This window comes from Corvus moneduloides, chromosome 7 (genome assembly GCF_009650955.1).
Source record: "Corvus moneduloides isolate bCorMon1 chromosome 7, bCorMon1.pri, whole genome shotgun sequence".
Classification (NCBI taxonomy): domain Eukaryota; kingdom Metazoa; phylum Chordata; class Aves; order Passeriformes; family Corvidae; genus Corvus; species Corvus moneduloides.
Window position 1 is genome coordinate 1 of NC_045482.1, and position 133,601 is coordinate 133,601.

Below are 133,601 nucleotides of genomic sequence, written 5' to 3' on the forward strand. Positions count from 1 at the left end.
CTCTTTGCTCACAGAGCCACAACTGTGGTGGGATTTCTACCCCGGGTACCAACCTAGTGACCACACCGTGGGACAGTCATTTCTTGGTTTTCTCCTGGGAATAGCTACAGCACTTCTGTGTTGCAAGGCAAACTTGAGCCTCCTTTAATGAAACTGGACCTGTGAAATGAGGTACACAAAGCCAAAGGCCAGCTGAACCTGTGATCTCTGAATGGGTCTTCACATTCTTCCCAGGAAGATGAACGGGAATCACTCTTTTGCCAGGGAAGCTGCATCAGCTGGGAATTTGCTTTAGAAAATGTGCTTTCTGCTCCTCTCAGAGCCAAAATTCCTACACATTTCTTCTAAGTCCTTCTTAGATAAGGACCATGTTTAACTAAGTGACAGTGAAGCAAAATGACAATCCAGGAATAAATTTTCCTGTACACATTATCCTTCATCCACGTGGGTGGTTTCTCTCTGGCACACAGGGGTGAGGAAGGAACCCAAATGCATCACTGTACATAAAGTCACACGTGCTGAGGGGTGAACAAATCTCAGAGATACTGGAAACCTCCTCTGAAGACCCAATTCAGGGAAAGCCTGAGCTGCTTTGTGTTTCTGGGGGTGAAGAAGTTCAGGATCTTCCACAGATGCTCCGAGGCAGTAGGATTGTGCCTGAATCTCGCTCTGGAAATGCCAGTGGCTCAGCTGAGAGCTGTGGCGATGATTTACATTGCATTGAGAAGGGCCACAGTCCTGCAAGGGTCTTTCATCAGGAGCAAAGAGCGGCCTGGAGTGTGGGGAATGCTGGATCTGTACCACGGAGTGCTCATCCTTCACCTCAATGTGGAGCTACCCCCAAAGCTGCCATGTATCCCTTTTTCTATTGCCCCTGGTGTGGATCTTTTGGAGCAGCTGTTCCATGTGGCTTTTTATGGTGGTCCTGTGGGAAGCAGCCGTTCGCCTGCTGTGATATCCTCACAACTACTATGAACTCCTCATTCCTTTTGGTTTGATTTGGGGTTTTTTATCTGTTTGTTTGATTGGTTTGTGTGGGTTTGTTTGTTTGGGTTTTTGTCTTTTTTGGTTGGAGTTTTTTGTTTGCTTTTTTATAAATGTCTGGTGAAGCTGGCACAGCCAAACTCAAGAAAATGTAAACCAGGTTCGACTTTCCAGAAATTCCTTTGGACTGGGTTTAGCTGCATCCCCCAGGCTCAGGATTATCAAGATATTTGCAGGTTTTGCTCTGCGCCATCAGCCTGCTCAGATTCTGCTCGGTGTTTCACAAATGGAGAAGACAATGGATGCTGTGCCAAGCTTCCTTTCAAACAGCCAAACCTGGGTCAGCATGACAGAAAAGAAGAAGAAGAAAAAAAGAAAATATTCATCAGTTAGAACAGAGCCAGTGTCCCACCATCTGCCCCTGCACTCTTACTAATTTTGTCTATTTCGAGACAAGCCTGGGTCTAAAGCTTCCCTCTCTCAGTTCCTGGTGCTATTTGCTACCTTGCAGCTTTGATTTCTGCTGATCTAAGTCACTGCTGTCCATGTGGGCTTGAGAATGTTCAGCCTGGAGAACAGAAGGCCCTGGAGAGGCTTTGCTGTGGCCATGCAGGACTTGAAGGGTCCCATAGGAAAGATGGGGACAGTGTTCAATAGGGCCAGTGGCAAGAGGAGAAGGGGGATGGCTTTTAACTGCAGGAGGTTGATTTAGGTTGGCTCTAAGGAAGCTGCTTTTTCACACAGAGTGCTGAGGCACTGGCCCAGGCTGTGCACAGAGGATGTGGATGCCCCATCCCTGCGAACATCCAAGGCCACGTGGGAACAGGACTCTGAGCAACGTGCTCTGGTAGAAGATTGCTCAAGTTGGAACAAGATGATCTTTAGCGTCCCTTCCAAGCCAGACCACTCAGGGAGTCCATCATTCTATGATCCCCGTTGTCCACTCCACGGTGACCCTGGACTCCTGTCAATTGTGATGTCACGGTCTGCATTCACACCGGAGCTCCCAGCATCCAGCAAAGAGGACAACACAACCATTCGCCCTTGTGCCTACGCACCCGTCACCCTGCTTGGCCCCTGCTCCGCTACTCCCAAGAGTTCCCAAAGGTCTCTTGTGCCTGGATTTTGCCGTTCATCCCTGCCAGATGCTCACATTCATCCCGAGGAAGGTAAGGTGCCATTCCATGGAAATGGACACCACCTAAGTGCCTCTGTGGGGATGCTGTGGGACACGGATCCCACTCCGAGGTTTTGCTACATCTGCAGGTTTCCAGAGACGAAGAGAAAGAGATGCAGGTGGATATAAAGACTGATACAGAGGAGGAGATGGAAGTGGATGGAGGAGAGACTGGAGAGGAAGAGATGGAGGTGGACGTGAAGGAAGAGATGGAGGAAGAGATGGAGGTGGATGCGAAGGAGGAGATGGAGGAAGAGATGGAGGTTGATGTGAAGGAAGAGATGGAGGAAGAGATGGAGGTGGAAATGGAAGACTACAGTGAGGACATGGATATGGATGGAAAAGACGAGGAGGAGGAGGACATGGTCCTGGGATGAAGAGGGACTCCAGCGGTAGGACAGGTAGGTGCTCCCCACAGGCAGAGTGGGTGCCCTGCTGCCAGGCTGGGGCTGGGCTGGGTGCCCCGCTGAGGGACACGGTGCCCCGTGGGCTGGATTCTGGCAGCACAAGCACCATCCCCAGCCTGTCCTGCACTTGCTTTGGCTCACACAAGCCCCATGCCAGTGCCTGGGGCCTGACCCCCAGCCCCAGCCAGGCTCAGCGCTGGCAGCAGAGTCCCGCTCTGCCAGTGTGTCCCAGCCTGGGGCACATGGAACAGCCCTCTGTGCCTGACTGCAATGACTGTGTCACTTGCTTTTCTTCCAGGACTGACGGAGATCCAGGGCAGAGATGGCACCCTTCTGTAGATACGTTTTAGCGTTTCTTTTTGTCTTCTGTAAATACGTTTAAGATAGTTTTGATAGATATGTTCTTGTAAATACGTTCTATAGATCGTTGTTGTTACAAAGGTTCTTACAATGTAAATATGTTCTGCAGCTCGTTTTTGTTGCTGCTCTTATATAAATAAAGGACCTTTGTTTTTCATACCTCAGTTCTCTTGGCATTTTCTTTGGGCACAGGCCTCCATGGACCAAGACTTCCTTTGGAAACCCCCTCTGTCACCAGACTCTGGTACAAGCATAACACGAATTGATCCTCGTAGTTAAAGGCGTGACATTAATTGGCACAAATTTGTCCCTTGGACTTTCTAGCACAGTAAATGTCAGTGCTCATAATCCCCAATTCCTAATGAAAGCTTTCAGTCTCCTCACCTGCCACGGCACCGCAGGGATCCAGGGCAGGAGCGGGATAACTCCGGGATAAGGGGAATCTGCTCCCACTCCAGGGCTGTGCCAGTGAAGGAGGGGAATTTTTTAGTGCCTTCATTGCACACAAAAACCAAACCCAGCACCACCGAGCTGGACTTTTCGTGAGCTGCAACACAAAGCGGCCCCTGGCCTTTGGGGGAACACAACCTCCCCGAGTCACGGAGCCAGGGGATGACACTTGGGAATGATCCTTGCTGCCTGCAGGCAAATCAGATGAGGGAGCCACAGGAGCTCTGGCGTTTCCTGCTCTTCCTGCAACGCCATCGGTCCAGACCAGGAGACCTTTCCTGGAACACATCTTCCCTGTAAAGGGAGCTGCACCAAAGCTCAAGCCCTCATTTAGAGACCCTTGGAAAAGCAAAGGTGAGAGGGGATTACCTGGAGCCCCAGGGGACCGAGGCGAAGGCGATGAAGAAGCACACAGCAAAGTGCTTCCACTGCTTCTCACTCCAGCAAGGGGAACATCCCTGGAATTTCATGTCCAGCGTCTCTCCCAAGCCCCACCGGTGAACCCACACGTACTCCAGGACTGATCTCCTTCAAACTTCCAGCAGCACAGACTCACCGGGAGGAACTGCAATCCAAGGACACACATCAGCAACCGTCTTCCCGCTTGCCGCTCTCTCCACATTTTCCCTTTCCAGTGGGATGCAGGTGCCACCCCCCAGAGGCAGGAGAACTGCCTTGCAATCCGCTACAAAACCTGCCTGGAAAGCCCAGGATGCCCGCAGCCAGCAGCCGTTTCTCCTGGAGCGCCTGCTGACAGGCATTTGAAGCCTGCTGTGCCTCACAGCTGCTTTTCTGCCAAGGGCATTCCCATCTTTTCTTTTTTAGCCCAAATAAAGCTTTGCAAAGCTGACTTTTGTGAGAAGTGCTTCATATTTGGATTATTCTTAACTTGGAGTTTCCCTCGGCACCAAAATCAGGGGGTAAACCCAACATGGCCTCAAAGGGCCATAAGATCCCAGATATGCAATCCCCAGTTCCCTCAGGATTGGTTCATTAAAGCTTTTCAGGGGTAATTTGGCAAACTTCAGGGTTTGCTGATTTCACCATCAAAGCCACATGAAACCTGTGCAAAAGGAACTTAACTAAAGCTGGCTAAAAGTGGTCCCTGCTGATGACTCATTAAAACACCCCCTTAAAAAGGAGCCAGGATTGATTCCACACTCACAAACCCCCCTTGCCACGATCGGCGCTCTCTGCCCGCCAAGGACACGGCACCGGGCAGGGACATTTCTCCCACTCCCCGGCAGAGACCTCCTCCTGCCACATCCAGGGAACCGCAGCCGCTCAGGGAACACCAACTTTGTCTTGGGCTGGGAACAGGACAGGGACAAGGAACACTTTGAAGTCATTCCCACCTCGGTGCTGTCCAGACCTGGCAGAAAGCGCTTCCCACACCTCTCCTGGAATTCTCTTCCCCGGCCCTTCCAGCTTCGGAAGGCTTCCGGGGGAGCCTCAACTTTCGGTGCAGCTCAGAAGCTGCACGCGCCTAAAGCATCCCCACGGGAACACGAAGCTTCCCTCGGGCATTTCGTTTCTTTATCCCAAATATTCTCCCCACTCAGCCACAATCTAGAAAGAACAAAAGGGAAAAGAAAGAAGACCAATTAATTCTGACGTAAGGAGTCTTGACTATCCCGACACACTGCCACGTGAAAAAACATTCCTGCCCCTCTAACAAATCCCTCTGATACTGGCTCCATTCAGGATCAATTATTTAAACGCTGTATTAAGGAGCGTAAGGACACAACGCTTGGAATTCTCAAAAACGGCTCAACTCTCGGCTACTCCAAGCACTTTCCCACCCGGGAAGCTGAGCTGTCCCAGATTTAAACGCCACGGTTGATCCAAATCCGACAGAAATCTGATCTTGTTTGGCTACTGAGCTTTCCCAAAAGCTGTGCAGTCAAGCCTGGAAATCCTCACTGAAGCTTTGCCATGTCACATTGGGATTTACCCTTGGGAAAACCCCACTCTGAGCACTTGGGTTTCAAAAGGTTGCACCCGATGTTACAGACACAGAATTCCTGTGGGGTTTGGCATTTCCTGCACCTCCAAACACGTGAAAAGAATGAAGTGCAGAGTCCCAAGGCTCCATTATTGCCGTTCTCCTCACATCCCTCTCCTCAGCTGCACGTGGCTTTGTGCCTCCTCTGAAGGGCTGGAAAGGAATTTGGGAACCCCCCCTCAGCTCCTTCGGTTTTCAGCCTTTTCTCTGAGGCGGCCCAAAAGGCAAACAGGAAAAAAAACCCCCAGAAGTGCACAAAATCCCAGCCCCTCCCAAGATGCAGCTCCTCACACCAAACCTTGGGAGAATCCCTGGTGCTTCCAACACCGCTGCAATCCCACCTGGAGCTGAGCCTACAGGGTGCTCTGCCTAATCCACATGCAAGCCTGGATAGCCCAAAGCCTGCGAGAAAAGAGGAGGCAAAGTGAAGGGGAGAGGGGAAAAAACGGAGTTTTGGGTTTTCCCCGTGTTTGCAACAGGATTGAAGGGCAGGATGGAGAGGTTTTGTGGAAAAGAAGTACCAAAGGCTGCTTCATTGCCAGCAATTAATTAGCGCTGCTCAGGTTGAATCCAAGAGGACAAATGCACCAGGATCAAACAGGAGCGGCCGACAGGATGGGTTATGACACAGATCTGTGAAGCTGGAGCCTTCTTTCTTCTCCCGGGCTCTCCCAGAAATTCTCCATGGCCGGACGTGCTCCCGCTCTCCCCGCTGGGGAGGATGGACTTGGATAGCCCGGCTGACTGGTGAGCCTGAAACAAGAAAGTGATGCAGTGATCCAAGTGTTTTTCCAAGGAAATGACATATTCTCTGGACCTGGGATAACCCATATCCCATGGCCTTCTCCAGGAAGGGTCCCAGCTGGATATGGTCTCCCAGAAAGGATTCCATAGGGGCTCACCTTTTGCCTGGAGCTCGGCTGAAGTCCTCAGCAATGCCAGGGAATGTGGCCATTGGAGGCTTTGGGCAGGATTTGGCTCATTTGCCTTTTTAGGCTTTGTTTCCTTCTCTCAGCCTTCCCACTGGATTGTGGTCTCCGAGGAATACGTAAAATCCCATTGGATTCCTGCTCTTTTGGACATTTTTTGGTACCGTTCCTGTACAAAACGAGGCCCCCTGTTCGATGCTTTTCCCCACCGTTCCCCGGCAGTTTTATCTGCCACTGCATTCCCTGCGTTGCTTGGGCTCTTCCCAGGTCTCTGAGCTCCTTCACAAGGCAGGAGATCGATTTGGCCCAGGAACGAAACCCTCCCGAGGAATTGTCTGATGCCATCTCCACATTTGACAGCTGATCCTTGTGCTCAAAGGATCCCTCTTTCTTCCCTCCAGCCAATTCCAAGGCTCATGCCCCCAGCTGGGATCAGTCCCCAGTCTGATCCCTGCACTCTTCCCTGCCAGGATCCTGCTCAGGAATCCATGGGCTACGAATGTAAGAATTAATTCTTCCCACCCCTGCCCACTTCTAATTCCAAAGGATTTGGTGTCTGCCTTACCCGGCTGGAGCCTGCTTCCAACTCTGTTCTTGCTGCTTCTGCTGCTTTCCATTTCCCAGGAATTCCACCGACGGAGCGACAGCGTTTTCCACCTCCTCCAGGATTCCCTCTGTTGCGTTTGGGTGCTGGAAGGATATCAAAACTTTATTCCTAGTGCTGGGCTCTGCATATGGCCGAGAAAATCCCGGCCTCCACACAGACCCAGATTCCAAACTTTTTGATACATTTTAGAAAACCGAGAAATTCACCTTCCCTGCTCCTTCTTAAGGGCATCCTTCTCTTCCCTTACCCGGCGGGCTCTCTCCCACTGGGGGTGGGTTTTCCCCTTCCCGTGCTAATTAGTCCCTACTTCTAGGAGGTTTAGGTACCTTTCTTCCCTGCGAGGGATTTCTTAACACAGCTACCGAGGCTTTGGGAGTCTTCTTTTTCTCCTACTTTCTGCGAAAACACCCTGTGATCCACAAATGCCACAATCCAGACGCCCAACTTCAACAAGACATCCTTTTTACCTAAAAACACTCACTCTCAACTCTTAGATCTTTGGAAGTTTTACCCCCGCAAAATTCCTCTATCTTTCCACCACTGAATTCCTCAGTCCTGCTTCCAAGGATTTCTTGAATACCACGGGGCTTTTCTCAACATTTACCCCCACGACCTTCCCTACGTGCCCACTGCTCATCACCTCATTTTTCCCTCAATGTCTTCGTTCTCCACCCCAGAGAGTTTGTCAAGTGTTGCCCCCAAAATGTTCCCCATCTGTCCACTACTCAGTTCCCCATTTTGCCTCCAAAATATTCCTTCTGCCCCCTCCAGATTGCATCCACTTTTACCCCCAACATTTTACTTCCTCTACAATATTGATCAAACCTTTTCCATCCCAAAAATGTGCACTCTCTCCCTTAAACAGCACCTCAGCTTTTCCCTCAAAAACGCCCCAGAGAGAAACTCAGATTCAGCCCCCAAACTCCCATTTTCCTACACAAACAGTTCTTGTGGCCCCTCTCAATTCCCCCAGGCTTTCAGCTAAAGGAAGAACTGGAAGCCTATTCCCTCATCTCCGCCCCTGTTTTGCTTTCCTGCAAAACCTTGCGATCCCACGTTTTCTCCAAGAGATCTGCTGGGAGTACTGCAAGGTTTGCTCTGTCAGAGAGCCTGGGGGGTTTACAGCACTTGTTCCTCTGCATCTTTACCCTTTCATCAGCTTTCCCCTGGAACGGTGTTGTGGGAGAAGCTTGGAATTACCAGAAATAGATCAGGTTCTCATTTTTTCCCCACCAGTTTTTATCTGGTTTGAAATTCCTGGAATTACCCTCAAATGTGCCCTAGAACACTGCTGTGAAAGGATCAATGAGAAGAACAGCCTGAAAGCAGAAAACCACCTCCAGCAGCAGCCAGAATGATCCCATTTCTCTTCTTACCTGGTCCTGCCAGAGCTCCCAACAGCCATTCCCTTTCCGAAACAAGAGCTATGGAAGACATTCCTGCTGTCCGTGAGGGTGAGGTGGCAATTCTGGATGTTCTTTGCGGTGGAACCAGACAACAAACAGAGTGTAAATGATCTTGGTGTGGTCCCTTCCAAGCCAAACCACCCCGTGATTCCATGCGTGGATCAGCACCTGTCCCAGCTCCACTCCAGAAACCTCCTCCCACTAACCCAGAACTTTCCTTTTGCTGCTCAACATCAGGGATTTGCTGCCGAGTGCCCCGGGCAGGGGACGCCTCAGCCTTCCCTGGGACCGCAGCATTCCCTGGGACCGCAGCATTCCCTGCGCTGCCTCAGCACTCCCCCGGCGCTGCTGTTCCACGCCGATCCCGTGGTCCAGCGCCTGTGCGGGCTGCAGTGCCGGGCTCTCCCCACAAGGCGGCAGCACCGGGAGCGAGCAGCCCCGGCCGGTCCCGCTGGCTCGGGGCAGCTGCGCCTTGAACCCGCCCTGAGCCGGCGGGGCCGTGAACACAGCGGGCACAAACCCCACCGGTGCCTTTTATTTCACCCTCAGAGGCACAGGATCGCAGCATTTCCTGGGCTGGAAGGGACCCGCAGGGAGCATCGAGTCCAAATCCTGGCCCTGCACCCCAAGAATCCCACCCTGTGCCCGAGAGCCTTGTCCAGACCCAAACTCTTCCCCCAAGATCCTGAAAACACAGAGGGGCTGGGAGAAGGATGACCATGGAGGATTTTTTAGATAGATCTTCTTGTACGATCGTTACATAATATTATTAGATAGTCCAGGAACCCATCCCTGTGCCTGGACACCCATCCCTGGGCCGGGGCAGCCATCCCTGGGCCGGAATACCGATCCCCCGCGGCTCCCACCGTCCGCTCGGGGCTGTCCCCGTTCCCCGCTCACCTCCGAGCCCGGAGCACCCGCGCCGGTGCCCCCGGCCCGGCCGCGCTGCTCCCCGGGCTCTCCGCCATTGCCGCTCCCGGCGAAGAAGGGCGGAAGTCACCGGGACCGCACCAATGTGGCGATTGCGTCAGTGGCTATTCGACCTTCTCAAGATGGCGGCCGGAAGGACCCCCCTCCGTCTATTTGGCTGCCTGAATGCTCCCGCCTGCCCCAGGCGCCGCTGACCCCACAGTCGGTGTCCGCATAGCGGGAAACGCCTCAGAAAATTGCGTGCAAGCGCTGGGCTGGCGTCGGCGTCGGCGTCGCGTTCAGGCAGCCGAATAGACGCACCTTGGGTGGGGGGGGGGGGGGGGGGGGGGGGGGGGGGGCGCTTCCCTACCGCCATATTGAGAAGGTCAGAAAACGGTGCACACGACCGCCATGTTCAGTGTGGCTGCGACGAAACTTCCGCCCTTCGCCGCCATCTTGGGTGCTGGCAGAAGCCACTTCCGGTCAATCCGCCATCTTTAGTGTGGTACACTTAAGGGCCCCCGCCGCCCCTCACAAGGGCGTCTATTCGGCTGCCTGAATCCGGCCCCGACTCCGACGCCGGCCCCGCGCTTTCCGCGCGATTTTCCGCGGTGCTTCCCGGAGCGAGGACACGGCTGATGGGGTCAGCGGCACCGGAGGCGGGCGACTGCTCCGCGACCGGCGGCAGGCATCGGCAGCGACACCTCTCAAAGGGGCCTAGTGCGTCCGCCATCTTGAGTGTGGCGGAAGTGGCACCAGCCCTCGTCAAGGTCCTGGCAGGTGCTAAAAAAGCGTCACTTACCGCCGTCCCGAGAGCGCCCAACTGCGCCTTCCTTTCCGAGCTGCCCCTTTGAGAGCGGCACGCCGGGGGCTCGATTCCGACCGTGCCCGCCCGGTGCTCCCCGCCCGGGTCGCGCTGCGACCGCGCCTCTGCTGCCCGGCAAAACCGGCCCCGCCGGGCCGCCCCCCGCCCCGTCATTCCTCGCGGTCGCCGCCCCGCACGGCGCCCACTCCTCTTCACCGCTCTGGCCCCGCTCACGCACGGCCGTGTCCCTTGGCGCTCCGAACCGCCCTTCGCCCCTCCCCTCCGCTGACAGACCCAGCCCCGCTCGCTCCCGCTCCTTGCCCTTGCCACGCTCGGCAGCCACCGAGGCCGCCGCCCTCTCGCCTCAGCCGGCACCGGGCGGCAGCAGCGCCGCCCAGCTCAGCCCGGGGGCAGGGACAGCAGAGGGAAAAGCCGGCTCTGGGCGCTCTGCAGCTCCTGCAGCCCGAGCGTCTCGGCTCCTGGGGCCAGGCACTTGCTTCCTTCCTTCCTACAGAAAAACGCCGGCTCGTTATTCTCAAAACTTGCTGATCTCTATTCCCAGCTTCTTATATTCCTGTATGCGACAGAGTAGAGAGAGAGGGCTGGCGCATTTCAAAATGAATTTACATCTAAATCAGTAGCATTTGTCTATAGATGTAAAAACAAAGAACTTGACAGGTTTGGGGATTCCACACTGTCATACACACATCCCTCCCAGTGGATTTTCTGGCAGTTTTGGGCCCCTCTGGGGGAGGACAGCCAGCACTGGCCCCCCTCATTCCCCACTCACCTGCTCCTCCACTGCATCGTGGCTCTCCCAGCGACACTGGGGGGCCCAAATGACATTCAGAGCCCCCGCGTCTCCACTCCTTCCCCCAGCCTTTTTTCCTCACCCCCAAAGAATGCACAAAACGAGACAAACTGCCCGGGACAGCAGCACAGCACTTTAATAAAGCCATTTCCATGCATACATCCCCCAAAAAGGGGCTTGGCTGGAAACACGGGGAAAGTGCAGCAGAGGGATGGGGAAAGAGAGGGATGGGCAGCAGGACAGGGGGCTCCCAAGAGAAGGGTACCGTGAGGGAGAGGGACCGAGCAGCCGATGCAGACAGGGACAGGCAAAAGGACAGCGAGAGGGACAAAGAAATACAGTCACGCTGCAGCACAAAGGAAAAAGGAGAGCAAGAAAGAAGGAAAGAGAAAGATGCGGGCGGCGAGGGAGACAGAACAGGGAGAGGGATTGAGCAGAATTTATTAAATAAAGGTCAGTATGGATTTCTTAAAAGAACACCAGGACATCCCTATCACGGAACTCTGCTGCCTGCTTCAACTTCACAGCTGTCGGGGAACATTTCTCCCCCCTCTCCTCTCTGCGGTGTTTATTAAATCAAGATTGAGTATTTATTTCTTAAAAGAAAAACAAGAGAGAGTGAAGCAGTGAAAGGGAATGGCATGGGGAGCACACAGGACAAGAAAGCAACACAAAAGACACACTGGACAGAGAGAAGAAAAGAGGTGGGAAGTTGGATGGAAGGGTGAAAGAAAATCAGGAACAAACACCAGGACTTTAATTAGAGAGGGTGGCTGACGAACCTGCCAGTAAAGCAGCGGCTCGAACAGAAGCTGCTGCTGTCACGGCTCGGCCGGGCACTCACTAATTAACATCTGTCTCCGGGCAGGGCCATGAACCCCCTGCTGAAACAGGAGGGGAAAGCTCTGGAACCAGAGGATATTCCCAAGGACGCTGCATTTCAAGCACATTCTCAGCAAACACACCCAACTCAGCACAGAGGCACCACTGGAGCTCTTGCTTGGGGCTGGGACAACTGGGGACAGGAATGCCTACAAACCCTTGGCACAGCCAAACACCACAACTCCATCATCCCCAGGGAACTCGGGCAGTCTCCTCTTCACTTCTGCCCTTTTCCAGCAGCCACGGCTAGGACTGGGCTGTCAGAAATGGCATTCCCTAGGCAGTTCATCCCAGCAGAGAAGGAAAGAGCTCCTGGGAACATGAGCACGACTCACATCTTCCACCTTGCTCAGCCCAGAGTCCATCCAGCACTCACTGAGAGCTGCTGCGAGCTGAAATCCTCCCGGTCCCTCCTGCCGGGGAAAGCCTGCCTCCGCCTCCGGCTGCCCCCAGCTCTCACCTCCCGGCAAACAGCAGCTCCATCCTTGGTGGCTGCTCCCGGCTGCGGGCAGCCGCCGCCCTTCGGACAGGCCGATGGCTCGGGCAGCTCCGGTGCCTGCTCTTCCTCGATGCTTTTGCGTTTTCCTGCAGCTCCCCGGGCTGGGCAGGAGCACAGGGAGGCGATGGAGGGGGTGAGGAGCCCGGCCCGGTTGGCTTCTTGTGTGTGTGTCAGTGAGCCACGGCTGGGACAAGGACTCATGCTGGAGCTGTTGCCCTTTGGAGCCATTTTAAAAGTATGATCCTAGAACGTTTTGGAGGCTATTTCCCAAATTCCATTTGTAGCTGGATCTCACTGGAAAGCCCAGTCCAGCAACCCCATACCCCAGCTGAAGGGACTCTCTCAATAATGACGAGGGGGCGCTGCATGGGGACAAACCCAGAGCGAACACTGGGGGATGCTGGAGCAACTCCAACAAAGAGCTGAAATCCTGATGGACAGTGTCAGAGCGGCACCACCCCGGAGAACACCTTCCTGGCCTACCCAGCAGTAGCTAGCAACAGCACTGCAAGAAGGGTATTCTGCTTTCTTCCTATCACACCCTTGGTGCCTGCAGAACATCGGGCTCATGCTGTTGCTCCTCTGACTTTTATCCACGGCGCTTCCAAAAGCTGTGCCAACTGCTCCTGCCGTCCCTGATGGGTTAGGTAATGCCACAGCAGAAATGGCCATGCAGACAAGAATTGATGAACCACTATTAGCTAGACTGGAGGCAGTAGAAGCAGCACTAGTGCACTTAGGGGATCGACAAGAAGCTTTGAACGTGGCTGCAATTGGGAACAGCGCCAGGGGTTGTGCGTTACTCCCTGATGGGCTGAGGGCTCAGCAGCAGGGCTGACTTACAAGATGAATCCTGGGCACTGTGTTAGTGGCACCATCAGTATTATTTAGCTAAAAATAGATGACAAAGACGCAAATGTAACGAAATTAAAGTAAAAGGGAACGCGCTGGAGAAGGGAAGGAGGAAAGAAAAAACAGCACCTGCAGAGGTCAAAAGCAGGAACACTATCAGTGTGTTTTTTTCATTGCTAACATCTTCATTTTTTACATTTAGATTTTTTTCTTTGCATTTGGTTTCATTCCCAAGAGTTGTCTAAGAAATAATGTTATTAAATCTGCTTGTTTCTATTGGTACACTGTGAGAATTTGTTACTGCTCTGTACGTGTGGCTTTGGCCACGCTTGTGGAGATGTAAAATAAGCACTTGGATCGCTCTGGACACATAATGGGAAATGCGTCAGAAGAAGGCACCTGTGGGCAAAGTGCTGTTGTCTCGTAGATCTGCAGCAGTGCTGAGTTTGGCAGAGTGGTTGAAGGGTTTAGCCACCTTCACTGTGGGGAAGGCTGATGGGCTCCTGAGTACAGGGCTGTGGTGATGGTGCTGCCTTCCGCATGTCTTTCCTTTGTGAAAGAAACCAGTGGAAAAGCGAGGCCCTGGAGCAATCGGGACCCTCCTGAGAGGGCCACCAGCCCTGCTACACTTCCAGCAGTGTGCTGAGGACACCCAGCCACCCCTCCTCTCCCAGCCCTGGCCAGTGCTGCAAGATGCAGACGAGGGAACTGCCTCGGGAATATGGAATCTTGGCCCTGCTCCACCAGGCACCAACCTGTTTCTCTGCTGGGCAACGTGTCTTCACATGAAGAATGAGTGCCCAAGGGATGGGCATTGCAGGCTCCTCCCTAGGAGTGCGAGCAGCCCCCACCTGCTTTAATTCTGGTGGCAGCTTGGTTCCTCCGTGGGTAGACTGGTGCTCCCAGGGTGAGCACTCCCCATGACATGGCCAGGCCCCCCAGGCCTTCAGGTAAAAAATGACCACAGACCAGAAGAGGGAACCACGGCCAGGTAAGAAATGCTCCAGCAGGTGAGGCTGGTTTGAACAGCTGCATCCTGGACATTGCTTTGCCGCCTCCCATCACCCACCTCTGCAGCCAAGAGGCCCCTGTGGTCTGTAGCAACCCACTTGGTGCCTGTGGGACCACTCAGGGAAGGCAGCCAGAGCAGAACATACCAAGGACCTGGGTGGGGCAGCCAGGTAAAAATGCTGTGAGGTCCAGAGACAGTACAGCCACCCCACAACACACCCACGATGGAAGGGGAGCGGGAGCTGAGCGTGCAGGACTGGGTCATAGCTTGTTCCAAGGTAGGTAATTCCCCACGATTTTTCCTTATTATGGAGCTCTCACAGTATCGAAACCTTTGTAGTTCTCTGTGTTTAATACACAATTTTCCAGTGAGTTGGCTGCTCACAGTTTTTCTCTGTTTCACCACAAAATCGGTTGTAAGTTGTTTTTGGATCAAATCCCAAGATCTCCCTTTCCTCGTGGATTCGGAAGGAAAACGTTGAAACTGAGGTGCCTATAAAATACCTGTGAAAAAAAACCAAAAAGGGTTTGTGAGGGGGGGCAAGCTTTTAAAATGCAAGTAATTTGACTTCAGTCCAATGAACTTCACCGTTCAGTGAAATGATATGATAATGAAATTACCATATATATACTCACACAATATAACCATCATGCATCTACTATACACATCTCAATTGTATAATGTCTTACACAATTTGTGAACAACCATAGCTGGGCCAAAAATCATATTCAGTTTTGTGACAGCGACATTAAGATTTGGCTGAAATAAAAGTCAGGTTTGCTACCTTGCATGTGCGCAAATCCACTGGTCAATCACGGCCAAGCCCCCATCCTTATAGAGTTCCAGCTCCTCCCAAGAGGGTTCAAACCTCACCATCTCAGGCAGCAGTTTCTTGAGCAGTTCAATCTCTTAAAAAAGGAAGGATACAAATTTATCTCTACATTAGGAAGAGCAACTCGCTGCTGTCACAGGATGTGTTTGTTCAAGGGAACGCTGGGTGAACAGTTACAAAGCAAGTGACACCAAAATCTACCAACGAATTTTACAATGTGGTTGCCAAAATTCACAGCATTGCAGGCAGGGAGGGGAGCCAGCGGTAATTGCTGCGCTTATTGTCAAGAGTTACCAATCCTGAAGTGACTGTGATCTGCCTACCTTCCTCAACAGCATCAGTGGCTACAAAAACCTTTTCAAGTTTAAGAGTCTCCAAGAGGCTGCGGATTTTCTTTACTGCTGCTCGCAGGGAAGGCACATCTTCTCTGTGACCCCAAATGAAGTCTCTCCTTCTGAGATGAACCCCAAGGTATGGGCCACCTAGAGCTGTGCCCGTCTTAACCTATGAGAGAAAGATCAGTAAACGTTAAAACTTGAGAGCATCACTATTCACACTGAAGAGCAAGAATGCATCATCTCTGGATAAGGCATGGAATCACTCTGGCTGCACACAGCAATTTTTAAGTATGGACTGGAAGTAGTTTGGGACACTTGTTGCAACATTTAGATCTTGGGTGGCCTGCTTCATAGAAGAGAAACTGGAGTGCCAAATCTTTGTAAGCAAAAATTCCTCTCCTTGATCAAATAAATCCTCAACTGGCAGTTGGCAGCTGAACTTTACACCCACACATGGTACTGAGTACAAGAAGAAATTCAAGTTTCCTTTACCGAAATGAGGACAACAGAGATCTGGCCCTCAGAACCAGACAGGCACATCTCAACACTCTGTTAACTCGTGTCACACAGGGAGAAGGAGGTGCACCAGGAACATGAGTGTCCACCTCGACGCGAGCAGAAGAGTTACACTCACGTGTGCCTTCCAACACGAGCTGCAGCACACAGCCAGGAGTGCACAAATGAAATATTTGTTACTGATTTTACCTTCATCTGTGTCCAGTCCTCCTTGTACTGAGTCCTGTCTGCCTCATCCGTGGACTGAAGGTATTTCCTCCTGAACTCGTCTCCCACCACGCGGAGGTGTTTAGCAAACACCATGCTCCGACGGGTCTGTCGGAATAAGAGAGGACACTGAGTCAGAAAAAGGAGAGCTAAAAGCCAGTAGGTGGAGACAGTTTCACACACACACAGCACTTCCAGGATGCAGTTACTTCTGGGACATCTATGCAGTACTATAAGCAATGATTTCTAACCTTTTATCCAAGCTTGAACTGTTTAATTCTAATTACCACCACATTTATAGCCAGCATACTCACCTGCCCCTGCAATACACAGGTGTAGGGAGGACACTGCAGTTATTTACACAACAGAACACATAATACACCAAGTTAAAGACCCTAGCAATGTACCTCACTTTTGGAAACAAAAGCTAGGCAAACACTTTAGTGTGTGAAACACCTGTAAGAACAAAACCTGCTTTAAAAATATTAGGCATGCGGCCACAGATATGCCTATCAAATTCAGTGGAAAAGTGATGAAAAGGGAATTATTTCCTTAACTTGTGAATAATAATCTCCAGGGTTCTGGGATGCAGTTACCACTGCAACAGTCACAAGTGGCCTTTTTACTAACATGCAAAAGAACGAAGGAAATCCCAATTTCTCCCTTTTTGTCTGCAAAGAAACAGAGAAGGGGGAGATGCTTCTCAGAGGGGCATGGAAAAAAGAGAAGAGGCCCTGGGCCCAAGCTGCAGTGAGTAAACTCCTGTTTGGACATCAGGCAAAACCACTGGGGCAATGTTTAAAGTGCCACTGCTAAGAAATGTGTGTTATGGATCCATGTGGATTTTGTGTCTGCTTTTACAGGACAGGTCAGACTCAAAAAATGGTATCTGGGGTGCATTTCTTTCTTTGAGAGGTCACTCTCAATGAACAATTCATGGCTAGCAAACTACTGTTTGGTCCCTTTCTGAAAACATGCCCTATCCCAAGCAAATAGCCAGATGCTTACAAGACCGAGGTCTGTGTAATTTGTTTTGTAATATCACGAGAGTAAATTTGTCTTAGGAATTTTAATTATATCAAGCACTCCGTATCATGCTCCATTTTCCTGTGTCTGAACCCTAACACTTTCTTAAAATTTTTAAGACAGGAATTATTTTACCATAGACCTTTGCCTTGAAACCCACGGGAATTTTGCCTTTGAAGTCAAAGGGGGAGGGATTTGGGAGCACTTTTGGGAATTCTTTCGAAAAGACTAATCTTGAGGTTGACTAGATAAGAAACTGCTCCCATCTGACTGTAGATATGTTGTATAGGGGAGATCCTTTTTTAATCACCATGCCCCGCAGCACTGGGCCTTTAATTCCTAACAAATTCCTGTGTTACATTAACCCACAGTGGCCTGAAAACCATCTTTAGCACACATGGCTGAAACATAAGACACAAGTTACTTTCAAGACAAGAAACCCGAGGAAAAACTGAAGCACACATTGGTTACTGAATTTTTTAGCAGAGCCAAGTAAAAAGTCTAGAGAAGCTATCTGGAGAATACTCACATTCCAATAATCTTTCCCTCCGTAGTGGTCATGAAGAAGGTTTTCAGCTCTGTCTAACATCACTGACCTATTGAAAATTGTAAAACTGAGTGCAGTTCCCTTAGGAGTAGAATTCACATTATGAAGGTTCTTTACACATTTGCTAGGATAAAGCACAGACTATGATCTGTTTGCAAAGGGAGCATGGGGGACGAGGGACAGGCTCCTATGAGGCAAATTCTAGTTCTCTACAAGGCAAATTGTGACCCACAGCCTGCTGGGAGAGAAGGGAACCATGCCACTCCACAGCCCTGCTCTCCTCCTTAACAAATGGTACTGATACTGAAGTTAAACACTGACAAGCATTAACCACCCCCCACACAGTCCTTACAACAGTTGCTACAGGAGAAATAGGACTTCTGACAGGGAGAGTGATCCAAAGGGGAGAAGTGACCTGTGAGATAATGCTCAGCCTCAGAGCACACGAGAGCCTCTTGGAGGAAGCAGAAGATCATGAGAACAAAACCAGAGAAGGTGTTTTCCATGTAGAATAAGATGTCTCACAGTAAAACAACATGTCAAAGAACACAGAGACACTACAAAAATGTGTGGTAGTAGACAGCAGCTTGGGCTTCTTATAAAGACAGACAGTTCAGGATTGTGTACTGGAAACGTAACTGCACTATTCAAGTTCTAACAAGCAGAAGAGATTTTGAGAGTTTTGAGTATTCAAGAGCGTAAGAGATGCAGATTTAGTTTGTGAGCATACTGATGATAAGCAAACACACAGAAATGCTTCTGCTGAAAGGGATCAAAGTCATTATCTGGACCTCCTTACTAAAATGAGAGGAAGAAAATAACCAATCGATCGGCTTTGGATTATCACTGCTGATAATCAGCTGGACACTTGCACAGAAGGCTCCAAATCACCTGGAAAACAGACTAGACTGTGCTGGTGAAGAAGCAGCACTGGACCTAACAGGAAGCTTGGAGATGAATGAGGGTGCTAATCTAAATGCACAGACAATTCCTAGAAGGGACCACACCTGAAGAGTAAAAACCCAATCCTAGGAACACATAACTGGTTGTCCAGCCAGAAGGGCAATATGGGAGATCAGAGCTCTGAACTCTGGACAATCAGAGTAGTTTGAAGACACTGGTGATAAGTGCAGACACATGAAGATAAGGGAAATCTCACTGACATTGCCTAACAAGATTTCCTGACAGCCTTCATTAAAGGCTTTTAGGAAAACTTGGCACAGAAAAGAAGAATCTTGCATAGACTAAAAAAAAAAAAAAAGGTTTAGAGACAGGGATAAATGTATGGTTCTCATTGCAGAGGGAGGTAACAAGTGGAAGGAATCTTCATATTCCTAAACAACCTACAGAAGGGCATGAAATCAGGTGACACAGCTTAACAATCATTTAAAATTACTCAGGGCAGCTAAGACCAACTATGAAGAATTAGAGAAGTCTGATCACTGGCCAATGAAGTGGCAGATGGAATCTAATATAGAAGAGAGTGTAGTAAAAAAACCCAACAACTGGCTTCATCTAATAACTAAAGGTCTTGATGGTCAGGAATGAGGACAGTTTGATGCAAACAGCAAGGCAACACTCAGAGGTCAAAATAAGGAACCTGTGTCTCAGGAAGTAGCAGAAAAAGAAGAGAGCACTTAACAGAGCGTGTCATTTGTACTGCAACGTGACAGAAGTTTACCCACACTCAGTGTGCAGGATGCAGCTGAACTGCAAAGGTTCAGAGATTGGCACTGGTGACAACCAAAGGCAGGGAATGGCTTTCACATGGACTCTTGGAGCCAGGACTCTTCCCACTGCAAAGGGGACAACTGAAGGAGAACATGCTAGAGACATAAAATCATATGTGGTGTGGAGGAAAATATGTAACAGCTGATGGTTCAGCATCTCTTCCACTGCATGATCTAGATGATGTACCTTGGAAGCAGGAGTTAAAAAAGCTGCCTGAGAGGGAATATAAAGGAGCTCAAGGCTATTTGCTCTTAGGTTTTAGCACTGCAACCTTTAACCTAATTTACAGTTAAGTGTTTCTTGCAGGGTAAATCCCTTTGGTTATGATTTTAACAGAGTACACTAACTCAGTGATGAAGTATCTCAACAGTGGGATACAGCCTTCAAGTTCCCCCCACTCTTCCCACCTGGCAATGGGGTTGTACAACAATAATACAACAATAAATACTAATAGAAGGCAACTCACTGTGCTGAAGTGTTCTTCAGAAGGATGGGAGCCACAATAGAGGCAGATCCTTGGACAGACAAGCAAGAGGCATTTAGGCCTCGTGTTTCCTCGTAACCCCAGAACCAGCCCCTAAAAGGGAACAAAAAGGATTGGTTCACAGGCTCATATTTTAAGTTAATGTCATATATAGAACAAAACATCCTAAAAAACTACATACAATGTAAATAAGCCAGCCCTCTCCTTTATGCTGCTTTTCTATGGAGCAACAGCTTTCTAGAACTAGATCTTCTCATACCAATACAATATTCTATTATTGATGAGCTTTTTAAAAACAAAGTGAACCCCAAGCACCCAGCAATTCACAGACAATACTGCAACAACCACACAAGTCTGTTCTGTTAGAGCAGGCAAGTGTCTCTCTGAATACAACTGAAAAGACCAGAGGAACTGCTAGATGTTACCTGTAGTAGCCATGTTTGTCGTTGGAGTACATCAGCTGATCAATGCACGGCCTTTCATCTATTTTTTCTTCCCATGTTCCTTCTTTCCATCCTTCTGCATAGCCTTGTAGCACATAAATCTGTTCAATAAAAGGCCCACCTGACTCTGGGCAGAAGGCAAAGCAAAGGACTTGTGAGCATGAAAACACACACCATAAAGGGATGAACAAGCATCAGCTGCAGTTAAAAATCTGCTAAAAATGCTAATATTACACTACTCTCTCTCTTCCCAGTTTTGCCTATAAAAAAAGAAAGGAAGTTCTGTGTGAGCCAGAAGAGCTAAAAGGGTCAGGCAATGTGACCACCTGTTATCCCACCCAGCTCTGTGTGATTTAATATGCCAAACACAATGGAATCACCGTCAGCTGGGTAAAACACACCGTGAAGCACTGAGGTTTTCAATCCCACAGGCAGCTGTCACAGGAGGAGCTCCTCCAACAAAAATGCCAAGTACAAGCCCTTCTTCCCCTAAATTTCAGGATCTCTAAATGAATTTACCTGGAAGGCAGGCAACAGCTATCCCTTCAGAGCTCTTTACAGAGGTCTGACATTTGGTGGCCTTTATTTCCTTTGCTGAACAAGCCTGTGACACTGCTGCAGATTTGAACATTTGCTGATTAGCTCAACGTGGCATTAAATCCTAAAGGAAGCAACTCTACTTTCTTAAGGAAAGCCTTTCTCTTAGGCACAAAAAGCAAGGGGTAAGTATTTCAAGTAAATGCAGCATCGATGATGAAAAAGTTCAGGGAAGAACCTGCTGTACAACTTTTACTGTCCAACCACCACATCCAGAAAAAGGTAGCTTGTCTGTATTTCAACGAGCTGCCTCTCTCCTTATGGGCTTGTCCTTATGGTCAAAATCACGCAGAAATACCCGTGAATTTATACACAGGCATTAACTGTCTGTCTTTGGGGGTCCCAGGAAGTCGAGGGAACAGCAGTGCTACATCAAACAAGCTGCCAAGTAATTGAGTTATTCCATCCTAGTGGTTGTGTAGCTCAGCAAGACTCCTTCCCATCCCTCCTCTCACCACCGCTAAGATTTTTTTTTTCCACATAAAAGGATAAAAGCCCCTATAAGGACAAACCTGTTAAGAAGCCATATCAAATACTTAGTTAACTGTAGATTGTGAGATCCTGCACCCCACCTGCAAGGAACTGCTCATATTCGATGACAGGGATGTTCCTGTTGAGGCTTGGGATATCGAAGAACTCAGACCAAGGGATCCGGACCTGGAGGATGTCAGGGCTCTGCCAGTGATAAAGACGTCCCCAGGGAGGCAGAACCAACACCCAGTTTTCGCTTTTCCGCAGGGTCTTCAGAAGGGAAGCAATGCGAATGTAGACATCTCTGCGAAGGTTGAACCCTTCAGGGGGGTTTACATCGTACAAAAGGTATCTGGGGAGAACAGAGGAACGGATGATTATGTCTTCACATTATTTCTGGGAGGACATTGAGGCTTTTACATGTTTTTCTTTTTTACCCTATGATCCTGTGATGAAACTGTTGGGAAGGAAGCTGTTCCTCTTCTTGAGTTTATGGTACTCGGAAGGGGAAGAAGTATGGGAAGTCAGAGCAGTGTGTGCTGCAGGGGCTGGAGGGGCCACTGGGGTCTCCTGGTGAGGTAGAACACGCCAGGAGCCTTTCCTGCAGAGGGTCAAGGGTGAAGTGTGTCTCTCATCCTAAAGCTAACATGGGGTGTGTGGTGAAAATGGTGAAACTACTGGCATGTCACCCAGGCTAACTCTCGTAAGCTGGACACAACAGCAGGTAGACAAGCTCCAGAGGAGAGGGGGAAAAGGGTGCAGCTAGGAGCTGGATGATCCCTGTAGGGTCCCTTCCAACTCAGGATATTCTACAGACGAAAGCCCTCGGACAGCTGCGACGACAACTTCCAAAAACGACCCAAAAAAGCACCAGCAGGCGAAGGAGGCCCTTTACCAGCTGATGGCCGAGACACGGCGGGTCGCCTGTGCGAGGGGACACCGCACGGCGGGGGGATATCCCGGCGGGCAGGAGCAGCCCGGGGCCGGCCGCGGCGGGTCCCCCGCAGCTCACCTGGTGCGCGGGGCGGCGGCGGCGGCGGGCAGCGAGGAGGCGGCGTGGCCGGCGCGGAGGGCGGGCGGGCGGCGGCTCGGAGGCGGCGGCGGGCGGCGGCGGGAAGGCGGCGGCGGCCAGGCCGAGCAGCAGCAGCGGCAGCGCCGAGGGGCAGCGGCCGCCGGGCCCCTGCGCCGCCATCCCCACGCCACGTCCGGGGCGGCGCCGGCGGAGCCCCGGCCTCTCTCGGTCTGTCAGAAGAGGCCGGCGGTGAGGGGCCGCAGGCGGGAGCCCGTGAGACGGTTCAGCTCTTCCAGGATTTGCGCTTCCTTCTGGTACATCTGCGGGAGCAGCGGCGGTCAGCCCCGGGCAAGCCCCGGCTCCTGTTACCAGGGCCTCTAGTCCACCCCGTGCCGGACCCCGCACACCCTCCCCAGCCCCGGCGCACCCGCACCTGCTGCCACTCGGGTTTCGTGTCGTGCCGGTAGCCGAGCAGGTGGCACAATCCGTGGGCTGCCGTCACCTGCACGGGGGGCGAGAGCACAACACGCGTGTTACCGACCGAGCCCCGCGCCCGCCCCGCCGCCCGCCACGCCCGAGCGGGGCTCACCGTCAGGACATCGTCAAAGTCCTCCCCGGTTTCGCGGCACTGCTGGTGGATGTATTCCACCCCCAGGAAGATGTCCCCCAGGTTGTACTCGTCACGGCAGCGCGGCCGCGGCAGCTCCCCCGCCGCCACTTGGTGGAACGGGAAAGAGAGGACGTCGGTAGGCTCCGGGCACTGTCGGTAGGCGCCGTTGAGACGCTGCATCAACGCGTTGCCGGCGCAGACCAGCCCCACGTCGAAGCGGGAGGCGCCCAGGGCGGCGCGCAGGGCGCACACGGCGCGGCGCAGCGCGGCCCGGCGCACGGGCACGGCGGACTGCGCGTTCCGCAGCGCCACGCTCATCACGGCGCCGCCACCCGCCAGGACCCCGCCCACCCAACGAGGCCCCGCCCCCGGAGCCACCCCCCCAACACCGGCGCCCACCAATGGAGACCCCAGCCGCAGGAGAGACCCCGCCCATCACCTGGAAGCCACGCCCGCAGCGCAGGTCCCACCTCTCTCCCCGCCCCTACGGGCCTGCCGCCGCCGTAGCCCCGCCCACTTCCCCACTGGACTCCGCCCCATGGCTGGGACCTCTCCCTCCCGCGCATGCGGATCCCGCTCCTCCCGGCGGTCCGAGGCCGCTGCCGTGGCTGCAGCGATGTCGGCGCGGGGACCGTTCCGCGGCCCGCCCTCCTTCCCGCCGCCGCTGCGCTTCGGGCAGCCCGCCGTGTTCGGCCAGGGCGGCGGCCCCGCCGGCCTCCCCTTCGCGCCCGCCGCCACCTTCGCGCCGCCCTACGCGCTGGGCCAGGCGCCGGCCCCGGCGGGAAACGCGGGATTCAGCTTCAGGCCGCCCACCAGCCTGGGCGGCTTCCCGACCTCCGTCGAAGCGTTGGGTGGCGGCGGCGGCGGTGCCTTCGCAGCTCCCGAGTTCCGCTTCAAGGCGCCCGAGAGCGCCGCCGCCTTCAAACCGGTGTCCGGCGGCGAGACGGAGAAGGGCCCGGCTGCTCCCGCTGCCTTTGCTTTCTCGTCGCCCTTCGGCTTCGCATCTGAGACGGGCCCCGAGGCGGCGGTGGCGCGGGAGCCTTTCTCGTTCTCGCGTCCCGCCGCCGCTTTGGGGCGGCCGGAGGAGAGAGGCCCGCGGGCGCTGCCGGAGGATCCGGGGGAGGCGCCGTCCAAGGGGCTGAAGCGGAAGGAGGAGCGGGAGCGCTCGCCGCGGCGGGCGGCGGCGGGCGGGCGGGCGGCAGCGCCGCCGGAGAAGCGGGCGGTGGTGCTGAGCCGGCCCCGCGGCGGGATCCTGTTCGGCCGCACGCTGGAGGATCTGCTGCGCAGCCAGGCCCGCGAGCAGCGGGAGCGCGGGGACGGCCCCGAGGCTGAGCGGGGACCCGCCGAGGAGCCGCCGCCGGCCGAGGCCCGGGAGCCCGCCCGCGAAGGTGGGCGGGGGTCTGGTGAGGCAGCGCGGCCGCCCGGGTTTCTCCGTGGCTGCTGACTGCTGTCATGTTCTTTCTCGTCACAGATGCGGCCCCCGCCGCCCCTGCTCGCCGGAGCCGCGGCAGCGAGAGCACGGAGGGTCTGGGGGGCCTGCCTGCCGCCGAGCTGACGGCCATCCAGTGCAAGAACATCCCTGACTACCTCAACGACAGGACCATACTGGAAAAACACTTTGGCCAGTTCGTAAAAGTTCGTCGGATTATGAGCAGGCGTAATAAAAAAATGGCTGTTATCCACTTTTTTGATCACGTGAGTATCAGAAGTGGCATTACTCTTGGGTGTGTTCAGCCTGGAGAAGTCTCCAGGGATCCCTTAGAGCCCCTTCCAGTGTCTAAAGGGGGGGCTTACAGTAAAGAGAGAAAGCAGCTTTTTACAGGGACCGATTGGGAGAGGGCAAAGGGAAACAGTATAAACTAAAAGAGGAGTTAGGAAGAAATTCTTTGAAGGTGATGAGGCCCTCGCACAGGTTGCCCAGAGAAGCTGGGGCTCCCCCATCTCTGGAAGTGTTCAAGGCCAGGTTGGACGGGGCTTGGAGCAGCCTGGGATACTGGAAGGTGTCCCTGCCCATGGCAGGGGGATGTAGCTGGATGGTCTTTCTGGTCCCTTCCAGCCCAAACCAGTCTCTGATCCCATGAAGAAAGATTTAAATCTGAGTGCTTGGGGTGGGTCCAGCGCTGATGAAAACTACACTCCTGGTTGTAGAAAAGCAGCATTTTTTGTGGAGACCAGTTCAGCTGATTGCATGTAGGTCTTAAATGAGGTTAAAATACAGCAACCAGAATTTTTTGGGAATCGGTAAATGTTTCTCTGGCAAAAACTGCACTGTGGGTTTCAGTGTTGTGATGCCAATAGGTTTCCGTGCTCTGCTTTTGTTTTCTTTCAGGCCTCTGCAGTTCTTGCCAGAAAAAAAGCGAAAGAATTGCACAAAGACATAGTAACATTTTGGCAAAAGAAGAAAACAAGTAAGTCTGTGTTTCCAGACTACTGGGTGTGCCAGCTGCTCTTTTTTATCCCTGTTGTGCTGAGAATGATACCTAAATTATCTCCGTAGTAGAAGATATCACGGTTGAATCCTTAAAGCAGTCACACAACAGCAATATGGTGATGTTCAACTTTGTGCTTCTGTCCAGAAGTAGGATGTTCTTTGGGGATGTAGGAAAACCCAGTCTGAAATGCCTTGCTGCTGCCTCAGATCATGGACTGGGATGTGAGCTTCCAGCTTTCGGGAAAAGGTTCTGAGAACCAACCTAAGGAAAGTGTCCTGAGAACCTCTGCAGTGTCTGCTGACGTTGCTGTTCTGCGTATCAACAGTTAGACACTGTTTGAACCAAAAAAGAGAACAACCTACAGAGTTTAGATTCCACATTCCTGGATTCCAGACTGTGCTTGGGATTAGGGCAAGAGGAGATTGTTCACTCCCCAGGGCAATACTTATAATGTCAAGTGCTTCCCTTTTTTTAGCTCCATGAGTGCAGTGTGTCTGCCTGTGAGATCCTAGCCTGGGGGTGCACTTCAGCTGCCAGCAGATGAATATTTCACCTCAGCTTTGACCAACCACAGCCTTGCCTTCCAGAAAACAAACAGCTGCAGAGTTGTCTCCCCGAGAATTAACATCTTGAAGCAGCAGCTCTAGGGCTGCCTCTTTGCCTGTGTCATTTTATCGTGGTGTTATGTCTGTGGCAGCACGTGTGGCAGCATTCTGAAATAACTACGCTGGGAGGGTTTAAGAAATCCAGTTGATGGAAAAGTTGTTGTTGGGAGAAGAAATTCTCCCTTCCTGCAAGTGTTAACTCATGCTGACCTGAGTCTTAAGATTGGGTATGTGAAATAAATATTTTCAATAGGAGCACTGGGAATTTTGATTTATGCAGGTAAAGTGGATTCATATTCCATACGGAGTTATGACTTTTGGATTATATCCCATACCTGAGAGAACTTTGATTCAGTTGAGGATCAGACTTCATTTACTGATAATTACTGTTACTGCTAAGTGATATTTTCTTGAAAAAAAACTTACTCTTTATAGAGCAATGATCTTGATAGCAAGTGCTGGAAACTTGATACAGGTCCTAGTGCAAGCTGTTGTGGAAGTTTTACATGCATGTACAAGATTTGGAGTCTTAGTTTTCACCACCAGCCCCAAGAAAGAGGTCAAGAAAGAGCTGTTGCTTAAATTGCTTGGCAGGTACCTGGTTTCATGTTTACGTGTCATTTCAGGTCCAGCAAAAAGAGAATTTTCATCCAAGGAGAAGAAAGCAGGTGAAGATGATGGAAGGCAAAGCAGTGAAGAGCAAAGCTATCAGCATTCCCCTCTTAGAAAACCTTTAATAAGATCCTCTGCCAGCAGTGTCATGCCTGGGAGAAGGTATGTCCTCTCCTCTGGGAATCCACCTGGCAGGAAAAGCTTGGAGAAAAATGGTGATCATTGTGTGCCAAATAGTCATGCCCTCTTCAGGGAGGGTGCTTACCTTCTTTTCTGGTTTGTCTGAATTAGAAGCACACAGCTCTCACACCTTGTCAGAAGGATACTCTTAGTGGCTTATTAGGGTCTTCTACTTTGGATTTTGTTCGTGAAAGCATGTGTGAGGCATGAGGGAAGTGAACAAACACTGCAGAGCCCAGCTAGGACTGAGCAGTAATGACACTGTCTGTGGTCGTGATTCAATGAGCTTCTCAAGCAAGCAGTTTCCTTTGGAGGCAATTAGAGTTCTGTGGAATGAGAGTCTCCTTTTTGGAGTAGTTTGGATCATTGTCTCATTTCAAGTGAACAGTCTTCCTGGTTTGTGGCAGTCACAGAAGTGGCAAGGTTGATCTTTGTCATACCTCAATGGTGTGTCTAGTCTGACAAAAGTCATTTGATATGTATACATAATTATAAAATTAGTCATATGTTGAGAATGAGTCAATGTTCCTTGATTTAAAAATTATGTTTGTATCTGGGGTCTGTAAAATTTTTTTATAATCTCTGTTGCTATAGAAAGCATGTTGGTTTTATCTCTGCACCAGCAAGCCGGTTCCTAGCTTAAAAGTACAAACTGCTGTGCCATAGTGATGCAAAATGCTACAAGAGCCGTCCATTTCTGTCCCCTCTAAGACCCTTTCAGTAATACCTTTTCTGGTTTTAGTTCTCCAGCAAAGAAGCCTGGCCTTCGAAAGGCGCTGCAGTTTGAAGCCGAGCTGTTTGATTCCAGTTCTGAAGGGCAGAGCTCAGAGGGCTTGGGAGCTTCACTGTTGTCCCTCAGTAATCTGGTGGGATTGGTGGCTGAGACACCTGAAGAGAGATACAGGCTCTTGGACCAGAGGGACAAAATCATGCGACAAGGTAATTAACACAAGTTAATGAGTGTAACATCTGCTTCTCTGCTGGAAAGAAGTAAGTGTTTGGGTTTTGTGGCAAAGCTGTTAAAACACTTAAACACTCTTAAAGGAGTGTTTAATGTGGAACAGTCTGTAAAATACTCTCCTAGTATATTACTTTTTGTATTTTTTTCTTGTAAGACACACAAATCTGTTTTACTTACTGCACATGCAATTTCTTGTGTAGAGGGAAGGGCAGAATGTTCATCTTCTGTGAAGAGGGCATGTAGGGAGATCTGCACCTTTACAGATTCTTTAAAGAAAGTTACCCAAAGCCTTATGAATGAATGAACTGCATTTCATAGAACCACAGAATTGTTTGAGTTGGAAGGGACCTTAAAGCCCATCCACTCCCACCCCCTGCCATGGGCAGGGACACCTTCCAGTATCCCAGGTTGCTCCAAGCCCCGTCCAACCTGGCCTTGGACACTTGCAGGAGTGGGGCAGCCACAGCTTCTCTGAGCAACCTGTGCCAGTCCCTCTAGTATCTGTCCAAATTCAAACTATTGTACAGGTGAGAATTATTTCAAAAAATGTCCTTTTGTTTCACAGTGCTCGTTGTAATGCCTTCCAAGCTGTTCTTGCAGTTTCAAAACTGATCCTACTTCTAATTTAAGAACTTACTTTTAATATTGACAGACTTCTTGTCCACTTAATGCAGAATTTTGAAATTGCTGGGTATCTTTTAGAAGCTTCAGTCTTTTCAGCAAAACTCTCAAAATGTGCAATCCCTGGACAGGCCTCAGAGCGGGGAGAACCCCGTCCTCGTTCATTTCTGACTGTATCAAGGTTTGGGTACAGCCGTACATGCTCAGGGATGTTTTGGCACATCAGTGTAATAGCTTATCGTGAAGCAAAAAAACCAAAACCCAAGAGATGCTTTGTGTTTGTTCAACTCTTTCTTTCTTTCTTTCTTTCTTTTTTTTTGTAGCTCGAATAAAAAGGACTGATCTTGGCAAAGCAAAAACTGTTGTTGGCACTTGCCCAGACATGTGTCCTGAAAAGGAGCGTTACATGAGGGAGACAAGAAACCAGCTCAGCATCTTTGAATTGCTTCTAGGATCTGACAAGGTATGAGATTCCCAGGATATCAGTATGCCTGATGCTCATTGGAGCTGTCAGTATTGTTTAGCTGATTACAGGGTTAATTCTGGTGCAGAAATTCTGTAGGCTGTTTCATTATTACCTTTCAATTCCCCATTGGAAAACAAGAATTGCTTTTTCACTCTGTCATGTCTTTTATGTAGTTAATTAGAACTATAGTTCCAAAGCTATAATTACATTATTATATGTAATTATCTGTAACCATATATCGTCTTGAAGGTTATGAGTTGGAGACTAAGTCAACGCTTCAGTAGTCTGCTCCTTACTGAAGTTAAAGGCATAGGTGGGATGAAATCTACTGCTGCAAAGTCGTACATACTTCTCGGATTTTGATTCTTTTCCTCACCTCTTGCAGGTGGATCATGCAGCAGCAATCAAGGAATATAGCAGGTCTTCAGCAGATCAGGAGGAACCTTTGCCCCATGAACTGAGACCCTCTGAGGTGCTGAGCATGACCATGGACTATTTAGTGACAAACATTATGGATCAAGGAGAAGGAAACTACCGAGAATGGTATGACTTCGTCTGGAACAGAACGCGTGGAATAAGAAAGGTAAGCACTGTGGATGGAGATGTTTGGTGATAAAAAGCAAGAGATCCCATCGTGCTGTAAAAAAGGGAAGCAAAAAGCAATAGTTGTTGAAACGTTTTGAATTGCAGAGTAACTCAAAGCACAGTGAAATGGGTTTTCCAGAGGTACTGCCAGGTGACTGTGCTCTTCCACTAGTTTAAAAAGACATGTAATGAACTCTTTATCATTCTGTTAGGACATAACCCAGCAACACCTCTGCAACCCGCTGATGGTGTCTTTGATTGAGAAGTGCACTCGCTTTCACATCCACTGTGCTCACCACTTGTGTGAAGAGCCCATGTCCTCCTTTGATGCCAAAATCAACAATGAGAACATGACTAAATGCCTGCAGAGCTTGAAGGAGATGTATCAGGACTTGGCTAACAAGGGGATTTACTGCAAGAGTGAAGCAGAGTTCCGAGGTTATAATGTCTTGCTGAATCTCAACAAGGGTGATATTCTCAGGTGGGAACAAGACATCACTTGTTTTCTCTCTTTGCCTCTGGGAAGAATTGAGTTTAGAATTAAATCCAGACAAATTGTAATGCTCCTGATTTTAATTCTGTGCTGTTAAATTTTAATTTCTGTGCTGTTGAATTGTGATTGTTCAATATTGAAGCAAAAGGTTTGTCGCTGTCTTTTGTTCCACAGAGAAGTTCAGCAGTTTCATCCAGAGGTTAGAAACTCGCCTGAAGTTAGATTTGCAGTTCAAGCTTTTGCTGCATTAAACAGCAACAATTTTGTGAGGTTTTTCAAGCTTGTGCAAGCAGCTTCCTATCTGAATGCCTGCCTCTTACACTGTTATTTCAACCAGGTGAGGAAAAGACAGATGGATATTTTTTAAAGTGTTAATGAGTAAGACAGTCTGGGATTTGGGGGAAAATCAGCAGAAAACTTAGTAGATATTGAGCCTTAAAAATAATATTGTTACTGCTTCTTCAGAAGTGTTAAAAATTTATCAGGAGCTTTCTGCTGTGATATGAAAGGCAAATACGGAAATGCTTTTTTTTTTTCTTGTAATTGTGTACAAATACATGTTTCCCTGAAAAATAATTGGGAAGCAGAGAATACATGTTTCCCTGAAAAATAATTGGGAAGTCCTGAGAATCTTGCAAAGCAAATATGAGCCTGCCGTTTCAGAAGCCCTTGCAAGGTGTTTTTTCTGTGCAAGAATCACAAAGGGATATGCTCGGAACAAATATCATGAAAGAGGAACAGAAACTAGAAAGCAAGCGCATAGAATTTAGAAAGAAAGTTAAATCGAAATAATTGTTTGTGTGTATACTTGATGACAAAGTACTGGTGGATTTAAACACGATTTGCATGTTTATTGTACACTTTATAGTACATTCTGGGCTCTTTCCTAGTAGTTACGTGGCCTTTTCCCCCAGATTCGTAAGGATGGTCTCAAATCCCTCAATATTGCCTACACTGTGAGCACCCAGAGAAGTACAGTGTTCCCCTTGGAGCACCTGGTCCGCATGCTGCTGTTCAAAGACTGCGAGGAGGCAACTGATTTTATAAGTTACTATGGGCTGAGTGTATCAGATGGGTAAGTGTGAGGAAAATGATGCCTGGGAGGGTTAGCCTGATGCCATGCAAAGGGGTAATGTGGGGGAGCTGCTCCTGAAGGTTGGATCCAGAGAAAGAATAGGCCAAGAACAAGGGATGGGGTCTCTGTAGGAAAGAAGGATACAGTTCTGCTTCTTGGGAAACCGGCATTGTAGTGATGCCTGTAGGGTGGCATGAAGCTGAACGGTGCAAACCGGCTGTTAGAGGATGTTGGAGAACAGCAGTTCACAGATGTTTGCCATGGAAATCCATACATTGTAAGGAATGTGGATCCAAACTTGGAACGTCGAGGAACTGGAGAAGGAAAAATCCCCTCGAGGATGCCAGTTAGTGGTCTATTCCTGTCAGCATTCAGAAACAATACGTTTCAGAAGTGAAAGCCCGTAGGTTACTGGAGCTTTGAGGATGTACTCCTGGTTGTTACTTTCACTTTTCCGCAGGGGTTACGTGGAGCTGAATCGCTCGGCTTTCCTGGAGCCAGATGGATTACCCAAACCACGTAAATCCCCGTTTGTCAGCCAGAAGCTCACTGTCTCTGTTGGGGAGGTTGTGAATGGGGGGCCCTTGCCCCCAGTGCCCCACCATGTACCCGTGTCCAGCTTCAACGGGCAGAACAAGTACATTGGTGGAAGCACCTCTGTGGATCAGGCTGGCAGTAGCCAAAAACCCAGCGGGGAAGCACCAGGTGAGAGCAAACCTCATTTAGGTTTTTTAGGTACTGCTCAGAACACACTGCTGAGTCAGTTCTGTGAGCAGGTTTAATGTACGGAGCAGGAACTGTTCTTGGCTCAGACATTGAAATGGCATGGAAATTTAGATGTAATGAAAGGATTACAATTTAAGTCATAAGAGAGTCACAGAATGGTTTGAGTTGGAAGGGACCTTAAAGCTCATCTAGTTCCAGCACCCTTGACATGGCAGAGGCACCTTCCACTAGACCAGGTTGCTCAGGTGTATTTATGTATCTGTAAAAGCCAAGAACAACCTGATTATTAAAATGTATTTCCCAATTCAGGAAATACACTATTGATCCAAATTTTGCCAACATAAGTGAAATAACAAATGTTTGACTACTTCAGAAAGCCAACTTCCCTTTGCAGTTTGCATGTTTTTATTTGCAGCTGTTTGTTGCACTGTGTGTATAAACATGTCAGTTTTCAGGTTGGCTGAATGTGTGCTTTTCTGTCCTTGCTGGAAGTACAGATAGTGTGTGTAGGTGCCAGATGTGCCTGACTTAAAACAGTTGCTTTTTTGGAAATATATGTGCTTGCTACTGGGGATAATGTGCAATTAAGTTTTTAATTGTTTTGTATAAAACATTTATAAATATAAAATAGTTTCTATGATATATTTTTAACTTTAAGGCAACAAGCTGCTGTTACGGATTTATTTTATGACCTCCCGAGTTTTATCACACAAGCCAGCTTTTTGAAGAAAAGATCTGCTTCTGCTTGTGACTGATCTGGTTTCCTGAATTTTTCTCCTCTCCCCTCTCAAGAAGGAAGAGTGGAAAGCAGAGGTGTGGATTTAGAGGCCACAGCAGTAAGAGTCCAGCCCCCAGCTCATCTTCTGCCCTCACTGTTGCCTCGTCAGCTGGTGCCAGTCTTGCCTCCTGCACAGCCCATTTCCCAGCCTGCGGCACAGCCTGAGCCTCCCCCTTCAAAGCCTCAGCCTGGCTACTCGGACACGGTAGGGAAATATTTGGGAAAGATCTGTGAAATATAATAAAAGGTAACCAAATTCTAAGGGTATTTCATTTTTCTGGAATGTGCATGTATGTCAGATGAGACATGACAAAGTTTCTTCTTGTGGGTACGTGACCATGAATGCTGGGTCTTGAATGTGTACCCCATGTACCTGTGCTGTTTTTCTCCCTCCCACACAAGTTTTTGTGTGCTGATGCTGAACCAGTCTCGGTGTCTCATTGCTTTGTACAGTACAGTTGCCATATTCTACCTAGATAATGGTAAATGTCAGTGAAGGTTAGACCTGATCATTTGGAATTAAATCAGCTAGAATGGAAGTCTAAAGTAAAAAAATAAGAGTCTCTCTCCTTAGTTATGATTTCCTAAATTGACTTGCCCGTATTTAGTACAAAAATCTGCTTTTGTTTCTGGGCTGTTACTAACCTTTTAGATAGTCTAAATAGTCTGAAGTTTGCAGGCTGTTGTGTTTGGTCAAGTTGGCTCAGTTTGTAAGCAGAAATACAGATTATGCTGTGAATTACAGTCAATTAAGCAAGGCTGGAGAGCCTTATTCCCAGTTTACTCCCAGTTCCATCCTGAGAAGGACTGCACCTTGGTTCAGCTGCTTCCTCTGCTGTGTTGCAGGACATCGCCGAAGTGGTGGACGGGCTGGTGCATGACGTCCTCAAAGGAGAGTGCAGAGAAGTGGGCAGAGCAGGAGCAGCTTATGTGGCTGCTGCCATCTGGTAAAGAGCATTTATTGCTGGTTCTCCTGGAGTCTGTCACCACAGCTGCCCCTTGCCGTAGCAGCACCGTGTGTGAAGATGGTAAAACTAAGCACTGCCAGGTCTGTGGTGGAGACCGTGTTACTGATGCAGTGGAAGGGAAAGCAGACCTTTCTTCAGATGTCTGTCACATCCCAGCTCTAGCCTAAGGGGAGGCTGACCCAAACTTCTGGAAGCTTTGTCTGGCAAGAAACCTCTGTCATGGACGGGAAGGTGCCCAAAGGGGGACAAGAGGAGCAAGTCCAGATCTGGCTCCTTCTCTGATTCTCATAAACATTTCCTCTCCAGGGCAGTTGGTAGAGTCGTAGATGTAGGATGTGACCCAAACAATTGTTGGTCCATTCCCTGTGATGTCATGGTCAGCAATAAAACTGGGTTAGAGGAAGAAGTTGGGAGATCTGCGGCTTTCAGGGTGGACATTAGCTGAATACCCTCTGGGCACTGCTCTTCCTGTGCGAAGCGATGACTGGGCTACATTTATTTTGCTTGATGGGGGAGTGGGGGTGTTCCCTTTCTGCATTACAGTTTATTTATTTCCATCCATGAGTTTTCCTTTTTTCTTCCTACTTTCTTCCCTGTCCCAGTGTGGGGAGGGGAGTGAGCCAGTATCAGTGTGGGTGCTTGGCTAATGGCTGGAATCAGCCCACCACAAAGAGCAAGGTGTGGCTGAGAAAAGCATAGACTTGGGGCTTTGCATGAAAACCTGGCTTTGAGAAGAGATTTGCTGTTTCTGCACAGCGCCTCAGAGGCCACCGTGGAGGAACTCGTGACTGAAGTGATGGGGGAGATCCTCAGAGAAGTGGCTGGAAACGTGGTCAGTGTGGAAAGGCAGCGTGTCCAGGAGGAACAGCGCAGAGTGGAGGAGGAGAGGTGAGGCACGGCTTTTGCTGTGGGGCAGGGTGGGCTGGGTACACCCTGGACAACATAAGGCCAGCAGGTGCCAACCTGAGTCCTTGTGCCTCTGCTCAAGCCCGGTGTCTTTCTGCCACAGGAGCAGAACAGTCTCACCTCAAACTCCCCTGGGACTGTGGAGGCAGGGTTCCCCTCTGCATTCTCAGGTGATCTGCTAGTTAGCATTTTGGCAGCCTCAGAGCCATTGTGAAAATGGTGGGTGGGAATTTTAGGAACTGTTATTTATCCAGAGCTTCCAGAAAGGGACATGCATCCTGGCCCTGCTGCATGCAGGAACTTTTCCTTCTGAGCGAGCTACTTGTTTGTAGCTTATTGGGGTAAGAATAAATAGAATCCTAGAATGGTTTGGTTTGGAAAGGACCATAAAGATCATGTAGTTCCATCCTAGCCATGGGCAGGGATGCCACTTACTAGACCAGGTTGCTTAAGGAACCCTATGGTCATCCGTGGTTTTGAGGGAAACCTGGCTCCATGCAAAGTTGTTTATTTAGAAACCAGATACTGGGATATCAATTTTAGGTGAATTAGCTGTTTGACGCTGCGTGTGGTGCTTGTGTAGCTAAGCAGCAGGTTTGCCAGTGTAAATTTTTTCACTTGTGTAAATCTTTTCTCTGTCCTTCCAGGCAAAAGCAGGAAAGAGAAGAGTTAATAAAGCAGTTGAGCCAGTTGGTGGGTATGGAATTAATGGAAGAAGTAATAAAGGAATGTGTTAAAGAAGCTTCAGCCAATGAGTTAAGGTGTGTACAACGTGCTGCATGCTGGTGTTTGCTTTCTCAAAGGTTTCCTAAATGTGATGGACTTCCCTGTTTGCATCTCAGCCAATTGAATTGGCATTTGCTGGAGGTCTTCACCTCAGCAGAATCTTGGTTTGTTTTATTTGGAACCAGATGTGCCTCAGAAAGAGACCGGCAAGCCCGGATTGCCCGGTGTTCAGAAGAAGTGTGTGGCCACTTCATGGAGCTCTTTCTGGAGGATGAGATTTTCCAGATTGCCAAGGAAACCCTTCAGGAGCTCCAGTGTTTCTGCAAGTACTTAAAACGGTGAGTCACCACCCTGGGACTAGCTGCTTCTCTTGGGAGCACTGGCATGGAGCAGTTAACAGAGATGGAACTACAGCTGTCTGGTTGTGTTCTATTTGAGACCTTACCTCCATGATAAGGGTAGACCTTACAGTCTTAGTACCAGCCTCTGCTAAATTACTGTATGTGGGCAGGGAACCACACCTTGTTGTAGTCAGGTAATGAGCTTGGTAGAGATTCCAGCTTCATTCTGCCTAGAAACTTGTAATAGTTTATCCTTGTATTCTTTCTGTTGATCAGTGGTTTTCCTGGACACCTGCTCAGTGTGTTGTGGTTGTTGTGGTGTCCATGGTACAAATACCTGATGACAAAGGTCTGCAGAAGAGTTCGTGAATGTGACCTATTTATCTGTTCTCTTCCAAAGGTGGAGGGAAGCAGTGGCAGCTCGGACAAAGTTGAAACGTCAGATGAGGGCATTTCCAGCTGCTCCCTGTGGCTTGGATTCCAAACATCAGCTGAAAGCACTGTCCCCCAGTGCAGAGTGGCCTATAGCCATGGAGAACTTGTGCAAGAGATTTGTAAACCTGGGGAATGGAGGAAAGTTGGGAATCTCTTGCACGAGGTAAGTAAGGATACTTCCAGTGGCATCAGTTGGCAATCTGGTTGATTTTAGGAAGATAAGTTACCAAAAATTCTTCCATTGTGAATGTTGGTGGGTTTGCAGAACTGTTTGTTCTTAAATAGCCCCCAAAAGACTTTCTCCACAAATGCCATGACCAAGACTGAAAATCCAAATAAATTCTTCTATTAACAGCAACTTTCTGAAGCCTCTGTAATATTTCCTGGGCCTCAGTGTTTCTTATATTTGTTTAAAGTACCTGTTTTACACCAAAAAATACAGCCAAGAATATTTTGTTTCCAGATTGAACTGGCTGAGAAACAAGACAGTGCATGAAATTAAAGTTCAGCACTTCTACCAGCAGTTGGTAAGGTAGGCTGGGGTTTGGTTCTTGTTTTCTTAAGAAGCAAGCTGCAACAGACGTGCCAGAGATAGCAGAAATGGCCAAAAGGTATGGCTAACCATGCCTGAGTGTCCACTTGCAGCCTTGCTCCCGGGAGTATTTTGGAATAAAGGGAACAGGAAAGTCATAGAACCATAGGACAGTTTGGGTTGAAAAGGACCTTAAAGATCATTTTGTTCATCCCCCCACCATGGGCAAGGACACCTTCCACTAAATTAGTGGAAGTGTTGGGCCAGATGGTCCTCCCTGGTGTAATTTTAAGGATCTGATGGGTACTATGGGGTGTGATTCTGTACCTGGGTGGGATGGGGTCTCGGATGGGCTATGGGGGGAGAGGAGTAAGTGACCTATCAGTGACCTGGCTTGTGGCAGGAAAATACCGATTGAGATGTTTGAAGTGCAGCAGGAGGTCTGGCTTCCCATGGCTCCTCATGCTCTCCAGTGGCCTGGGTGTGTGTTGGATCAGTGTAGAAGTAAAGCAGTACACATGTGCTCCTGAAATTCCCAGAGTAAGGCTCATGTATCAGATTTAGCAGCTGCAGTTCCTGAAGGATGAGCAACAGATCTAAAGAATTAACTGAACAGTCGCTACTTGCAGTATTGTAACTTGTTCAGTGCAAGGCAGACATTCCTCAGGTGGGAAAGAGCCCTGGGGTGGATCTTTTCACCAGTTTTTTTTGTCTCTCTTTAAGTGATTTAGCTTGGACTCCCCTGGATCTCGTCTCATTAATCACAGAACATATTCCAGTTCAACAAGAACACGTTTTTTGGAAGGCACTCTTGGTTTTGCCCAGTGATGATGAATATTCCAAGGATGATCCCAATAGGTAGGCTGAAGGAGTTGACTGCTGGGTCCCTTTCTCAAACTTCTTTTATTTAGGTAGAAGAAGATCAGTAATACACAGTCCTTGATGTAATTTTGCCTGTACCATGTCAAATTTCCAGCTTGTTTTTTTTCCTCCAGAGCACTCTAAACAATATAGCTGTAATTTATTGCAGTGATCTGTATTTTCTAACGTTGTTTAATTCCTTTTGCTCATACTGAAAACAAAACCTTGATAGATGATAACTTCGTGAAAATTTATAGCTATTTATTAGGGCTATTTATCAGGGCTATTTATCATAACCTAAATATATAGAATTATGATAGACTGTGGTATCTTAAAGGTGCTGATACTAAAACCCTAAAATGCCAGTTTTGACAACAAAACCCCCCAAAGCCCTCCTTTTTGTTTGCTAGGATACTGATGGATTGGTTGAAAGCCAAGTTTATGGGAGACAAAATCTGTGAGAAAAATGCTTCACATACAGACGGCAAAATTCAAACACTGATGTTATTTAGTTCTCATGTCATGCAGGGCAGCAGAAGCATTCAAGTCAGTGTGTGCATAAAGGTAGGTGAGAACAATTTCATGATACCATAAGAGTAGGGTGGGCTCTTTTCCAGTGGATATTGTGTCCTGTCAGATGGAGGGAGATGATACTGGGAGGGATAGGGTTGTTGAAAAGGTCTGAAAAAAGATGGATTTTTTTTCTTTGGTTTCAATCAGCTGAGAAATACCTGCAGTAGCAGAACCTGAATCATCAGTTCCTGGTCCCAGAGCAGGTGCTGAAGGACACTCTCTGCTCAGCTCATCTATCAGACACATCCATGTTGCCCTGACAACAGCTTGTCATCTTAGGCTGTGTAGAGCTCCTGGAAAAGGATATGAAAGCTGAATGGCAGTGACAATAAACTGCAGATATTGGTGTGAAAATAGCTTTGTTTAGCTACTTCACTGTTGTCATCTTTGTTGCCTGTCTAGGTGGCACATGGTGCGCTCTCTGACTCAGAGCTTGATATGGCTGAGACACAAAAGGACTTGCTTGGGACTGGTGGCCTTGTTCTTCTCCTGCCCCCCCGAGTTAGGAGTGAAGATGTTGCAGAAGATGATGTTTACTGGCTTTCAGCTTTGCTGCAGCTGAAACAGCTGCTTCAGGCCAAACCTTTCCACCCCATAGTTCCCTTGGTGGTTCTAGTCCCCAGTCAGGAAGAGGAGGCCATGGAGAAAGAAGTAGAAGATGGTACGTAATTATTTTTGTGTCTTGAAAGTATGAATGTTTAGGGCTGCCCCAGGTAGAAGTGTTGTGGCTGGTGCAGCCTCTCGTTACATCATCCAGTAAAGGGAGAAGCTGTGAAGTACAGCACTTCCCAGAGCTTCCCTAAAAATCTTGAGGCCTTAAGAGCTCACCAGTTTTGGCTTCCAGTTTTCCTTCACACACAGTATTTGATCCTGAGAGCCTATGGGCATAGATGGAGGGGAGCAGCTATGCAGTGAATGCAATGCAGAGCATGTGGTCCAAGGACTTGCGTTCTTTCTCTGTGTACATGATGAGTTTTCTTACTTTTCAAGGTTTGATGCTCCAGGACTTGATTTCAGCCCAGCTTATTTCAGACTACACCATTGTAGAGCTCCCAGGCTCTGTCAATGACTTAGAAGGCACCAGAAAGGTAGGAACAGCAAGATTCAGGAATTACTTTCCATTATTTGTGACTTTTGTATTTTCACTGACCAGAGATCAGTGCCATTTGCTACAAAAAACCCCAATTTAATGTAATACTGAAAACTGCACTGAGACCAAAATTCATGGATTACCTAAACCCACTCTTGTCAGCCCTGCCTGTCTTACTGCTCAACAGAGTAGTGCTGACGGTGGGTAAACCTTTTTATCCTTAAGCTCTTAGACGTAAAATGCAGAGGACCCTTTGTAGCTCTTCTGGCTGCTGTGAGATTACCCAGAGTTACCCCATCTTGGTGGATGGGACTGAGATGCCTCTATCCTCTCGTGTTCTGTACACAAAGAAGATTGTACAGATCTCTCCCTGACAAGCCCAGAGTGATGCTCCCCCACAAACCTTCACAACTTAGGTCTGCACTTCAAGGACTGCCATGATCAGACATGGTATAGTCACCCTGCGCGGATTTCTGTGAATCTGTCCAATTTTTCTTGGATAAGTTTTCAACAACCCCAGCATCCTGCAGCAGGGAATTCCACTGCATACCTATACCTCATGTGAACAGCCTCTTTTTTGTCTGTTCCTGAGCCTGCTGTGTGGAAATTCAGTTTGTGGCCACCTAGCTGGAGAATTACTGTTGCAAATATTGGTATGATGATACCTGATTTATTGGCCTTTTGCTGCATATTCTCTTGGAGAGTGTTATTCAAACTTAGGGTTGCAGGATTGAATCCTTTGTGTCCCGATCATTGCAGAGCAGTTTCCAACCCTCCCTCTTTTGTGTGTCGTAGGTCTCTGCAGCTGTGGGCTGGCTGGTATCCCAGTGTCCTGCCTCCCTTGAGCTCTGCAGCCAGACCCTTCAAGAGTACATTGAGGATGGGATTGATAGAGAATTTGGCAAGCGTTTCTACCACGACTGGAAGGAGAGGCGTTTAGCTGGGCTGCCACCCCAGGAGCCTGGGGTCATCATAGAGCTCTACAACAGCGTGCTGCAGTTCCTGTCAGATGTGGCATCCTCAGAGCACCTTTGTGACTTGTCTTGGCCTGTCACAGAGTTTTCAGAAGCTGGGGGTAACAAGGTGTTGCCCCACCTGCAGTGGAACATGCCAGATCACCTGGCCTGGCTGAAGAAGGCTGTGCTGTCCTTCCAGATCCCATACCTAGATCTGCCTCCTTTACGTGGTAGGTACTTCACACTCCAGTATCTTCTTGGCAGCACGTTGTTCTCCAAGATGTGCCTGTGCAGTGTAGGTTCTGTCACAAATTCTTGCAGCTTAATTTGGGCTTTTTTGTTCCACAGCTCCCTGGCGTCCTGTTTGCCACATGATTTTTCAGTATGTCTCACAGATTGCAAGTTCTTCCCACACTCAACCACTGATCCAGTCTCAGGTGGAGAATCTGCTGAGGAAAACTTACCAAAATTGGAAAACCAGAACAACTGGCAACTCTGATGAAGATGGACCTTCTGTTGATGAGATTCCTTGGGATTGTATCTTGGCAGTCTGTATTGATCATAAACTGAGAGACTGGAAACCACCCAAACTACCTATTGCTCCAGGTATCGTGTCCTCCTGCAGCATGGATGATGCTTCTTTTGTGATGGTATTTAATATGTTGCCAGCGGTGCCTTTACATACAGCAGCACGTGATGTGTAGCAGGGAGGCAGCTGTGGTCTTGCTGTGTTCTGCACGTGTCTTCTCTCTGGAGTGTGTATTTAGTATTGGTTGTGGCTTGACTTGATCCTGTGACTGCAGACGTGGCTCTGGTCAAAGTCTTTCAGCCCTGCCCTCCCAGTGGGAGAGGGTTTGCATTAAGCAAAGGCCAAGAGTTACCCCTCAGAAGCCATGTGAGCATGGAGGGCAGGCTGCCACAGTTAATTATCACTTTCATTGATTAATGAAGTTTGTCCCAGACTGTGTTTGAAACGTGTTTGAAAGTGAACAATCGCTTTTCTCCCAAGTTGCCCTTTTAATACTGAGCTTCTCTTCTGAAGGAGAGAACCTGTGCAAATGATAAACGTTGGGCTTGGGTTTATTCACAGAAGCAGTAAGTAAAGATGGTCAGATTCGTGTGTACTTCTTCAAGGAGCATTTAAAGAACTACACTGTGCCTTTCTCGTGGGATCAAGCCAGGCTGAGGACACAGGAGGAGATCCGGCAAGGCCACGAGAGGTGAGGGAGCCTGCACGGTGCTGAAAACCAGCACTTGGCATCTTCCCAGAAAGTGCTTGCGTACATCTCCCCTAAAATGATGTACAAGCTGAAACAGGGTAGTAAGCAGATTTTATTTGTACAGGGTTACTCAGCTCTCAGAGAAAGGATTGCTTGGGGAGTGCTGAAAGTGTCTAAGTGGAGAAATTAACTTCTGCCAAAAAAACCTGCTGCTGAGGCTTTGGAGTTGTGCAAAGCATGGAGGGAAAATAGTGTGAGTCTGAGAAAATGCTAGATAGGTTGAGGGGGAAGGATGCCTTAGAGCTGTGTGGCAATAAAGTATTTGAGGTGTCAAATCTAGCTCACTTCCCTAGCCACTCTTTTCCCTCTTGGAAGTTTAGCTGCAGCTCTGCTGTGTAGTGAGTGATGTTTGGGGTGAATCCTGTGCTCTTGTCAGATTAGTTCCTCTCTAATCCCATGCACAGGTGGTGGTGTGTTGGACCCTGGCACACGGGCATTATTTCTCCAAATGATCGCTTCTCGCTCCCTGCTATTTCCAAGCTTCAAGCTAATAGGGAAAAACCAACACATACCAATTCATGTGGTTTTGCTTGTTGTTTTTTTTCCTGCGTGCTTCAGGTCAAACCTAAAATCTCCCAAGTCTTTTAAGAAACCCTACAGCATCTCCATGGTGCCGGGTCCATATGGCTCGGGCATGAGCCTGCTGCCAGGTCAGAAAGTGAGCATTCCCAGCACAGATGAATTCAGAGACACATCCTTGGCCCAGGAGTGTCCGTTGGCACAGCTGAAACGGGAAAAAATAGAAAACAAGAGGTAAGTTCCCAGAGCAGCATCTTTTCCTTGCAGCTCCAGCCCAGGGTTGTAAACAATTTGTAACTTGTATGGAATAGGAAGTTAAACTGTGCTAGAAAAGAGCCCAGACTGTCTCGAGTTCCATCTGATTTCATCTAGCACAAAAGTGCAGTTCCCTATTACCTCCTCTGTGCGTCATGGGAACAGTCCAGGATGGTAGAAGTTCTTGGAGCTGTCGGCAGTGTTTGGAAACTCTATGGTCAGTCACGCCACCAGAACTGAAGCAGTACAGTGTGTACAGTGGTCTGTGTGTCCCCCAGTGTCACAAATGTCTACAAAGTCCTCTCTGGGATGTCAGGTCGTAGCAATGCAGATCACAAAGGTGAAGTACTAAAGCTTTTGAGGTTAGTCCAAGAGGTTTTTGTCTCTTCTGCCTTCCCATAAGTTGAGTCTCTTCAGTCTGTGTGGCTCCTTTCTGTACCGCATTCTTCTGTGATGGATTTCGATAGTTGCAGTGGGGTACATCAGACTGTTTGAATATGGCTGTGGAGATCAGATGCTTCTGAACCCAAAAAACCCCTCTAAGTGTAACACATCGGTTACAGGGACAAATCCAGGCTGCCATCTGACTGGTGCTCTTGCCCTTCCCATCCAGGTTTGAAGAACAGCTGCAGCAATACCTAGCTGAGGACATGGAGCCCCTTGGGGATCTCTTGGGTCTTCCTCTCTACCTCCCCCAATCTCTGCTCTCCACCCCAGCTGCCACCTGCCCCTTGGTGAAGACTCCCATGTCAGCTGCTCAAGAGGTAAGAGAAGGTGGTTCTGAGCTAAACTAAAGCTCTGAGGAGTGCAGTAGCTGCAAAACCCGCAGTGGGAATTACCTTGGGAGAAAGTCTCAGTCTCATCTCTTTCTGCCCAGGCTGGGGGTCAGGAGGGACACAAGGTTCCGGAACTGGAGCGAAGCCCTGCGTTGTCGGACAGACTCAAACACTTGCAGCAGCTCCTCAGAGCCACGGAGGAGGCTGAGGCTGCCTCCGAGCTCCACCTCTCTGCTCTGGTGGACATGGTGGACATTTGAGCCGAGCTGAGACACGGAGATTCAGGAAAGAAATCCATGTCCAGGTGATTGAACAGGTGCACTCCTGGGGCACGTTCCAGAACAAGCAGGTGTTCTCCTGGGATGAGAACGTGGAGCAGCCGTGGGGCCTGGGCCCTTGGCCCTTCTCACATGGCTGCATTGCACAGGGCCAACGCAGCCCTGTGTCATGGATGGTCTGGGACTCCCTCCTTTTCTGCTCCACAGGCACGGAGACGAGTCAAATGCTTTTTCTTGGAAGGCCTTAAATGGCAGTGGTGTTTTTTGTTTCTCCCAGCTCTCCACAGCATTGTGGGCAAACACAGCTTTATCAGGTTCAGCTGTAGGGTAGCATGGGTCTGTGGGAGCACTGGACCAATTGCTCTCCACAGACAGTCCCTGAAATGTTGTCTCAGTCTGTGCTTCCTTCATGCAGGAACTGCCTTGCAGCAGCACTGTGGTTTAAAGTTCCTATTCTGTTCCCAGGAATGTCAAAACTATGATTCTCAAGTTGGAGCAGCATTTGGCCATGTTTTTGTTTATACTTCCTGTTGCTCAGTGCACATCCAGAAGAATTTTTGTTCTTCTGGGCCCAAGTTCTATTTTATTCAATGTTTTCAGCATTAAAAACGGGTGTGAGGTGTTTATTCCACAGATTCCATGTCATGCTGGAAAACAGTAGTCTTCAGTAAACAGCTATGGAGAAACAATTTTCCTTTTTTTTTGGAAGAGCAGATTGCCTGCATTCTCCAGCATTTAAAAGCCTTTGGAAGTTGAAGGCATTTGGTTCTAGTTTATTTCCCAGTAAATAATATGAAGATGTACTTCATGTCTGCAGTATTCCTATACAGCTAATCTTTTTATTTTTCTTACAAAATCAGCCAATTTTTCTCAAACAGAGCCTTCTGCCTGGTGGAATATAAATTACTGCACTAAACTGATTATCTAGTGTGCCCAACCCCGGCTGAAATCCTCAGTAGTCTGAAACTGTTGATTGCCTTCCAAAAAAGTAATTTTACAGTTTTCTAAAGTAACATTTCATTTGTATTATTTCTCTTAAACCCAAAATAGCAATAGTAGCTTAATGCTAAGTTGAAATAAATTTAAATTGGAAAGTGTGTGCTTTGAGGCTGTTCCTGCTCCACATGCTTTTGTTGGGCTGAGTTTTGTTGAGTTTAACTGGTTCCATGTGAAGGGAGGCCTGTGTCCTGCTTTTGATGTTCTCAGTTTACCTGGAATCCAGCTGTCAAAACCTAACAGAGCTTTGGGCGTGTGGCTCATATAATTTGCTGTAAATTGTGTTTTGTATTCAATAAAATTTTTAGTGGCTTGAAAGGTGCCTTGTTCCTCTGTAAAAGCTCATGATATGGGATGCTCTCGAGGAGGGGGGTGGCTGCTGTCTTTTACCCGGGGGCGTTTTGGGGTATCAGTGCAGGGGGGGGCTGGTCTCTCTCCCGGCCCGCCATATAGTTTACCTGTGGATGGGGGACCCAGGGCAGCAGCAAAATCTCGACGAGGGTGGGATTCGAACCCACGCGTGCAGAGCACAATGGATTAGCAGTCCATCGCCTTAACCACTCGGCCACCTCGTCCCGCCGCGCACGGCTCGCGCCTCCGCCCGCCCCGCGCCCGTAGGAACATCCGCCCGCCCCGCGCCTCCGCCCGCCCCGCGCCCGTGAGGGTCCCGCCCCGTGGGAACCGCCCGCCGCGGGGGCCGGACGAAGGCTCCCGTAGTGTCCGGGCCGGTCGCACCGCGGAGCCGCCTCGCGCGGCCGCAAAAAAAAAAAAAAAACCAAGAAACCCCAAAATACTGCCCTCTCTGAGGCTCGAACTCAGGACCTTCAGATTATGAGACTGACGCGCTGCCTACTGCGCTAAGAGGGCGTTGCGACGCCGCTTTCACGTTGGGCCTCCAGTGCGCGAACCGGCGACAGGACCGGGACGGGCCGCGGGGCAGGGCGGGAAGGGGCTGCGGCGGCCGCCTCAGGCCGGCAGGGGGCGACACGGCCCCGCGGCGGGACGAGGTGGCCGAGTGGTTAAGGCGATGGACTGCTAATCCATTGTGCTCTGCACGCGTGGGTTCGAATCCCACCCTCGTCGGGATTTTGCTGCCGCGCGGAGAGGACTGGGGACTTTTAGGCTGGGCTCGGATTCCTGCGGCACACGGGGACTCGGCGGGAGCGGGAGGGGAAATGGCACCAGCAAGTGCCTGGTCTACCCTGCAATCTGCATCCTCCCCAGGGTCAAAAGTCACCGGTGCCCTGCAGATTTTGGGAAAGGGATGGCAGGAAAAATTGACGTAGTTCCTAAAGGGCCAGCCAAGCTCCTTATGTGGAGGCGCTGGAAGTCTCTTATCCAAGACTCGTGGAAAAGAAAGCACTCAGAAATCCTTACAAGAGCGATTACTGCCAATAGTGGCTGTTGAGCAGCCAGGCGATAATCTTCCGAAAGGTGGGTGCAACAGGGAGCAAACTGGGACAAAGGAGGTCTAAAACCATGGATGGATACCCTGGATACTGTGGGGAGTGTGGGCACAGAAGGCATAGGTGGGTTTTTCCCATCAGAATTGTCGGTGATTATGCCTGTTCGTTGTAACTGGAAAAAAAAAAAAACCAACAAAGAAAGGGCAAAAAAGGCAAAGCGCAAATCTCATCCTGCATGTGGTGGGAGCCCAGAGGGGCAGAGGAGAGTGCCCTGGTCCCACACCACCCCAAGCCCCCACTGGCCCCGGGATGCTGGGTGGCTCTGGGTGACCTACCTGGAAAGGGATCCAAACAGCTCCCTTCTCCCCACCCAGCGGGCATTTGCCCTCTCCTGTGGCTCATCCTGACCATTGGACAGGTCTGGGCACTCCTGGGAAGGTACCTGAGACGCTGCCAGGTCCCTCCAGCCAGCCCTGCCAGGTGTAGGAGCCTGGAGGGTGGGCTGTGGGCAGGGCAGCCATGCCGAGGGGAACAGATCCTGCTGCTGCTTGTGAGGCTTGCAGGTGCCACAGGGCAGGGACAGGAGTGGCTCCTGGGTGGGAGAGATGCCCTGGTCACTGCTGTGTCCAGCGGGGGACCCTGGGGACACTGAAATAAGCTTTCAGTAAAAGTGTGCATCCAAATTGCTCTGAGTCAGCACCATCATTGTGAAGGGCAAAAAGGGGCAGTGGGAAACCCCCAGCAGTGCCCCCAACTTGGGGCAGGGAGGTAAAACAGCCTCCCAGACCCAGGCACCACTGGAAGTCGAATCCAGGATCTCCTGTTTAGTAGACAGGCACTTTGGCCAGCTGAACCATGGTGCTCACCGGCCCCACTGCCACGGGTGTCCCACGGCCAGAGACACGGGCCTTCCCAGCCCATCCCCATCCCGCTGCCACCTCAAAAATAGGATCACTCTGAGGACCAATGGGTTGGGACTCCAGGGACAGGACACAGCCCCGTGTGACGCTCTGTGTGCCACGCTAAGCTCAAAGCCCCGGCCCTGCAGGTGTCCCTGAGGGGTAAAAGTCGATGGCCGGGTCCCGTCGGGCTCCGCACCGGCCAGGCGGGAGCAGGGTGGGGATGCCCAAAAAAAGAAGGGCTCGTCCGGGATTTGAACCCGGGACCTCTCGCACCCTAAGCGAGAATCATACCCCTAGACCAACGAGCCGGGGTGCGCTACCCCTCCCGCGCCCCGCCCTCGCCCGGCCCGGCCCGGCCCGGCCGCTGCGCGGACGCCGCTGCCCGGGAACCCCGGCCCGGGGCCGCTCCCTGCGCACCGCCCGCGCCCGCAGCCCCGCCGGGACACAGCGGGGGCAGAGCGCTGCGCGCATGCCCCGCACACCCCGCACACTGCCCCGCACACTGCCCCGCACACTGCCCCGCACACTGCCCCGCACACCCCGCACACTGCCCCGCACCCCGCACCGCTGCCCGCCACAGCGCGGCGCCGCCCGCACCGGGGCACGGCTGTCCCCCGATGGCGGGGCCGGGGCTGTGATGGCCGAGGGGTGAAGGCGTTGGACTCGAAATCCAATAGGGGTTCCCTGCGCAGGTTCGAATCCTGCTCACAGCGATGGGTTTTGCCCAACGCCCAGATTCACACGCTGGGGCTCCCAGGAGGATGTCTTAATGGGAGCGTCATGAACAGCCAGAGCACCCACAGCACAGCCTCACCCTCGGGAGCAGGGACTTCGATAACCCTGGGATTCTTCAGGTTTTGCAGACCTGGAAGAGGTGAGGAAAAAGATACTGAGGGCAGTGGGGTGGGGACGTGGAACATTTCCCCAGGATGCTGAGTGGATTCCCCCTCATCGCCCTGTCCCACATCCCTGGGGTAGCAGTGCATCCCGGCTCATTAGTCTGAGTGTGTGATTCTTGTTTAGAGTGCAAGAGGTCCTGGATTCAACTCCTGGATGAATCTGCCTATTTGGCACCCACTAACCTCCTCCTTCTGAGCTGCTCCCCCCAGCATCGATGTTCACATCAAGAGACACCCTGAGCCTTGTGGAGAAGGAAGAAAAAGGCCTCCTATGCGCTGCAGCATCCAGACAGGGTAGAGAAAAAGCCATGAGATTTTTACACAGCCTTGGGATGCCAGGACGCAGTCCCAGGCCTTTCCTGGGGAACTCTGGCAGCCCTGTATCCAGCAGGGAGGGGACTGAGAAGGAAAAAGGACGTAAGAATGCTGGGGGTTGATCTGAGCTACACCTTCCTCCTCCAGCAGCACCTTGCTGCCAGTCCATCCTTCCCACAGGGATTTACCCAGCCAGGAAGGGTCACCCTCAGCGCTGGAGATGGTGGGTGGCCAAAAGCAAGTGCTCATCTGGGAGTTGAACCCAGGACCTCTTGCACTCTCAGCAAGAATCATACCCCTAGACCAACGAGCCGGGGTGCAGCCCCTCTGCCCCCCACTCTGCACCTCCCAGACCCTGTTGGGGGCTCAGGGGCAGCCAGGGCTCTATGTGGCCTTGCACACTCTGAGAGCAGGGAGGTGTCTCTTGCTGTGGCCACGAGGTGCCAGATCCAGCATGTCCCACTTCCAGCGCCTCTTTCCTCCACAAAAAGCCCCTCGGCGGCCTTTGCAGCAGGTGGAATGGCCGGTGCTTTTTCTGCCGCCTTTCGGTGTGGGGCATCCCGCGAAGCCGATCTCCTGCGGGATCGCCTGTGAGCTGTGTTTGTCCTCGGTGGGAGCGAATGGCCGTGTCTGTGTGTCAGGGGCTGTCGGTGCCCTTTGGTGTTGGTGCGCATGGGATGTGGGCGGGAGAGAGGGGAGCGCAGCGATCAGCGTGGGAAGTGTGAGTGGGTGCGGTGTGTGCGGTGTGGAAGGGCTGTAAAGCGTTGTGTGGGTGCGTGTGTGCGCGGTGTCCCTGCGCAGGCAGGGCCCGTGTGGCAGCGTGTGCCTGGAGCGCCGTTTTGCTGGGAAGCGCGGAAGTGTCCGGGGTGTCCCGGGCCAGAGGGGGGGTGCAGGGCAAGTTGTGCACGCCGGCTCGTTGGTCTAGGGGTATGATTCTCGCTTAGGGTGCGAGAGGTCCCGGGTTCAACTCCCGGACGAGCCCTTCTTTTTGGGCACCCAGAGCCCTCCTGCCCCCCGGCTGGTCCTCCCAGCACAGGTGGTCACCCCAAGAGACACCGTGGGGAAGGGACACTGGGTGCCACCACAGCGTGCAGCACGTGGGCAGGGAGGGAAATCTCTGCGGGCATTTCCTCACTGCCTGCCTTGGGATGCCAGGAGGCAATCCCAGGTTAGACGCAGCCGCAGGCAGCCCAGGGATTTTTTGGAGGGATCTGGGTGTCTCTGGAGGCCCCGCATCCATCAGGGAGGGGTCTTGGAGAGGCAAAAGGACGTGGAGATGCTGGGGGTTGATCCCAGGGCCTCTTGCATGCAAAGCAAGCGCTCTCTCACTGAACTACGCTCTCCCACTGAACTACATCGCCATGTGCAAGAGCAAGAGAGGCTTGGCCAAGTCCCCTCGCCCCCACCGCCAACCCCACTCTGCCCCCAGGGCTCCAAACCTGGCTGTCACAGGCTGGACTGCACCCTCCCAGGTGCTGGTTTAGGGATGTGCCCACCCAAATCACTGTGCCCATCCCTTCTCTGCAAGAGCCACAGCTGCCCTCTCACCACCCTGGCCCTGGTCCCACTACATCCCAAGGCACGTGGGTGCCCAAAACAAGGGCTCGTCCGGGAGTTGAACCCGGGACCTCTCGCACCCGAAGCGAGAATCATACCCCTAGACCAACGAGCCAGGTGGTATGTGAGGGCAGGAAACCCTTTTTTCACTTTCAGTACTCACAGAATTGGCTGGGTTGAGACAGGACCTGTGGCAGCTCCATTTTTCTTTGATGGATGGTCACAGTTGAGAGGTCGCCCTCGTTCTTCCCTGGCTGTGGGAGTGTCACCTGGGCATTTGTAGCAGGGTGCTCTGCCTGGAAAGGGGGAAACAACTCAGACAAAGCCCTATTTCCAGGCTAAATGAAGAAAAAGGGGTCACACTGCTTTTGGCTTTGAATAAAGCTGAAACCAGCATGACTCATCAATCCCAAATTTAAACATCTTGATAGTGAGATGTAGATATAGTAGATCTGGTAAAATACCTGGATAAAGGAACAAACAAGCAATATTACTGATAACTTTACGAAAGCTGTTGAGCTGGCACAGCTGGCCTGGACATATCTGACTCACAGGCCATCCTTTTATACTATAAAAACCCAGTCCCAAATTTTAATGGCAGGGTTTTCTGACAGATCCTTTCTTGAAGTGTATTTGTGGAGATTCTCCCCTGGAGTGGGGACACTCCTCAAGGTCACTCCTTAAGGCTGAGCCAAAGAGATTTTGTCCCCAGTCATTGGTCTGGGTGAGAAACATCAAGCTCTACTTAATAATTGGTTTTGGTAGCTTTCATACATTTGCTTTAATATAATTGCTTCAATATTGCTTCATAGTGCACTATATTGTAATAATTGTTATAGCGCCTATATTGTGTAGCAAGTAATTCTGATTAAGATCTTTTTTGCCTAATCATCATAATAAACCATATATATTTATATATCTGCTTTATTTTTAATCCTGCATGATAAAGCTGTATAAAGCTTCTACTACACCTATATAATATTTTAGAGATAAACCACTGACAAAGTCTGGGGCTAAGATTGGAGCCAGCCACACCCAGGCTCCTCTCTGAAAAGTTTAGAAAGCCAGGGGTTCCTCTCTGCACCTCATGATTCAGTGGGAGTTTCTAAACTTTATCTGAAGCTCCCACTCTACCCAGCACAGCATGGCTATGGGTGCACCTGCCTGGTTTTAAAATGGGGCCACGAGGAGCAGGGGGGTCAGCAAAACCCCCCTGTGTGGGGAGCACAGGCAGGGGATGTAGCTCAGCGGAAGAGCGCTTGCTTCGCATGTAAGAGGCCCTGGGTTCAACCCCCAGCATCTCCACATTTTTTTCCCTCCTCAAACCCACCTCCTCCACAGGCCAGTGATGATAAACTCGCATCTACCTCTGGAAGGGGTCCCCAAAGGAGGGGGATGCACCATGGCAAAGCTTCCCCCTGAGGCTGCAGTGGCAGCATGGCCCCCCACTCAGCTGTCCCCAGCTGCCCTGACAGCTCCTTCCCCACCCGGGAGGGGACCAGCCCTGGCCATGGCTGTGCCCACGGGCACTGGGAAACATCTTGCTCCTGGCAGTGATGGGACCATCCCAGCCCAGGGGCTGCCCAGCTGGGGAGGCTGCCTGTGCCCTCTTTGCCAGGCAGTGCCACCACATCCATGCCCTGACACGACAGAGGCCATGCCTGGCCACAGGTGCCCAAAAGGAGGGGTCATCCAGAAGCCGAGCCCAGAGTCCACAAACCCACCAGTGCCCAGCACAAAAGCACTGCCCTTTCCTGCTCCCCAGGATCAAAATCCCAAGGGAAGGGGCACCCCAACCCCATCCAGCTGCGGATAAAACCCATCGCTGTGAGCAGGATTCGAACCTGCGCAGGGAATCCCCTATTGGATTTCAAGTCCAACGCCTTCACCCCTCGGCCATCACAGCCTGGTGAGGGGGGTTGGGGACACCCCACTTTGGCTTGGGCTATGCCATCCCCCACCCTGGTGCGGGGCTCTGCTCAGCCCTAGTACCCACACCTGGAGGGCTGGGAAAAGGGAACATACAGGGATATTTACTGACAGCTGGAAAAAATTCAGGTGCCTTGGCCACGAGACAGGCAGCACGGGGAAGCATCCTCCAGCAATGCCCACGGATACAGCAGCTCTCAGAGGGAAAAAGACATGGAGATGCTGGGGGTTGATCCCAGGGCCTCTTGCATGCAAAGCAAGCGCTCTCCCGCTGAGCTACATCCCCTGTGCAAGGGAGGGAGAGGGGCTGGCTGAGTCCCCTCACCCCTGGGGCACACACTGCCAGCCTTGGGGGTTCATCCTGCCCGCCCAGTCAGGAACGGGCACCCAGCCCTCTCTGCCAAGCCCTGGTTATGCCACAGTCCCATGTGCCAGCCAGAGAAAGTGGGTGCCCAAAAGGTGGGCTCATCCAGGAGATGAATCCAGGACCTCTCATACCTTAAGTGAGAATCATGCCCCAGACCTGTGCCCCACAATTTTGGGAGTTGAGGAGGGTGGCTGATGTTGCCTTTTGCCCCTGGCACAGCCTGGAACAGGTAAATCCATCTTATGGTGCCTAGGATATGGGGCTGGCATTTGGAGGTGTCCATAGTGCATAACTTCCCTAGATCCAGTGGCCAGAGGGGCAGGTGGACCATAGGGACAGCAGGGACTCCTGGGCACCATCCTGTCCTTGCACAGGGGATGTAGCTCAGCGGGAGAGCGCTTGCTTTGCATGCAAGAGGCCCTGGGATCAACCCCCAGCATCTCCATGTCCTTTTGCCTCTCCAGACCCCTCCCTGATGGATGCGGGGCACCAGAGCCCGGCAGTCCTCCTGAAAAGCGCTGGTGCTGCCTGCAGTCATGGCTGGCCCAGGAGTGGGGGACAGCAGTGGTGCACAGTGGGTGCCCACACCCCATGCCACTACCCTGAGCTGCCCCACTCATCCTGCCCAGCCCCAAGCTGCAGTAACTGGAGGGGAACAAGGGGAAGACCCCAAAGGGCTCTGTACCTCCAGAGAAAAACAAGACAGGCTCTGCCCAAAGGGACGATTCCTCTGGGAGTTGGATCCAGGTCTCCTCACACCTGCAGGTGGAAACGCCCTCCAAACCTGCATTGTTGGGCCCCTTCGCCCCACTGCCCTGGGCTTGGCGTGGGTCCCAGCTGGCCTATTGGTAAAAGGAAACAGCCCCACCACTGACACCTGGGGTGCCTATCCCCGTGCTCCCCATACTCTCGGCCGGGACGATTTCCCCTGGCCCCAGAGTCAGGAGTCCATGGCTCCCTGCACTACGATGCTGCATTTTCCCTGGGGAAGGTAAGATGGGCGTGAACACCACAAGGGGTCAACACCCATCCAGGCAGGCAAAACCCATCGCTGTGAGCAGGATTCGAACCTGCGCAGGGAACCCCTATTGGATTTCGAGTCCAACGCCTTCACCCCTCGGCCATCACAGCCCCGGCCCCGCCATCGGGGGACAGCCGTGCCCCGGTGCGGGCGGCGCCGCGCTGTGGCGGGCAGCGGTGCGGGGTGCGGGTGTGCGGGGCAGTGTGCGGGGCAGTGTGCGGGGCAGTGTGCGGGGCAGTGTGCGGGGTGTGCGGGGCATGCGCGCAGCGCTCTGCCCCCGCTGTGTCCCGGCGGGGCTGCGGGCGCGGGCGGTGCGCAGGGAGCGGCCCCGGGCCGGGGTTCCCGGGCAGCGGCGTCCGCGCAGCGGCCGGGCCGGGCCGGGCCGGGCGAGGGCGGGGCGCGGGAGGGGTAGCGCACCCCGGCTCGTTGGTCTAGGGGTATGATTCTCGCTTAGGGTGCGAGAGGTCCCGGGTTCAACTCCCGGACGAGCCCTTCTTTTTGGGCACACCCGCTGCTGACCGCGGCACACCTCAGCACACTGCAAACATGGCCGCACATTCCCACTCCCCGCCTCCGCCCCGGCCTGCAGAGCAGCCGGCCCACACAGCCATGGCACAGCTACGCTCGGCCCCTGACGCGGCCTCTGCCCCACAGTTATTCCCCCTGTTCCAACCCCCTCGCCAGCCCAGTGACACCTGAGGGACCCCCAGCGCCTGCAAAGACCTGAACCCCCTTTCCCCAGCTTGGGCGCCAGGGGAAGGCAGCAGAGACAGGCACTTCCTCGGAGTGAGGAGAACGCCAAGGCAGAGGCTGTGTCAGGGGGATGTAGCTCAGCGGGAGAGCGCTTGCTTTGCATGCAAGAGGCCCTGGGATCAACCCCCAGCATCTCCATATCCTTTTGCCTCTCCAAGACCCCTCCCTGATGGATGCGGGGCCGCCAGAGACACCCAGATCCCTCCAAAAAATCCCTGGGCTGCCTGTGGCTGCATCTGACCTGGGATTGCCTCCTGGCATCCCAAGGCAGGCAGTGAGGAAATGCCCGCAGAGATTTCCCTCCCTGCCCACGTGCTGCACGCTGTGGTGGCACCCAGTGTCCCTTCCCCCCGGGGCTCACAGTGTCTCTTGTGGTGACCATTGTCTTTGGGTGACCATTGGTGCTGGTGGGAAGTAGCCAGAGAGGGAGATGAGACTGAGGCTGTCACCTCAGGACACTGTAGGGTGGCAGCTGGCACAGCTCTGCCAGGGCAAGGGGAGGGGGCAGCATGTCCCTGTAGGGCCTGGGCACCCCCAAACCCAGCTGGTGTTGCTTGCAGGATGTGTTGGGCTCCCTGTGCCAGGGGCTCGAGTCAGCACTGGCACTGGTTCCCCAGCAGCAAGAAGAGATGGGCTTTGGAGCTGGGGAACCCCAAACCTGAGGCAGCAGTGTGGGACATGGGGGGAGAGTGGTGGGCAGAGGGTCAGGTGTTTTCAGGAGCACTCAGTGCCAGCAGGGCCAGTGGGCACCATGGCTCAGCTGGTCAAAGCGCCTGTCTAGTAAACAGGAGATCCTGGGTTCGACTCCCAGTGGTGCCTCAGCCTGGGGGGCTATTTTTCCTCCCTGCCCCAAGTTGGGGGCACTGCTGGGGGTCTTTGTCCTGCTCTGAGCACTGTCAGTCCCCAGTGCTCTGACCCCGGCGACTCTACTCTGGGGCTGAAATGTTTCCTTTTGCTTCTCCCTTCACTCCTCACAGCGGAGAGATGGCCCAAACTGTTCCCAGAAACCAGAGAATTTGGGAAATACCAGATACATTAGATGCTGTCTGGACCCCCACCACCTTCCTTCCCTATTGCTTTGCACAACTGGTGCCAAATCATGTAGGAAAACCCTCTGGACACAGGTTGGGTGTGGGTGAGTAATGGAGATGCCTGGTGCATGCATTTTCATGGCAACAATAAATGCCACATTGCCCTTTGCCGCCCCATGAACACAGAAGGGAACAGGGAGAGAGGCAAATGAGTCACAAATGCTTGCTTGTCTCCCTGCCCTGCTGTGACAGGGGCTGCCAGGGCTCTGCCTGCCCAGCCTTGCTCACCAAAGGACACCCTGAAGAACCAGCTCCAGTTTTGCTATCTGTGAGAAAAAAAAAAAATCAAAAAAAAATCTGCTAAAAAAAATTCTGCTAAAAAAGGGGGCTGCCACAGGGGACGAGGTGGCCGAGTGGTTAAGGCGATGGACTGCTAATCCATTGTGCTCTGCACGCGTGGGTTCGAATCCCACCCTCGTCGGGTCCCCAGGGACCCCTCTCCCAAAGTAAATCTTTTGGCGCAGCCTGCCCAGTATCCTCCTGCTCTCTGTGTTTTGCTCTGCTGTGTCAAACACACATCGCATCTGCCTCTGGACTGCTGCTCCCACGGGATGAACCTGCTCCTGGTGGCTCAGGGACTGGTGTGGCCCTTCTGTGCAATGCCCCACGGGAGCAGGGTGCTGTCACCGTCCCCTTCCCTGTCCCCCAAGCTCACCTGCCAGCCTCTCTCCTGCCATCCCATTGCCTCTTCTCCAGAAGCACTGAACTGTAGGCAAGAAGGTCAGCATTGGGCATCCCTGGGCATCCCCAGAAATGCCAATGGGAGCCAAAAAGCTGTCCTGGACATCTCTGCCGTGTCCCAGAGGTGCTTGTTCTGAGGATGGCAGAGCTGCTGTGCAATGGCAGCTCCCTCCCTCCCTCCTGTGCCTGCAGGAGTGCTCACAGTGGAGATTCCTGGAGATAGGAGAGCGTGACCTATGGCAAGATGAAGAGGAAAGATGTGAAAATGCCTCTGAAATCTCAGTGGTCTTGCAGAGAGGGAAGCCTTGCATTTGGCAGTGCTTCCAGGCACCTGGGGAAAGGCATAGTGCCAGCCTTGCCAGTGCCTTCCCTTCTCCCCTCTACTCCTCTCCACTAATGAGGATGTGGCCAAGCAATGCCACAGCTTCAAGGCAAGGTGAGGATGCTCAGGCTTGGCTGCCCACACCTTTTTGACCTTCCCTGTGGCTACATTTCCTTCCCATGCCTTGGGGAGATGTCCCTGGGGACCAGTGAGGAGCTGCTTCCCTCCATCAGCTTCTCCCGAGCCAGAAACCATGATCAGGCTGTGGGGAAACACTGGCCCCATCCCATTCCACTGCCATGAGATCCTGTGGTGCTGGGCCAGATCTGCCACCCCAGATAAGGGAGATGTCCCTGCCTGGACAGCCAGGCACCCTGCAAGGGATGTGTGGGAGATTTCCTGGGAAAAATGCGTGGCTTTAGGCCCAGCCCTGGAGAGAGATCAACCTGCAGCTGGAGATGGTGAAATGGGCCAGGGTGGTAGGTTCAGGGGTGTGGCAGTGCATGGTAGGGGGATTGCTGTCATGGGATGGGACCTGGGACTTGCAGGGCACAGGCAGCCAGGAGAGGAGCCCCACGGATTCCCTCGGGACACCATTCAACCCTGCCCTGGCACTCACATGTCCCTGTCCTGGTGAGCAGTGACGAGTCCTCCTGAAGGGAATGTGCCAGCATTGCTGGTCCTGTGGGGCATCAGCCCACCCAGGGACGCAGCAATTACAAGGATCCCATGGCACTGTGGAACTGGATCATCTGCAGCCCCAGGACAGCGCCTGGCAGCTGGAGCCTGGCTCTCCACAGTGGCACCGGCTGGGCTCCGCTCCCTGGGCTGGGCTGCACACGGTGGCCCTGGAGCACCCTGAGTCTGCCCCAACAAGGACACAGGCAGCCAGGATGCTCCGTGCCTGGGTCTGGCTGCATCAGGATTCTGCCTCCTGGCACTGGGGTGTCGCACTCATCCATCAGCCATCTGGGAGTGGTCCCTGACTGTCCTGCTGCCGGGAGGCAAGCCCTGGGTGAGTGCCCTGCATGCAGACTTTCCTTGGAGATAGGATGCTGTAGGTCTGTTGCTGCTCCAAGATGTGCCCTTGCCTTTGGCTTTCAGGAGAAATTTTAGGACAGGGACAAGCTCCTGCCTTCCAGCCAGTCCAGACACATCCAGCCCTTGGATTGTTGGAAATCAAAATGCAAAGTGGGGAAATTGGAGTTGCAAAGTGCTGCTGGGGCTGGTGATAGGAAGGGAGACACATGGGTTATTGATCCTGGGCCATGTTTTTGTGTCCTTACCTGCAGGAAGAGGCAGGGCTGAAGTGGCCACACATCCTGGATCCGTGCAGAAGTTAAGAAAGTGGGACCGACATGTTTGGTTTGGTGAAATTTTCTCAGGTTTGAGGTTCCTCCAGAAAAAGTTACATCTCAAGCAGAAAGTGCTCATTCCCTGAAATGAATAGGGATTGGAAAATTCAGTCTTTGTTTATCTCCCGAATTTCTGCCCTTTCCCCTTTGGTTTTCCTTTTTAAAAATACATTCATTACACAAACCTGATTATTTTAATATCCTGACGTGCCTTTTGTTTCCCCTGCTGTCTTTTCCAGGAAAAGGACTTGTTTCAGTCCACAGATCTGCTCACATTCCCCCCCTGAATGCCCCATTGCGTTTATCCCAAGCATCAATGCATCCATGGATGTTATTCTGGGACATGATGGTCCAATGTGAGCAGAACCTCAAGTACTTTAACTGGATTTCAAAACTGAAACACACAGTGAGGCTGCAGTTCAGAAGATCCCACCCTGTGCCTGAAAGCCTGGAAGGGAGTCGCCCAAGAGACTCCCTGAGATCATGGGAGTGCACAGAGAAACAAAAAAAACCACAAAAAAGCCCCAAACAAACAAACCCCAAACTACCCCCACCAACAACAAACAGAGAGATGGTAACTGATTAGTGAATGGAAAGAAAACCTGGCTGGTAGAAGAAGGGTTTAATTCTCAGGCTGTGGGTCCAAGGTGCACTTGTGGCATCAATTTATTATTCAAGAGTGGTGCAAAAAGCAGCACTTAGTAAAGCTTAAACTAAAACCTCATCTTTTCCTGCTCTCCAAGTCACCATTTAGGGGATTATGAATGATGAACCCACAGCCTCCTGCCTTACTCCAGAAGCTGCCAGGCTGCTTCTCCCTGAAGCCTGTGTCCTCTGCTGCACCTTAGAAAACCTGATTTCCTTTTCCCCCTTCCCGAATGATGTTAAAAAATAGCTGGGTTTTACCCCAGAACCCTGGAAAAGCTTTTTTGCCCTGACAGGCAGGGCAGGGAGGAGTCACTAGGGACCATTCAGTGTGATCCACTGTGGCCAAGTCATCCCAAGAACTCAAATGACCCCCCAAAACCCCACAGGCACGTCTTTAACAGGACGCTGGCAGCCCCATACACGCATAGTATGTGTGTCCCGGTACTGCCAGGGTTTATTCCAGGGCAGGAGATATATGTGCCGTCAGCTGGGCTCTGCTGGGGTGAAATGAAAAGCCTTTTTCAAACTTTCCTTGCCCCTAGAGCTCATGATGGCTCATCATGGTGCTGCTTGGCTCCACATCAGCAACCCCCTCTCCCCACTGTGTGGGTGATTCACGTTTAAGTGCAGGTTGGGATGTTTGGGATGTTTAGTAGCTAACAGGCTTCCAGCAGAGCAATCCGGTGTCACACCGCAGCCTGTAATTACTGTAATTAACCCTGTCTTGACGATGTCACTCCATCACGAGGAAAGACACCTGTGACCTTCTGGCTCACTGCTACTACCCTATCCAAAGAGCGGGATGGAAGGGTTTTGGAAATCAGCTCCATTCAGAAAATCAGCCACTTTAGATGTGTGTCACCTGTGGGGGTGGACTTCAGAGCCCATGATCACTTTGCTTTTAAAATCTGAAGTGCCTTCCAAGCAGGACTCATATTCCAGGTGTGAGGAATAACAACAAAAAAAAAAAAAAAAAAAAAGAAAAGGAAAATCCTCTAAGTGCATCCAAACCCATAACAAATTGCTCATGCTGGGCTAGGTCTGGTCCCTGTGTCCACATCGCTCATAGCCAGCACCCTCACCCCTGCAGCCCCTCAGCTTTCCTGCCACCCATGAGACTCCTGGCACCAGATTTAACTACAAATGGATGTTCCTTACATTCAGTTTACATCCCTGGTCTCACCTCAGGTGCACCAGGGAGCTGAATTGGTTGTACTGAGAGGAAGGTGGGGATGTGTCTGCCCTAAATTCTGCTGAAACACTCTCCTGCCTGGTGGCATAAAGACCTAAAATGTCCCTTGGCCTTAGGAAGGAAGGTAATTAATGCCTGTAGCCCGAATCATTTCAATCTTACTCAGTATTACATGGAAACAAAACATGAGAGATGAAAGAGGGAACTGTTTAATCAGTCGGGGGAGCTTTCCAGGAGAAAACTGCTGGTTGTTGGGGAGTTTCAGGCGGAAGGCACGCACCCGCTCCCCCAGGGGGCTGGGCCACCCTATAAAACTGTAGGGACAGTGCCTGGCCCCACGACCTGCTCCAGCTGCCACTGCTGCCACCTCCAACTGGGTAAGTTGAGACAGACTCCATCCCCTTCCCCACGCCTCCCTCCTCCCTTCCAGCCACAGAGGACATTGGGGAAGGGTGTACCTCTGTCCTAATACAAGGAGTGCAAGGGGTTCCAGGATGCAGGGCTTACAGGGTCTGCAACCACATAAACAGTTGCATTCTTCATGATTTTCCTTGCTGAAGGAGAAAAACCAATTAGAACAGGACGTGCCTGGGTTGCATGGATTGATGTACCCCTGTTTATGGAAGGGCATCAGAGGTCCCTTATATATTGGGATGGGATGGCTCAGCTCATGTTGTGCTGATTTAAGTGGGTTTTGCTTCAACCACATGCATCTTGTGAGCACCTTGCTTGCCAAAGGCTTCCCGTCAGCCCGGAGCAGGAGTGGGTCTGCTTTCTGCTCCCAGCACCTGGTGCCTCCAGCTTTCCCAGACCAACCTGCAGCTGAAACAAATTCCCCTCACTCTCCCGAGTGGTTTATGGGGCAAGGAAGGGGGGAAACCTTCCTTTGCTGTTCCTAAACCATCCAGACTCACCCTCTAGCTCGCTCTCCCATGCTTCTTATTATGGGAGGTGCTACGTGAGGGCTCAGCAGGGACAGACAGACCTCTGCCTTGCCTTTACATCCCGACTCTGGCTTTCAGGTGCACATCCTCGCCGAGCCATGTCCTGCTACGACCTGTGCCTGCCCTCCTCCTGCGGTCCCCGGCCCCTGGCCACCAGCTGCAACCAGCCCTGCTTCCGCCGCTGCAGGGACTCCACCACCTTCATCCAGCCACCCACGGTCGTGGTCACGCTGCCCGGGCCCATCCTCAGCTCCTTCCCGCAGAACACCACGGTGGGCTCCACGGCGTCGGCGGCAGTCGGGAGCTACCTGCGCTGCTGCGGCATCCCCGTGGGCTCCCGGGGGCTGGGCAAGGCGGGACTGCTGTGCTTGGGCACTGGGCTGTAGGGTGTCCCTGGCCAGGGCTCTTCCTCCTGCCTGTGCCAGTGGTGTGGTCGGGAAGGACAAGCAAAGCACAGGACCAAGACTGGGGAAGAGGACTAAGGAGATGCCCCTGGGTTTCCCAGCAGTTCCCCCAGGAGGACGGGAGCCATGTGAGCTCGTCACTCCAGACCGTGCCTCTGTACACCTTTCTCTCACTAACTCTTTATATTTCCATGTTCTACATGGCATTTGCTGCTGGCTGGGCAATAAATGCTTCTAGCAGGCTGTAGATGGCAGATAATAGTAATGGGGTGGTGGGGCGAGGGGACACCTTGTAGGGACCAGCTTGTCCCAAAGTGGGGTTTATCCATTTCTTTATTGAGCGCTGGAAACGCACTTGTACTCTCAACTGGTTCACTCTCCTTCTCATTAAAGACTTGCTACATCATAACCTGAGTCTTCTGGTGTTCCTTGTTCATGAATCTGGAGGGGTGACCTCCTCTGGAGGCACTTTGTTGCTGCTGGGGAAGTCTGGTTTTTGTATGACATGGGGGTTTCTGCTGCCCAGCTCTTCCCTGTGCTGACAGGAGTGTGTGGTTTGCTGGGGCCAGCCCGAAGGCAACTTTCTCATCCTGGAAACCTCTCCTGCTGCCCCACAGCAAGCACCTGCTCAGGGAGGAATTCCTGCTGGAGCAGACTTTATTGCTTGTTCCCTCAAGGAGCTAGGAACACGAAGGTTTGACATTCCAAAATGGCATTTACCCTGCATTTTGCAGCGATTTTTGGAGGGGGGTTGAGCTAAGGAGGGTGGACCCAGAGTCAGGGAAGAAAGAAGTGGGATTCTTGGGAGATGGGGTCCTTTGGATGGGCATCCTATGCCTAGCTCACCCAGTGTTTAACGGGTGACAGTGAAGAGCAAAAAAGAAGAGCCAGTAATTGTTTTATGGATAGGGGACACAGGAGTCTCTGGAGGATGTCACTAATTGAGTAAAGCCTCTTTTTAAGATGCCATGGATCATCAGGCAGAACCTTTTCAGCTGATGGAAGGAGGAATAGGAGTATTTGCATAAAGCTTGTGAGTGTTTATAATGAGGGATTATGCAGAGCTTGAAAGCCTATTGGTCATCAAAAGTCTTTGACCAAGCTCAACTGGTTTTATTGCCCAGGAGACCTTTGTAGAGGTGCTCCTAATTTGGAGAAAATTTACATGGCAATTGCTCAGCAGCCAGTGCACCAGAAGAAGGGAGGTGTGCTTCTTCCAAGGACTGCTCAGAATTTTTATCCCAGCTCTGGAAACTGTCTGCAGAGACAGGATGCAAAATTTTGAATAAAAAATGACAAAAAACTTTGGAATTCCAGCAAAATTTTTGTTGGGAAGCTGTAGGTCTCTGGGCCTTGTGCAGCTGCCTTCCTCAAGCCTGCTCCACAGAACAGTCCACGAGGGAGCAGGGGGAAAGAATAATGACATTTTTTTGTAGCTTTGCACTGAATGACTCCACTGGTGAGGTTATACAGATTTTAATCTGTTTTTTTTCTGAAAGTCCAGTGTCTCTGAAAATCTACACAGGTTCTTGATTTGGCTTGAAAATTGTGATGCCTTAGTGCAGTCAGTCAGGGAAATGAGGACCTTGGTGCATTTCAGGGCTCCCTGTCCTGAGGGACTGGGGACTCTGTCTCCCATAGGAGCCTTGACTCCAGCTGGGAGCCATGCCTCCTTGGCTCCCAGCTCAAGAGCAGTCCTGAATTCACATTTCGCCCACAAGCCAGCCCTTGCCCTGGGCAGGACCCCCCAGACCTGCTGATCAGGCCCTAAATACAAGTTTCTGTAGAGGCAGCACAGCCAAAGTCTCCAGTGAGAAACAGGGAGCTACATAACAAGACTGGGATGAAAAAAAAAAAAAAAAGCTCAGCAGGTGGAAGCACATGGAGGGAAATAGCTGGGTCCTGGGATTTGGTCCCAGTATTGCCTACTTACAGCTTTCAAAAGCAGCAGCAGCATTTCTGAGAAGAGCCTGGTGTATAGCCCTGATGCCACCCTCTGGCCATGCCTGTTGAGGTTCACGTCTCCTGCCCGCCTCCCATCTTCCCTCAGCTGCTTCATGACCTTGGAGGAAAACTTCTCCCTGTGGTCACTCAGTATCCTCAGGCTCCTGAAGGACGGGTACCTTCCCACCCTGGGGATAGATGACGTGGGAAGGAGAGGGGAAGTCATGGTTCGAGGAGAAACAAGCACAGAGAGCTGTGATGGAAAAGGGGAGATTGCTGTGAACAGCAAGTGGGACCATTTGGAATGGAGACTTTGTCTGGGGAGGGTTAGGTTTGATTAGGAAAATGTTCTTCCCCCAGAGGGTGGTCAGGCACTGAACAGGCTCCCCAGGGAATGGGCACAGCCCCGAGGCTGCCAGAGCTCCAGAAGCGTTTGGATAACGCTCTCAGGCACAGGGTGGGATTGGTGGGGTGTCCTGTGCAGAGCCAGGACTTGGACTTTGATGATCCTTACAGGTCCCTTCGAATTCAGGATATTCTATGATTCTATGGAAGCCTCAGGCAGCATGGTGCTGGTGATAGGGCGGGAAGGATTGGTGGGCCAACAGAGCACATCACTCTTCAGCTTTTCTGCACATCCAGGTGAGAAGACAAAAATTGTGGTGTGTCACAGCAGTGGGAGAGGATGAAGAGACAGATCCACCACCTGTGACTTTACTGGGTTGCAAAAGGTGTATCCCAGACCAGCACTGGGGCACTGGGCTGAGGGCAACGCTGGGAGGGTGAGCTGCATCAATCAGGCAGCATCCCTCATCCTCCTCCCTGGGACAAGGACTGCTGGCCAGAGCACTTTGGGACACACCTGGAGCCACCAGGTGAGAGACAGAGCCCCTGGAGCTGGGAGCCTGCAAGCAAGGCAGGCAGAGAGATGGGACTTGTGCAGCCAGTCCCTGGATGTGTTCAAGGCCAGGATGGATGGAGCTTGCAGCAGCCTTCCAGATTGAGGAAGGGGAGAGAAAGTGGTTGCATGGCCAGGACAAGAGGGAGGGGAGGACAACACTGAGGATATCCCACCCCAGCCACTCATGGATCGAGCACAGGGCAGGGGCTCAGGGTGCCCCCCCTGCCACGCTTGGGGAGCCAGACAGGCATTGGCTCTGCCAAGGGCTCCGGTTCTTCCCCAGGGCTGGAGATCCCATAAACCAGGAAAATAACAGGCTGCCCACATGTGTGAGTCACGGGGGAAGAAGCAGGCAAATCAAAAGGCACTGGCAAGCCAGTCTGGCCCTCCTGGTGCTCCCTGTGGGAATGGGGCTCACAAGAGTTGCATCCCGCAGCCCTGTTGGCTCCACCACCACTGTGTCACCCCGAGCCCACATCATCATCAGACATCGCTCCTGGCTGTCCTACACCCTCCTCTGCTCCAAGCTTTTGCTGTGGAGGGCAGCCCTGAGGGAGAGACTGGGATGAGCGCAATGAAAGCGGAGCCCAGATCCCAACGGTTTGCAGGGTTCTGGGTGGGAATCTGAGTTTTAAACACAATAATTGTTTGATTAAACATTTCAGGGCTGTTAATTCACAGAGAGAGGTGTCTGCACACTTCCCAAAGAGGAGAAGGGTGATGTGGTTACTGCTGTGTGGGGTAGCTGCTGTCAGCGCTGCATACATGGGGTTGAAGGAGCTGCGTATCTGTGGGGGGTTATGAGACCTGGAAATCATGGGGTGCAGTGTTTCCCTTGCCTGCTCCCCTCCACTCCTCTGTGATATGAAGGACTGTGGCTGCACCATCCTCCCAGTTCCCCTCAGTCAGCTCAGGGGGTTTGGATGGAGGGAATCTCTGCTCTGGTACAGCCATGTGTTACAATTAGCATTAGAGGCTGGCTGCTGTCTCCAAATCACCTCTTTGCACTGTTGTCCCTGTGTGAAGGGGGGTCCCCACCAGCTGGGGCTCCTGCAGCAGATCATCTTGCCACCCCAGCACAGCTACAGGCAGCCCCACTCTGAGGACCTGTGTCCTGAAAAATTCCTCATGTCCTGCCCTGGAGCTGTGCCCTCATGGCACCCATAGGAGCCCCAGCACCAGCACCCTGCTGACCCTCATGGGAGCTGGGAAAAAAGAATTTGCTGGTAACCCAGCACTCACAGTTCCTGTCCCTTATCTCAAAGCCACACTGGGATCTATGGGGCTGTAACATGGATTGGAACAGGGCGGTTCCCACATCCTGGCTTGGCAAATTCCTGCAGGCAGGATGGAGCCTCAAGGGGCGGCTGCCAAGTGCCACTGGAGCAGGGGATGTAGCTCAGCGGAAGAGCGCTTGCTTTGCATGCAAGAGGCCCTGGGATCAACCCCCAGCATCTCCATGTGTTTTTTTGCTTCCCCAGGCTCCTCCCTGATGGATGCAGGGCTGCCAGAGTCCCCTCAAAAGGCCCTGGGGTTTCCTCCAGATTGTTGGTGTAGGGATAGATGTCTCACTTTTGGGTGTGGGAGATCCTGAGTTCAACTCCTGGATAAACCCGCCTTTGGATACAACCCCTCCTTTTTGGGGGCAAATCCTCCTTTGGGTAAAGCCCCGGCTTTGGAGACAACCCTTTTGGGACAGCTCCTCCTTTGGGGACTGCACCCCTGCTGTTCTCTGCAGACCAAGTGCGGGACAATCAGCCCTTGCATCCCCCAGCTCCTTGCAAACAGCATCCTGTGGGGTGGCCGTAGTGCCTCTAATTCAGCTAACATTATTTCTGGCAAATAAAGACGACCCCTGCAGTGCCAAGAGGCTGTGCCCTCCCGAAATTTCCTCATCGGCAGGGGATGTAGCTCAGTGGGAGAGCGCTTGCTTCGCATGTAAGAGGCCCTGGGTTCAATCCCCAGCATCTCCAGTAGTTTTGTGATTTTTCCCCACTTCCTCCACGAGGCGGCGATGATAAACTCCTTTTACATCAGGCCTTCCCAAAAGGAGATTCCCTGCACCATGGCTGTGCCGCCCACACGCGGCCGCGATGGCAGCACGGACCCCACACTGCTGTCCCCCACTGCCCCGATAGCCCCTTCCGCACCCAGGAGGGGACCAATCCCGACCATGGCTGGGCCATGTCGGCCACCCGTGCCCTCTGCACAAGGCAGCGTCGCCCCACGCGTGCCCGGAATCCAGAGACGAGTGCCCAAAAAGAAGGGCTCGTCCGGGAGTTGAACCCGGGACCTCTCGCACCCTAAGCGAGAATCATACCCCTAGACCAACGAGCCGGGGTGCACGTATTGTCCCGCACCCCCCCTCTGGCCCGGGACATCCCGGACACTTTCCCGCTTCCCGGGAAAACGCGGCGCGGTCCGGCCCGGGGCACGGCTGCCCCCCCACCGTGGGACTCAGGGCTGTGATGGCCGAGGGGTGAAGGCGTTGGACTCGAAATCCAATAGGGGTTCCCTGCGCAGGTTCGAATCCTGCTCACAGCGATGGGTTTTACCCAACGCCCGGATACACATGCTGGGGGTGCTGGGGTGTCCTGCCTGCGGGTCCCGGGAGGAGCTGATATGGAAAGGTCATTGGCAGCCAGGGAAACGTCGCTTCTCCCTCGGGAGCACCTCAATGCCCCAGGCAGGGACTGTGATGCCCCCGGGGGATTCTCCCGGTTTTGCAGACCTGGAAGAGGTGAGGAAAAAGATACTGAGGGCAGTGGCGTGGGGACGTGGAACCGTTTCCCGGCTTGCTGAGTGGATTCCCTCTCATCGCCCTGTCCCACATCCCTGGGGGAGCAGTGCACCCCAGGCTCATTGGTCCAGCTCTCAGAAGAGGTTTTGGGCACCACCAACCCTCCTTCCCACTTGCTCCTCCCAGCACCCATGTTCACCCCTGGAGGCACCCCGAGACCCGTGGCGAAGGAAAACAAAGTGCTCCAGTGCTCTGCAGCCTCCAGGCAGGGGAGGGAAAGAGCTCTGGGCATTTTTACACAGGCTTGAGGTGCCAGGATACAGCACCAAGCCTTTCCTGGGGAGCCCTGGCAGCCTCGCAACCAGCAGAGAGGGGTCCGGGGAGACAAAAGGACGTGGAGATGCTGGGGGTTGATCCCAGGGCCTCTTGCATGCAAAGCAAGCGCTCTCCCGCTGAGCTACATCCCCTGTGCAGGGAAGGGACCCTGGGATGCCCGTGCTGGGGTGGATATTCCTTGGTTCGGGTCCCTTCCCGGACTCACCATCTTGAGCTGCTCCTGTGTTCCTGTGCCGTGGTTAAATTGCTTTAAGGATCCAGACGTCAGAGACTTTGCCAGGGGAAACCTGCGGTCGAGCCAGTGAGGAAACCACGTGGCGACTGGATGGGAGCGGAGTGTGCAAGGAGCCATGTGGGGTCCTCGTTGGATCACTGGAGCCGCCCACTGAGGCATGCGGGGCTCTGTGAGCCCTGCACACTCTGAGAGCAGGGAGGTGCCTCTTGCTGTGGCCACGAGGTGCCAGATCCAGCATGTCCCACTTCCAGCGCCTCTTTCCTCCACAAAAAGCCCCTCGGCGGCCTTTGCAGCAGGTGGAATGGCCGGTGCTTTTTCTGCCGCCTTTCGGTGTGGGGCATCCCGCGAAGCCGATCTCCTGCGGGATCGCCTGTGAGCTGTGTTTGTCCTCGGTGGGAGCGAATGGCCGTGTCTGTGTGTCAGGGGCTGTCGGTGCCCTTTGGTGTTGGTGCGCATGGGATGTGGGCGGGAGAGAGGGGAGCGCAGCGATCAGCGTGGGAAGTGTGAGTGGGTGCGGTGTGTGCGGTGTGGAAGGGCTGTAAAGCGTTGTGTGGGTGCGTGTGTGCGCGGTGTCCCTGCGCAGGCAGGGCCCGTGTGGCAGCGTGTGCCTGGAGCGCCGTTTTGCTGGGAAGCGCGGAAGTGTCCGGGGTGTCCCGGGCCAGAGGGGGGGTGCAGGGCAAGTTGTGCACGCCGGCTCGTTGGTCTAGGGGTATGATTCTCGCTTAGGGTGCGAGAGGTCCCGGGTTCAACTCCCGGACGAGCCCTTCTTTTTGGGCACCCAGAGCCCTCCTGCCCCCCGGCTGGTCCTCCCAGCACAGGTGGTCACCCCAAGAGACACCGTGGGGAAGGGACACTGGGTGCCACCACAGCGTGCAGCACGTGGGCAGGGAGGGAAATCTCTGCGGGCATTTCCTCACTGCCTGCCTTGGGATGCCAGGAGGCAATCCCAGGTTAGACGCAGCCGCAGGCAGCCCAGGGATTTTTTGGAGGGATCTGGGTGTCTCTGGCGGCCCCGCATCCATCAGGGAGGGGTCTTGGAGAGGCAAAAGGATATGGAGATGCTGGGGGTTGATCCCAGGGCCTCTTGCATGCAAAGCAAGCGCTCTCCCGCTGAGCTACATCCCCCTGACACAGCCTCTGCCTTGGCGTTCTCCTCACTCCGAGGAAGTGCCTGTCTCTGCTGCCTTCCCCTGGCGCCCAAGCTGGGGAAAGGGGGTTCAGGTCTTTGCAGGCGCTGGGGGTCCCTAAGGTGTCACTGGGCTGGCGAGGGGGTTGGAACAGGGGGAATAACTGTGGGGCAGAGCAGGGACGTGATTTTCTGGGCGCAGAGGCCGCGTCAGGGGCCGAGCGTAGCTGTGCCATGGCTGTGTGGGCCGGCTGCTCTGCAGGCCGGGGCGGAGGCGGGGAGTGGGAATGTGCGGCCATGTTTGCAGTGTGCTGAGGTGTGCCGCGGTCAGCAGCGGGTGTGCCCAAAAAGAAGGGCTCGTCCGGGAGTTGAACCCGGGACCTCTCGCACCCTAAGCGAGAATCATACCCCTAGACCAACGAGCCGGGGTGCACGTATTGTCCCGCACCCCCCCTCTGGCCCGGGACATCCCGGACACTTTCCCGCTTCCCGGGAAAACGCGGCGCGGTCCGGCCCGGGGCACGGCTGCCCCCCCACCGTGGGACTCAGGGCTATGATGGCCGAGGGGTGAAGGCGTTGGACTCGAAATCCAATAGGGGTTCCCTGCGCAGGTTCGAATCCTGCTCACAGCGATGGGTTTTACCCCCTATCCAAGGTGGAGCTGGCTGGAGCTCCTATAAGGAGCTCTTCCCCCACTACAACTGCACTGATTGCAGTGACTTGGCTGTCCCATGTGATAACCACAGCATCTTGCTGATTGCAGCAGCTTTTTTTCCTTCATCCATTAATTGGTGCAGGTGAGTGCTGCCATCTGGCCCCACAGAGCCCTTGTGCCCAGAGCTGCTCCAAGCACAGCAGGGCCAGTATCATGGTGTTTATCCAAGCCCATTTCTGTTCCCTGGCCACAGATCGATTCAGTTAATGAGAAACTCCAGCTTGGGAAAGAGGCAACGGGTCGGCTTCTGAGAGGCTTTTGTTCCGCGGTGGGAGAGGAAAGGGCAGGAAACCCCAGGGTGTGAAGAACCGAGCCAGGGGCTGCGGGGTGCAAGCAGACCCTGGGACCATGGCCAAGCTGGTGGAATGCGTCCCCAACTTCTCAGAGGGGAATAACAAAGAGGTGAGGGAATACATGGAAGGGCTGAGGGGTGGGTGACATGGGGGTGCTGACAGCCAGGTTTCCCCCTCCAGGGCGGTACTCACTGCCAGACTGCTGTGCCTCCTTTGCAGTGCTGTGCACCTTTCACTACCTGGCTAGTGCCAAAAATGCCTAAAGGTAGCCTCGGCTCCCTTTTGGCACCTCGGTGAGAAGTGAGGGCTCAGACCTCCCTCCACCGCTGCCTGCAGGTTGTTGTAGCACCAGATCTGGGTTTGGTCTGGGATACCCCTGCAGAGAAATATTGCTTGCAGTTGTTGTGCTAAAAGACTCTGTCCAGGTTAATGGAGTCTGTCCTGGGCATCAGCCTTCAACTGAACTTTGGCTCTGCCAGCAGCAGGAGAGTTTAGCGAACCCAGCATGGCTGTCAAAACACAGCCTCCCCCTGGGCAGAGGCTTTGCAGAGCCAAATGTGTTGGGAAGCTGGCAGGGGGATGTATCCTCAGGAACAGCAATTTGTGGTGGTGCTCTGTGGCATGCAGCAGCAGACAGGTGTCTCTCCCCCACCATGGCAAGTCTGGGGAGGCAGGGGTGCCCCAAACCCCCTGGCTGGGAGGGGGATGCTCCATGCCGGGCTGCACCCCTACTGATCACATGGTCATCCTCAACCCCATCACCAATTGGAAGGGGGAGAGCTGAGATGTCCCCTCTCTTGAAAAGCCATGGCTGTTGTGCGGTTCCAGCCATCTCAGTCCCCTTGCTCCCATCTGCTGTCTGGCAGGTGATCGATGCGGTGGCACAGGCCATCTCCCAGACGCCGGGATGTGTGCTGCTGGACGTGGATGCCGGCGCCTCCACCAACCGCACTGTCTACACCTTTGTGGGGTCCCCTGAGGCTGTGGTGGAAGGGGCACTGAGCGCGGCCCGCGTGGCTGGACAGCTCATTGACATGAGCCGACACTCGGGTGAGCTTGGGGGAGGCCCAGGAGCTGGGCTGGCACAGAGCATCCCAGCTGCTGGGACCAAGCACGGCACTGGACACAGGGACTATGGTCACAGCCCCAGGCCTGACAGAGTTTAAGAAGTGTTTGCAATGCTCTCAGGCACATGGTAGGATTGTTGGGGCTGTCCTGTGCCGGGCCAGGGGTTGGAGTCATGATCCTGGGGGGTCCCTTCAAACTTGGGTTATTCTGTGATTTCCTTACAGCAATGGTGTCCAGTCTGTAAGTGTGTGGGAAAGGATTGTTCTCCCTCTTTGTCTGCTTGTTCTTCCGATCTCCCATTCCTATATCTGTCCCACCACCAGGTGAGCACCCTCGGATGGGGGCCCTGGATGTCTGCCCCTTTGTGCCAGTGAGGAACGTCAGCATGGAAGAGTGTGTCACCTGCGCTCAAATCTTCGGGCAGCGCTTGGCAGCAGAGCTGGGGGTGCCTGGTGAGTGGGTCAGGAACCTCTCCGCATTCCATCCCACCCTTCATGATTCCAACTGTTGGAGAAAGTGCCAGCCCCTGCCTGGTGGTGTTCACCCCTGGCTGTGTCTTGCAGTTTACCTGTACGGAGCAGCGGCACGGGACGAGAGCAGGAAAGCCCTGCCCTCCATCCGTGCTGGGGAGTACGAGGCGCTCCCCGAGAAGGTGAGCCTGGCGGTGGCACAGGCTGGGCAGACCTGACCTGTACTTCTCTGGCTTCAGGGAACGTGCTGAGGGCTGGCACAGTCCCTCTGCACCATGAGGAGCTGGTGACACAGGTGGTCGTGGCAGATTCCGGCAGGGGAGGGAGATGCCCTCCTTGGGAGGGTGGCTTCTGCTGCTGGGTGATGCCAGCCCACACGATCTCCTCCCTCCTCCCCAGCTTGCAAAACCAGAATGGGCTCCTGATTTTGGACCCCCAACCTTTGTCCCCCGGTGGGGGGCCACAGTGACGGGCGCCCGGACCTTCCTCATCGCGTACAACATCAACCTGCTGTGCACCAAGGAGCTGGCTCACCGCATCGCCCTCAACATCCGTGAGCAGGGCCGCGGCCCCGACCAGGTACCCCAGGAGCACGGGCACGCCAGGAGCACGCCTGCCTGTCCCCACACCTCCTGGACTGTGCCCTGAATGTGGCAGTTGTTGGCAGCCTGGGCGCTTGAAGAAGGTACAGGGCATCGGCTGGTATTTGGAGGAGGAGAACATGGCCCAGGTTTCGACAAACCTGCTGGACTTTGAGACCACGCCGCTCCACGCCGTCTATGAGGAGATCTGCCGAGATGCACAGGTGGGTGGTCTGGGGTGCTTGTTCCAAAGGGGGCTTCCCAGAGGATGTCTCCCACCAAGTTTTCTTCCCCAGGTCAGGCTCTGCTTTCTCAGGCTTAGCTCAGCCAAAGTGCTGAATGGCACAAAATCCCCAAAAGCTCAGCAACTTGCTGCGAGTCCCCAGCTCCTCTGTTGAAAGCTTTTCCGTGAGCTTCCCATGTCCTGGGAAGGGATGAGGACCGCCAGCCTGGGGTAGTAGTGCCAGCAGGGCTCTGGGAATAATCACATTTCTTCACAGGAATTGAATCTCCCTGTTGTGGGGTCTCAGCTGGTGGGACTCATTCCCAAGAAGGCCATGCTGGACGCAGCTGAGTTTTACATCAAGAAGGAAAAACTCTTTATCCTGGAGGAGGAACAGAAGATCAGGCTGGTAATGTGGCTCCTTCTGGTACCAGCACAAGGGTAGGATCATGAGAGAGACACATCTACTCCGCACCAGCCTCCCAAAGTGGCACAGAGCAGAGATTTGGGACTGCTCAGGCCCCAGGCGTGACACTTGTCTCCAGGGTGGATTTTGTGGGGGGACAGCAAGTAGGACAAGTTGCTTTATTGTGCTGAGGATGCTGAGATGCACAGGGAGCAGGGACCACAGCCCATGAGGATTGAGTGTGGGCAGCAGCTGCCTGTCTTGCCTGCATGAAGGCCAGGAGGGGAAGGAGGTGTCCCCAGAGCTCAAGGACAGTGTGTGGCATTATGGGAGGCTGTCCCAGGATGGGGAGTAAGCTGGAAATGAAGAGACAGGCTCTGCTGTTCCACTGCAGGAGGGAGGGACTTTTCCAGCCTGTGGGGAACGTGCTAGATAAGAGCAAGCTAATGATTTATCAGTACAGTTCCCAGTCATTTGTAGGTGACCGCACACCGCCCCCGAGTCTGGGATGGGCTGGGATGGTGGTGCCAGCTGTCCTCTCCCTGGGTGGTGGCCCAGTCCCAGTGTTGACTCACCATGGTTAATGAGCAGTGGGGAATGAGGATGCAGCAGGACTTACCGTGACAGGGCTGACGCAGTGGTGCTGCTCCTTGCAGGTGGTCAATCGGCTGGGCCTGGACTCCCTGTCTCCGTTTCACCCCCAGGACCGCATCATCGAGTAGGGACCCACATCCTACTTCTTGTCATGGTGCCCATCCCTGCCTGGATAGGGGGATCCTGCTGCCTGCATCCTGCACTCAGCTTGTTTTGGGAGCAGTGGCTGCTCCCAGCTCCTCTTCACAGCCTGGCGACATCTCTGCTGGGTGTTGTGCAGGAGCAGGGTGGTCCCTGCTCCCAAATGCTGATGGTTGTGAATGTGGAGTGAGGGAACTCCAGGTCACTTAAGCAGGCAGTGGGAGCAGGTTTTGTGGCCAGATTTGAATGTTAAATTCCTTACCCTATCCCCATGCAAAATTTCACTGCCTCTGGCTCACATGCTGCATCACCTGGTGTGAAACATGAGTCCGTGGGGGGAAAGGAAGGGAAATCCACCCATGAGGTGAAGTCCTTGTCACCCCTCCTGGGACATGGCTGCAGGGGCGTTTCTGTCCCAGCAAATGCCGTTTGCATCAGCCCAACCTGCCTAATGCAGAGCAATCTCCACACCACCTGTGTTCCCCAGCTGTACCCATGGGGTTCCCAGTCCTTACCCTGATCCTCAGGCTGTGTTTTTTTTGGTTAGTCCCCTACTCATTCACAGGGTCGATGCTGGAGAGGGCAGTGCTGGGTGAGAAGGGTCTGGGTGGTGGTGGTGTCCCTGCACCTGGGGTGCTCTACACCATCTGTGCTGCAGGTACCTGGTGGAAGCAGGGGAGGTGGATGGGGGGCTGGTGGCCAAGCCACTGGGTGCCTTCGTGCGAGCAGTCGGAGCGAGGTCGGCAGCGCCGGGAGGAGGCTCCGTGTCTGCAGCTGCAGGAGCCCTGGTATGCGCCCCACACAGAGATGGAGGCCTGGGGGTCCCAGGTGTGCCAAGGGGAGCTGGCACGCTGGTAGCAGTGGGCACTGTGTCCTACTGGAGGATTTACCCTGGCAGGGAGCAGCACTGGGCAGCATGGTGGGGCTAATGAGCTACGGGAAGCGGCAGTTTGAGGACCTGGACCCCATCATGAGGAAGCTGATCCCCCCTTTCCACCAGGCCATGGAGGAGCTGGTGGCAATGGTGGATGCCGACTCTCGCGCCTTCAGTAGCTACATGGTGAGGTCCCACCAGAGGCATCCTGCAGGGAAACAGGAGGGCTTTCCAGCTGGGAGGAGAGCTGGGATCGCTGCACTCTGGATTCCTTAGGAGCAGGGCTCTGACCTTAGAATTATAGAATCATTAAGATTGGAAAAGACCTCTGAGATTATCAAGTCCAACCTTCTATTGAGTGCATCCATGCCCACTAAACCGTATGGCAAAGTGCCACATCTGCTTGCTTTTTGAACACTTCCAGGGATGCTAAAGCCAGGGCCAGAGGAAAGGACATTGTCATATAAGGGAGGTCTGCAAGAGCATGGGAGCTATGGAGTCTGCCCCGACCCCCGATGCAAGGCACGGTCTGGGTGATGGCAGCAAACCTGCTTTTCTTTGCCTGCAGGAAGCCATGAAGCTGCCCAAGAACACCCCTGAAGAGCGGGAGAGGTGAGCTGGGCTGGGGGGGACCGGCTCAGTGTGGGGGCACAGCCCCCCAGCACTCAGCCCAGGGCTGTCCCCCCTCCCAGGCGCACGGCTGCCATGCAGCAGGGGCTGAAAACGGCCGTGGGGGTGCCCTACGGCCTGGCAGAGAAGGTGAGCGGGCTGTGGCCTGCTCTGAAGGAGCTGGCACGACACTGCAACCTGGCCTGCAAATCTGATATCCAGGTACGGCCCCAGCTCTGGAAGGTGTTCTCTCATGTCCTGACCTCCAGGATGCATTTCTCTGGAAAGCACTGTGTGCTGCTGGGTGGTAGAGGGTGGGAGTCCTGCAACGTAAGGGTCTGACCTGCATCAGCGCTGTGGGGTGGAGCTGGTTCACCAGGGGAGCTTCTCGCAAGCCCGACTTTTCCCAGGTGGGAGCCAAAATGCTGGAAGCGGCTGTGTTCGGAGCTTACTTCAATGTCATGATCAACCTCAAGGACATCACGGACGAGAAGTTCAAGCTTGTGGTGAGCGGGGCTGCGCGGGCGCCCCCTGGCGGGGCGGCTGAGGTGGGACGGAGATGGCGGCGAGGCCCCGGGACCCGCCGTGCCCCTTGCCGGGGCGGGACGCTGGGCTGCACGGTGGGGGTGGCTCTTCTGTCCTGTCGAGTGGCAAGTGACACGTCTTGTCCCCACACAGATGTCACAGAAGGTCTCCGGGCTGCTGGAAGAGGCGAAGCAAGGCTCGGCGGTCGTGCTGGCACTGCTGGACAAGCGGGTGGCCTGAGAAGGGCTCGGGAGTGCTCTGGGGGTGCTGCAGTGGCAAATAAAGCTGGGAAATACTCTTGTCCCTGCCTGTTGGCTCTGTTGGTGTCTGCCTCTAGAGAGCTGCTCTGCTCAGGCACATCCAGCATCATATCCCCTGGCCTTTCCCTGGGCAAGGGGGATTTTTGCTGTCTGGGGCTTCATCCTCCCATCCCTGGGGCAGAAGTAGACGACTGGGTTGGCAGGATCCCTGTGGCACTGCCTGCAAGGAGATCCCTGTGCATGGGCACCTGCTGACCCTGCACAGTCCTGTGTCCAGAAAACTCCATGAAACACCCTCCTGCCCTAGATCTGGGGCAAGAACTGGCACAGTCCCTTTCTGCCAGGCGTCTTTCAGGCTGTGTGTGACAATTCCAGCCTGTTGCATTGCCTGGGAAGGGAGCACTGCCAAACATGAGGCACTATCGGGGTGTTAGCAGGGAGATGGGGTGGATTGGGATGGGATGGGGTGGGATGGGAGAAACCCTGCACCCTCCTCAGAGATCCTCCGAGAGGAAAACCTGAAAATCAAGGCATCCAGCCCCGCCTCCTGTCCCTGTTGACGGGGTGTGACAGCAGACACCGTGTCCTCCACCCGCACACGGCGGCAGGACCCTGAGCAGTGTCTGGCCCCTGCACCCCGCTGTCCTACAGCCCCCCCCCGGTCTGCGGGAAGGTCACCCCTGTTCCTGGGCGCTGTGCCTGAGCTGGGAGCACCGAGCCAGGGTTCATGGTGGGTCAGCTGAGTCATTCCATCCATCCCTTGACGCCGGGAGCTGGAATCACAGCCCTCCACCGCCGGTGTTTATTATCGCTGTGGGACCTTTGTGCCGGCTGGGAGCGCCGTGGTGACGTTTCCCGCCCATGGTGCCCATGGTGACGGCGCGGCTCCCCCGCTCCCGTGGCACCCCTGCCCGCCGCACCCCGGCTCAGCTGGGCAGGGCTCCGCTATTTAACGGGTGCCCGACAGCCGGGAGAGCCGTGCCAAGGGCGGCGATCCCGAGTGCTGCCGGCATTGCCTCCTCTGGGAACTTTTCCGCAGGTTTGGTGAGTGCACGGCAGCGGGGGAGCACGGGGGCAGCGGGAGCGTGGGCACCTCTGGGTCAGGGTGCACTGTCCCCATGGCTGGCACTGCATCCAGGCACGTGTCCCCAGTCCCTTGTGGCCCACGAGGACACGAGCTCGGCACCCAGGCTGGGCCAGTGCGGGTTTATTTCCATTAAAAATGGAAACCACATGCCTGGGCTTTGGGGGTGCGTGGAGGGCGGGACAGTTGCTCTGGGGGTTGGTGCTGTCACCAAAGGCACAGGACAGCTGTGAGGTCTGTGGAGGGATGGCACTCCCGGGGAAGCAGGTGTAGTCTCGGTGCCGGGAGCAGATATGTGGGACAGAGGAGTCAGGTCCCAGCTGCTGGCTGGGCAATGTCCCCTGGCAGGAGGTGACTGATGGTGCCTGTCCTTCCCTTTCAGCTCGGAGACCACTGAGGAGGATGTGTGACCCCAACCAAGGTGAGGAGCTGTGGGGCCGGGCAGGGCTGCAGGTACCACACAGCCATCAGGGCTCAGAGAGTAGCTCTGTGCCATGGCCACAGGCACCTGGGGGTTTACCTGCATCCCAAAGGCATGTGGGGTGTCCTTTGTGAGGAAGAGGTAGACCAGGATGGGCCCTTTGGGTGGAAGGGTACACCAGCTCCTTGCACTGTCTGTCTGAGGAGAGCCTGTCTCTGCCCACTAACAGCCCCCTCTTCTTCCTAGGCCCGCCACAACCATACCTTGCAGTGTGCCCTCCTGCCCCGCCGGGATACCCTGGTCCTGGCACAGGTCCCTGCCCTGGCGGCGTGGCAGTCTGCCCCCCGTGCCCTGCTCCACCTGGCCAGCACCCGCACGGGCACCCCCCATCGGGGCATCACCCCCATGGGCACCCCCCATCGGGGCATCACCCCCATGGGCACCCCCCAGCAGGCCATCACCCCCATGGGCACCAGGATCACCACAAGAAGCACCATAAGAAGCACCATAAGAAGAAGCACTGCAAGCACCACGGAGACAAGGTAAGAGTGGCACAGCAGTGAACCCTTCCCTAATTCTATTGTGGTCCTCTGGACCCCTCCCCGTTCCACAGCGTCTTGCCTGAGCAGCTGGGACTCTCCTCTCCCATTGTGTAGTGGCTAGAGCAAGCTGCCAAAACTTCAGTGGCTTTTTTTAGACGTGGAAATTCCTGTTAGATTAATAAATAGGCAAGAATAAGTCATATTAAGTGAGTAATTTGAAAAGCAATCCATGAAATTCCTTGAAGCCATTTAAAATGGTGGCATGGCTCGGGGTGCACTGTACAATGTATTAAATCCCAGGACTTTGTCCTGCTCACCTGAGTGCAAGTCGTCCATAAGGGACATTCACTCAGTGTCTTGCAGCAGAGGAACTGTTCAGTTCCTCCTTAAAAACAAAAAAAAGCCTCACAAGAAAACCAAAAAAGGAGAAGCAATTCCCTGTGCTTGGAGTAGATTCTGCAGAAAATGCCATTCCAGAGATGGGCACCATCCTGAGCAGGTCTGAATGAGGAACTGCTAAACAAGGGCCCATTTCCAACACTGGAGGTGGGAGCATTTCCCAGACAAATCTAACCAGCAGCTCCTCTCACTGGGAAACAGCTCTGGAAGTGATCTGCCGTGACTGGTCCTTGCTGGCAGAGAGCAAGACCTTTCTGGAATTTCCTTTATTGACCTTAAGAGTGTGATAAACAGCTATTATAGCATTGGCTTTCACAAATAGTGAAATGTAAGAAATATTATGTATTAGAATATGTTAGGAAAAATGATATGCATGGTAAGAATAACTTCGCTACACAGGTATTTACTAATTAACATTTTAACTAGGATTAAAGTTACAAGATGATTATATAGCTTGAATTATACCTATATAATTTAAATTATCACTTTTTATACAGTGTAATAGCTAGTATGTGGTTAACTTATCACTTAATGCTTAAATAAACGAAAAGCCAGGTAGATAATCTCAAAAATAGACAAAATAAGAGAAGCAGCAGGATGTGCTAATGAGAAAGGAATTCAAACCGGTTGGACCCAGAAAGACCTAGGAACAGCATAACTGCGCACGCTCCAAAGACACAGTTGAAAAGTTCAAGATGTGAGGAAGACCTGAGCCTTCATCAGAGAAGACCCCCGAAGACCCTCACATCGTAATACGCATGCTCTAGAAGGCAATCCGGGGGAGGAACTATGTTAATCCCTTCTAAAAAAATGTAAATCAGTGCACAGAAAAACTATGCATATGCATTGTAGTTTATTAATATGCATGAAGTTAAAGCAGATAACCGGGAATCTTTGTAAGTGTTCGTGCCTCTGGCTATGAGGCAAGCACCCAGCCCTGTCCTTTGGCTTAAGTGACCTTTGTCCCCTATTGTCCCTTATTAAATTTATAAAACCCCAAAAGCAAAAGGAGTGGGCTCCATTTCTCACAAGAGCCTTGTAAAAAAGTCATAAAAAACCTCCAGCCCTCCCACAATATGGGGCAGCCACAGCAGGGTCACTAACCCCTCTCAGGAATGCTGTGACAGAGGCTCGTTTCCCTGCTGCCCTAAATTTGTTTTCTCTTCCCCAGCCCTCAGGTGGCTCCTGCAGCTCAAGCAGCTCAAGCAGCAGCTCTGACTCTGACTGAACGTCTGGCGTGTCCCACCTGCTCCGCGGTGATCAGCGAAACATGAGGCCAAAGTCCTCGTAGGAACCCCCTGCATGGTGCTCCCCTCCCTCCCCCTTTCCCTTGGAACAGTGTTTTGCCTGCTGAGTGATTTCTCTTATGTGTAGCTTGTAAGTCCTTTGACCTGGAATCTCGGAGTCAATGGACAGCATGTCCACCCTCTATCTTTCGGGGGAGCCTGCTGAAACTCATCATGTGCTGTTTTCCAATCTGCTGGTGTCTGTGTGTGTTTTCCTGCGCAGTGATACTGGCTGCTAACAGGGATCCAATAAAACTCCTTGCATTTCATGTGAACTTTCCCAGGTGTAGCAGAAGGGGTGGCTGGAGGATACTGTAATTATGTGGGCTGCCATCCTCCACATCAGGGTAATAATTTATAGGAACAATCTCACCATGGCAGAGGGAATCTCCCATGAAACAGATGAGGAATGTGAACAAGGCCAGTGCTTGGAGCAATCTGTGTCCCTGCCCATGGCAGGAGGAGTGGAATGAGATGGTCTTTCAGTTCCCTCCCAACCCAAACCATTCTGTGATTCCATGATATCTGGACATACCAGCTTGAAACCAGGAGAATCAGCTGCTCACTGAAAATAATTTTTAAAATCCTCAAAACTACAGAAAAAAGAGGCCTTTTCAGGATAGGGTGAAAAAGGTCCGTTTATTTTTGCAGACAGCACAATTCAAGTTCAAATCTGGGCATTGCTCAGCAGATACCAGTGGGAAGAAGGTACCACGGATGCTTTGAGCACGTTGGGGTGACTGGGAGGCAGTTCTGGTGGCTGTCCAGTATTGTGTCAATGCTGGGAGTCATGCTGCCCCTCTCAGCTGAAATTTGGAGTGCAGTAATAGATGAGCAGGTTCTGATGAAGGGTAGAATGACAGAAGGAATAAAGGGAGGTATGGCCCACAGGAAAATAAAGATCTTAGAGATGATTTGTGAAATTTAAGATAGATACACCCCCCAAAGGAGCATCTGTGGAAGGCAGCAAAACCTCTCACACCATCCTGCTGTTCCCAGGAAGGAGGAGCAAGACACACTGAGAGACATTGAGAGTTTTTGAAAACTAGAGTTACTCATTGGTCCTGCTACACCGGAAAGGTTTCTTGCATCTCTGATAAGGCCTCCTAGGATTACAGTACGTACACAAGTCATGGCTTGGTGTGTGCAAAGCTTTACAGAAGTACATCGTATGGCTCTGTATCCTGCTTTGATCTGGGTTTTAATTAGCACCATAAATGTAAGATACATGACACTTCATCATGAAAATCAATAAAGAGCTCTGGATTTTGGCTAGAAAGGAGGACCCAGAGGGCAGCTCTTCTGGGCTAGCAACCATACAGGGGGAAGAAAATACAACAGGTAATATCAGGGGTGTGTATATCAGTGAGAGAAGGATTTTGTGTGCGCCCTTCCTTTAACAAATCCACCGAATGAACCTGTCGAAGAAGCTGGGCTGGGAGAGGCTGTTATAGTCCTTCTCCCGGAAGATGGCTGCCCGGTCTCCCAGGCCAAGCTTCAGCAGGACATCCATGTCCACGTCGCTCCCCAGAGCCACCACCGTGGGCATGACATCCTGCTTCTTCATGGAGTTGATGGCCTCTTCCAGGTTCTTGCTTCCCGTGATGCCGTCGGTGATGAAGACGAAGGAGAGCTCGGCGTTGCGCCGGGCGAGTCGCTGCCCATTGCCCGGGCTGAGCACGATGTTGTTGATGGCGTGGATGATGGCTGACCCGATGTTGGAGGATGAGTCCAGGTACTTGATCTGCGCCAGGGCGTCGGAGATCTCGGTCAGGTTGTGGGTCAGCGGGAAGACCACGTTCTGGTCCTGCTCGCTGCCGTACTGCAGCAGTGCGATCCGGGCGTTCATGTGGTCGCTGTTGCTCCGGGCCAGCGTCAGCTGCTGCGCCACATCCTCCACGAAGCGGTGGGCACTCTGGAAGTTCTGCTCCCCAATCCTTTCTGAGCCGTCCAGCAAGAAGACAATGTCAACGGGGCGCTGGGTGCACTGGGCCACAGCAAGCTCTGCAGGGGGAAGAAGGAGGACAAGAGTTGGGATGATAAGAAGACTACAGGATAATTTGGGTTGGAGTTGCCTCTGTGCATCCTTGTCCAAAGAAGGATCAGCCCAACCCTGCTGCCAAAGCTTGTCTTTGCAGCTTGAAATGAAGGAGCTTTGCTTTTGATGCCCTCAGCTACTGGGTGCTTAATGAATGTTAATTCTGGGACTGATGACAGACCCTCATGAAATTAGACAGGTCTGTGCATTTCAGTCCCAGAATTACACCCACTGCCTTACATCAATTTCCAGGTCTTATTTGTGAGATGAATATCCAGCGATCAGTGGCAGGCAGCACCTTCAAACCTCTCAGTTACTTCTGGAGAGTGGTATACTGTCAGAGTTACACTTACCATAAAAGCATAGAATCAGAGAATCACAGAATGGTTTGGGTTGGAAGGAACCTTAAAGCTCATCTCGCTCCAGCACCCTGCCGTGGGCAGGGACACCTCCCACTAGACCAGGTTGCTCCAAGCCCAGTCCAAACACATCGAATACATGAATATATGCAGTGAATGAACTCAGGGAAAAAAAAGAAGAAAATAGCTATGTTTGGAGTCAGTTGATAGTCAGAGACTATTATTTCCTCCCTTTTCGGTAGTTATGTGCATTGCATTCAGGGTTCCTCTGCATTCCCCGAGCTGGCAGCAGGGCAATGGCCATAGCACTCTCAAGCAGTTCTGTGCCTCTGAGGCTGCATCTCAAAAGAGTGAAGTCCTGAAGATGCTGCCATGTTGTGTTGTGTGACTGGCAAGGAATAGGAGCTTCTGGAGCAGCCCCACCTTGAGCACCCATTTCTGGCAACAGGGGGTAACTTTGGGGGTAGGAGTGTAACATTAGATTGAATTTCCACACTGTGAGCAAGTCCAGCCTGACAATGAGCTTCCCTAGTGCTGGACAGTGCTACACCTGGGTTCAGCACAGAATCAAGGAATCACAGATTCCTTATGGTTGAAAAAGCCCTCTGAGATCCTCAAGTCCAACCATTAGCTCAGCACTATCATGTTAACCACTAAACCATATCCTGAGCACCACATCACATTTTTTGAACACCTTCATGGATGATGACTCCACTGTTTCACTGGGTAGCCTGTTTCAGTGCCTGACTGTCCTTTCAGTGAAGAAATTTCCCCTAATATCCAGTCTAAATCTCCCCTGGTGCAACCTGAAGCCATTTCCTTTTGTCCTATCGCTTGTTACCTTCCCTCTTTTAAAGCAATAAAGGCACATACTCACCTCTGCCCAATCTTCCGTGAGAAATGTTGTCTAAAGGCATGTTGATGCTGCAGTTCCTGGTATGCAGGTACTGCTGCCACAAGGATACCTTGCCTTGGCAGCACCTGCACTCCTGGTCCTCATGTGCTCTGAGCAACCGTGGAGGGGGAAAGGCAGGAAGGAATCCCCATTGCAACCACACAGTGCAAAACCTCTGTGAGGGTCTGTGAAAGCAGGTGCGAGCAGGGGCTGCGTGTCATGTTGGGGCAGTGCTAGCAGCCTCCCCCAAGGCCTGCCCACATGTTTTTTGAGATGACAAGCAAGCCTGAAGAGCTCCTAGCTAAGCAGAGGGCAGCATCACTCCATGGAGCTTCAGCGGGAGTGTAATGCACATCTGACAGGAGCATTCCCCAGAGACACATTCTGCTCGCTGCTCAGCCCTCACAGCTGGAGAGGGCTGCCTTCCAGCTGTTTGATAAAGTGCCTTTACATATGAGTTATCCCATGGGAATGTAGGGCAGTAAAGCCTTGGGGTTGTCCTGCTCAGTGTCAGGCTCTGTTTGCAGCTTGTTCTCATTTCTGAGAGGCTGAGGACCCGAGCACCCTTTTCTGCAGCAAGATTCTCATCCTAACTGGCAGACAAGCTCTCAGAAGTACCACCATGAATTAGGCCGACTAAAACCTTCCTGTTGTGCTTTTAACTGGTGCATTGGGCCTTCTTATGTGGATCATGAATGCCTGTAGCTCACCTTACTGCACAGGTGGGGATGTCTAATGAAGGCAGCGCAAATAAGCAGAAATATCATTGATTTTTCTGCCATTAGTGTACAGAGTAACTCCACCCATTCACATCACCTTCCTGCTTTTTCTAAAACCTGAACAACTTGTATTTCCTCTATTCTTTCGCAGTATTGACAGTGGAGATGAAAGTGAGGTGGGGACTGACCTTGCAGCCCTTTTTGGGGTTTCCCCCTTTCCCAGCCCCTCCTGTATCTTTGGGGAGGTATGGACCATCCTTTACCCTCCTTATCTCTGTCCTTCCTTTGCCCAAGAGTTTCACTGAAGGAACGCTGCTGTGATGAAATCCATCTGGTTTTATCAGAGGGATTAGACGGGATTATGCTAAAAAACACTCCTTCACCAACTTCTCCAATCCTCTTTTTGTTCAGCAAAACGTCCCAGCCCTGAGGTCTTTTCAAATCAGTGGGGTTTGGGAGCTTTTCCTCTGGCATCATGGCTGGAGCAGCTTAACTACTCTGAGTTCAGTCCTGCATCCCAGCAGGCTAAGTCACACTAATTTTGGGGTAAAAAACAAAACAGAATAGGGAGTTTGGCTTTGCACAGACTATCTGGAATATGTGAATTATGACCAGACTCAGGCACAGGCTGATCTTTTTGCCTTCACCTAAAACTGAGAGCACACCATGTAAAGCACTCAGAACTCTTTCCCCTCTATTCTACACTGATAGCAGCTCTGTTCTCTGAGCAACTTGTCCCTGTAGACTGGGGGAAAAAGTGCTGAAACCTCGGGGGAACACCGCAGTAAGTTCAAAGTGGGCAACTCCCACGGCTGAGCTTGGCAAGTGGCTCCACCTTTTATACCCGGAAATATTACAGCCAAATTCCTGAGGATAGCACATCTCTCTTCCGCCCATTAAATGTGACATTTGCTCAGTATACTTTATTGCAGTAATACCATGTCAGTCAGAGTAAGCACTTCTACTCCTGTGTCTGCACATGAAATCCCACTACCTCTAAATACAGCTTGAGAGCAGTTAAACTGGAGGTGGGAATGGCCCTTGCCCGCCTGACTTTGTGCAAACTGGGCCATGGATGACTGAGTGGATGGAGATACCAGGCCTTGTCTAAGCACACATACCTGCAGTGCAGGTGGTGGCTCTGTGGTGTCTGAGCCAAAGCAGCACTGGGTATGGATTGAGTAGGCTCTACTACATCAAACTTAAGTACTTGCTTTTAAACAGCTCACATCAGTCAAGGAATTTTGCTTTGGACCACTTGGCCCCACGTAACAGAATATCTGCCTTTTGGATATGGACAGCTACATGTTGTGGATTACGACAGAGGAAACACAAATGTACAAGCAGAGAAAAAGGCCAGGGGAGCCCACACAGCTTCTGAGAGAATCACTGCCCAGGTGTCAGTGCTCCCAAAGGAAAGGGAGGGTTGCTCCCTCTCCCACCCTGCTTGCTCCTTCCCTCCACCCCCAGCTGCCCATGAGGGGTTCCACAGAGACACTGTGGTGAGCGGGGATGCACCTTGCTTGGTCAGCCTTGCAGGACTTGAAGAGAGCCCGTGGTAACCGAGAGAGAGGATGCAGAAAGGGGAGAAGGATGCTTTGGAGGGGGTCAGCAAGGACATACACAGGAAAACATGGGGAAAACGCGTCGTTAGGCTCTCAGCAAAAAAGCAGCAGAGAAAGCAAGAGCATCCCTTGGTACTGCTGGGGAAAGCCACCATGCTCATCAGCCAGCTGAGCTGGAGGGGACTGCTCCTTGTGTCCCATCCCTGGCTGAGCACAACCAAGCCATTCCACTGCCTCTGTCTCTCCTAAACTAAAAAAATCTCCCCATGAACTGTCCCCTCTGCCACACAGGAGCGACGATTTCCACCTCCACTCGGCCTTTGCCTCCAAGTGACCCCCAAGAGAGGTCTCAGCAAAGCCCTAGCACGGTCTCTGGGTCCCCCACAATCTCGCTGTGCACCATTTTGAAGGTGTCAATGAACAAGTCCATCCACTCTTGCCGCTCATTTCCAGTGGCAAACTTGGCTTTTTCGGCGGTAAAGGCCAAAGTGGCCACCAGCTGGGTGTACACGCTGGGGTCCCGGGATTCCCGCGTGGAGTTTAGGAACTGGGCGATCGATTGTATGGTGCTGGGGAAATCTATGTTGACTCCCTCTTCCATGGGGCGGAAAATAACTGGGTTTATGCTCCCAGGGTTCCTGTCATCTGCAAGTGAGCGTCAAAAGAATATTTTCAGGGCTTGCTAGCAATGGCTACGTCTCTGAAAGCTACCTGGCTTTCCTACCTGCACTGCACCAGGGAAGAACAGAGCTAATGAGGACAGAGGAGTAAAGACCAAAGCCAGATTTTAAATCTTTCTGCCATTTGTGTCTGAGGAACCATGGGATTTGCCCTGAAATCTTTCACACATCAACTGAATGACTTCAGAAAATTACACAAAACCTTAACTGCCCAGTTCCTGCTGATCCAGCATAGGCACGATGGAGAAGAAGCAGTGCTCAGGAAAAGGGCCACCTCCTACTGCAGATGGGATTAACCCATCATGTAGTTTAGGATCATGTAGCTATGTGCAAACCGCACCCACGGTGCTGTAAGGCAGAAAGGCATCGAAGGGACAGCATCATGTGACCCCCTTGCCTGGCACTCAGCCTCAGGGCAGTGACTCCACTCAAAGCTGTGCGGTGTCTGGGCTTGTCAGGGCCCTGAGAGCCTCCGTCTGCACCTGGCTGTGCCAAATTTAACTTTGAATAAAACCCCAAAGCTCAAAGCAAAGCCTTTTGCGTGGGTTAGCAAGAGCTTCTCAGGACGTCATGCAGTTTCTACGAAGCAAGTGGTCAGTTCAGATTTGCTCAGCATACAACCCTCCAGCATCCTGTTAGCACAGCTGTGACTGAGGAGAGACAAGGGGCTGTGCTGAAAATGGGACACTCTCAGGTAAAGCCCTGAGGCAGCATGGGGGGAAGACAAGGTGTATGTGGTACCTGTCCCTGTCTGTGATCTGCTGGCATTACCCAGGCTGAAGCTGGGGCACAGTTGATTTGCCCCTCAAAGTGCCAGGACCACCATGCTGAGCCATGGGGCCAAGAACGGGGCAGGTTTAGCTGCCTCCCTGACCTGAGTCTGTGGCCAGTCCAGGCACACATGCTGGATGTGCACTGGCTCGCTCACGTTCCCTCCGAAGGGCACTGTCTCCATCCAGAGGATCTGCGTGGGAATTGGCACGAGCTCATGGGATGTTCTCCGAGAGGCAGAGAAGCCCCAGGCTCTGTCATGTCCCATCCCATCCAACGTGTTCCCATGCCATTAGGGAAGTGTGACCACTGCAAATCCTTCTGAACATGACAGCAGAGCAGCACGGCCCAGCTGGTGTGGTAGGTGGGAGGCTCTGTGCCCAAAGACTCCTGAACCAATTACTTAAAATTCCATCTACCAGCCCTAGCCCAACTTTCACCCATGCTGAGAGGGCACTTTGAGAGGACGCCAACCCTATCCAGCCACGTCACTCCACCTCCCATGTTCTGTGGGGCGCAGGTCTTGCCTGTGCTTGGCCTGGCTTGCATATGGCATGGCTTAAGGGATTCACCCAAGAGGGAACGCCCTCAGATGCCTCCTCAAGCCATTCCTGTTGCAGTCCCCAGGGCTGCCAGGCACCACCGAACTGTTCTCACCTTGCATCAGGAACAGAAACATGCAACTGCACTACAAGGAAAGGACTGACAGCTTTGGAGGGCTTTGATGCCCAAGCCCGGGAGAAATGAGTGTGCCACTGCTTGTGTTCCTCGGAAACGGGAAGGCCGAAAAGACCAAAACCTTTGATGACACCTGAGCAATGACCAGCGCGGCCTGGGGATGTCACCTCCTTGTGCAGAGATTTGCAGGACAAAGCTCCTCAGAAGACACAGCAGAGGAGCTCAGAATCATGGTTGGACACTGTGCCCCTGGCATGGCCAGGTGCAAATACTCAAAATACCAGTGAGATATTTTAGACAGGAATAATTATAGTTTTTCTCCAGATTTCTGTGCATCCTGGGACCAATCTTCCTTTCCTTTCCACAGAAACAAAGGGACTTATTTAAAAATGAAATTTGATATTCTCTATAAGGCTCAGTTGAAGCTGGGGACTGCCACAAAAACATTCATGGCAAGAGAAGAGACAAAAATTGCAGAATGGGCAAAACTTTGGTCTTCTATAAACTTTGTGTATCAGCAGAGAGTGCATCTATTGTATTTAAACAGGCACAGGGACTCAGGCAGATGGGACCTCTCTGGGAATTTGGGATACACATTTGCTCCTTAACAAGCAAAATGTGACCCCGTAAAGCTACCTTCAGCACACAGAGCACCAGAAGATCCTTACAGCCTTTTCCTTTAATCCAACACCCTGAGTTAATTGTTAATTAAATATAGCCAGCGTTAGAGAAGCCAAAGCTCTGGGTCCACTAGGTTGCTATTTTCCAACTGATCCCTAATAACAGCTCTGCCCATCACTCCCAAGGAGCATCCTGCTACAAAAGTCACCATGAGTGGGAATTTAGCAAGGGGATTTTGACTTGAGTTTGGCGGTCAAAACCTGGTAGCTCCCAGGAATTTCGATGGGGAAAAGTATCAGGGATGAGCCATGCTGGTGCACTCACACAGTGCACTTGGACCTACCTGTGCAGGGAACTCAGAGAGACAGGAAAAGAGCAGGAGACGAAACCCTGGAGCCTCTCCTCATGTAAAGTAGCACTATTTCCCAAACTCCTGCCTTCCAAAGGAACTGAACAGGGTTGCACCCCCCTCTCCTACTCCTGAGCCTCATGCAGTCTCCCCCCAGAGTCTGTGCAGATGGCATGAAGCTACTTGTAATGTTTACCTGTCTGACAGGGCAGCTCGGGGCAGACGACCTGTGGATCTGGAAGGAAAAGAAACAAGGAAAACTGAGCCATGTGCTGCCATCCCCTGCACAGTCAGAGTGGCAGGACAAGGTCTCTTCCAAGGAACACCAAAGGACTGCCCCAAAAGGCTGGTCTTTATCTGAGGAAGGACTCTTAGTCCAGGGCTACCTAAAGGTCAGACCCCACCATGGATGACCCAGCTGCTGGCCAACCTGCTGGGACACATCTTGGCCCCCCACCCCAAACCCTGGGGCGCAAAACTCCAGTTCCATGCAAGGACAGGGACAGACCTGGGCAGAGCACGTCCTCCATCTTGTCAATGAATTCCTCTGCCACCAGGTCTGAGAAGAGCCTCATCTTCTGGACTCGCTGGGGTTCATTGCAGGCGATGGAGACCAGGGTCTCGCTCTGCTCCGGCTGGTCGAACATGTCTCCTATGCCGATGGTGTTGACCACCACATCTCTACCACAGAGAGCCCCGAGGTTCTTGTCATCATCCCGGGGGTCGTAGCGCCCGTCTGTGATCACCACAGCAAACACTTGGGCTTTCTTTCTCCTGCTTTCCTTGATGAGCTTGTTGTAGGCAAACTGAAGGGCAGACGGTGTCCAGGTGCCTCCAGCGATCCACTCCAGGCGCTTCACCGCTTCCTTGAAGCTCGATAGGGAATTGATGCGCTCGTCATCAAGCTTGATGGCTTCAAAAGTCCCCTCGTGACTGTACTGCACCACCCCAACACGGGCACCTGCCAAGGAAGTGTCACATTACTTGGCTTTGCATCCTTGGGGAAAAGTGGAGAAAGTCAAAGAGCTGCCCAATTGGTCTGAAAAGCCGTGGAAAATAAACAGTGAAGTTGAAAGGATCCAAGACCTTTTTCTTTTCCCCATGCCCTACTCTGTCCCCACAGAGCCCAGACCTGTCTCTGACTTGGGGTCCTTGGCAATAGAGCCCAGCCTGCTGACCACATTGACGACAAAATTCTTCTCCAGGGTGAAGTTGGTGTAGCCGATACTCTCGGAGCTGTCTATGACAAACATGATGTCCAGGGCACCGCAGCGCTTCTCACAGTCTGGGGAGAGGGGCAGGGAGAGAAACACGTGGGTCAGTGATGCTGGGAACCCTCTGGTGACCCCCTGTCCCCATCCCTCGAGTGGTTGTTCCCCTTCCCTGGGGAGAGGTGATGTCTGCTCACCACAGCATCCACACGTCTCTCGCACGTAGGTCATCACGTCGCAGTCCTGCCAGGAAAGGGGTGCAGGGTGAATGCTTCCCTCTAAGGGAAAGGCTCCCCTTTGCCTTCCTACCCAACCAGCCCTCTCTCCTCTTTCCCTGGCTCCCATGGGAAGCCACAGGCCACCTCTGCCAGGCAGCAGCAGGACCTGATGCCCTGTTTTGTTCCCAGGCTGTGCATGGAAAAGCCATGATTGCCCCAGGAAGAAGAGTAGCAGGGGTTACTTACAGTCAGACCGGGGTCTCCTGGTGGGCCAGGGGTCCCCTGCAAGAAGAACACAAGGATTTCAGGCACAGTTTTCCCATTAGTTCTTTTTCTGGGAACTAGATGTCAGAGCCATTATAAATGTGGCTTTTTGCTGAAGGGGAAGGAGAAAGGGAGGGCAAGCCCCCACTGTGAGCCAGCGGACACATCTGGCAGCTGGTGTCCCCTCCAACAGCATCTACTCAGACACGATGCCATGGGACAGTACCTCAGGGCCTGCTTCACCAGGTGGACCACGCTGTCCAGGCTCTCCTCCTGGGCCAGGATCACCCTGGGGAAGAAGTAAAGAAGGGTCAAATATTTTCTGGGCAATGCTGGTAATGCAGCCTCAGGTGTTCAGGGCCCCTCCTGACCCCCTGGTCAGGCCCAGCCCTGCTGAGCACAGTCACCAGCCTGCCACAGCTGAGCTTGGGGACAGGGAGCAGGCAGAGAGTGGCAATGTCACCCCCAGCACACCTAGCAGGGGTGTGGGAGGGGGACACTGACCCTGGGGCAGTACAGGGAGGCTGCTTACCGGCTCCCCCTTCTCTCCTTTGGTCCCTTGTGCTCCTTTTGGTCCAAGCTCACCTCTTCCTCCCTGCTCGATGGAAGGAGAAACAGATCCGGCATGGAGCACATCTGGATGTGCTCAGGCAGAGGCTCTGCTGCATCACAAACACATGCCTGCCTGGCCTGGGACAGCATCCTCTAAACCAGCAGCTCAGAGCACAGCAAACAAACAGTGTTTACACAGGCATTAACCAAAAAAAAAAAAGAAGTTCCGCAACGCATTTTTCAGGTTATTTCAAAAGGAGATGGGCTTGCGAGATACAACCAGGCTCAACAGCTGCAGGGAACATCCAGGGCAGCTGCTGGCAGGGCTGGCTCCTCAGCCATTAACCCAGAGGGCTGGGAGACAACTCCTTGGCATCCCAGCCAGTACAAATAAACAAGTGAAGGAGACCTGGAGACAAACACACCCACCTTGGGTCCTGGCTGCCCCTTCTCACCCTTGTCACCCTGCAAAAGGAGAGGAGGGAGAGGTCAGCACCTGTCCAGGACTGGCCCCACACTGTGCACATGTACACCCAAAGATTGCAGTGAGGGGCAAGAAGCTGAAGAGCAGCTGTAGCTGCAGGCTGATGGTTGAGGGACCGTCACCATGATTGAGGCTGGGGTCCCCAGCACCTGGTGGACTGTGGCCAGGGTCAGTCCTGGTGTTCAACCCCCTTTCTCCTTCCCAGGCTCCACACATCTGTGACCCTGAGCATTTTTCTTCCTCCTTCCCTGTTTTCTCAGGCTGCTCGGATCCAACAGCAACACCCACACAAACAGATTTCCTCATGTGCTCAACGAGGAATACGTACCTGAGGGCCTCTGGGTCCAGGGTAGCTGAAGCCAGGCCTGCCTCTGTCACCCTTTAGTAGAAAAAAAGACCCATGAGATACCAACCCTTCTGACCTGCTCCTGTCAGAAACAGTTACAGCCATTTTCATCTTCTCTCGGGGTGAGATACCACCAGGAGCCAAAGCTTCTGCAGCTGGCCCTGAAGCACTGGGAACAGCTGTGCAGAGCAAGGATTTGTGGGGTTTTGGGGATGTCATGTGCCAGGGATGTCCCTCAATCTGCTCAGGTGAGGGGTGTAATCAGAGCTGCCTTGGCCAGAGCAAGACCTACATCTCTGCCCCATAGGGAGGCTCAGGTCTGATTCTGTTTCTGAGGCACACAAGTTTCTGCAGTGAAAACTGCCTATTTTTTTTTTTTAATAAATAAATAAATAAATAAATAGGAACACAAACCTGCCCTTTCAAATGCAGAGGTTTATTCATGAACTTTACCTTTGGTCCTGGTGGTCCAGCATCACCTCTTGGGCCCAAGTCACCAGGATCCCCACGTGATCCCTGCAGGACAGTTTTGGGGAGAAGGCAAGGACTGAGTGAGGATGTTCCTTGCTGTCCGCCGGCACACAGGGGACCGTGCTGGAAAAACCAGCTCTCGAGATGGTGCTGCAGGACCATGTCCCTTCCTGGTGAGTTTACTGTGACAGTGACTGTCTCAGCAGTGGGGTTCCCATGTCCCATAGAGCCACATGGATGTCACAGCACTACTGCCACATCGGGGTGATGGACTAACCGCAGACCCAGGACAAATGGGTGCTTGTGGAGTCCCATCTTCCCTCTCCCCAGTGACCCACCCGCTCTGGTGATCCATTCCACACTGCCATGGGAACACCCAGTTTCTGAGTCTCCCTGAGAGAAGGTTGTGCAGGTTCTCCTCGGGAGGGACAGTGCAGGCAGCTTGTGTAAGTAGGGCAAGCCCTCACCACAGAAGGAGGGCCTGGTCACACACGTGCCCAAGTGTGACTTACTATCCTGCCTGGCTCTCCCACAGCACCCGAAGGGCCTCGGGGTCCTGGCAGTCCTTGTTCTCCCTGCACAGCAAAGAAAGACACAAGAACACACAGTGCATGAGGAGGAAAGCCAGGCAAGCTGCCCCGGATGGCAGCAGTGCTCCCCCTTCCTCCTGGCTGTCACCAAGCCTTGATCCATGCTTACCCTGGCTCCTTTGTTTCCAACCTCACCGGGCAGACCACGAGTACCCTCTGGACCAGGATCTCCCTGTGAGAAGGGTAAAGATATTCCTGGTCAGGGAATGCTATCTCTGTACATGGCAGTGCTCCATGATGCCCTTCTCAAACCTCGTGTTTCTTGGTTTCAGTGTCAGGCAGTGTGCCCTCTGAATGTGTCTCTTAACCTTGAGCTTTGCTGCCCTTCATCCCCTCTCTTGACCAAACCCTGGAGGAGAAGGCTGTACCTGGTGCCAGCAGGGCAGGCAGCGGACACAGTGGGAGCACAGCACTGTGGGATCTGCATTCCCAGCTCTGGTGCTGCATGGACACTGCATGGCTGGGCAGTAGCACATCACACACACACCAGTCCTGTCCATATGGGGCTCACTTGCAATAATCTGGGCAGTTGCCTTACTCACCCTTTCTCCTATGCCTCCAGGAGAGCCTTTGCTGCCTTTCGTCCCTGGATCTCCACGTCGCCCCTTGGCAGACACAAAAGTCACATAAATGGGGTGAGAGGATGGATGTTACCTGGGCAGTGACCCCTGGCTGCCCTCCCTCCTCCCTCTGGGCCCAAGAGATGTACACCTGCCCCCTAAGCAAATGTGCTCCCAGCAGCAGGGGAGCAGGGATGCCCATGGCTCCTTTTGGGAAGCCACAGCCAGCCTGTTCTTTCACTGCAGCGACCACAAACACGCCTGGTTCATTCCCTCAGAGTTGAAGACTCTGATTTACTTCCAGCTCATCCAGTGTTGCTTTCCCCACTGGATCTTGCACAAGGACACATGCTGGCTGGGCTCTGGCCCCTTGGTGCTGGTGGAGCTGTGCCATGGATTGTTGTCTCCAACCCACCTCCCAAAATTTGCAGCGCCCCGTCATATTAACTTGGGTCTGTGTGGCACCACCGATACGTGACACTGCCCTTCTCACAGAGCTCTGCCATAATGGCCACCAGATCTTGACTCTTTGAGCTCCTGCAAGCAGCCAGAGATTTGGGGAACTTGCCAGAGTATAACCAAAGTGTCCCTGGGCATCCAGAGGCCAGGCCTGTGTGGTTAAGTGGGAACACAGGACACTTCTCTAAGGTGAAATGGTTTAGATCAGGCTTAGGATTATGGGAGTTCTGCTCTGTGATTTTGGGAGAGACAAGGAGATCAGCATCTGCACATCTTTCAGGATTCACAAAGCAGAATGGGGGAGTTTCTCAGCACTCATCCATGAAGCTGTCTCAGGTTCCTGCAGTGTGCCCAATGTCCAGGGATCTATTCAGCCACTTACAGCCTCTCCTTTGGGTCCAGGAGGTCCCACTTCACCTTTCCTTCCCTTGGCTCCAGCAGGCCCTTGAGCTCCAGAGTTGCCTGGGAGTCCCTTGGAGAAGAAAAAGAAATATGGTTTGTTGAAAGAGAGCTCAGGGTGCACACACACTCCCCCCATTTTTATCCCGTGTCAAGCAGTCCCCCTCAAGCAGAGGTGTGTATGAGCACCCAGGTTCTGCTTCCACACAACCTGGCATGCCCATATGGCACTGCCATGAGCACGGGCTCCAGCCTTGGAGCAGAGTGGTCCTGTGTAACCTTCCCCCCATCAGCTGACAACAGGTTTGTCAACTGCTCCTTACAGCATCCATCCAGTCCTGCCCAAAGCCAGAGGGGCTGTGGCTTCCCCATCCCTGGAAGTGTTCCAGGCCAGGCTGGACAGGGCTTGGAGCAACCTGGGCTAGTGGAAGGTGTCCTTGCCCATGGCAGGGGGTGGCATTGGATGAGCTTTAAAGCTCCTTCCAGCCCAAACCATTCTGTGATTTTATGAATAGACCACAATAAAGCACTGGAGATATTTGAACGCTGCATGAACCTACCGGGCTTCCTTTCTCTCCTGGGGGCCCCGGGGGTCCACTGCGACCAGGCCGGCCAGGATCCCCCTGAAACAGCCAGAGAGCCAATGGTCATTGCCTGCCTCACCAGCACATTCCACCATGAGTAGCCCAAGGAACAAGGCCAGCAAGGCTCTTCCCTCAGCTCCTGTGCCTGGTGACGGGATCCAGACCCCAAAGCCTATGGGCTCCACAAGCAGTGTAGGATTTAGGATATATGTAAAAATACAGGGAATGGTGTTCAGCTGTCCCCACTGGCAGCCTCTGCCCACACCCTGCTGTCTGTCCAGAGCACTTGTACCTTTATGCCTGCATCTCCTCTTTCACCTTGGTCTCCTGCATCTCCTGGGTAGCCATCAGGGCCCTGGGGAGGGAAACGAAAAGAACCACACACTTCACATTGGGAACACTCTCCATGCAGAATAAATCAAATAAAACTTTCTAATCAAGTAAAATTTCGAAGCCAGTGCTTAGAAAGTTGCTATAGAGGCTAAAGTAGTTTTTGCTTGTTGCTGGTGTTGACGAAAGGGCAGCTCCACCTCTCTGTGTGGAGGAGAGGGACACTGGGCACTTCCAGCTGACTTGCCCATGGAAAGGAGGCACAGTAAAATCAAACTGTGCTCCCCATTCCAGGGATCCCAGGTCTGGGATCAGATTATACAGCTGGTAGGAAAATGGGCCATTAACCTCTCGTTGGCCATTTTTCTACATATATACCTCACTCAGCAGCTACACAACTGATGTGCTGGTGAAAGAGTAAAGCATTCCTACCTTGTCACCAGGGTCACCCTTGCATCCTGGTGGTCCAATTCTCCCCAGCCTGCCCTGGAGAGATTACATTCAAAAGGAAAAGACTGAGAAGTTATAGGTGTCTGAAGGGAAAACACAGCTTTTCTTGCTGACAGTTAATAATTTTAGCATCATCTGCTGACCTTATCTGTCACCAGCTAGAGAATAAATAGCAAGTGTATTCCTTAAACTGGGGTGGGGTGTGCAGAGACAAGTGGAGGAGAAAGCAGACTAAAGAAAATCAGGCAGGCTCATCCCATGAGTGTATCCTGAGTGATGGGAATGTCCCTTGAGGCTGGGTTTGGTGGTCACTCACGTCCAGGGTTGTGCTGGGCCTCCCTCATGCCCCTCCTGTCAGAGCAGCTCAGGTGTGCAGCAACCACTCTGCCTGACAGATGCCATGAGAGAAAGGACTGCCTTGCTCTGTGGCCCAAAACAGCTCTGTCACCAGTGCTGAGACAGCTCTGGGATAGAGACTGGGGGAACCAAAGGGCTTTAGTGTTTTAGAGAGTGGGGGTACTGAGAGATATTTTAGAGCTTCAGCAGCACTTGAGGAGCGGGAAGAACTGTTATTACCCACAAATATACTGGGCTGGGTATAGGACACAGTGCAAAGCCAGGGTGTGCTGGCCAGTGGACAAAGCCAGGGACTTTGTTGTGAGGCCTTTGAACTTGACTTTAAGGCTTTAATACTAAGCACAAGCTATGGTTTAGAGATGAACTTTCAGATTCTGTGACAAACTGCCCTGAAATCCAAATTTCTGTGAAGCTTTCAGTGTCCATGTCCTGTAGCGGTCATTAACATTCAAAATAAAGTATCTACACCCAAATCATTTGGCCTTATCACCTTCTTAGCAGGAGCACAGACCGGGTCACACATCCAGGCCCTGCAGAGAGCGGGCTAACAGAGGGATGGCGCTTAACGCATGAAGCTGTGTCGGGAGATTTCGGGTGGGTATTAGGGAAAGGTTCTTCCCCCAGAGGGTGGTGGGGCACTGGACAGGCTCTCCACGGAAGTGATCACAGCCCCAATCCTACCAGAGTCAAGAAGAGTTTGGACAACGCTCTCAGGCACAGGGTGGGATTGTTGGGGTGTCCTGTGTGAGTTGGACTTGATCTTTGTGGTTCCCTTCCAACTCAGCGTATTCTGAGATTCACTCCTGCGACCTGAATTACTTCACACATTTCTACAGGACATGCAGAATAATGTACAGATAAATTCACAGAAACCTCGGTGGAAACAGAAAGCCAGCATGTGGGATAGTAGAAACTACATAGCCTGTGGGCATGAAAGAGGGTAAAGAAATGGAACAGCAGCAGCGACATTATGGGGTGCTCCCAGTGCTCCTAGTTACCTTCTGTCCATCTGTGCCGTTCCTTCCTGCCAAGCCAGGGGCACCCTTGGATCACGGGAAAAAAAAAACAAGAGGGATCTATTAACACACAGTCCAAGCGTTTGGGAGCTGGAACAACGTGCAAGTTAGAAAATGTCCTTTCTTACCCTCCGTCCGTCGGATCCAATTTCTCCCTGGAAGAAAAAGAGGACAGGAAGTCAGACACTGCCTGCAACCCCCCCGCCTCCCCACCGCTCCCTCGCCCCTCCCTTTACATCCTAAACCCACCACCGCTTCACCAGACCGTCATCAAAGCCTGAAGGAGGAGACAGGCTTTGGGATGCCCTTGGAAATCCCTCCCGAGGTCCACAATTACGCGTTAATAGCGCTGTTATCCCTCCCCCATTACAGCTAATCTCTCCCTCTGTGCATCAGAAAGGAGCGCGGTCCCTGCCAAGTGCCCAGCCAGCCATTCTGTCTCTTCTTTCTCACCTTCTCTCCTTTCAGCCCTGGGACACCCTAGACAAAGGAAAAAAAAGAAAGAAAATCGCTGTGTTAGTGCCTGGGCAATCAGCAGGAGCGGAGCGCAGGGGTCTGGGGTGGGAAATGGGCAGGTGAGATCGAGAAGCAAAGCTCCCCTTGCTTTACCAAAAATCAGAGAATGCAAAGAGCTCCGCCATCGGCTATGGGATTCTTACCTTGGGACCAGGGTATCCGATCGGACCTTCAATACCTGGGTCGCCCTTTGGGGAGGAAGGCATGAAGAGTTAGCTCGAGGTCATCAGAGATGCAGCAAACAGCGGGGAGGATTTTCCACAACTCACCTGTCGTCCCTTCAGCCCAGGGGAACCTGGCTCACCCATGTTCCCCTTTGCACCCTAAGGAAAGAAAAATCCCAGCGTAAGTCCAGGCTTGGTGCTGACTGAGAAAATGACAGTTTCTGGGGATCAGAGCACACAGAGCTGGGGCAGGAGAGTGGGACACCCTGTGCACATGAGAGCTCTGCTTGGAGAGTGGGAGACTCAGTGACAACTGCTGCCTCAGTCCTGGTGTCCTCCGGTGCTGGAGGTGCCCAGCGGATGCTCGGGTGTCTGTCTGCACTGCTGGCAGGGCATCAGCCTTGGCACAGCCATGGGCACAGCAGTGCTGGCTGTGCCTTCCAGGGCCAAGACATGCTAGTGGGGGGTATTTCCCACCGGGGTGCTACCTGAGAAGGCAGCCGATGTGGGCTCTAAAGCATCCTGCAGTGGTTGTGGGAGGCAGGGGCATTATTGTTTTTCCCACAGCTTAGAGCAACTTACCTTCTGCCCTCGGTATCCCTTGGGACCAGGTGGACCTGCAATCTCCAGGCAGCTCATCTTGTAGCACTGAAATACAAGAATTAAACTGAGCTATTGACAGTGTGCATCCCAAACTCAGCTCAGCTCTGCACCCACGGCTCTCCATGTGCCTCTCCCCATTAAATCACAGCTAAAATCTGCTGTGGCTCCAGCTGAGTCAGGGCTGAGGCAGCAACAAGCACACACAGAATTTGCTGCCCATAAATTAAGAGTGGAAAATTGCTACGAGCATGCTCATTATAGCTTGGCTCTGGGCCCAGACTGGAAGAACAAGACTGCCAAGTGTCAGAGATGGTGGGGGCTTGCTCATCTGGGGTCATCATGAGACTGGCATATTCTTTGGAGCATCCCCTGCATACTCTTCCCTCTGTGTGCCAAACCCTGCCCCTGTGGTACCAGCAGGGTGGGAGCTTCAGCAGGGGCAGTACTTACAGAATGTGCCTCCAAAGTGATGAAACAAATCTATTCCATAGACCTGAACCCACAGGGAGTGAGTCCAGTGTGCCATTATAACCCCTGGGTAAGGGAATGTGTCCCCAGACTCTGCCCTGATCCATAGGTGGGCAGGGACCCATCCCACTCAGGTCTGTGCTGTTTTGGGGTGTGAGCTGGTCTGCTCTAACTGAGGCAACTTAAACCTGTGTCGTGTGGCAAAGGCATAAAGATGCTGCTCACTCACCTCGCCGTAGGCTTCGTGTTTCTGCAAAGGAGAGAACAGGAGGAAGAGAATCAGTTAAGGTGCTCGGTTCCACAGGGGAGACAGCAGCCCACTCTTGGAGGGGTGTGTGGTGGTAAGGGAGAGGAGGTGGTAAAGGTCCCGTGGCTGTAAAGATGCCCTCAGCAGAGCCCCTGATCAACAGCGCCTCACAGGTGGGGTCTCAAAGACCACGCTCACGGTGAGCACGTGTCTCAGTGTGGCACACTCTTCCACATGCCTCTGGATGGGGAGCAGGCTGGAGTACGGCCTGGTCTTCAGCAAGAGCCAGCACTAGGGTGGCAGCCTGCCCAGACGTGCTGGGAAACAGAGGCACAAACCAAGGGGTCCTGGCTAAGAACCAGAAAAAGGCTCCACTTTCCCTGCTAGAGGTTATCTCCAAAACCCAACAAAAGGGGAAAGCATTCCCCCATCCGTGCACCGCTCCTCTTGCGCCCTTGTTACACCCCCTGCCCTTACCATAGCCTGGATGATCCTGTCGATGGTGTTGACGTCGATCTCCAGGGTGTCCCTCTGGGTGATGGCGTAGTTGTTGCGATACAGCTCGTGCGGCAGGTTGGCGATCTCCCGCAGGCCCTGCTCGTACACCTTCTCGCTGGGAGCCACCGCGAACAGCTTGATGCCCATGTCTCGCGCCCTCTCGGCCTGCATCTTCATCCCCCCGCACGGGCTGCCCGTCACGTGGCCGTCGGTGATGACCACCGCGAAGTTCACGCCGTTGGCCATCTGGGTCTGGATCTGCTGCGTCATGTTGGAGATCGCACAGTCCGTGAAGGTGCCCCGGCCCAGGTACTTGATGGCAGACAGCCTGGGCAGGTAAATGTCTTTGCTGCTTGTCAAAGGGCTGTAAATTTCTACCACATCTGAGTAATGAAGCCCACCGAACTGCCAGGTGATGTAGACTTGGTTCTGGTAGAGCTCACTCTCCAGTTTATCGATGAACATGGGGATGAACCGCTTTATTTGGTCCACGAGGCTCTGGATGGGCACAGTCTGCAGAGCCACGCTCTCCGAGGTGTCAATGATGAAGTAGACATTGATGGGGCAGTTCCTCTTTTCTGCATGGACACAGTTATTCAGACCATGTCAGAGCACTTCACGCACCCCCTTTGCTGTCCCCCAGACACCTGGACCAAGTGTGATGCTGGGAAAAGCACAAGTCCCACCCAGCTCTAGAAGTGACACCCGTGATTGGGTCAGATGGTTCTCCAGTGACCAGAACTTATAACTCCTAAGATCTGCTATAGAATCACAGAATAATTAAGGTTGGAAAAGATCTCTAAAATCATTGAGTCCAACCACTAATCCAGCACAGCTCAGTACTGAATCAATCTTGAAAATCTTGCATTTTTTGGTAAGAGTCAGGCTGGACACGTAAACCACCTCTGTATTGCAACTGAAAAGTGAGGAAATCACCAGATTTAAAGTGAACAATTTTCTGGCATCAGATAGAGAGCTGAGTGCTGGAGACTGACTGTTTTTTTTACTGCACCTGCTGGGAGAGACAACCACTGGCAGACCCCAGCTCTTCCATCTCTACCTCTCTGCACATCAAAGCAAACCCAGAAACGTGAGTTTGGGTGGAGGCCGGGTTTCCCCACAGATGGGTTGTTACCACAGGAGTGCAAAGGGCTGTGGGAGGTGGAATGTCCCTGGCAAGCAGGTTCTACAACTGAGCATTGTTTTTGCTAAAATTGCTGCCCACAAAAGTGACCCAAATTATTTGGTTAGTACCTGCACAGGAGGTAGGACTGACATCTGCAATATCCACATCAAGCTGAGCAGCGTGGAGAGGAACTAGAGCCACACAAAGGAGAGTGAAAAACAAGGCTTGTTGGAACATCTCAGCGGCCCCTCAGGATATTCAGATGCCTGCAGGAAAACACAAGTTGCATGGTAAACCTGATGCTCAGTCTCCTGACTCTGCTGGCATGACACAAAGCCAGCCAATGCTCCTTGCAGACCCAGAGAGTGAAGGGACAAATAAAAAACCTCTTGAAGAAATGCACATCTTCAGTGCTCAACCCATCACCAGGCCTCCGAGGCCTAGCTGCACGTGGGAGTTTACTTCATGTAGGGTTATGATAACTTAAAGTAGTAGAAGTAGAGATCTAGTCTGAAAAGTTCTTAGGAATGTATGGAAGTGTTCAAAGGAACCCAGGATTTAAAAGGAAATTCTCAGGTAACACTCAAGCAACACTAGTCACCAGCACGGAATATGGAGGAAGGGGAGATGCTCACCTTTGTGTCTAGAGGATCCCAGAACCAACCAGCATGGGGTGGCCCAGAGATGCTTCTCCGCATTGTGGCCAGCTCAACACTAACCAAAAAGGGGCACGTGGGATCTCCGTTATGAAAAAAAGACCTGAATCCAGTCCAGAAAGAGAGCTTCTTTCTTGAATGGTTTTTTTGGCTAACTTTTGGAAAAGTCCGAGGCTTGGAGGGACACTGAGCGTGCATTTGGTGGCGCTGGCAGTGCAGGGGGAGGGCAAGTGAGCAGTGCAGCTGTGTTGCTGCCTCAGCTGCCTGAGGAACAGCACTACTGAAGAATACAGGCAACTCAGCCCTCCCTGGCATCCCTTAAGACCTCTGTCCACGTGGTGCCCAGCTATTGCCTGGTGGGACATGACCCGTTCCAGTTTACAGTGCCAGCTGCAGTGCACCACAGGCTTCTGCAAACTGGTTTATGCTGGAAAGGTTGGTGTCAGTGCTGCTGAGACCCTACAACAGTGACAGCCTTCCTCCTCACTAGGGCTTATGCTTATGAAAGAATTGGGATTGTTCAGCCTTGAAAAGAGAAGGCTCTGGGGTGACCTTACAGCACCTGCTGGTACCTAAAGGGGCAGCAAGAGAGCTGGAGAGGGACTTTGGACAAGGGCCTGGAGTGACAGGACAAGGGGGAATGGATTCCCACTGGCAGAGGGCAGGGTTAGGTGGTGTACTGAGAAGAAATTGTTCCCTGTGAGGGTGGGTAGGCCCTGGCACCAGGTGCCCAGAGAAGCTGTGGCCGCCCCTGGATCCCTTGCAGTGCCCAAGGCCAGGTTGGATGGGGCTTGGGGAAACCTGGTCTTGTGGAAGGTGTTCCCGCTCATGGCAGGGAGTGGGATGGGATGGTCTTTCAGATCCTTTCCAACCCAAACCCTTCCATGATTCTATGAAGTTCCTGCACAACTCAGTGTGGCTCAACTTCCATTGTGCTGCAGAGAATAAAAGTGGTATGGTAAGGATAAAACACTTCCATGCTAAAGGGGTGTTTCAGTTAAGATCTAGATTTCACCCCTCTAAGCCTACTGCAGGCTTTCCTTGTTTTGTTTGCCCTCCATAAAACAGGGCTGCAGGAGACCCTGATCTTTAGTAGGACACAACAGCTTTGAGCCTTCAGACAGCACCATTTTAGAGCCAGCCTTTAGCTGAGGAAGACGGAGACATTAACTTCTGAAGAGGCTGGGAGCGCTGAGGGCTTTGGCCAAGTGTCTGACTCATCACTGCATCCCGAGTTTAACCACCTCCCTCCCTCCTTCCTTCTTTCCCTCTGTGTGTGTGGGTGGGAAGGCACTCTAGAGCAGAGCAGTTGGCCTGCATGGGCAACCAGGGCCAGCTCTGGCACAGGATGGCTCCTGCTCACAGCCCTGGGGGCTTGGGACTGGGTCAGTGAAGCACCACAGCCTTGGATTCTCCATGGGCTGAGTGGTGAGGCAGGAAAGCGACACCTGAAAACACGAGACACAACTCACTTCCCTGGGGTCCTCTTGCACCACCTCCTCTATCCCACTCTGCACCCCGAGCTACGTTATTCTCCTGCTCTACCAGCATCCCACCTGGTATTAACCCTCCTGGGTACACAGTGGGTGGCTGCTGGGATCTCCAGTCCCCACCTCAGCGGCCTCCAAGGCTGGGGTGGGCGATGGTGCCTATTTTGTCATCCTCAGAGCACCACCAGCTCTTGTGATGCTGTTGCAAATCCCACAACATTTGATATTTGACTTAAAGTCCCACCTGCCGCTGCAAGATGCTGAGATGGAAACCTCAGATTTCACCAGTATTTCAGACCAACTGTTTTCTGCATGTTGAAGGCAATTTTTGAACACAAACAGTTCAAAAAACTAATGAAAAGAGCAAACTGGGAGCTGAGTCATAATGCCTGAACACTTGGGTCTGCCCATCCTGTTCTTCCTTGACTTTTCTCTCTCTGCCAGAGCAGGAACGTTGCTCCCATGAGGCCTTCTCTCAGTATTTGTATTTTCGAGTGGTTCACCTCTTTCCTCATGAGATGCACACAAGGGAAAAACAAAAGGGAATCTCAAGCAGTGGGTCCTCTGAACAGATTTTGAGGGCACTATTTTGCACCATTCTCCCTGAATGAGGGTCTGTGCTCCTACCTCAGGTGCAGAAAAATGCGTGGTCTTTGCTGCTCCCACACTGAGATCCCAGGTGACCTGGCTGTCACACACATCACTGAAAAATATATGGATTTATCTAGACAGAGCCCTGCAAAAAGAATGGCCTTGCAGGAGGACCCAAGTTCCCTGCTTGCTTCTCTTCCCACCATGAGCAACCGAACCAAAAGTGGTGTTATGGCAAACAAGTTACTTGCAGTGGCTCAAATGTGCCAATTATAGCTGGTTATTTGGGCTCTCACATCTGATTAGCCCTTAGAGCAGATCCCACTGCAGTAGAAATGTCACCTCATGCACCTGGCCAGGCAGAGCCATGGTCTGCCTTGTCCCAATCACTGATATCCCTGAAGTTCCCCCAGTGCACTGTGTATTTCTCCTCCAACACCAGAACACCCACTGTACTGAGCAAACTGGTCCCAAATTCGCAAAAACGAGATGTTCTGCTCTCTAAGCTAACACTGTCTGCAAGGAGCTTATTTAAAGCCACATGAATTTAAAGGCACACAAATTGCATTACTCTCAAGAAAGGAGAATTATGCTGGCTATGCTAAAATATGCAGAATAAAGTTTGAAGCCTCCCTGCTGCTCAGTCCCAGCGCTTTCCATGGCCATGCCCAGCAGGCAGTACCTGTGGTGTCACTCATTTGTGCATGCAGCATTTTCTCCACTCGAATGTTTGATAAATGAAGCTAGAAAAGAAAAATATGTCCCATTTGGAAGAAAACTCTTACAAATGCACCTCCTCTTCCTTCCCGTTTGTGTGCCTGTGGTTTGCATGCTGCATGAGGAGGGAATTTCGGTGCTGGTTGCAGCCACTACCCAAACGTGCCTTGTAATTTTAATCCCTAGGCAGAGCACCCAGGGGGAAGGTTTCAGCTACAGGGACTCCAGATATTTTTCAGGTCTCCCAATATAATTATCCTGAGATTTCAGCCAGGGAAAGCCCAGGCTGCAGGAAGGCTGGGAGGCAGCAAACCCCTGCCACCAAGCGCAATGAATTCACAGGCATTCATAAATGTGCTGTCACCTCCCAAAATACAGGAGCTTGCACTGATGTAATTCAGCATAAATAGGAGACGAGGGCCTCAGGTGAGTCTAATTAGTGTCTTCTGAAATCCCAAAAATCAAAGGGGAATCATGCAGCAGAACAGTTCTCTGCCCTGCTGCCATCACTTCACTGGAGCGGCTGAACTCAGCCCAGTTACCCCAGGGAAGACCTTGGTTCAACAAATCCACCCCCTTCACTGAGGGATTTTCTAGACCTCTGGCCCTGGCAGTCTGTGGCCCGCACTGCTTGGACCTGGAAAAAAACCCAGCAAACCCTTGGGGAAACGCCCAAACTAGCCAAGAGCTGGAAGTAAAGGAAAAAATTATATTCTCTTATTGCAGGTACTGTCTAAACATGAATCAGGCACCTTGCTGGGAAGCCGGTAAACAGCAGCAGGCACAGACTGAAATTTCAGAGGGATTTCTGTTATTCCCGACTGGAGCTCCGTCAGTAAGTAACCACAGAACCCCTGTACTTGGAGAGAAAAAGTCTGCCTACCTGGAAAATGAGGTCATCAAAACTTCTCCCCCAAATCCCTCCGCAACGTAAGGAAAAAGGACTTTGTGGGGTGGCTGGTGTCAGGAAGGCTCCCGCATCCCCGGCTGCAGGGTGGCTCCGTGCTCTGGGTGCTGGGATGTACGGGATGAGGGAGCGGGAGGAGCAGCGGAGGCGTCTCCAGCCCCGTCCCGCTACTCCCTGGCCGTCTGGAACTGCCCTCTGAGTTCCTCCTCCAAAATCGGGCACAATCCCGTTTGCAGTAGCTGCGAACATCCACGGAGAGTCACTGTGGGTCTACCGAGACCTGGGAGGGTCCCCTCCCCTCCGCTCCCACCCTGCTCGGGCTGGGCTGGGGCAAGGTTTTTCCTTCTGGAGCTGAAGGCATCTTTGTTTGACACGAACGGGAAGAAGTCTCATTTTTCCATGATGAGAGGCCCCATTTTCGTAGTTGGCATTGCTGCCCCACATCTTTATTTATACCACCAAATAGTCTTTCTCTTTCTTCCCCCCTGCTGTCCTCTTTCCACCCTAGTAACGTGTCCTGAGTGGAACAAATGAAAACAGGAACATTTCAAAAAAGAGCAACTTGCACAGAATTGTAGAATCATTGCCTTTGCGAATATCCAAGTCTTGCTCAGAGTCAGCCAACTATGAGTATTACCTGTTTCTATTGATTCATTTCTGGGTTTGGGTTCACAGAATCATGGAATTATAGAGTACCCAGAGTTGGAAGGGGCCCTCAAGGATCATTGAGTCCAGCTCCTCGCCCTGCACAGAACAGCACCAAAAATCACACCATGTGCCTGAAAGCATTGTCCAAACACTCCATGAGCTCTAGGGCTTTGTTGTTGTCATATTTTTAAAATTACTTTTAAATTCATGTGCTATTTTTAGCTCTGCTAAATGAAAAATAGGGGCAAATGTCCCAAGAAAACATATGGAGAACAGCAGTGACTTTCAGGAACATAGCCTGTTATTCCTTGAGCTATAACTTTGTTTTGAAGAGCCAAAGAAGGATTTCGTGAGGCTACTGCTTTCCAGGGACTCTCCTGCAGCTCTGAACAGGTTGGTCCCTTTTCCTCTGGAGCATCTTTAGTGGAGAGGAGGGGTCCAGCTTTTGATGACTGTGATTTACCAGACAGCACCTGAGATGTCTGAGCAAACCATCCGCCTGCCAGTGATCCAGTGAACATGTCACATTCCAGGCCATTTGTTTTGCCTGCTTTGCTGCTGTGTCCAAGCTCTGCTATGCCCATGGGTACCCATCAATGCTGCTTCTAATCCATTCAGTGCAGCTGTTTCTAGGTGAACCTGTCCCTGCAGAAGCTGTTTCTCCAGCAAGAAGCCTTATCACAAACAACTGGGCAGCACATCTGTCCCTTGCAGTGCTGGTGAGTGCCCAAAGTGTGGAAAGGAGCAGAGCACAGACCCATACCTCCACATCTCCCTTTCCTCCCCCCAGACTGGCGAGTGTTGTCTTCCCTCTGCAGCTTCTTGAGCAAAGCACCTACATTTAACTTTCTATGAGTGCTTCTTGAACTTTCTCTCGTCACATCAGAACCTTTCCTTGCAGCTTGACATGACAAAATGCCTCATCCCTGAGAGGATTCCTGTATATTTTACAGAACATCTCCCTGCTGTACGCTTTCCCTTCGTAAAAAAGGCAAACTTGGTGTTTCTCACCTACCCAGGCATCCATTTGCACGACATTTGTAGGAATATTATCTTCATTATCACACACCTCTGTCACAGATGGGCACATCTGGCAAGTTCCTATCTTATGTTGGGGCAGTCTGACACACAGGCACACTGAAGTGGTGGAGACTGGGACAAAATAGCCTCAAAACATCCTCCTGCTTTTTTTTTTCTGGATAAGTTGGGTTTTTTCACATCTTTTATAACTGACGTTGAAGGCCTGAGCTAAGTCCCTGTAATTGAGGGGTTTTTGCTTAAGAATGGGCTGAGGACAGAGGAAGCTCTGGAGGAAAATGGGCATGCTCCCTTTAGCTCCTTTTCCTAACCCTCAAATAAATTCCCTTTCTTTCTTCCTCCTTTCAGGGGAACTGCAGATTTCATGGAAAGATATTTTGCAGAGAATGGGCATGGATATGGATTAGTTACTTATCCTCTATATTGGACTTGGTGATCTTGGAATTCTTTTCCAATCTTAATGATTCTATGATTCTATCTGACCTGCAAATTATTATTGCAGCTCACAGAACACACTGTACTGAACAGATACTGAGTATTCCACTACATTTAAAATGGAGAGAAAGGAAATGGAGGAAGATGAAGAGTAGAAAGAAAGAAAGAAGCTTGATTGCCTGCTCTCCTCTACAACTCTTCAGAACTGGAAGTAAAGCACAGATGGCTACTAGTTCATTTACATCCCCTTGTAAACTGAAATGTGTTTTATGGTTTGTTTAGTTGTTCCTTTATAAACTGTGTATCTGATCCTTTTTTTTCTTTTTTCTTTTTTTCGTCTGACTTGTAGCCCCCAATAAAATGTGAACTCCCCGTTTTAAACCATGTGTGTACATCTGAAACAGCTTTATGGGTTCTCTGGAAAGCAGCTACTGTAGTTTCCCTTTGTCTGTCTGCAATTGCATCCACCCTTCACGCGATTCTGACGTTTTGTAGTTGTCTCCAAGGGTCTTGTTTTCTAGCTGTGAGCAGAGAACCAAAAACGAGGCCAAGATTGTTAAATGCTTACTGAAAACAATGGATGCTGCTTTTCAACTCTCTGTAATGAGTTATATGAGTTATGCAGTTGATATTCTCAGCATTTTCACTGATGACAAACAGAAGGATGGATTTTATGCCCTTTTGTAGTTGCCATTTTCTGAAATTCTTGCTTTCTGTTCACAGAACCAAGGAATGCTTTGGGTTGGAAGGGACCTTAAAGCTCATCCAGTTCCAACCCCCTCCCTTGCCAGGGACACCTTCCACTAGATCAGGTCACTCCAAGCCTTGTCCAGCCTGGCCTTGGACGCTTCCAGGGTTGTGACTTCTGAGCTCAATTCGTACAATGTGTTGGTATTCCTTCACCCCAAAGGCAAACCCCTGCCCCTCTGAGGCTCAGGGCTGTAATTCTGCTCTTTGCTTTGGTGACCACTCTCACCCCCTGAAGTCCCTGCAGACAGGGCTGCCTCCATCCTTCTCATTTTCAGCCAGTTCTTCCCTGTGTTTGTGTACTGAGTCCAAAAGATCATCTCTCCTGGTTGGTTCATTCATCAGCTCCATCAGGAAACTGCCTTCAAACCATTCCAGAAACCTCTTGTGGTGCTCATGCCCAGCCACACTGCTTTCCCTGTGGCTCTAAGGATTTCTCCAAGTGCCTGAAGTAAACTTCAACCCCCTCCTCTTCTTCATCAGGTGTTCTCCATCAGAATCCTACTACAATTATCTCCTGTGCTGGACCATCCTCCCAAAACAGACTTGGCTGACTCCAAGACATCTCTGGCAGATCTTGCCCAGGAGAAGACATCTATTAAAGGAACACATATATACTAAAGAAAAGAAAATAAACTTAGTTTATCTAGATTAACCCAGTTCAGGCACAGGAGCAACAGCCCCCACTGAGTCTGACATTCTCAAATTGCGGTAAGATGAGGCACAAAGGGGGATCTTTCTGAAGAAAAAAGCAAATGTTCATTTGATACCATATTTTAGCAGCATTTCCTGGGATTTAGCCCATTAAAGCCAACTGCTCCAGGATGTTTAGAGAGTCCTCATGAACACACAAGTGCAATCTGAGGCTTTGCGTACTTTTTCCTATTTTAATATCCCAGTGTTAACTTTTAAGTCCCCTGTGCTCTTGCAGCTCTTATTTACTTAGCACCCAGTTTTTATACACAGCTTTTGCGTGCTTGCAAATTTTTTGTTTGCTAACACATAAGGAAGGACTGTTTGGAGTTTCTAGAATTTTATTTTAAACAGCTCCAAGGTTTTCCCAACCTACAGCACTTTTGAAGCTCTGCCAGGCACAGGCCTGTATCTGTGGCCTTGTGTTTTTTTGTTAGAGCTCAAGATCCTTAGGGGATGAAGATATCCCAGGGACTCTGCACTGTTTAGATACACTGGTGAGAAAGCCTGATTCTCCATGAGTTCTAATAATCCTCCTGAAATGGTTGTTTAGACCCCGCTAGTGTGGAGGCCCTTGCTCCAAGATTTATCTCCCGTCGACTCAACACTTCCCTTCTCGGAATGGGTTTGAGGACACCAGCTTGAAGAAACAGCAGGGATGCTCCTGTGCCAAGCTGCACAATTTCTTTGTGTCTTTGGAGTAATTGAGGCCATGATTATGAGCTTATAAATATTGTACCTTCAGTTCCTCAGTCCAAGCTTATTGTCTAAAGTCAGCTTTTCCATGGTGGCTCAGCCTCTTCTGGGACTGATCCCTTCTGGCAGGGCAAAGTCCCAGAGCGTTTCTGGGTCTCCTCACCACCGTGCAGGGGGTGGCAGAGCCATCTCAGGCATTTCAATGCCAGGGAAAGGAAGGGTGCCCAGGGTTCTCCCAGAGATGCCAGGCAGCACCAACACAAGATCATTATGTGAAGACAACAAGCAAAAAATTTAAGTTTAGGATTTGGATATTAGGAAAAGGTTCTTCTTCCAGAGGGTGGTGGGGCACTGAACAGGCTCTCCAGGAAAGTGGCCCCAAGGCTGCCAGAGCTGAAGGAGTGTTTGGACAACACTCTCAGGGATGCACAGGGTGCAGTTGTTGGGGTGTCTGTGCAGGGCCAGGAGCTGGACTGGGTGATCCCTGTGGGTCCCTTTCTGCTCGGGAGATTCTACGACTCCATGAAAAATGGGTGGACAGAGAGCAGAGACAGAGCGGGGAAAGGATGGGCTGAAACCCTTTCTCCCAGAATACTTCCCCTTTTACCAGTTTCCCAATCTGTGCTTTTTGATGCTTTCCCCTCTTGCAGCACATTTTTTCCAGGCAGCCAGTCAGGACAGTTGAGTCCCAAATTTGTTGACTCATGGAGAAGAACCTTTGCATAGTGAAGCAACTGCATTCCAGCTCTCTGGCAGGGCAGGACCTGAGAGTGATGGCTGATGCCTCCGTGGTCTGGACCACATGCTGGATAATCCCAAGATATCTCTGTGGAGATTTCAGGCCATCTGTAGTTTTGCAGCCCTGAGTAGGGAGGGAAAAGAGTTAAAACACACGGTCTGTGTCTTTGGGGCTTCGTGGTGCAATACAGTGAGAGCAGAATGACCCAGCTGCATTTGTTTTATTTTCTTGTCACCAGAGAAACGAGAAGGAAAAACTTGCAGTGGTGTTTCCATGAAATTAAGAGAAAAAACCCACATAGTTTATAGAGGAAACCTCACTCCCCTTCCTAGCCTTTTACTAGTGATGGTTAAAAAAAAAAAAAGTACATTTTTAAAACTTAGTCACATCCCATCCCACCCCACCCACGGTCCTTAACGCCATGTACAGACCTAGGAAAGAAAATTCATTTTTTCTTCCTATCTAAACATTTGCTGGAGCCTGGAGGTACAGCCTACAGCCACCCCCCCTCCCCACCATGAAATGACTACTCTGGCTAAGGTTACAAATAAAATAGAGACTTTCTCTGTTAGATTTCAGCTAATTGCATGAATAATATTCCCTCAAGACATATTCATTATATTGAACTGTAAATCTATGGGGGACACTTTCGCAGTGACTAACGGGTATAAATAGAAAGGAAAGGAATTAATTAGTGCCTTACCCTGGGAAAAGAGGGGGCTGAAAGGGGGCAGATAGGGAAAAAAGGCTTTTTCTCTGAATCTGGGAATATATCAGTGTGGGCTGCTGGGCTGGAAGGGGGCTGGCCCTGGTTCCAGTGACTTCCCTCAGGGGGCCGGTGGCCTGGCAAAGCCTCCTCGGGGGTCAGTAATTGAGCTGATTTATTTGAAATGCTAATCGTGTCTTTAATCCCAGCTTTGTCTCTGCAACCACGATATTCTGCCCTTGGGTTTTAAACCAGTGTTTCCAACATCAGCCCTTGTATGGAGCTGAATCCTTGAGGCAGATTATGTGTAATTCCCATTTCAGTGGGACTTGTAAAGAGGAATTAGAAAGGAAATTCGGAAAAAACCCCAACACTGCAACCAGTGAGAGGGGTTTTGCTGGCTTTAGGGACCTGTGATTCAGGTCCTAAAAGAAAATCTGTGATTTCAACATCGCAACTTGCTACTAAAGATACTCATCAAGACAAAGCATTAAATTGAGGTTTTTGAAAACCCCTAATCCTTATCTCCTCTCAAGAGGTGGGGGGAGGCTCAGGAATGAGCTTCTGCCATTGTAGGGAGCTATGTCTGACTACTCACTCCATTCCCCCAAACTCTCTGGAAGACCAGTGCAGTCCTGGAGCAAGGGATTCCATTGTCACCCCTTTCCTGACCTGAGTACAGGGCCAAAGTTTTCACAGGTTAAACTTGCAATCATAATAATTTGCAAAATAACTTGGAACCCCAAAATTTTGCAGCTGATTCAAGTCTCGCTAACAGTGTATGCCACAGGTACACACACAGAGGTGCCTCAGAACCGGAGTGAGACCCCTGAAATCTGCGTCCACCTCAACCATACACTCAGGAAGCAAAATCCCAGCTTGTCTCCAGCCCTCCTTGGCCTGGCTTTATGTGCCGAGCCCTTCAGGACCTGCTTCCCTCCACAGGGGTGGAGGCTGCGGGAAGCTGCCCCACTCTCCAGATATCCCTGTTTGGGGAGGGTGGTGGGCAGCCACCCAGCTGCTGTTCCTGGGGCTGCTGAGCTTTTCCACTGCTCCACGGCTGCTGCTTCTCACGTATTTGATGTGGATCCAGGGAACCCTGAGCAGCCCTCTGGGTCACGTATAGCAGGGTGTTGCTTGTGCTTTTGGCATGACACTTAACACCTCCCCTTCCCTTACATACATGCTGGAATTCTTGCTCCAACACAAAACAAGGCCCTCATCCCATTCGTGGCTCTCTTTATGCTAAAGAAATGTAGAATTCCGTGATGAATTGTCCTCCTGGCCAAATACAACACGGCAATAAAAAATTCCCCTCTCCCATCACTGGGAAGGAAAATGGTATTTGCACCAAGTGCCATAGCAGTTTGAACAGGAGTTTCAGGCATGTAAGAAATGCAATATAATTAGATACGTAATCAGTGTTAAGACAAGGATTCTTGTCTGAGTCGATTTCAAAGGTGTTATTACAAAGTAACACAAAAACTGCCCCGAAAAACCCATAGCAAAACAAAACAAAAAAAAATTCATTATTAAATTGGTATTCCCCTGAGACAAAGCAAATACTCTGCAGAGTGAGTTAGGAGAGCTATATTCCATCCTTCCTTGGATTTCTTTCTGATGGTACCTTAAATCAAGCCAAGAGATCAGGGTCACAAGGAAGTTAAGATATTTTTGCCGGAGATGCAACATCCCCTTTTACCAGGGTAACTGAAAGTCTGCGTGCTTAATTGCAGCATTAACGTGAGCCCGACTTCCAACACCAAATGGAATCATTTTGATCCCACACGCAGTAAATAACATCTTATGTTTATACTCCTTTTCCTTAAGGTTGCCAGTGGAACTGGAATGCTTATCTCCAGTCCAAAGAGGGTTGAGATTTTCCAGCTTCAGTGTGTAATAAACAAAATGAAGAGCGAGGAGGGGAAAGTGCAGGCATGTACTCACTGTGTTCTACATACACCTCCTTTACACACACTTTTTTACAGTCCTTCTTTTACCTACTGTTCTTCCTTTACCTGCAGCTTTTCATTTTACCTACAGTTCTTTTACCTACACTTCTTCACCCTCCCTTCTGTCCCTCCTCCATCCAGGCTCTGGCAGCCTCGATCTAGAAAGATAAAAATGCAAAGAGAGACACAGAAATGAGCAAGAAATCATGCATTACTCATTTCTTTTGTAATTGTCTTCTTGGGCATAGAAGCTAGAGATTAATTTTACATTGAGAATTCCCCTGCACCACTCTAAAGGGTCCCAAAAGGGTTGGCATTACCCACGTCTTCAGACAGCAGCAGAACTACTGTAAATGAATTAAAAATGTACTCTGCTATGAAGCCATGAAGTAAATAATTTGTGCCTCTCCTAAACCTGTGGTAGTGGTTGTGGCAGGCTCGCCTGCTCACAGGAGAAGAAGCTTCAAGGTTTAACAGCTGAACTTGTGTGAGCTCAGGCCAACATGAGCATCCCCAGGAGCAGCCCAGGTTCACCTTTGCACACCTTGCTGCCTCCAAGGCAGAGCCCACGGTCTGTCTGCTCAGCACATCTCTGTCAGACACAAAGAGAGAAAAGGTGAGTCTGTGACTGAGATATGATCCAGCAGACCCCACCCTCGGGGAGGCACAAGGACAAGCACAGTGAGAAAGGATGCTGGAGCAGGGATGAGGGAAGAAAGGACTTGCAGGAGCCACTGGAAGCCCTGTGGGGAAATCAGCCTCCCACATCCCTTCTGGGGAATCCAGATAATTGAAGGCTGTAGGAGTGCTTGACAGAAAACCCCAGACCAGGGATGATTAAGCTCTCCAGGCATCTCATCAAGAACACTCGGATCCCATCGAGAGACCACAGTGGACAGACACCTCCTTGGAGGAGGACCGAGGGCTGGCAGCAGGACAGAGCAGCTGGGTTTGGCAAAGCCTCTGTCCTGATTTGCCTCTGGGAGCAAACAGCAAGCTTGCCTTTGGTCCAGGGTTTTGCTCTTGAAATCTTTGGGAAGAGGTGTGGGAGCACAGGAGGTGCCAGGTCTGTCTTTGTCCCTCAGTAGCCTTGGGAGTAGATGCTGTAGCCACCAAGAAAATCCATGGCTGGAGCACACAGGACCTGAACCAGAAGTGCCAGCAAAGATTACAGCCTGGATTTGCTGCCTTGGAGCTGCTGACACCCATGAGCAGCCCCAGCCCCAGGCCCAATTTCAACAGCATCGTGTGACTTCGGAGTCCTTTGCCAGAAATGGGAGTTGCTTTCATGGAGCCCAAAGTCCACATTTCAGGAGAATACGTATTTAAGGGCTGCCATTCGGATACGTGTTTGTATCATTCCTGCATGACAAAGTCATTTATCATCATCACACCCTTAACAGATACGCTCTACAGGTGCTACCTTTCCTCATGGACCATCTGGGTGGGACATGATAACTCCCTCACCCTACAAAACACCAAAAATTAAGAAGGTGATACAAGTTTAAACACACATAGGAGACAATCTCCACTCTGTGCCCCTGTGGAGGCCCTGTAATAACCTCCATCCCTTCCCTGTGCAGAAGAGACATCCCAGGACACATCCACCACTTGAATATTCATCTACTGCAGTCTCCATGCCCTGTCACTCCATGGGGCTGCCCCTCAGAACAGCAGGATTGACCAACTGCTTCACATATCCCTCCACAAGATCTTCTGCCCTGCACAGGACACCATGTGTTCCAGAAGCCTGCTCTCATGAGCCATCAGCTGCATCCCACCCACTCCAGTGTCCCAGCTCCATCGTAGCTCCCCATTTCCCTGTGTTAAGTGTTGGGGTTCCCCTCTGCGTGGTGGTGGGGTCACTCTCCTCTCTCTGGGGGCAGTTCCAGTGCTGCCTCCCAACCAGGATTCCCCACTAGTGCCCCATCAGCAGCTCCTTGGACCCCCTAAATCGCTAGTTGGACTTTCCATCCCTGGGAGGTGAAGGTCCCAGATCCAGGCCATGAGGAAGGTGCTTGGCACAGGATCCATCCCAGTGTGGCTTCTGATTTGGGGGGAGCACTTTGGGGTCTCACTCCTTTCTGAGCTTCTCTCCTTTCCTTCTCCCTGTTGGGGTGGAGAAAAGACTGGGTAGGACTTGATCTCTTGGGAAAGGGATAACTTGGGAATTAGGGATGAAGGTGAGGGATTCTACACTGTGATGGAGTGGTTTTAAATGGCTCTGATCTTCTGTTCTTGAATCCTTATCATAACAAGAGCTGTAGACAGGACTTCCCTCAGCAGGTCCTGGCAATAACACCATGTTTGTTCTTCCCGTGATGACTCCCTGTTCAGGAGAGCTGAATGCTTTGATTGTGGAGGAATCAGCTCTGGCAGAGATTAGGCGTTTCTGGCTGGAAAAAATCGATGTTCTGTTTGCAGAAGGTTTCTCCAGAATTCCCGTGTTTCTACAGAACATCCAGAACCCAGCCAAAGGTTTGAAAGGAAACAATTCAGACATGGTGAGGTTATCTGTAACCTGAGGAGGCTGCCAGGTCAGTGCTCCCATCCTTGCACCCTTTCTGTAAAAAAAGGAGGGCTGGGAGGGGAGTCTAACCCCACCTGCAGCCACCTCTTTCACACACTAAATTTCCACAAAAATAGATGGAGCAGGAGCAAAAAGTACAGAGTTTTCAGTGCCTTGCTGGAATCTGGCCTTAAATGAAAGATAAGTTATTTTTCCAATCTGGTGCCGTGGGCGAGAAAAATTATTTGAATTTTTTTCCTCAGTTGTTCTCAGGCCACTGATCCGTGCCCTCCATGTGGGCAGGACATGGGGAACTGGCACAAGACAAGTCACAAGATGGGGTGCAGCATCCCAGTGCCATTCCCCCAGAGGCTCCAGCTCTAGGCACAGCACTAAGCTTGCAGCAGGCACATCCCTTTTCCAGCTCGGGTCATGACTCTGCTTTATCTGCCCTAAAGCTCTTCATAAGCCTGGAATGCTTTTTTCCATTGGCCTGCCCGGAGCAGAGCACAGCGTAAACCTGCACATCTGTAAAGCCTGGAGGGAACCTGGATCCCACATGTTGAGTCCCAGATCCTCTCTTCCCAGAGGCCAGCAAGGAGCACTCAGGAGCCGTTCGGGATGAGCACAGCCCCGAGGGTCTCCAGCATCTGCTCTCATGGCCACCCCTTCTCCTGTGTCCCTGGCAGGACCAGGCACGGCACCCAGCTGCTCGCAGGGACAACCAGGTCACATGGCTGCAGCTTTCTCCTTCCCAGCTTATCTGAGCCCTGGGCAAGGAAAATATTGACAACCACAATGACATCTGTGCTCCTGCCACCAGACAGGCAGAGCACCCGCTTCGGGTCAAAACGATCCCTTAAGGAATCCCTGAAGCATCCTGGGTGGTGTGTTCCTGGGAGACAGGCTTCAACCTTAAGGTATGAATATACCCAGCTGGTTTCTCCTGATGTAAACCCATGGCTTCTCCCTTTTGGAAGCCTTCCAGCTGTGTGGCCATTGGAGGCAAAGGGAAATAAAAAATCCCAGCCATAAATGGAAACGTTTGTAAGGGACGGGATCAGACCAGCTGCCAAGTCACAGTTACTGCAGGATGACTAAGCAGCAAAGTCGGCACAAGATCCTGCACTTTCTGTAACTGCTGCTCTTTCACACAGACAAAAACCATGCAGATGCTCCCTGCCACTCCTCCACTATTCCCAGATACAGCCTGGTGACCAGAAACACAGAGACACTGGGAAACAATAAGCAAGGGGACGCCCAGCTCCTGAAGCCTGGCTCTGGGTGCTCTGAAGCAGGGGTGGTCCTAAATCCAGCAGGCTTACCTTGAAATAAGAAGTCAGGAACCATTTCTAAGCTTATAAACATTAACCCACAGTTTCCAAGTCCTTTCTGAGTCAAGGTGATGCACTCAAGAGGGGAGACGATCCCTCTAAAATTTTCCTTTGCCTTGTGCAGTGCCTTGGGACTGCAGCGCGAAACCCTCTGAAACCCTGACTAAGCCAGGACTCTGCAGGGAGGACTTTCTGTTGCCTCTGGTGACACAGGGACCAGCAGGGTCACAGCTAAGTGGTCGAGGCTGGCAGGTCCAAAGCTGTGGCTCCAGCAGGGTCAGCCAGAGCAGAATGCCAAGAACAGTGTCCAGGGTTTTGAGCATCTCCACAGATGGAAAGCACATGACATCTCCAGGCAACCAGGTCCAGTGTCTGACCACCCTTATTCTAAAAAAAAAAGTTTCCTTGTGTTCAGGTGGAATTTCCTGTGTTTCAGTTGGTGCCTGTTCCTTCTTGTCCTGTTAAAATCACTTGATTACTAAATTTCTCTTAAGGTATCAGTAAAAGCTATTAGGTTCTGATTCATTGAATGATTAACATCTAAGACTGCATTTCAAATGTTTTAATAGAACTCAAGGGTCTTTTTGGACCATTTTGATGCAAATTTCCTGGGAAAAAATGTGCACAGCAATAAATCTATTTTTACTGATGTAGCACATGTGTCCTATCTAGTGTTGAACAAGCAGTCATTAACTTTAATGCAACAAACAAAAAGAGTCTTTGGGGGTCAACTGAGCATTTCAGTTTCAATTTCACAACTGCACAGTGAACATGTGCTTCTAATCTGGCTATCACGGTCACGGGACTGAAAACAAACTGGAGACAAAATGGTCACAGGCTTGATTCAACTATGCAAGCTTATGAAAAATAGCATAAAAATGATAGAATCAGAGAATCTCAGAATGGTTTGGGCTGGGAGGAACCTTAAAGCCCATCTCATTCCCACTCCCTGCCATGGGCAGGGACACCTTCCACTATCCCAGGTTGCTCCAAGCCCAGGGATCCAGGGGCAGCCACAGCTTCTCTGGGCATCCTGTGCCAGGGCCTCCCCATCCTCTGAGTAAAGAACTTCTTCCTAATACGTAACACTCTGCAAGAGCTGAAGGGTGCTGTGAGCTCTTGGGATCCTAAGGAGCCATTCGCTGCATAACTGGTGACTCGTATGGACCAGTTTGTCACCCTCTGACCTGTCTGATACAGCTCTGGATAATTTTACTCCAGACATGTTCACTTCTTGGCCCTGCTTTTACACAATCTGTTGCATTCAGGAATCAAAGGAGAGAGGTTCAGTTCCCACGTCTCCTACAGTCTTGGTCTTGGGCAAACTTGTAATTTCTTTGCTTTACAGCACCCCACTAACAAAATATCTCCCAAAATATTTTTCCAGCTCTTGTCTTTACCTAACAACCCACCAGACATCACAAACAACAAATTTTACTCAAATATCTTCATCAACCACCTTGTTTAAAGTCTATGAGACAGCTCCTGGGATGTGGCAATGCCTGGATCATGCCATGGTTGACTCACCATTCAGTCACGGAGCATCTACCATCAGAGTGGTTTTTGGCCATGTCTTGCCACATCCATAAGGGGCTTCCCAGGCCCTGCAAAAAAACATACAATGTGAAACCAAGGAACCCTGAATTTGCAAGAAATCCCAAATCCCAAATCCCCTTGTGACGATGAGGAGTAGAGCCACTCAATTTGTGTTTGATAGAATTACAGAGTCACAAACATCCTGAGCTGGAAGGGACCCACAAGGATCATCAAGTTCAAACCCTGGCCCTGCACAGACATCCCAAAAATCCCACCCTGAGCATTGTCCAAATGCTCCCGAAGCTCTGGCAGCCCTGGGGCCGTGCCCATTCTCTGGGGATCCTGTTCAGCGGGCCACCACCCTCTGGGAGAAGAACCTTTTCCTGATATCCAACCTAACCCTCCCCTGACACAGCTCCAGCTGTTCCCTCAGTCCTGTCACTGATCACAGAGAGCAGAGATCAGTGCTGCCCGTCCACTGCCCCTCATGAGGAAGCTGCAGATCCCAGCAAGGTCTCCCCTCAGTCTCCTCCAGCTGAACAAACCAAGTGACCTCAGGTGCTCTTCAGTCAGATTCTCCTTCCCCATCCTCATGGCGGAGTCCCTTCTTTGAACATTCCCCAGCAGCTGTGAGGCCCAGGGCTGCTGCAGAGGGAAACCTGTGCAAGGCCAGCCTGCTCCTGCCTAGCAGTAAATGGCACTTCCAGCAGGACCCTGCGGCGCCTCGAGGCACAAGCCGGGCTGCTGTGAGGACGGCTTGTTTCAGGCACAGTAACCTGCCACATGTTCTCATTTCCCCTGCATGCCAGACCCCTTTTGACACACTTTTCAAAGGAGCTGTGGAGCTCCAGATGGGGCTCATCCAGCTGCCCTCGGCTGTGTCCTGTTCATTACGTGCCCAGTGCTTCTGGCTCTCAGAGCCAGGAAAAAATGGCAGTGTGCAGCTCATGGCCCAGGATTTATCCGGGACAGGCTTGCCCCAGAAAAGCAACATGCTGGTTTTACAAGCTGCCTTGAAAAATCCCAAGGACTTCAAGTCCCGTGGAAAATACCGTGTGTAACTGTGCTCAGCCCTCATGTTAACCAAAACATAGTTGGGTGTGCAGGGATCTTTTTACCACCAGTGATGCTATCAGAAATCCAGAGAAATAATCCAGGCTGAACTTCCCATTTATACAGAAGTAAGCACGACTCAGATGAAAGAGCAAACATGTTGTGGCTCCCGAGGGTTTGGATTATTTTAGGGCGAGAGAGGGATTTGCAGGGATTTCAGAAGCTACAGACAAGCACTTCCATGTTTATGAAGGTTTGAACTGCTTTCTAGAGCCAAGCCAGGAATGAAACACCAGCCGGGGTCTGACAGATACACCTTCCCCCCTGCTTTTGGAGCACCGAAAACTGTGGGGCCTAGGTTATTCCCGCTTACTCCTGCCCTGCTTGCTTTCTCTTAAGCCATGAAAAATGCTATTTCAGGGGAATGGGATTCAGTTGTGAGGGCAGAAGAAAAGAAAGACAGAGAAAAACTGAAGGAGGCAACCTTAGAATCACATTTAAGGATCTTTCGGGTCTCGTTACACCAGGCCTGTGCTGTGAGGAGAAGCCTGCTTCCAAAATGGCCTGCTCAGGCCCACACTGTCTGCGGCCTGTCCTACGCCTGCCTCAGGCCAGGCCTGGGGCAGCACCAGCACAGGTGAAGGGCGCTTCTGTAGAATGCAAATGTATTTTTACATGCAGGACATGCCTTGAAACCCTGGCTGCCCTCTGTGGCAAAGACGTTGGCTGCCAGGGCTGGCCTTGACATCATTGGATTGCAGCATGAGCCACTCAGGTGGGCTGGCTCAGTTCGGTCTCACTGCAGAAGAGGCATTTCTGATACGGCAGAATTCCCCTTCTGGTGTGCACCAGCACCCGAGGTTTAACGTGCCAGCAGGAGTTAATCCCCCCACTCCTAACACTACAAAAGCTTGTTTCTGGAAAGCAAGAATGACATCAAAGAGCATTACCCGTCATGCAAAGGGCAAGCAGGAATTAGCAACGAAACTACCAACTTCTAGTGATTTTCGGCCTGGCAGCCAGCAGGGAGCATCCTCAATGAAATGAAAAAATGAAGCAGACCTGAGGAAGAACTGACTCCATGGTTTGGATTGGAAGGGACCTTAATGCTCATCTTGTTCCAACCCCCCATGACATAAGCAGGGACACCTTCCGTGAGACCAGCTTGCTCCAAGCCCCATCCAACCTCTTCCAGGAAGGGCACATCTGAGGGATGTGGGCACCACGAGGTCTGGCAGGCTGTCTCTCCTCCTCAGCTTGATTCTGCAGAAGGATGCTATTTATTTCCTCTTGTCAAGCCTCTCCTGGGCTCGCCTCTGTGACTGGGAGCTCTCTGAGGCTCATATTTTCCAGGATAACAGGTCAGATTTCAGCTTAAAAAATTATTTGCTGCTGGCTGGCAGAAGCTTGAGGATAATTCCAGCTGTGTTCTACTGATCCACATGTAAAACAGAGGTTGCCTTCCTCAAAGGTTGTTTCAAAGCTGCCTGTGCACAGACAATTTGTGACTTAATCCCTTCCCAGTCTCCAGGACAACTGTGCAAAACAAATTTCTTGAGGTTATTCTTGCCAGAAGTCTAGTTTGGGTTTTTAATCTGCTCCATGGAACGGCTTTTCCATGTCACAACACCACCTTTATGATGGGTAGAGGTCTCAAGATTAAGAAACAAATCTTTGGACTTTCTGCCATAGCCTGACCTTGTTGTGCTCCTGCAGGCTTCTGACACCTAAAACAAGAACTGAGTGTCAGGTCATGAGAGAAAAAAGAAAACACAAATAAGAGACCTCAGCTGATAAATAACTCCATAAGGGAAGGAGGAACATGGTCTCTGAGTGGGGTAAAACCTGCCTTAAAGGTAGAAAACGGACTTAATGGCCTCCTCATGCCTTATTCTTGGTGACTAAAGAAACCTGAGTTGGATGAGGCAGCATCTTTTATGTGGCCTCTAGATTATGGAAAAAAAAAAAAGTTCTTAGGCAGAGGCTGAAATCTGTGGCTGTACCAGGACTGCTACAGCTTTGCGCAGTCAAATCAGATGATGTTGTAACAATAGACGGCCCTTGAAGTTTCTTGTGTGGTTTTTCCCCTCTAGGAAATTCATCTCGAGAAACAGTTTATCTCCCAAGACCTTTAGACACATCCAGAACAAAGAAGAAGAGTTATTTACACCCCATCCATGGAAGCGTTCAAGGGTTGGATGGGGCTTGGAGCAATATGGTCTAGTAGGAGGTGTCCTTGCCCACGGCAGGGGTTTGGAACAAAATAATTTCTGGGGTCCCTTCCAGCCCAAACTGTCCTATGATTCTATGATTCTATAAAGTGCCATAACCAAAAGTGAAGAAAACAGAAAAAAATATTTCTCTAGATATACAAGGTAAAGGGTAGGAAGGCTCTGCTTTGCCTCCAGCTTCTGCTATTTCTTTCCATTTTCCCTTTTTAATATATTACCATCAAGAAGAGACACCCCAGCTGCATTTTTGTCTCAGATATTGAACTCCAACATTTTCACAGGGATGACAAAGCTGAGAAGTGTTTCCTGCTGGTGTCTGCAGAGATGGATGGGACCAGGAGCGCTGCTCTGCCCAGGCTGTGGGCAGGTGTAAGGGCTGCAGCAATACTTCAGGGGCATAAGTCATTCCATGCATCTCTAATCCTCAATGGAAGGGCCGTGTCCCTGTCCCAGCTTGCTCCTGGGAGCACCTCTGCTGTTTCCACATGTGACAGGGATGACCACACCTACAAGAAACTAAAAGAAACAAGAAAAAGAAGGAAATAGAAATTAAACAGTGCCCCTTACTGTGTTCAGAAGTGCATCTCACCTTCCTGGTGAGACCCACCTGCCTGCAGTTCCCCTCCTGCCATACCTTCTCCAGAATCTCTGCTGATACAACATATGTTTTCTGTGGAAAAGCATGGAAGACAGACACTGTGGATCCAACCTGAGCTCCCCTATAAACAATGAAGAGAAATTTTGAGGGGCAACTCTGGTAGAGCATCTGTGTTTGCTTGTGGACTTAGCTATGGACAGCCAGGGAAGGCACTGTTAAGTGTAGATAATAAATTAATTGTTTGTCTAATTGAAGTCTTCTCAGCCTAGCCAGACCATAGCAACTTATTTAGTCTCATTATTACATAGGTCTCTAAAATCGAAGGGACCTAATTATGGATGGGAATTAGCAAATACTAAAATTATTACATGCAAGTCTCCCAGAGCTGCACCATGCTTTGGTGATACTCCTTCATCCTGTGCAATGCTATGGGAGGCCATCAGCTTCCTAAATCCTTTACCTGGAGAGGGAGGAGGATGATGCTGATAGTGCGTGCTGGGGGAAGGGAGGAAATGGTCTTCCTCCATGGCTTTGAGTTTGCTGAGAATTAATTTTGTGTGTCAACCCCATATTGCCATATTTCTTAATAGGTTACAGTCTTTACTGTTTGTCCATGATTCTTTCTCCTTATAAAATATTACTTCTTCTAAGGGGAAAAGCCATGCAATTGGACTAAATAATGCAAACCTCAAACTAAAACATGCTTGGGAATACAAGCTAAAGCAAGCCCCAAACCACAGAGGAGCAGGAGGCATTTGAACACTCAGTTATTTGGCTGTCACAGCTAAGAGAGGCAAGGCAACGATCTCTGCTCCTTGGGAAAGTCGTAGGCACAGGAAAGGCTCTTAAAAATGCAGTTCAAAATCACCCCAGAGCAGCTGGGTATGTGTTTCAGGAGTCCTACCACACTTGTAAAGCAGTCTCAGCAATCCCGTCCTTCCCCAGCCATTGCCTTCCCATGAAGGGCTGTGAATCAGCATTGCCTCAAATGAGGAGCTTTTAGTCAGAGGAAAACAGAGAAACGTGGCCCAAATTCTGTTGTTGTTACATAAACCCCCTCGCTGAACATCTGGAGAACATCTGAAGTTTAACAAAGCAGGCCCGCAGGCAGAGGCATTTTTGACCTTCCCTGTAATGGAAGCACAAAAATTGAGACTGAAAAGAGGGGAGTGAATATCACCAGAAATGGAAGACAAAGTAAGTCCAGCATATCAGAGCCAGCTTTGTCTCAAACACCTGACAGGGCTTCCACACTCCTACCTGAGCAGTGCACAACAGTGGGGAGAGACCTGGCAACACTGCTAAACACAAGGTGCTGGGCACTTCTGAAAAATTCCTGCTGCTCCCTGTCTTCTGGGAAAGCCAGCTTGCCACCCGGTTCTTGTTAAAATTGTGTTTCTTCTGAGAAAATTTGAATTCAAAGGGAACACTTAGATTTTTCTCATGGGGAAAACTGGCAAACACTCCAGAATTGAGGCTCGGAATCTGACAGTTTTTGCTGGTTTGGGATCCTCTTTTCCTTTCTGCAGAGGGAAAATGCTATGGCATGGTTAGGAGTGGAGGGAGAAAATGAACAGAAGCGGGAAAGATCCTTCCTGCCACCTACCTTTTTTAGCAAAAAAGCTGTAAACCAGCCCAAAGACAGGTAGATCTTTTTCTGGGGGCCTTTTGCATCCCTTCATTGGACACGGGCCAGGTGGGATGTGAGGGGGAACAGACAGCAGGGGATGGACAGAAGCCCCCTTTTCCCACCCCTTCCTGCTGGCAGCAGCTCACCCTGAGGGCTGGGCATCCCTAGCCACAAATGTGTAGCCCAAGGGCTTGTCCCTATCATGTTTCTCCATGCCTGACTCCTGCCAAGGACTGTGGCAAGCCATTAATAGGTACCTCTTGAGCTGTAACAAAAACCGCCTTTCTTAGGGCAAACGTGAAGGCATTTTTTCCTGACTTTCCATGGAGAGGAGAGCAGCAGATCTGACACAAACAGCTGCCACCCCCAGAGCCGCCCCAGAGCTGCTCCTCAGACTTTCCAGCTGTGAGTGAGGTGTCCCCAGCACTGCAGGGAGCCCAACAAGCATCTCCACGGAGGAGGAGGCAGCATGACTAAGAGGAGGACATGAGACAATGTCCTGTTGAATGTCCCCACTGTCTGGGGAACAAGTGACTTTGCATGAATCCACAGTGAAAAGCTGTGACAACCACCGGGACACAGAGGTGTGGGCCTGGGAGTTTCCCCAAGGACCTTTTAGAGAGCTCCTAGGATGTAAAATCAAGATCTGGGAAGGAGGAAGTAAAGTCGGACAAACTCCCAAAGAGACTGTGGAAAACAATTTATTTGACAAATTTCCAAAGTGGACAATTTTAGTAAAACACAGGCATAAAATAAAACTAACTGGTACAATGGGGTTTTGGATACAAAGTAAAGAGTTTGGGGTGCCGATATCTGGCAGTCGCTGTTGGTTTCTCCGAAGTGCATGAATTCATAGCAAGAGCACCAATGGAAGCGCTGAAACAAAATCTCACCCAGACAAACCACGTTTTCAGTGTGGTCTGAAACAACTGTGCAAACACCAAGGGCCCACATCACCCACGTAAGTGATAGCACCTTTGTCAATATATGTGTAGAGTGTGAGTCTAAGACCCTGGGAGATGATGGCAGTCTTTCCCTTGACATCGCTGGGCTGAGGATGAGGCCTTAATTCAATAGATAGTGCAGTTAGTGGGTTTCCCTAGGGCCCAGGTGCCTATCTCCTAGGTGGTCCTATAGAAACAGTACTCCAAGAGAGCTCGCTGGGAATTAGTCAGCTCGGCTCTTTTAAAATAAAATCTTAAAAAAAAAAAATTAAAAAAAAATCCCACTAACTGGGCTCAGAGAGATTTTCCAGAATGGAGCTTGAACCATAAAACAAGTCATCAGGTTATTCATGAGGTTCCTGGTTTCACTGTAGGACCATGAGATCAGTTAAGTGAAGGAGTGCAGTTATATAGCTTCTTTTAGGGTTTCCTCCCTCCCCAAAGGCTGCTGCCCATCCTTCCTTTGGTCAGTGCCCAGCCTCCCTGCCCTGAATGAGAGCACCAGTGCCAAGGGATGCTCCACCACCCACCTTGACCCCCAGCCCTGGGAAGTGAGTGTCCCATCCCCTGGCCCTGGAGGCCAGAGATGCTTGCACACAGCTTGGGTACTGCAGTCCAGCCCTCCCTCCTCCCCAGGCATGGGAGATATGAACCAAACTTGCCAGCTGTGACAATGATCCCCCCTCAAAGCTTGCTGAAGTGTGACTATTTCACTCGAAGCATAGCACTAGGTTAGGATCATCGTGAGCTGGGCAAGTGCTCAACTGATGGATGAAAGAGAGAAGGAAATGAACAACGACAAAAAAAAGCTAGCTAAAAAAAGCATAATCAGCCTTAAGAGACCAGGCTAGATCTTAGTGGTACAAAAGTCCTCATCCTGATTCTTTCTTGGCAAAAACACAGTGGGATGAGGTTGATATTTGTGTTCTGATGGCTTACTGCTAGGTCTGCTCGTGTTTTCCTGCTGTGGGGAAGGAAGGTAATCATGGGCAGCAAGGGAATTTGAGGCTAACAGAGAAGAGACACAGATGATGAAGCAGAGGGAGAAGGGAGGAGACTATGTACAGCCAGGCCGTGGTACTATGGTTATCTACATAGATGTAAATTCCTCAGGTTGGTCAAGAATACCATTAAAATTTTTTTTGCTTTGTTGGTTTTCCTTTTTAGGTGAGACAGAAGCAGCTATGGCCTTGGCAGAAACCCACCCAGATGCTCAGTCAACAGCTATCTTCCTGGACACAGTTTGGTAGAAGACACCACGCAGCAGAGAGGTGTAGTCGGGCACGCGGAAAAGGTGCCGCTCCCCATAGGCCACGTCGTAATCCGCGCTCTTTCCCGTGACCAGGACACGGATGTTTGGCTCGTTGGCTTGGCTGCCCACTGCCAGCACGTAGATCTCGATGTTAGCCTTCTGTGCGTCCTGCACAGCCCTCTCGATGGCCCTGGCAGTGATCCCTTGGGAGTGTCCGTCAGAAAACACCAGCACCCTCTTCTTGGCCACGGCGCGGGCGGAGCGCCGGTACAGCTCTGTGATGAACTGCAGAGCAGAGTTCACGTCCGTGGCGTCATTCATAAACTCCATGTTGTCAATGGCCTTGGCAATGACCGTGTAGTTGTACAGGAACTGAGCTTCCACTTTCTGCTGGTTCCGGCTGCTGTACTGCACCACCGAGATGCGCACGGAATCGTCGGCGGGCTTGCCGGCCTCCAGGAACCGCCCTGCCAGCCGCTTCACAAACTTCTTGGTGGTCTCAAAGTTCTTGCTCCCCACACTGGTGGAGCTGTCCACCAGCAGCGTGATGTCTGCTGGCTCGGTGAAGGTGACTGCAAGGGGAAAGGTCCAGGCCTCGTTACACTTTGGCTCTCCTGCCTCTTCCACACAAAGCTGATGAAGTCACTGGCTGTCTCACAGGCTTCCTGCCTTGTCAGATTCGGGAAATCTCCACTCTTGCTAGCTTGCTTTCCCCTGCCCCAGTGCTGTCCTACACTTGTCCTTTCACCCGTTCGGTCCTTCTTTTACCTGATTTAGGATAGGCTGCATTCCCAGGTGTTTATTTGGCTGAGATAATCTAGTGACTCTTGTTTAAATACAGTGGCTCTCCTTGCGTGTGTGGGGAACCACTTCATACTCCTCCTTGCCTCACTTCTTTCCATGGAAATTCTGAGGACTGAATATGCTTCTGACTTGGAGGTGAACTCCATTAAAACCCTCCCTGTACTCACTTTTCAAGCACCTTTCTCCAATATCCCTGCCATGAAGCTGATTTTGCTCATGCTCCCACCACTAGATAGTGGAAGCAGGTAATGAGGTCAGTTGCTAAAACCTGGGAAGGCCATGATCTTTCACAGACTCCTCTCTAGGTTTGAGATGCCAGAGAAACAACCACCTAGGGTTTTCCCCAGCTGCCTTGGGCTGGTGTGTATGTGTGTGTGAGAGACCCTGAGAGTGTCTGACAGATCTTGCTCACCTCTCCAGCCCAGGAACCTCCCCACTGCAAGAGCTGCCCAAGCCATGCGTCCCCACAAACACAAACTCCCACTTCCCCCAACACAGCACTCACGGCCCCTCAGTGTGACATGAGGAGTCAATACTCACTTGGGCAGGTGTAGTCAGGACATTTCTTCTCTGTTAAGAAAAATAAGAGAGATTAATGTCACCAGCTCACCCAGGAAAACCACTTGTCCCACAGAGCCACTGAAGAGACAGACGATCACCTGCAGAAGGTGAACACCCACCTTTGCCACCTGTGCAAAGGCTATAAACGTGCATGAACAACAGTGTGGACAGACACATCCTGCAGCAGGTGAGGACGTGGACCTGACTACCAAGTATTCTGAGACACGAGATGCCTTTGTCCTGTATTTGCCTAAATTTGATCTCTGTTCTCTTCCCTCACACCTCCTTAAGAGCATGACTGTGGGGACACAAGGGAGAGCATCCTGCATCCCTCACCACCTTTCCCATTGCCTCCAGCCACTGCCTTTCACCCACCTTGGCAGACATATGAGGTGATGTTCTGCAAGAAGGTGTCATCCAGGAGCTCGGCATAATTGTCCCTTTGAATGGACAGTCCCGGCCTGGTTGGTCTGCTTAAACAAGCGATGTCATTCAGGTGATCTGGATTTGGTGGGTTCCGGAAAATGTCACCTATCCCAAGGGAAACCACCTGTGGGGAAGTTCGAGTCCGTCACTGGATGCATTCATCATCTAATGCATTCCTAACTGTGGATGCCTGTCACTTTGTGGGAGTGCTTCTAGTGACACCTGTGTCCCCTGCCCTAGCCTTGTGTGGCAAGGACATGGAGACACCCAGACAGCCTGTGCCGTGCCGCACAGCTGCCGCATGGCGGGTCCCTGTGCCCTTACCGGGGTGACATCGCACAGGGAGTTGAGTGGGGTGGGGTCCCGCAGGGTGTCGGAGCGCCCGTCCGTGATGACGATGGCCACGCGCTTGTCGGACGTGAACCTCCGCAGCAGGTTGTCCTTGGTGAACTGCAGGGCCTCCCCAGTGTAGGTGCCCCCAGCGATCCACTGCAGGTTCTTGACTGCCCTGCAAGGACAGACACCAGTGAGCCTGCCAGCCCTGCCATGGGTACTGGAGGAGCCAGAACACGGCTTGTGAGCAGGCAGACACCCCTGCATGGGGATTTGGGTGGAAAACTGCCAAGCTCCTTAGCCTCAGCATTTAGATCATTGCAGCTGCAGGAGCTGCTGGCCTGCAGATGTAGGATAGGGGGTGATAGGGGTCCCTGGGTCAGACCCCACAGACTCACTGCTTGAGTGCCCCAATGTTGTCGATGTTGGCATCCCCCATGGCCACCAGCTCCTGTGTGTTGTCATGGCTGTACTGCACAACACCCACACGGGACTCTCCAGGTTCAAACTGTGGGACAGAACAGAAACCGGTTAGGGGCAGATACCTCAGGGGAACCCAGAGGCTCAGAATCCAGCTGATGGTTTCTCCTGAATGCCTTCATGGCAGGCTCTGATGTTTCTCTTCTGCTTTATTCTAGGCAGGCAGAGCCCCAACAGGAGTGGCTGCACATTGGGACCAATTTGGTGAGTCAGTAAGTGAAAGGAGACCGAAATCTAGATCTCACAGCTCAGTGGTCTCAACAGCAGCCATTGGACTCTCAGGCACATGGTGGAATGCTTGGGATTGTCCTGTGTGCAGAGTCAGCAGTTGGACCCAGTCCTTGGGTCCCTTCCAACTCAGGGGATTCTATGGTTCCATGGGAAGATCTGTTTTCAAGACTCCTAGTTTTCCTCCAACACAGTGGTTTTGCTGCCCAGCTCTAGCTTTTCTGCTTATTACTGGCTCTTTGCCATCCAAAAAACCCCCACGTATGCCCACCACACAAGTATTCAGCAGCAGGTTGTGGTGTCTTTATGGATTATGTGCTTTAGATGTGGCTGGATACACCTTCAGGAAAGTCTGGATTCCCAAAAGCCCTTCAAAATCACAGAGGTAAATAAAGCACACAGCAGGTTACAGTAACAGTAAGAAGGAGAGCAAGCATTTGTGTCCCTCTTCAGACTGAAAGACTCACTACGGGAACAGCATTGCTGGGTTTGGGCTGTAAGGGTAATTTGTAGTAGAGTGCTTAACTGGTGACCTAAACCCAAGTGTGGGGGCTGGACATCAGACTTCCAACACACTCCAGACACCTGAAGTGCTCATCAGAACAAGGTAGAGACTGAGACACTGATTGATCAGGCTGATTGAATGCTCGATGAGCTATCTGCTCTGGGACACAGAGGAAACAGTCTCTTTGCCCAGAAAGAGCGAAATGTTTATTTTGGGACAACAAACTACTGTCTAATCTCCATCACTTTATGAATTTGAGAAGACCCACCTCCAGCTTGAAGCCAAGCCTGGTGGAGGCTTTTTGGAGTGGGGGCACCTCCCCATTTTCCTGCTCGCAGTGAAAAGTAAGTGAGTGCACACAAGAATATCACAGCACTCAGCGGAAATCTCACCTTGACCCGCTCGTCCTTGCTCAGGCGGTCAATGACTTTGATGATGAAGTCCTTGGCAATCTGGAAGTTCTGCAGGCCAATGCTCTCCGAGCTGTCCAACACAAACAGGAGGTCGACGGGACCACAGGTGCACTCTGGAGCAAGGCACAGGAGCAGAGGGGCATGTTTTGCAGGGAGGCATTTCCAAAGGAAGCAGCTGATGCCTGCTGCAGCCCTGCCCAGCTGGGTGCCTGTGCCCCATCCACCCCCAAAGCACGGGGTAAAAGAATGCAGAAAAATAGCTGCATAGGAGACTTGAGAGCCAGTTTACAAATTCTTCCATGTGCATTTGCTCCCTAATAAGACATGTGGCATTTCCAGGCTGTGAGTACCCTTATACCACCCAGTAGTTATTCCATAACCCATTTCCTCATAAGCCTTCTCACTTCTTCCATTCACCCAGCCCAGCAGGACAGAGGTGACACTGGTGGGCTGGAGGAGGCTGACTCAGCTTGCTCCCCTCTTTCTCATAGCTGAAGAAAATCATGCGCCCTTGGCTCTCCCTTCAAGTTTTTGGACTGCAAGCCCAACCTATCAGGGCAGCATCAGGGAAAAAAGCCCAGCACATTCCTCTGCTGACCAGCACAGGATTGCGAAGGAAGAGGACAGAGCTGGATCCACAGTGTGCCCAAAACAGACATCCCAACTGCAAAAAGGGTGGAGAAAATCCACCCTGCTGGCACAGGGCACCTTGACAACTGTTTTCCAGTTGCAGGACTGAGCCACATCAGCCTCTAATCCATGTGGCACCCTCAGGGAATGCTTCCTGCCCTCCCCTGCCTGGCTCATGCCTGGTTCTCTCTCACAGGCTGTCACTGCATCTCCACAGCAGAAGGCAAGGAGCAGGGAAAGGGAGGGGTGCAAGGAAGGAGAAGGACTAGCAAATGTTTGCAGAGCAACTTTGCCAAGTAACACTCACCGCAGCAAGCTAGAGGAAAAGGGAGAAAAAGAGAGAACATTAAAATGCTTGACAAAAGGGTTTTTCACACCCTAATCCAGACTGCAGGTTTGTGTCTCTGCAAACCCACAGACACCTGGCCTGGACAATCCAAGCTCATGGAGGTTTCCCTCCCACTCGAAATACCCAGATTCTCTCTTGTTTCAGGTTGTGATGCCCTGACCTGGACCACCATACACAGCAGAGCTCTGCTTCTGCACACGCTGATGTGTTCTTATTTAAATAAAAATAAAAGCTAAGTAAATCACCAGAGTGTAGAGCTCAAAGTCAGTTCCCCAAGTACCCTGCGTCCTTCCAGCACTTCCTTACTGGCCATGGGCCAGAAATCCTTTGTAGCATGTGTGCTGCTTCTCCCCATGGCAGGACAGCCCAAACCAGGCCCCCCTTTCCCAGGGGGGAATATTAGACCATGATATTTAGGAAAAAAAGAACACTGCAAAATGGGCCACTCAATTTTACACAACTTTGCTCATATTTTCCCTGCACAGAACCACAGGCAAACCAGTCTGCACCATGTACAAGTGAGACACAGTTGTATGAGCTACTCTAGAGATGGAGCTGGAGGTCCCTGGATCCAGGGGACTTAATTGTGACTCATGAAAAGGGGAGAGATGCCCATGGATGGCACTCCCCTGCCTGGGAACAGGGAAAAATCAGCTGCCTCCTCCTCAGCAAGGTACTGAGCAGGGTGGGAGGAGAGGTACAGGGATACTCACAGCACATCTTCATGATGATGTCCAAGATTTCACATTCCTGAAAACAGAGCAAAAGAAATGTTTAACAGCAAAAGCAATGCACAGACCAGGCCAGCAAGCAGCACCCCAATCCTGTCCCACTCACATCTGGTCCTGGAGGCCCCACAGGTCCTGGTGGTCCCTGTTAGACAGAAACACAGAGGAGTTATGGGAGCAGTCAGTCCTATCTGTGGTGTACTCTGATAATACCTTGCAAAGCAATGCAGAATTGGGAAAAGCCTCTTGGCTTCCCAGTTGCTGGCTCCTGCACTGGGCTGGGAACAGGGACATCTGCTTGTCTGCATGACGCCCTGGTGCTGCACAGAGGCAGGAGGAGGAGATCCACTTCCACATGTGTCATGCACACCGAGGAGGGAAGGCAGTGAGCACACACAATGTGTGCCATGGCTTGGTGTTGCTCCCAAAGCACCCAGGGGATGGAGGGATGGAGGGAGGGATGGAGGGAGGGATGGAGGCAGGGATGGAGGGAGGGATGGAGGGAGGGATGGAGGGAGGGATGGATGCCATTGGGGCCAGCCAGGGTCCTTACTTACCGGGGGACCTTCACGTCCCCTGTGGCCCTTTGCTCCTTTGATGCCACTGGGCCCAGGGGTCAGGTTCTGGAATGAAAACAAAACCAAAACTCATAAATCTGTGTGTGTCAGGGGGCAGCACCTTTCCCTCCAGATGTCTGATAAGCCCTGCTTCACCACTGAAGTGTTATCTGAGGTTGCTGTACTCAACTAAATGAGGACTTGGAAGGGACACTGGGGAAATCTCCCTCCATGGGGGAGCAATGCAGCTCAGATCACCAGTGCCATCATCATCAGTGCCACCTGGAAGCATACAAAACCTTGCAGAGGTGATGCCTGCCTCAGCCTAACAAATGTGGAGGTTTGCCAGCTGTAGAACAACACACAATGAACACCAGGAGAGAGCTCCCCTTGCCATCCATCAGTCACTGCTCAGACATAGAGGGTGCTTGAAAATTTACAAAGTCAGATGGGCTCTAGCCCATCATTGCCCAAGGCTCCTGCACTGTGCTCAAGGGAGAGAGGAGTCAGCATTGCACAGGTTACTCACATCATTGCCAGGGTCGCCAGCTTCTCCTTCATCACCTTTAGGTCCGACATAGCCTTTTGTTCCCTGAAAAACAGTATGGATGAGACTGCTGTGTGACTGGGTGTTGTTAGTGTGGTGAAGTTGGTGCTGGCATGTGGTGACCTTGTGACAGCTGGCTTGGGACAGGGGTGGAGAGCAGCACATAGGCTCCCCAGCACCAGATTTCAGTGCTCTTGATAGAGAGATCTTCTTAGGTGGCTTTCACTGCTACAGAATCATGGAATCGTTAGGTTGGAAAAGACCTCTAAGATCGAGTCCAACCATTAACCCAGCACTAAATCAAGCCCCCAGCATGGCATCATCCAGCTCCCCTGGGTGACACTCCTAAACCCAGACTCTGGCTCTGGGACTGCTTCAGAGAGCACCCAGCCCAGGCTGCTGCCCTTGGGTGTTACAGCCACAGCAGGACACTTCCACTGGAAGCATCCACTGCAGGGAGAGGTGAGCAGAGGGAGAAGAGGGTTTTGGAGGAGCAGGTTGCTTCAGGGAGCCCATTCCACTGTGCAGCTAATGGAGAAGCTCCGAGTGCCAAACCACCACCAAGGGCAAATCCTGTGTGGCTGAGGAAGCAGCACACTTACGTTAGTGCCAGGGTTGCCTCTGTCTCCTGGCTGCCCCTGGGGATGGAGAAAAGGAAGCATGTTAGGTTGGACAACTCGACATAATGGTACTACAGTTTCAAGGCAGCACAAGAAACTTACTGGGGCACCTGTGAATCCAATTGTGCCGTTCCCAGGAGGACCATCCTCCCCCTGGAAAGGAAGGCAGACATAGATGAGACAGAGAAAAGTGGACCCCTCAGATAGCACGGCAGCAGGATCCTGCTCTCCTCGGACAGTGTGTGTCCCCAGCAGCACCACTCACCCTTTCTCCCATCAGCCCAGGGTCTCCAGGCAGCCCAGGAGCTCCAGGCAATCCCTTTGGGCCCTGGAAGGGGCAGAAGAAGCAGTCAAGCATTGTACAATATCACCCGAGCTGGGAAGACAATGCCTTCTGAGGCAACCAGCTACCAACACGACCCCACCGTGGAGGTCTTCTGTTTATACAAGAGCAATGTGAAGATTTAGATTAAATGTCAGGAAAAAGTTCTTTACTCAGAGGGTGGGGAGGCCCTGGCACAGGGTGCCCAGAGAAGCTGTGGCTGCCCCTGGATCCCTGGCAGTATCCCAGGCCAGGTTGGACAGGGCTTGGAGCAGCCTGGGATAGTGGAAGGTGTCCCTGCCTATGGCAGGGGGTGGAATAGGATGAGCTTTAAGGCCTGTCCCAACCCAAACAGTTCTAGGATTTCTATGGAAGCCAACAGCTGTACTTGGGGTTCCATTTGCTCCCTGCCCTGGGGATCAAACCTTGTGGCAGAATCAGGCAGCTGTCCCCAGAGAGCATCTACCCCAGCTCCTGTGATGGGAAGCTGTGTGGTTTGTGGTGCAGCTATAACCTCCCCAAGAAATGACCTGTGGGAGGTGGGGGAAGAGGCAATTGTGGCCTCAGGGACCCACGGGAACGCCTTGATGTGTCTGCCAGGAAGCACGGGAGCCTGTACCAACAGGTTCAATAGGGTTCCAGTATCCATGGGATTTGGGGAAAGCCCTAAGGGGCAGCACCTCCTGCTCTTCCCTGCATCCCCTCCCCGCAGAAGTGGTGATGAAGCAGCACTGACCTCACTGCCGGGGGGGCCGTCATCTCCCCTGTAGCCTTTGGGTCCTGGGGGTCCGGGCTCACCCTAGGGAAACACAGAGAGCTCTCTCAAGGGGGGTGGCTCTTGCTGCCACTCCTGCCCTGAGGCACTGGTCCCTTCGTTTTGTGATTTGATGGGTGCAGGTGCCCATCAGTGAGTCAACTCCACCTCGGCCAGCCCAAGAAGGGACCTGTTGATGGGGGTTAATGCTGGTGGGGAAGTGCTTCAGGAGCTGTGCCTGGCGCCTCCTTTTCCTCCTGCCTCCCCCACGTTTCTTTATGCCATTTTCTCTGCAAAACCCCGTGGGAGGCAGATCCCTGCTGAGCACGAACCAAACTAAAAAGTTTTCTGGGCCAAGGTGTGACACTGCAGGTACGGGCCGGACATCATGTGCTTTCAGTGGCAGCCGAGGCACCCGAAGCCATCCCTCTCCTTCAGAGCTCACCCCGGTAACAGAGGACCTGGTGGGAAGAGGACCAGGGAGGGCAGGCTGATGCTTTCCAGCATCAAAGCACAGCTGGGTGGCACAGTGGCATCTCATCGGCTGTGACAGAGGTGCCCCTGGAGGACAATCCTTGGTGCAAGCACATCACCCTGAGGGTGACACAAACCTCCCTGTGCCTCAAGGCTTGGACACGTCTGGGTCACAGCCAGGCTGGCTCTGGTGAGTTTCTGTCCTCAGGAGGCTGCAGAGCCCTGGCAGTGCCTGCTGGAACAGACCAAAGCTGTCACTCTGCCACATCCCATCTGGGCAGCGGCTGCTTGTTCTGCCAGCTGCAGGGCTGGCCAGAGACAGCACGAGAGAGTAGAGGAGGCAGGAGGAGGGTTCTTTGCTCTGAGAGTTCCACAGACATCCAAGGGAGCCCCTCCACCTTCTCTCAGTGCCCACAGCCCTTTGCAGGGTTTGCTTTCCAGGAGGTGGGACATGATGGTGGACAATGGCTGGGTAGTGGTGCTCTGGCCCACAGGCCCAAATGTTCAGGCAGCATTTTGTGTGGAGCTGGGTGTGCAACCAGCCCCCAGGCAAGGCAGAGGACAGAAGGAGGCAGAGAGCTGGTGCCAAACATCCGTGCACACCGTACGCACCCTTCTTCCAAGGAAAGGTGTCCTTAGGGGCGCAGAAATCCTACAATTGCACAGTGCAGAGCACTGAACTGCTCCGAGGCTTGTGACCTTATTTCTGCACAAAGGCCCAGAAGAGAGAAATCTTGGAAGGAGGGACAGGAACTTGTGATCCTTCACATCAGCCAAGGCTGGAGCCACGGCACTCATGGCTCATGCTGGCCCTTTATCCCCACTGCAGCAGCACAGCGCCAATCCCTCATGGCCCTGGAGGAGTTTATGATGGATGACGCAGGATTTGGGTCAGCAAATCTTGTCCACTGCTTCTCTGGGTGTGACAAGGACCCGACAGAAGGGATAGGCACCATGCCCAGGAAGAGAGAAGGGCCACCAAACCTGTCCATGAGGATCAGGGAGAGAGGGTGCTGGCCTTTAGCTTCTCTCGGATAGAAATGGGATGAAAAAGAGTCACAGGTTAGCAGCAGCGCTTTCCCCTTGCCAAGAGAAACACAGTCCAAGGTCCAGAGCTTGCAGATAACATGGCTTGAAAAATACTTGTGTTTGCCAAGGTCCCACTCTTACCCAAACCTAATTACACATTTATTTTTAATTTGGCCAAACAAGAGCATTCTTCCTCAGCTCATGGAAAAATCATCCTCACTGTGCAACTGCTTTTCAAATCTCCCTGGAGTAGTGGGAATGCTGGGGCAGCCTCTGGCCTGGGGAGGCACCGGAGCTGCTTTTGTGATGCTTCCCTCTCTGACAGGGGTTTGACCCAAGTTCAGTGGTGGGGAGGGAAAACTGGTGTCCCGTGGGCTCAGTGACAGCAGGGAGACCATTCTTTCTCCTCTTCCTCCCCAACTGGAAAGGCTGGCTGGAAGCAGGATCTATCCCAGCCTGGCTCCCCACCAGGCTGGGACATGGCTGGTGCCACGTCAGGATATCCTCACCAACACAAGATGTCTCATTGACACCCCTGACTGATGTGAGCAGCTTCTGGCCCCAGGCCTGAACATTTTGTGCGTGGCTGCAGCTTGCTCTTGCCAGTTTCCAGTTCTGTCAGATGTGTTGACATCTGTTTCCATGGGATTGAGAAAT

At 51.8% G+C, this 133,601-nt stretch overlaps 8 protein-coding genes, 3 long non-coding RNA genes and 26 other non-coding genes across 48 annotated transcripts in view; 19 read left to right on the forward strand and 18 right to left on the reverse strand.

The window, feature by feature from the left end:
- Nucleotides 1-123: 123 nt before the first annotated feature.
- Nucleotides 124-8,579, reverse strand: LOC116446601. 8 transcript variants are annotated; one of them, XR_004241284.1, is made up of 8 exons: nt 8,296-8,579; nt 6,878-7,002; nt 6,286-6,481; nt 5,905-6,136; nt 5,682-5,785; nt 3,748-4,947; nt 3,313-3,656; nt 124-1,320 (listed from the first exon to the last, which is right to left on the reverse strand). It is a non-coding gene; the product is annotated as an uncharacterized LOC116446601 (long non-coding RNA). The 8 variants fall into 8 exon arrangements; XR_004241286.1 differs by lacking the exon at nt 3,313-3,656 and adding an exon at nt 5,428-5,536; XR_004241280.1 differs by lacking the exon at nt 3,313-3,656 and having other exon boundaries at nt 3,748-3,943; nt 4,544-4,947; nt 8,296-8,572.
- LOC116446600 (ribosomal biogenesis protein LAS1L-like) lies at nt 1,318-3,087 on the forward strand. Of its 2 annotated transcripts, XR_004241278.1 has the most exons (3): nt 1,318-2,153; nt 2,251-2,562; nt 2,867-3,087. XR_004241278.1 is itself a non-coding variant. In XM_032114720.1 (2 exons), exons 1-2 carry the CDS (start codon nt 2,130-2,132, stop codon nt 2,536-2,538), a joined length of 312 nt encoding a protein of 103 aa, XP_031970611.1. In that variant the 5' UTR covers nt 1,318-2,129; the 3' UTR covers nt 2,539-3,087. The 2 variants fall into 2 exon arrangements, 1 of the variants encoding a protein (XP_031970611.1); XM_032114720.1 differs by having other exon boundaries at nt 2,251-3,087.
- Nucleotides 8,580-13,213: 4,634 nt separating the features above from the next.
- Nucleotides 13,214-22,479, reverse strand: POFUT2 (protein O-fucosyltransferase 2). The gene is given in 10 exon segments (XM_032114880.1): nt 13,214-14,598; nt 14,880-15,003; nt 15,251-15,431; nt 15,971-16,096; nt 17,544-17,610; nt 19,759-19,869; nt 20,202-20,346; nt 21,389-21,639; nt 22,300-22,362; nt 22,364-22,479. Coding segments are annotated over 10 exon segments (1,338 nt in total). The 3' UTR covers nt 13,214-14,444.
- Nucleotides 22,480-22,510: 31 nt separating this feature from the next.
- On the reverse strand, nt 22,511-23,227 carry YBEY (ybeY metalloendoribonuclease). Its single transcript, XM_032114881.1, has 3 exons — nt 22,889-23,227; nt 22,733-22,801; nt 22,511-22,619 (listed from the first exon to the last, which is right to left on the reverse strand). Exons 1-3 carry the CDS (start codon nt 23,225-23,227, stop codon nt 22,533-22,535), a joined length of 495 nt encoding a protein of 164 aa, XP_031970772.1. The 3' UTR covers nt 22,511-22,532.
- A 230-nt stretch (nt 23,228-23,457) lies between these two features.
- On the forward strand, nt 23,458-44,253 carry MCM3AP (minichromosome maintenance complex component 3 associated protein). The gene is made up of 28 exons (XM_032114321.1): nt 23,458-24,297; nt 24,381-24,604; nt 25,239-25,317; nt 26,573-26,720; nt 27,481-27,677; nt 28,644-28,783; nt 29,172-29,369; nt 29,584-29,852; nt 30,039-30,201; nt 30,779-30,939; nt 31,400-31,644; nt 32,458-32,648; nt 33,290-33,390; nt 34,168-34,299; nt 34,965-35,078; nt 35,229-35,381; nt 35,785-35,982; nt 36,283-36,351; nt 37,075-37,209; nt 37,623-37,776; nt 38,188-38,446; nt 38,776-38,873; nt 39,671-40,061; nt 40,180-40,437; nt 40,922-41,051; nt 41,670-41,864; nt 42,499-42,649; nt 42,763-44,253. Exons 1-28 carry the CDS (start codon nt 23,526-23,528, stop codon nt 42,919-42,921), a joined length of 5,484 nt encoding a protein of 1,827 aa, XP_031970212.1. The 5' UTR covers nt 23,458-23,525; the 3' UTR covers nt 42,922-44,253.
- Nucleotides 44,254-44,428: 175 nt separating this feature from the next.
- TRNAS-GCU lies at nt 44,429-44,510 on the reverse strand. The gene has a single exon. It is a non-coding gene; the product is annotated as a tRNA-Ser (tRNA).
- A 219-nt stretch (nt 44,511-44,729) lies between these two features.
- Nucleotides 44,730-44,802, reverse strand: TRNAM-CAU. Its single transcript has one exon. It is a non-coding gene; the product is annotated as a tRNA-Met (tRNA).
- Nucleotides 44,803-44,936: 134 nt separating this feature from the next.
- TRNAS-GCU lies at nt 44,937-45,018 on the forward strand. Its single transcript has one exon. It is a non-coding gene; the product is annotated as a tRNA-Ser (tRNA).
- Nucleotides 45,019-46,479: 1,461 nt separating this feature from the next.
- Nucleotides 46,480-46,551, reverse strand: TRNAP-AGG. Its single transcript has one exon. It is a non-coding gene; the product is annotated as a tRNA-Pro (tRNA).
- A 323-nt stretch (nt 46,552-46,874) lies between these two features.
- Nucleotides 46,875-46,956, forward strand: TRNAS-CGA. Its single transcript has one exon. It is a non-coding gene; the product is annotated as a tRNA-Ser (tRNA).
- A 742-nt stretch (nt 46,957-47,698) lies between these two features.
- Nucleotides 47,699-47,770, reverse strand: TRNAS-AGA. Its single transcript has one exon. It is a non-coding gene; the product is annotated as a tRNA-Ser (tRNA).
- Nucleotides 47,771-48,367: 597 nt separating this feature from the next.
- On the forward strand, nt 48,368-48,439 carry TRNAP-AGG. The gene has a single exon. It is a non-coding gene; the product is annotated as a tRNA-Pro (tRNA).
- A 618-nt stretch (nt 48,440-49,057) lies between these two features.
- On the reverse strand, nt 49,058-49,129 carry TRNAP-CGG. The gene has a single exon. It is a non-coding gene; the product is annotated as a tRNA-Pro (tRNA).
- Nucleotides 49,130-50,247: 1,118 nt separating this feature from the next.
- TRNAA-CGC lies at nt 50,248-50,319 on the forward strand. Its single transcript has one exon. It is a non-coding gene; the product is annotated as a tRNA-Ala (tRNA).
- A 518-nt stretch (nt 50,320-50,837) lies between these two features.
- Nucleotides 50,838-50,920, reverse strand: TRNAS-UGA. Its single transcript has one exon. It is a non-coding gene; the product is annotated as a tRNA-Ser (tRNA).
- Nucleotides 50,921-51,157: 237 nt separating this feature from the next.
- TRNAA-UGC lies at nt 51,158-51,229 on the reverse strand. The gene has a single exon. It is a non-coding gene; the product is annotated as a tRNA-Ala (tRNA).
- A 454-nt stretch (nt 51,230-51,683) lies between these two features.
- On the forward strand, nt 51,684-51,755 carry TRNAA-UGC. Its single transcript has one exon. It is a non-coding gene; the product is annotated as a tRNA-Ala (tRNA).
- Nucleotides 51,756-52,359: 604 nt separating this feature from the next.
- TRNAS-CGA lies at nt 52,360-52,441 on the reverse strand. Its single transcript has one exon. It is a non-coding gene; the product is annotated as a tRNA-Ser (tRNA).
- A 310-nt stretch (nt 52,442-52,751) lies between these two features.
- TRNAP-AGG lies at nt 52,752-52,823 on the forward strand. Its single transcript has one exon. It is a non-coding gene; the product is annotated as a tRNA-Pro (tRNA).
- A 327-nt stretch (nt 52,824-53,150) lies between these two features.
- On the forward strand, nt 53,151-53,222 carry TRNAA-UGC. The gene has a single exon. It is a non-coding gene; the product is annotated as a tRNA-Ala (tRNA).
- A 607-nt stretch (nt 53,223-53,829) lies between these two features.
- On the forward strand, nt 53,830-53,903 carry TRNAT-AGU. Its single transcript has one exon. It is a non-coding gene; the product is annotated as a tRNA-Thr (tRNA).
- Nucleotides 53,904-54,514: 611 nt separating this feature from the next.
- TRNAS-GCU lies at nt 54,515-54,596 on the forward strand. Its single transcript has one exon. It is a non-coding gene; the product is annotated as a tRNA-Ser (tRNA).
- Nucleotides 54,597-58,645: 4,049 nt separating this feature from the next.
- On the forward strand, nt 58,646-60,135 carry LOC116446802 (beta-keratin-related protein-like). The gene is made up of 2 exons (XM_032115192.1): nt 58,646-58,750; nt 59,396-60,135. The coding sequence occupies exon 2, from the start codon at nt 59,416-59,418 to the stop codon at nt 59,701-59,703; it is 288 nt and encodes a 95-aa protein (XP_031971083.1). The 5' UTR covers nt 58,646-58,750; nt 59,396-59,415; the 3' UTR covers nt 59,704-60,135.
- Nucleotides 60,136-63,954: 3,819 nt separating this feature from the next.
- Nucleotides 63,955-64,026, forward strand: TRNAA-UGC. Its single transcript has one exon. It is a non-coding gene; the product is annotated as a tRNA-Ala (tRNA).
- A 441-nt stretch (nt 64,027-64,467) lies between these two features.
- On the forward strand, nt 64,468-64,539 carry TRNAA-CGC. Its single transcript has one exon. It is a non-coding gene; the product is annotated as a tRNA-Ala (tRNA).
- Nucleotides 64,540-64,831: 292 nt separating this feature from the next.
- TRNAP-AGG lies at nt 64,832-64,903 on the reverse strand. The gene has a single exon. It is a non-coding gene; the product is annotated as a tRNA-Pro (tRNA).
- Nucleotides 64,904-65,028: 125 nt separating this feature from the next.
- TRNAS-CGA lies at nt 65,029-65,110 on the forward strand. The gene has a single exon. It is a non-coding gene; the product is annotated as a tRNA-Ser (tRNA).
- A 591-nt stretch (nt 65,111-65,701) lies between these two features.
- Nucleotides 65,702-65,773, reverse strand: TRNAA-UGC. The gene has a single exon. It is a non-coding gene; the product is annotated as a tRNA-Ala (tRNA).
- A 796-nt stretch (nt 65,774-66,569) lies between these two features.
- On the forward strand, nt 66,570-66,641 carry TRNAP-AGG. The gene has a single exon. It is a non-coding gene; the product is annotated as a tRNA-Pro (tRNA).
- A 289-nt stretch (nt 66,642-66,930) lies between these two features.
- Nucleotides 66,931-67,002, reverse strand: TRNAA-UGC. The gene has a single exon. It is a non-coding gene; the product is annotated as a tRNA-Ala (tRNA).
- A 354-nt stretch (nt 67,003-67,356) lies between these two features.
- TRNAP-AGG lies at nt 67,357-67,428 on the reverse strand. The gene has a single exon. It is a non-coding gene; the product is annotated as a tRNA-Pro (tRNA).
- A 125-nt stretch (nt 67,429-67,553) lies between these two features.
- Nucleotides 67,554-67,635, forward strand: TRNAS-CGA. Its single transcript has one exon. It is a non-coding gene; the product is annotated as a tRNA-Ser (tRNA).
- Nucleotides 67,636-67,948: 313 nt separating this feature from the next.
- FTCD (formimidoyltransferase cyclodeaminase) lies at nt 67,949-73,803 on the forward strand. Of its 2 annotated transcripts, XM_032115278.1 has the most exons (14): nt 67,949-68,120; nt 68,878-69,061; nt 69,403-69,531; nt 69,643-69,731; nt 69,949-70,128; nt 70,217-70,354; nt 70,631-70,762; nt 71,416-71,477; nt 72,153-72,282; nt 72,393-72,554; nt 72,937-72,980; nt 73,061-73,199; nt 73,388-73,483; nt 73,656-73,803. In XM_032115278.1, exons 1-14 carry the CDS (start codon nt 68,067-68,069, stop codon nt 73,740-73,742), a joined length of 1,626 nt encoding a protein of 541 aa, XP_031971169.1. In that variant the 5' UTR covers nt 67,949-68,066; the 3' UTR covers nt 73,743-73,803. The 2 variants fall into 2 exon arrangements, with proteins under 2 accessions (XP_031971169.1, XP_031971171.1); XM_032115280.1 differs by lacking the exon at nt 68,878-69,061 and having other exon boundaries at nt 67,953-68,120.
- Nucleotides 73,804-74,511: 708 nt separating this feature from the next.
- LOC116446858 lies at nt 74,512-77,763 on the forward strand. The gene is made up of 4 exons (XR_004241407.1): nt 74,512-74,806; nt 75,229-75,267; nt 75,514-75,809; nt 77,380-77,763. It is a non-coding gene; the product is annotated as an uncharacterized LOC116446858 (long non-coding RNA).
- Nucleotides 77,764-78,114: 351 nt separating this feature from the next.
- Nucleotides 78,115-102,647, reverse strand: COL6A2 (collagen type VI alpha 2 chain). Of its 3 annotated transcripts, none has more exons than XM_032115275.1 (28): nt 102,420-102,640; nt 98,211-98,348; nt 96,936-97,534; nt 96,441-96,461; nt 95,723-95,788; nt 95,246-95,299; nt 95,120-95,164; nt 94,914-94,940; nt 94,589-94,615; nt 94,443-94,487; nt 93,070-93,123; nt 92,600-92,662; nt 92,284-92,346; nt 91,707-91,796; nt 90,848-90,910; nt 90,415-90,477; nt 90,228-90,290; nt 89,698-89,760; nt 89,227-89,277; nt 88,844-88,879; nt 88,395-88,457; nt 88,089-88,151; nt 87,845-87,880; nt 87,578-87,623; nt 87,302-87,454; nt 86,678-87,130; nt 86,366-86,404; nt 78,115-79,498 (listed from the first exon to the last, which is right to left on the reverse strand). In XM_032115275.1, the coding sequence occupies exons 2-28, from the start codon at nt 98,317-98,319 to the stop codon at nt 78,891-78,893; spliced, it is 3,063 nt and encodes a 1,020-aa protein (XP_031971166.1). In that variant the 5' UTR covers nt 98,320-98,348; nt 102,420-102,640; the 3' UTR covers nt 78,115-78,890. The 3 variants fall into 3 exon arrangements, with proteins under 3 accessions (XP_031971166.1, XP_031971167.1, XP_031971168.1); XM_032115277.1 differs by lacking the exon at nt 78,115-79,498 and adding an exon at nt 82,402-83,715 and having other exon boundaries at nt 102,420-102,647; XM_032115276.1 differs by lacking the exons at nt 90,848-90,910; nt 91,707-91,796; nt 92,284-92,346 and having other exon boundaries at nt 102,420-102,641.
- Nucleotides 102,648-107,128: 4,481 nt separating this feature from the next.
- Nucleotides 107,129-119,511, reverse strand: LOC116446859. The gene is made up of 4 exons (XR_004241408.1): nt 119,395-119,511; nt 118,979-119,266; nt 115,468-115,544; nt 107,129-107,562 (listed from the first exon to the last, which is right to left on the reverse strand). It is a non-coding gene; the product is annotated as an uncharacterized LOC116446859 (long non-coding RNA).
- A 2,160-nt stretch (nt 119,512-121,671) lies between these two features.
- COL6A1 (collagen type VI alpha 1 chain) overlaps nt 121,672-133,601 on the reverse strand; it is a 21,942-nt gene continuing 10,012 nt past the window's right edge. Inside the window, exons 21-35 of the mRNA XM_032115274.1 lie at nt 131,424-131,486; nt 130,631-130,693; nt 130,468-130,518; nt 130,348-130,383; nt 129,728-129,790; nt 129,199-129,264; nt 128,751-128,786; nt 128,627-128,663; nt 127,872-127,880; nt 126,914-127,047; nt 125,707-125,816; nt 125,300-125,483; nt 124,925-125,099; nt 124,529-124,558; nt 121,672-123,756 (exon numbers count right to left, since the gene is read on the reverse strand). Of these exons, the coding sequence (XP_031971165.1) occupies nt 123,146-123,756; nt 124,529-124,558; nt 124,925-125,099; nt 125,300-125,483; nt 125,707-125,816; nt 126,914-127,047; nt 127,872-127,880; nt 128,627-128,663; nt 128,751-128,786; nt 129,199-129,264; nt 129,728-129,790; nt 130,348-130,383; nt 130,468-130,518; nt 130,631-130,693; nt 131,424-131,486 (1,668 nt within the window). The 3' untranslated portion in view covers nt 121,672-123,145. The remainder of the gene's footprint in view (nt 123,757-124,528; nt 124,559-124,924; nt 125,100-125,299; nt 125,484-125,706; nt 125,817-126,913; nt 127,048-127,871; nt 127,881-128,626; nt 128,664-128,750; nt 128,787-129,198; nt 129,265-129,727; nt 129,791-130,347; nt 130,384-130,467; nt 130,519-130,630; nt 130,694-131,423; nt 131,487-133,601) is intronic.

Bases quoted from the DNA above. Each gene is read 5' to 3' on its own strand.
- LOC116446600 (XM_032114720.1), top strand. From the start codon at position 2,130: ATGCTCACATTCATCCCGAGGAAG. The intron at 2,154-2,250 runs GTAAGGTGCCAT...CTACATCTGCAG, and splicing joins TCACATTCATCCCGAGGAAG to GTTTCCAGAGACGAAGAGAA.
- COL6A2 (XM_032115275.1), bottom strand. From the start codon at position 98,319: ATGTTCCAACAAGCCTTGTTTTTCACTCTCCTTTGTGTGGCTCTAGTT. The intron at 88,880-89,226 runs GTACGTATTCCT...CTCCTTTTGCAG, and splicing joins CTGGACCCAGAGGCCCTCAG to GGTGACAAGGGTGAGAAGGG. The intron at 87,624-87,844 runs GTAAGTAACCCC...CTTTCCTGGCAG, and splicing joins CAGGAGACCCCGGTCTGACT to GACTGCGACGTGATGACCTA.
- LOC116446802 (XM_032115192.1), top strand. From the start codon at position 59,416: ATGTCCTGCTACGACCTGTGCCTGCCCTCCTCCTGCGGTCCCCGGCCC.
- FTCD (XM_032115278.1), top strand. From the start codon at position 68,067: ATGGCCAAGCTGGTGGAATGCGTCCCCAACTTCTCAGAGGGGAATAAC. The intron at 70,129-70,216 runs GTACCCCAGGAG...AGTTGTTGGCAG, and splicing joins AGGGCCGCGGCCCCGACCAG to CCTGGGCGCTTGAAGAAGGT. The intron at 73,484-73,655 runs GTGAGCGGGGCT...GTCCCCACACAG, and splicing joins ACGAGAAGTTCAAGCTTGTG to ATGTCACAGAAGGTCTCCGG.
- MCM3AP (XM_032114321.1), top strand. From the start codon at position 23,526: ATGTCGGCGCGGGGACCGTTCCGCGGCCCGCCCTCCTTCCCGCCGCCG. The intron at 35,382-35,784 runs GTGAGTCACCAC...TCTCTTCCAAAG, and splicing joins TTCTGCAAGTACTTAAAACG to GTGGAGGGAAGCAGTGGCAG. The intron at 37,210-37,622 runs GTAGGCTGAAGG...TTTGTTTGCTAG, and splicing joins TCCAAGGATGATCCCAATAG to GATACTGATGGATTGGTTGA.
- YBEY (XM_032114881.1), bottom strand. From the start codon at position 23,227: ATGAGCGTGGCGCTGCGGAACGCGCAGTCCGCCGTGCCCGTGCGCCGG. The intron at 22,802-22,888 runs GTGAGCCCCGCT...CCCCCCGTGCAG, and splicing joins ACTTTGACGATGTCCTGACG to GTGACGGCAGCCCACGGATT. The intron at 22,620-22,732 runs GTGCGGGTGCGC...CTGCTCCCGCAG, and splicing joins CGAAACCCGAGTGGCAGCAG to ATGTACCAGAAGGAAGCGCA.